We start from the raw sequence: 144,179 nt of genomic DNA, 5'->3' as shown, positions 1-144,179 counted from the left end.
TACTGTTGCTCTCAGAAACCCCTAAAGACGACAATTACACAACCTCCCATGACATCTATTCTAGTACTTGGTAATTCTCACCCCAAGAGTGGACTTCTCTATTTTAAACTTTCTCTCCTGCTGTTTTGCAGAAGGGCAGTTTGGTGTCTCAAGGGGAACACTTCCCTGTGCCTAGCAAAACCCCTCAAAGCCAGTATGTGACAACATGGTGAACTTCTGGGAACTCCCAGTGAATGCTGTGCAGATCTTCAGCTTACAAAATGTAACCAATACAACTTAGCTGCATCCAGATTGCCTGCACCCCATTTATGTCTTTGATGAGACAGTTTACTTGTGGCAAAATAACCCACTTACCACATTACATGAAAATAAAAAAAGCTGCTGGTAAAAAAAAAAAAAAAAAAAAAAAAAGGTAAAAAACTACTTTTTTTTATATATATATATAAATTAAGAGACTCAGATTGCAGTTTGAAGGACTGGAAAGGAAAAAGTGCATATGAAATAAACAGAACATCACCTAGAATCATTATAAACTTTTCCTTCAGAAAGTTGCATATGGATATTTCGTTGCATTCCTCAAGTAACTCCATCCTCTGGATTCTGTCTTTCTCTTTGTTGCCTCATATACTCAGATAGAGAATGGAGGCTCCCAATTCCCACTTTGCCTGGTGTTTTGGGTTCACTCAAAAGCCCACATCAATGTCCTAATACATTCTCTTTGAGGTATTTAATATGCCATACATTAAATATTTATTATAGATACCGCTAATAAACCCTGTTATCTCCAGTGCATTTTTTGCTGAGGAGAAATAGGCTTTATCTCGTCCAGGAATAATTTGAAGAGAAGCTCCAGTTTCCCCTGCCCTCCAGGTAGGTACATATTCATGTGAGCACCCTCTCTCACAATTTAACCTCCAGACTTGTACAATCACCAATGCACATGGGAAATAATTGTTTTCTTTCTTTACAATAGTCTTCTACTTATTTGTCCAGTTGGTGTCAATGTATGAGCTTGTAGAATACAATGATTTCTGAACTTTTTGTGATTGTGTGGGTTTTAAAAACTCTTAGACATTTTTCCCTGTAAGAGACTAAGCCATACAGTTCAATCAAGAATCATATTCACCAAAATCAATTATCCTGTATAGAGTAACTGTCAAGTCTTCAAATACAAAACCCATGTAAATATACATCTTCATATTTTCTACAATTTTACTTGCTTCACATAAAACTAATTGCAACTTTTGATTAAATATAACATTTTCTTTCATTTGAAATGTCTGTTTTCCCAATAATGTTTCTGTACTCTTTTGAAGACTGGGATTAGATAAAGTCAGACATTTTCATTTTTTAAACTTAAAACAGCAAATGATGATCCTGACCCGTCAATAGTCATGCCTTATTCTCCTTGATCCATTCTGACTCAATAGCAATCAACTGTTGACAAAGGTATTTGAGATTTCTTGGAACGAATTTAGTATATAGATTTGTTCAAGTGTGAACTGTGAAGAAAGAATTACTGTAACTCCCACACTCAAACAAGACCTTTGTGCAAATATGGTAAATGCTAAAGGGATTGAATACCAAAGGGAAGAAAAATAAAGGCTGGATATTTTGCAGTTCGAAGTATAATTCCTTGAAAATGAAGGACTCCCCTTGGAAGTTCCATAGTGAGATATGATAGTTTCACATACAGCACAGAGCTTACCAGGGTTTGATTTATCTATATGAACAAAAACATTTTTTAAAAGCTGTAAACAAGTAACCTGATAGAGTAATTAGTCATGCAGTACAGCACTGCTCTTCCATAGTTTATTTTCATCAGTCATATTAATCACTGCAGAGCAATGCATTAAGGGTCACCCAAGGTTAAAGCAAAGAATACAAAATAATGAACTGGAGCAGTTGCTGATAACCTGGAGAACTTGTTGATTTATAATTCTGAGAGACCCTGTTGTGGATTTCAGCATCAGCTTCATACAAGTTTATTTCCCTTTTAATCAGTCAGACTCTGATCATGGTGATGTTTACTTTGCATTAATTTTATTTGCCTTTGGAGGTAATGTAACTGTGATAAGAGACAATTAGTTTTGCACCATCAGGAAGGACAATGAATTGTGACTTGGCAAAACAAAGATAAAATTAACCATTTGCTTAAATGGTGCTGTTCATTGCTGTTTTCTCATAAGGCTGCTTCTGTAATGTTCAGCTCCATGAACAAAATAGCTCAGGATATGTAAGTTTACCTCAAGTAAAACATGTTCTGAAATGAACACTACACTAATGTAGCAACACTGCCCAGTAATTCAATGCTTATTTTCCACAAGCCATTAGATCTGTCTAGAGATTCTATTTCACAGACAGAAGTGATGCAGTGAGAAATAAGCTAGCAGTTTAGTTATTGTGGCTAAGGCTTTTTAAGTAAGTAGTAAATTGAGTTGGGTGTGGAATGCTTTTTTGACACAGAAATAAGAGCACTATCCTTTAAAATATTCCAAGTCTTCTACTCAGAAGGCAAATGGATGCTGGAGTGAAACAAACTCAAATCACTGGACATAAAAGTTTATAAACAAGTTGGATTTTATGATAATTGCATTTACCATAAAGGAACCTAACATGCAAGTAAGTTCACAGAAATATAACTATCACTGTGATACAGGTAACCTGTTATTCATATACCCAAGGAAGAAGTAGGCATTTTAGAGGTTATTTTAGAAGAGTGTCATAGACCTAGAGATTTGGTTGATAATTTTCTGTGTTAGAGCATGGAAAGCACAGGTAAGAAAGTACTTAAATTTTCACATTAGCTCAATTTGATGAATTTCCTCACATACATGAAGACCTAATCAACATAATTGCAAGGCCATTAACAACTGCATTTAGAAACTCATGAAGGATAGAATACTTCCTAGAAGACTTGGAAATACTTTCTAGAAGACTTGGAAAAAGGTATGTGTAACATCTAAGTGTAAAAAATAATTAAGGTCTGATAAACTCTAGAGCTCTTAACTTTGATATTCAGAATAAGTATGAAATAAACAAAAGAAAATTGCTAAGACCCAGAACTGTGTATTAAGAAACGAAATAAAAAATGCAAACAACAATTTCTTTTTTTGACATTTTTTTTACATGTTTTGGTTGAACTAGTCCGTTTTCCTTTAAAACAGGCTTTGCTGTTATAGGGAAGAAAATTAGATTTCTAAATCTTGTTGTAATTAGGTGATCACACTGTGCAGTATACTCTTTTATAGAACCAGGGGAAACATGATCCAGAGGTAAACGCTAAAAGCTGGTGCAACCTGTTTGGGTAGATATCTAAACACATCTTTGTACCTGGTTGACTGCCAAAAATGAAGGGACATAGTAGATGTAAACATGGCCTGTCTATATACATGCTCCAGTCCATGTCTTTCCCAGTCTGGATGGTGGAATAGAGAGTAAGTTGTTATATCTGAGGAAAAGACAGACCTAGAAGGAATCATAAGAATGCTGGAGGAGAAGATCAGAACTCAAAATGATATTGAGAGAATAGCAGGGAATCATGAAAAAAAGGATGAAATATAATTACAGAAGCGAAAATACTATGCTTGGGCACAAGAATGCAAAAAATAAATACAAAATATTTAGGTAAAGTTACTTTGAATTGAGCAAAGAGGTATATCCTGTTAGAAGGTGAGCCTGAGTTAGTAGTTTCATGCTGCTATGAAAAAGCCAAACATCACGCTGGAATCAATTAACAGCAACAGAGACTGCAGGAGACCTAGCATCGTATTCCTGCTCTGCTCAGACAGATTGATTAAATTGCCTCCCAAGGTTGCCTCTATTCCTCTTTATAATATTGTGAGGTACACTGTTAAAATACCTGCTTTATTTCAGCAGAATAACTCCCCTCTAAATCATAGAGATGTTGATTTAAGGCAGAAATTTTCAGAAAGGCCTATGTACCCAACTGCTACAAGATTTGAAAAGGTTTGGGTGCCAATGATTACTGAACAGTTCTGGGGATGCTTGAGACCCTAGTGGGGCACATCATTCCAGACAAAAAAAAAAGTCACTTTTTAGAATGAGTCAGAAAATTTTAATAACAAATACTTGAATTAGCTCAGATTTTTGATTTTTCTTAATTACCTCTATTTTGGTATATTCCTGTAGCTCAGTTCACAACCCAGACTTTTCACTTTTAGGAATCCACTGTTGCTTTTCTATAAGGATATCAACAACTACATTTTAATCAATTTTTTCTTTGCTTGAAGCCTGTATTTGATAACTCCCACTGCTTTAGAGAAACATTTTCTTCTTCCTTTATCTTCTGTATCTAAACAAAGAGTTTGGACATGCCCAAGTCCATCTTTATAGAAACAGCTGATGTCTCAGTTTCAGAACAAGTCAGTATTTATTGTTCAAAAAGAATATTTTAAAATTAAACCAATTTTTCAAAAGCTTTTGGAATTTTTATGTATCAAACTTTTGTATCAGCAAAATAGCCCTAAGACCAGTAAGACCTTAAACTTGTATGGAAAACTCACATTCCATAGCAATTATTAAATACAAGTTATTAATTTATATTAGTAACAGTAGGCAAAAAAAATGATGAATCAATCAATTCACAAAACTGTTCTATCAAAATAAAGCCTGTCATAGTTTCACCTAATAGGCAGATAAGGTCTATTACAGTTTCTTCTTTTCATAACAGAGAACACAGCATTACATGCAATGGATAGCCTAATGCTAAGAGCAGTGATCTGGACAAAAGATAACAGCATAGTGTTTCTGCAGTGTGTCTGTTTAAAGAAGAGACGAGAAAGCTGTCTCAGGTTCTAAACTTCATTTGCTCTTTTAGAATACAGGCTTTTTTTTTTTTTTTTTCTAAATTTCATTTAGAGCCATGGAAAATATGTCTGCTCGAAGAATGAGGCTTCTTATTAGCACATCTGGAAATGTATTTGAGGATGTGCACCTCTGGAGGAATTCTGCAGCATGGGAAAAGGTACAGTGGTAGCTATAATAAATACATTAAGCACAGGGGGAGAAAGAGGGAGACTTGTTCTGCTGATTTAACCTGAGTTTACCTTTTTGACTACTTATTTCTGGGTATAGACGACAAGTTCCTAAAGTGTGCTTATGTAGTAGTGTGAAATCAGGGAGTTTCTTTGTTAACAGAATATGTAGGGAAAAAGCAAGACAGTTTAAAATGCAAAAAAGTACAAAAATAACTACCAAGTCACTTTAAAAATAATTAGCTTTTCCATAGAAATTTGTGCCTTTCCTAGATAGCCTCTTGAAAAAAATATATCTCTTCTTCATGTAGTAATGGAAATACTGCAGTTTCAGAAGTTGAATCAGTAGAATTTGACATTGTTTCAATGAGTCAGCATGGTGATAAAACAATAAAATAATTGTAACTAATATTAATGCTTAGAGTGGCTGTGATCTATTATTAAGTGCTTTAAAATGAGAGTGCATTAAACAAAACCAACTCTGGGCCCCTTAACTTCTCTACAAAGATAACCACAGGGAAATCCAGTCCACAAGAAATCATGCTTTACCATCATGCTTTTTTGCTATGGCAATGAAGTTTCTAGCACATTCCCACATAGACACACACCTGGCAAAACTGATAAAGAAACACCTAGAGCTTGTACTCAACAGGCTAAGCTGGCCCACAGTTTTTTCAGAACATATCTTTGAGGAAAAAATTACATGACATTATGTATAACCACATATGAAGACATTCGTCTAAGGGACTTAACTGAATTTCTAAATCTGGAAAAAGAGATAGAAGAAACTCTGGTAGCAAACTTTTGAGCCAGAAGCCTGAGAAGTCAGGATTTTGATATTTTCACAACAAATATAAAACCAAAAAAGAAACAGTCGCTCAACCTCAGGAGAGCGCTATACCATATGGAAAGCTTCTAAATGAATTGGAACCAAATTGCCAACCTTTAATGACACCACTATGAGAACCAGTGGTGCTTTCAGTGCTCAGGGCACAAAAGCAGGCCTTCATGGCCACATTTAAGGCTCTCAATATCTGATGGTAATGAAAGAGAACAGGGATTTTGCAAAGAGAGATAATTAATGATTGCACATAAGGAGTTAATGATTGAAGTAGCTTGTATCTTGCCTTGACTTAAATTGTCTGAAATGAGAGGAAAAAAAAGATAGGAAAGCTTGTTTTAGGCTTGTTAGAGCTTGTTTTAGGTAGAATTGGTGGAAGATCTTTACCCTTTGGAAGACGTCTTTTTACTTAACTGTCTCATTTGAGACAAAATCCAGCAACATGCATTCTTAAGAACTAGTATGTGCTTATAAAGAATAGGGAAAGACATAAGCATTCACAGTTATCATTTAAACAATGACACATTTTTGCTTAGCAAATGGCTGTGAAAACAGACATCGCTGCTCCTTCAGGTGTCTGTTACAGCCTTGTGTCCCGCCACCCTCACCCATAGTGGAAACATTTGAGTGCAGCATATGCATGTGGGTCTCAGTTGCTTCAGTACAAAGCCCATCGAGGTGGCTTAAACCTTCAGGGTCAGCAGTGTCACATCAGGTAGCCAAGCATGTTCCCACCTGCTGTGGGGGTGAGAGAGAAAGAAGCTAATAAATGGCAATCTTGTGTAAACATCTGAACTGTATTTCTTAGTCTATGTTTGGGGAAAATAAAGCATGTTTTGCAGATCCACCAGGATTTAGTTATCAAACCTTCACTGGACTTTGGTGACTGCATGCATCTAACCAAGAGTTACAGAAACACTGGAAATTAAGTCAGATTTTAGCTACCCAATGTGTCAGTTAGGTGCCCATTTCTCTCTAGTCAATCTAGATTGTGTACAGTCTAATACGCTTTCAAATACAAGAGTACTTAAAATGAAAACACATATTCCTGTGAGAACTTTATTTAAAGCACTTGGATTGTGTGCAAGGATTTCAGTGGTCATCCACAGAAAGTTTTTGACTTGTGAAATGAAAAACAGATACGTAAATTGCTGGGACTACTTCCCATATTCTCTGGCAGCAATCTATTATGTTACTTAGTCATCATGCTCACCTCAATTAGAAAAAGGTTTGGGGTTGGATAATGATGAATATGCAACGGTGCATTGTGAAAAAATAGATATAGCTTCCCCAAAACTTAAATTATCTTCATAAAGCTATTTAAATTAGAAATTAGAAACTGTCAGTCTTATCAGCAAAACCCGCAATATGTAACAGGATTAGATCAGCTGTAATGCAGACACATACAGTTCCCTAGACTCTCCACTAACCTCTAAATGTTTAGTTGCTTTTGAAAGCAGTATTTAGCTTTTGAATATTTAGCTAATTTTAGCACTACTGAACACCGTCCAAAGTATATTAGGTCTGAATTACTGTCCCAAAAGGAGTTTATGGCAAGCAAGAAAATAACATTTCAGTCCGAGGATTTTTCCCAGTCAATGCTAAACCAAAAAGCTAGCATATGGTACACCCTGCATATGGATTAGGTACAGTATACACACATCTGTTCCCACCTCAGTTAAAGATGCTGGAGTTAGTGAGGCTGATCTGGCCACAGCTGAAGTCACTGAATGTTTTGTCACTGGCATCAATTACAGCAGGATGAGATTGTTTGCAATTGAATCAATTAAAAGCCAAATAAAAAAAACTTGATACATAGTTTCCTTCTTGGAATTTTTAGTTCCTTCTCTGGCTTCTACTTTCTAAGTACACCAAGTTAATACTCCTCAACCTAACTTCAAACATTTTCTTTTAATTCTACTTCCTATTGTTTTCCTTTTTAAGCTCACACTATGCATTTCTTACTTTTCCTCAGGTATCACTTATTTAGTTTATTTCCTTTGATGAACCATACTATACCAAGAATTTGACTATTTATGCAGTAATTTGTGAAAGTAATATTTATTCATTTATAGCCTCGCACACAGAAAACAATTGACCAGTCAAGTCTATAACTTTCCCAGTTATCAAATGCTTAATACTTGAAAATATATCACACTGCATTTACTTCTTCCCACAAAAAGCAAACAAAGGTGGTGAAGGGTCTGGAGCACAAGTCTTACAAAGAGCAGCAGAGGAACTGGTGGTGTTTAGTCTGGAAAAAAGAAGTCTCAGGGGAGACCTCATTGCTCCCTACAACTACTTGAAAGGAAGTTGTAGTGAGGTGGGGGTCAGCCTCTTCTCCCAGGTAACAAATGACAGGACAGCATCTTTTCTACAACCATCCATCCTCTGGTGCTTACATTTGTTTTCATCTTATTAGACCCACCTGAAGCCACATTGGTGGCAAACTACTGAGAATGAGCTGAGCATAACAATCTATTTGAAGGGCTGTGAAGGATAGTACGGAATATACCCATCTTTTTACAAGCCTTTATTGACTTATTTCAATTATGTAACCCAGACAGTTTGCCTCTCTAAACATGTAAACTGCATATAGTGATGTGTGCAGTAAACCTGACCTCTAGAAGCAATTGGAGTATAGCTTTCATGTACTACATCAGTGTAGTAGTATTGCTTATCCCATGATACCTAGGTGGGTGTGTATGACTTGTGAGGACAACAAATACTTACCACTGTCCTGCACAATCAAAAGGCAAAAAGCAAAATGAAAGAGCCAAAATAGTGCTGAAAGCTCATTATCTTTTGCAATTCTAGTGATAGAGAAATCGCCGATAACTTTTCATCATAATGCCTATATATTGGACTGCTCCTAACTTCTCCAATCTTTAATTATTTTCTGCATCAAAATGTCAGTGACCTGATCAGAGTCCTTCCAGAACTGCGCTGCCTTAATTGGATCAGGAACAATACAGTGTTATTATACCATCACGTTGGGATTCTTCATTCCCCCTGAATTAATAGTTTGTAACTCTCATGTCTCATTTCTGTTTTTAAAGCACATTACTAAGTCTTATCCTTAAAAAGGAAGCAGTTTTACAGAGAGCTCAGCAAGTGCAACCAGACAAAAGAGTTTGTTCTGAATCCATAGTGTTGGTGCAGATGGCTTGCAGAAAGCCAGAAGAAAAGGTTACCCTGCAACAGGAAGTACCCCAGCAAGAGGCCGTAAAAATGAATGCAGGCTGCTCAGGAGCAGAAACCAACGTCTAGTACCTGAAGCAGCAGCAACAAGGATATTAGGGACAATTTATTCAGTAGTTACAGACAGGTTTGACCCCAAAACTTGGTAAAAGAATAACTGGCAGAGGATTTTTGGAGCCAGGATCGGGCCCTTCATAGCAGTCTTAGATTTATAGAAAAGCGTAATCTTCAGGACAGTACAATTCAAGTCATGCCCTCTAAGCCCCATTTGCTCAGTGACCTGGCTACAGGAAGAAATATATTAAAAATTAAAAAAAAAAAAATCAGAATAGCTGTTATCACAGCTTGATTTGCTTTCTCTTTCAGCATTTTTAACCTTGCATTTACAGAAGCTTGCTGATCGATGTACTGTGCTAACCCTTCATTTTAGAAAAGGAATAAACTGCCACCTAGAGTTAAATCCTTGATGTTAATATTGGTTTTATTTATACTCAAGATAGCATTAGCATTACAATATTCAGGACACAGGTACTGCAAGTCAGCAGCATCTCTGGACACTGGCAAAGTAAGTACACATTTGACAGATTATAAATTGAATCTGACGATGTGCTTAATTTATTGACAGGTATCAGTCTATTTTAAAAAATCACTAAGGAACTAGAGATCATTACTAGCATATGTTATTCTCACCCTATTAATGTTGATCAATAGACAAGCAAGTATTATTGAAAACAAGGTGCATTTTTTTTTCCTTGACAGTCAGTCACCTTCAGTCCATTGGGACTGCATACGTATTAGCAAGCCTCCGCAAATTCTCAGCTGGTTCATTTCATCATAGACACATTTTAAAGCAAATAAATATCTACTGGTCTCTATAACTGCTGAAAGAATTCAGAACTTTATTTTCACATTTGTATTTAAACTAAAATATTAATTAAGTGTGGTGAATTGGCCTTGGCTGGCTGCCAGGTGCCTACCAAGCTGCTCTCTCACCTCCATCAACAGACGGGGAGAAAATAAGAACTATGGGTCAAGGTAAAGGCATTTTAATGAAAGCAGCAAAAGCTGCGCATGGAAGAAAAAAAGATTTATTCTCTACTTCCCATTGGCAGACAATGCCCAGCTGCTTCCAGGGAAGTATGACCTCTGTACGCACAGCAGTTGCTTCAGAAAACAAATACATCAACAAGTGCCCCATTTCCACTCCCCCAACACCAGCTCCACTCACTCACCCAACCCCACTTAGCTTTTATTGCTGAGCATAATGTCATATACTATGGAATATCCCTCTGGCCAGCTTGACACAGCTGTCCCAGCCTCCCAATGCCAGCCTGGTGGCCTTTTGGCAGGGTGGAGTTCAAAGAGAGCCTTCGTGATGTGCAAGCACCACTCAACAAGAGCCAAAACATTGCTCCATTATCAACACCACTTTAGCCACAAACAGAAAGCACAGCTCTATAGCGGCTTCTATGAGAAAAGTTAATTCCATCCTGGCCAGATTCAGTACAAGTAATAACCTGAAGTGCTGATAAATCCTGTGTTGTCCTGCAGAAATGTAGTCTGTGTTAAGGCAGTTATGACAGCTGAGGATAGTAGTGAATCCTGCATGTGGTCATTGCCCAGAGTCCTGTGAGTACCTAGCTTCTACAGACATTGATGGCTTCTGTAATTTGAATTCCTATAGCAGCTTACACAGATTTTGTATTTAAAAAAAAGAAAAAAATCCCCCTATTAGAGACAGAACCTGGAGAAGAGAAAGCTCAGGGGCTTATCAGCATGTACTCCTATTGAACAGAATAATGGCAAAAGTGACCATCCTAGTTAAACACATTTGACTCTTGATAAAAGTAGAAGTCTAAGGCATTAATTGACATCAAATGATTAGTGATGTGCAGAGGCAGAGCTGTCTGGATACACTTAGAAGAAATCTTAGATTTGAGGGCTTGGTCTATCTTACTGGTCAAGACAAGATACTGCACTAATTTTAATAACAATCCCATTGATAAACCTGTCTAGTATACTTGTAAAAGTCAGATACAGAGGATCCAAAATAATCATATCATTCTCTAATTTAAGAGTTTTACTTTTTTACATTTTCACAGTGTTTGCCTTTGTCTCTCAAAAATCACGTTTGAACAAATTATCTTAAATTACATACCAGCAGGCTTGCACATCTGACTCAAACAGAAGAATTCAAGGTTTTCTTAATTTCAGTAATAATACATATGTTCTTCTGGAACTGACCTCTCTGGAATGAATTTTATATTCAAATTTACTGTCTTTGAAATTTGGCCTTCTTGTCCACAATACAAACTGAAATGCAAGAAAAACTTATCTCAGTGAAAACACTTTTTCCTTATACAGAAGTCTGCAGTCTAATAATGTATCACTATAAAAGACATTTATTTTACCTGTAAATAAAAAAATCAGTAACATTATTCATTTAGAAGCTTTCATGTTTGTATTGCAGCACCTTGCAGCTTCACTCTAAATGGCCACTAGGTATAGGATACACTGGCAGGATAATATGATCCCTTTCTCAAATCATCAATGTTGCTTTTTTCCTTCAGTTTCTCCTGGAGAGTCCTAAATTCTGTTTGTTTTTACCCCTCTTTTTAACACCTATCATCCTGGCCAGGATTATATACTCTCCCTTCCAACAATGGGAATTAAAGTATAGGGAGCTCATTTCTTCAGCTGCATAGCAATAGCTATACTTTAAAATAGGTTCTTTGTGTATATTCACTGTATTGTCCCTGTCTTCTGTAACAGCTTACAGCAAGCCTCAAATCCACCAGTAAATTCTATTTCAGACAGTAGCTGACATGTTGTAATCATGTTACTTCCCATTACAGAGCTGATGTGCAGCATTAAGTCTGTCACTAGTACTTTAGAAGCATTTGTAGAAGCCATGCTGTTAGTGGTGCTGTGTCACAATCATGTTTTGTGAAGGCTTGTCACATCACAAATATTGAAGTAGCAAAAGAGTTTGCCTAAAGTTCATTACAAACCATCAGATGTTAGAAAAGTTGCATCAATTTTTGCAATTGAAGTACTGAGTTCTCACAATACAGGGAAGCCATGCAGTTCAGCTTATGTTAAATAACTGTTTATCGAGCTATAGTTATACTATAATAAAAGACTGCTTCCCTACTTTGTAAGTCTGCTCTGCTTTCAAGCTTTTCCTGCCTCCCTCGTGCACACCAATTCCTTTCCTCCCATCCTCTTAATTTTGTGTAAGTCCAGTGACTTTGAAAAGAAGGTTTGGACACATAGTAGTGTCAGATAATCCATTTCACACATTTGGAAATGTTTCTTTAATTTCATTATTACTAGCATTCTTTAAATTCAGAAGAGAAAAAGGCAATGTTATAAGGGAGGTTTCTTGCCTACAGTAATTAAAGGATCCTGTTCTTCCTCGTCAGTGTACCTGTAACATTCAGAATCACTTCGCATCACTTAACATTATTTAAAAGGGATATGTTTTCCAAAAAGTTATAAACACATACTTTGTACATAATGTACATAAAAGTACATTTATATTTGTAGATGATCCACATAATGAGGTTCAAGACAATACTGTAGTAACAAAAGTTACATTTATCATAGTAGTCAGCCTTGAAAGCCTCAGATACCTAGGACAAGCAGACTACCCATAAATGCATGATTCCTCCCTAGAAGCAAATAGTCAATTTTTTTCAACTGCAGAATTGCTTTTTCTACAACATTTACAGACAAGCTTTGTTAAGTACTTGTGCATTTCTGCACTTAAATTCAATGACAGACAACTATCTAAGTACTAAAAGAGCATCATGGAAAAGCACACTTTTTTCATCAGACAACTGAATTCCTTCAAATCCTAGGTTTCTAGCTGATCACTTTTTCCTTTTTTAAAATCTATGCAGAGGCTGGGTTCTAAATCCATCAGTAGCCCAGGCAGCCTTTGTTTAATAAGCAGCCTGAATGCTTGCAAGATAGGAGGTATAAAAAAATAAGAAAAATACCAAAATAGGAGGTATAAAAATAAACTGTAGTGACTCAATTCTAATGAGAACAAACACAACCTGTGACCTCCACAGTCTGGAATTTTGAACCTCAGTCCCATCTTGCAAGACAAGATGGGGTCAAATATCCATGTCTCTGCTTGCCAAACACAATCTGTTTTGCTGCAGTTGATTCATTAAGCCACTTTGCCAGCTTCACCTAGGACCACTGAAATCACACAAGTGACACTGGAGATACTGCTACACTGAAGAGAGATGCTGCTTCACTCTGAATATGATTTTGGCTGCAGAAACCCTCTGTATTGCAATTTGGAAGTCAAATTGCTTAGCTAAAAGCAGCAGTTAATAACCCACTCTTATTTCTGTTGTCACTGACTAGGCTGAGATAAAGATAAGTTTACAATGAAGAACACACAGTACCCAAACATATACCAAGTTTCCCTTACACTCCTTCAGATATTCTGTTAATGCACACACCAAATACTGATAGCGATGCAGGATTAATTTGGATAAAGTCCTTGCTTGAGGAAAGAAGTTCCTATGTTTGAATTTCACAAGCTAAGTCCTGTTTCTCGAAGCACTGATCAGTAAAGTGTTATCAGTTAATAGTTGGTTGGTTTATACCGTAAAAATCCTATCTTCTCATAGATAGTCTTGATAAAGCATGCCTGTTCTGGCACCAAATTGGGGTTAAAAATGGACTGATGAATCCCAGCCCCACTTCCTGCCCTGCAGCCACTCAGGCTTTTCTGGCCCCGCCAAGCATCACCACAGGGTTCTAGCAGAGGCCACAGCACCAGTGTGTGTGGCAGAGGCATAGCCTTTTGGAAAGAATCCTTAGCAATAATTTCAACTAGATGTCTTAGAAACAGCAACCGTATTTCCTGTCGTCATCTGGCATTTCTTCAGAATTGATGCCTAGAACTGCCACGGAGCAAACAAAATGAAAGCATTGGTCTGGAGTTACACTTTTCAATGGAGAAGCAATGCATAACACATTATACTTCCTGGATATGCACCTGCAGTTCTCAGCTGCTCCCCATGAGAACATTCCTTCCGCACTTGTCTTGTAACCTTTAGATTTCATGTTTAAATGATCCCTCATTGATATAAATTAGTTTTGTTAACCCAAAATACCTTTAGCACCTATAAAGCCCTTCTGCAGGAAGCAGAGCCCTACTCTCAGAATAGATAACTAGGTTCTACCTTTTGACTTGCTCTACTGAAGTGGAAAACTTATCTTATGTTCTATCAATCACATTCCAAAACAAAATATCGCACTACATTTTCCAACACTTCCTGCAGAGTTAAACGTGATAAACAGGTCAGCACAACAGTTCATCACCCCAATATAAAACCAATATCATCTGTCAGATGAGTGAAAAACCACCCAAGACCTTTTAAATTATAAGAAAGCATCCAGTACCTTTGATTCTTCTAGCAAAGGATGTTCCTGCTTATTTTACTCATACTGCTTCCCTCACCCCTTCTTTCTCTATTTTCTCACAAGCTACTGTGGAAACTTAGATCAAACAAATAATTAGTTGCAGACTTTTAGACAGGGAACTTGTTTTATTAGCTCTATTCTGAGGTGTTGAGCAAGAGGGCTTTAGAAGAAATAAATTGGGAGCATGCAGGGAAAACACACAGTTTTGGCATAGTTCTGCATCTGTCAACGGTAAGGGCCTTGAATTTTAAATAAGACACAAGGCAAGGTTACACCAAGTTTGGTTTTTTTCAGTATTATACTCTTAATAAAAGTCAGCAGGCCAAACTGAACATTTGCTGTTTCTGACATATAGAAATAGCACATTATGCAATTTTCCACAATGAAATGTTTCCCAGTTTGCTTAATATATGGTAATAGGCTTGAAAGAGCAACTCTCAGTATACTAAGCTGACACTTAAGTAAATAAATGACTAATCAATGCAGCCAGGAAACAAAAGTAATTGGCTAATTTTGCCAACATTTCTCTGTCAGCAGCTTTTCAGATTAGCAGAGATCTCTCAATACTCTTCCAAAATCAGGAGCATGTTGCTCTTCTAATTTTTAATTAGCACAATGAAATCTAAGATGAAGACTCATCATGTTCACCTTTTATAGAAGGACTTACCGTTTGAAGAAAGGAAAGTAAATCCAAGCCATGAAGTTAAGGTAGCCAGCAGACTGAATCAGAAGTTGTTAAAGAGCAGCTCAAGCAGGACTGCCCCAGGAGAGGAGGGTCACTGAAGATGAGTACAGTATGGGCAAGCAAGGCACAGTGCCACCACACCACAGCAGGGCAAGCAGAACAGGGACTGAGATGGCAAAATTGTCTCACCAACTATCCGGCCATCATAAGGCAAAAGCAAGATAACAAATCCAAGTTTAACCCACAAAATGTAAACAAACCAACACCCCAACAAACAAGGCTGACAAGAAGGACCCTTATAGCTGAGCTCAAACAGAGCTAAATGGCCTGGGCCAGAGCTTAAATGGAGATCTTGGGCCAGTGGCAGCAGCTGTGTGGGTGAAGGTCTCAGGTGAGTCCTCTCGCAGCAGTTGCAGCTTCTTTGTGCACTCAGGGCCCTGATATGAACCATTTGCCTTTGTTCAGCAGGAGAACCACAGTTATCCTGCTGGAAAAAAGTAACTCAAAAATATAAACTCGAAATGGCTCAACTGAGGTAATTAAACAACCAGACAGCCTCTGACATCCCCTCAGAACTATCCAAAAAAATAATCGAACATAGGTATACGTTTATAAACATTAGAAACATTGGCTGGGATAGAGACTGGAAAAAATACTTATTTTCCACTAGTTACAACCTGCATTGCAGCCAAGAATGCAATTTCTAGTCTTCAAGAGACTTTGTACCAAGCAATTGTCATGATGAATAAAAGACAGTAATTCTTGAAAACATTTGTCACAGACTTTGAAAGTGTGGTTTCTGGCATTGTCTGCTTGACAGAAAGCAACTCTATTAGATATACTTTCTGACTTTCAAATCATTTTGTGAATTTATACACCTATTAGTAGATTCCTCATTTGATTGTAGAGGTTTATATTTTGAATTTTTAGTCAGTTCTTCATCTAAGCATAAAGGCGGAGTCTTCACTGTGGAAGATATAATGCACTAAATTAGGCCTCCTGGGGCTTATATGGGAAAAAGAAAGAAGATAATGTGATTAAGAGGAAATTCAGACAGATTGTTATAAAGTTGGCAAAATAAAGAATCTTACGGTATTCCTGCACTAATGTTAGAAGCTTGGGCAAGCATCAGAAACTACTACAGATTTTCATGAATAAACATTAATTGTAATTGGATTGACAGAGACAATGTAGAACAAGCTTCACAACTGAATTTCTCATCAGTGACACCCTGTACTCAAAACCTAGGGATAGCAAAACTACTGTGGAAATAGCAGCCTAGCATATTATACACTTGAAGCCATACATTAAAGAGTCATCCCTGTATACATATCCCGGGAATATGATCTGACTACATCAGACATACTGATTCAGAGGCTTATTCTTCTTCCGCATGGTGTTCCACTTTTGTAGTAGCTCAGAATCATATACTCAATCCAATCTCACTTTAGGAGCCAATGCATTATGCTGAAATGCATGGGCCTCAAAAAGAACATGCTCAGAATTACTTGTATATAATAATTGCTCATATTGTTAATATTAAAACCACGATGAAAAAATGTGGAAGAGAGTTAGAAGGTAATGTGACATTTTTAAACTTGAATTTGTCTCTTTCTTGTGTGCTTTCCTCAGAAAATGAGGATTATGAAAAGGTTATGCTTCAGCAAATTCCCTTTCTGGTAACTTGGAAACAAGTGGAATCAACAACACCAAAAGCACTGAGGTTTCGCAGTTGGTATACATCCTCATGGGCAGTGAAAAAGACACCTAGGAAGAGAACTGCTACTAATGTTCATTAGAAGAAAGACAGGAAGAATGCAGACATTTTACATCCTATATAACAGAAGTGGTTTGCTGATCTACATCCACTGGCCAGGCGGCCAGCGCATGCATAACTGAGCTAGTCATACCAAGTGCTTTGTCTTGTACAGCCAGCAGGCGAAATAAGAGATTTAGGATAGGATGGGTGCTGGGGTATTCGGCTTATATTTGCAAATCATGGTGGGCATTGGAGATAGTGCTAGGAAGGAAGTCAGCAAAGGTCTTGCAGAAGACCAGAGTTCTGTAGTGGGTGTGCTATATGGACCTGGGCAACATGGGATTATTGGGAGAATATATGCAAGACTAGGTTATAAATCCACACAAACCCAAATGTTAATATTAATTACCAGTTTTTAAGGCATCTTATTTTTCTCCTTATCATTTAGAACTATTTGAAAGTATTTTTTTTAACTTAAAATTTTCAAGAATGTTGAGATTTGTAATTCTAGGTCTTGTGGAAAGACACTACAGGAGCCTCAACCATTTAATTTTGAAATCTCATACCTTAACTGAAATAGCAAGAAGTTGCATATTTAATAAGATAACTTTTCTCCAATGTGCATTTTAGCCTTTGGAATTAAGTAAATATAATTAGTTATAAAACAGCTTGTCTATAAATATGTTTTTGTGATTGAACTATGGAATTAATTCACAGGTACTTCAAGTTTTTAATTTGATCCTGCTTTATATATCATCAGTGGTCTTCCATATCGGTTTCTATAGTAAAGTATTCTAGAAATACCAACATTCCCCAAAAGCTCATAAACTCTATAAAAGCCTCAAAATTCATATTATATATGTATACCACTACACAAAAAGGTTACACAATCCACTTATTTTTGGCTGCTGTTTGCCCTTAAATCAGTAGTTTCATGCATGGATGATGATTATTTCCCCAAAATGTCCTCCATAATTAATTTAAAAGAGGTAAATATTTGTCCTCATATTTTCTTAACCTTTTAGAACTTGGAAAATCTATTGCCAAATCAAATGCCTGTCAGTTAAGAGTAACAATAAACCAGTCTCTTCTCCCAGTTTCTATACTAAATGCAGTTTCACTGAGAAGAAAACTTCAGTTCTTCATCAAACATTTTTATGTATTTTCATGTAGAATAACCAGAAAAAGACCAAATTACAACTTACAGCACATTTTTATAGCAGAGTTATATCCTCTGCCAAATGGAGAATGCTTTTTCTAGGCTACAGCAAACAAAAAAGTCTAAAAGTAGACTGTAACTGTAATACTGCTGTTGCTATGGATGTTCTACATGTCCCCTTTGACTTCTTTGTCCAGTTAAGATACACTATTAATATACAAGGACAATACAAGGACATTCAAAGTCATGAGTCGGTATCATGAGACCAGTCTACAAACAATCTGAGATTATTTTTGTAAATGCAGGGTTGTGGTGGGGTTTTTTTTTTCTTCTGATTTGCTTTTTCGCCATTACACCACTTCTTCAAGTTTCCTCTTCAACCACAAAACTAAGAAATTTATGCTTTGTCTTTTTTAAGACAATCAAGATCATGTAAGAATAAGGAAGTTTAAAAGCTTTGAGAAAAGTACCTGAGACATATGCAAGACTCACGAGAAAGCATTAACAAATGGAAAATACACCACCCCCCCCAAAAAAAAACCCAACAAACAGTTGTGAAGTATCAAGTGGAGCACATCCTGCAAAGTTTCATGCACTTTCAATTCCTTTAAGCTATGTGATCTAGTGCTCTGGAGACCTTTGAAGGTGACTGGCAGCACTAAGTCTCCGCTAGACCATGGAGACAGGCCTATGACTTCATAGGTGAAAATGGGGTGGGAAGCTATCTTAGACCTTTCAGTTAGCTATCTGATTGCAGAGTATTCCCACAAAGCACAGGGGGATCCCAGAGGGTGGAAGACAGGGTAGCAGGGCTGGATGTATATTCCTGTAGCAGGCTCAGCCTGCTTGGTGCTGCAGTCTACAGGCAACAAACATCTACACAGGCTGGATGGAGGCCACAGGAATCCTTTAAAACTCTTCCAAATAGTTTTATGAAACCACGTATTCTAGGGACTGACATCTATAACATCAAAGGCTATCATGAATGGAGGACTTGGAAATACTCTCAAGGTTGGTAAACAAAGAAGACATAAAACCAGACAGTTGTGCATATAGAATGTATCATAACCCACACCATCCAGTTTAAGCATAGGCCAAGAAAGTCCCTCTTTTCCACATCTGAGCTATTTATACAGGGTGTCCTCAAGGTAGATTCTCTAGTGTCTGATAATGTAGGCACTTACACCATGACTTTAATCAGAACACTGATAAGATTTCCTTATTTTACTTGGCTACTTTCCAGGCTTTGTAGGAACATATTTAACTTTAGAACTGTGGTCCCAAGTTAATTTGGTTGGAATTAGCCAAAGGGCTCAAAGCCTTTAATGGAAAACTGATAAACAGGCATGTGTGGATGCATGCACACTCACACATGAGCCCACACAGGCAACTTTGTTATCATATAAAAGCAAATCTGAAAATACAATATAAAACAAACCCTTCAGCAGTAATCTGCATGTTATACAACAGCAAATACATAAAGAACAGCTGACTATGTATTTGCTTTGGAAAATTTCCCTATTGTTCATGCAAAACAAAATTGAAATATAACATTAAGTTTATATAGCAAAAAAGGTCATTTTTATAGTCCTAGCAGGATACTTCAACAGACGCAAGTCACAGCGCAATGAAAGATTCCCTATTTGTAAAGTAACATCATTGTGGTCTCTCAGAAACACTAATATAACATAACATAGTATGTTAGAGATGAAAGCCTCCATCCTAAAAGACACAGAATAACTCACCAATTCATAATTACTGTTTTGATTTAATCCAGGCAGTTTTCTTAAAACATTTTTTAAAGACTTGCAACCATTTCGAAGTAAACAATTTTCTGAAAACAAAACAGGAAATAATCTGGTTCCCCGTCCTTCCTCTTTTTATTTTGTGGCACACCTATTTTTATATTATATAAAAAGCACATATCCAACCTACTAATACCCTCATCAAAGTTTTCCTTCTGTACTACTGTCAGCTGTATCATACTGAAGTGGAAACAGAATAGGTCTCTGGCTTTGTGCTTAGTATCAGATAAGCTATAACATGATTAAAATGTGCAGTCTTTTAAGATGCAAAACTCAAACTTATGGTTTTGCAGAATCAGGTCATGATTATACAGTCAGTTTAATGTGATTAAATCCTGCTGATTAAATGCTGCTGTCAAATGGGTGACAGGTGCTCCTTAACTTGCCTGACTGTGCCCACTTGAAAGCCCCAGCGCTTATACCAGCATAAGGAATATGATGAGGGTGAGGAACTAGGCACACAGGGAGACAGAGTCAGTTTGTGGCTGGTTAATGTGAGCATGCAGCCATTGCTGCATGTTTTACTTATTTCTGTGAAGCATTTCATACAGTTGGGGTACTTTAAAAGGTGTATTTTCCTTGTAACGTTTACAATTTTTAACTAAACAACTTACAACTATTTATTCTGAAGAAAGTACATCTTATTAGTTCATCTATTGGGTTTTACAAGAAAACTGTCAAATAAATTCTAATGCACACCTCAAAACTGACCTTACGACAATTTATGATCTGCATAACAAGCTGTGTTTTCCCTTGCTCTTCTTGAAGAGAAAGGCCTATAGCAAACGTTTGTGAAGTCAGTGAAGATCTAAAACCTACAGCTTCCTTAACAATCTAGAAATACGTAAAACCTGGAACAAAAAATAAATTTGGGATTGTGTCACTCAAAGTATAGTCTTACACATTAAAACTGGGACTATTGGAAAAAGATACAAGGGAGCATGTGACCTACTCTGTGCCTAAAATCCAGAAAATTAGAGTCAGTAATCACAGTAGTAGGCATATGCACCCGAGCCAACAAAATGTTATCTTAAAAACAGCTCAACTCTTAAAATTAAATGTCATTCCTAATTGGAAAACAAATCACAAAGTGCCACTCAAACTATTTCATTCTGTATGTTTAAAAAGATTTATTTTCCGCATCCCTTTTGCAATCTTTTAATCAGCAGCTGTGTACTTTACATACATGATGAGAATGTTAACTACAAAGCCGAAAAAAAAAAAGTTCAGTGGAAATGGATGTAATTTTGCTTTCCCTAGCTCCAGTGCAGCAATCCAATTTGTTCTAGATTCATTCTGATTCATTGCAATTCATTCCACAATGGAACTTTCTCTAGACAGAATGTAAAGATTTAAGGAGTTTACAAAGCTAGGACAACTTCTGTGTAACTAGCCCAGTCCTACCTATGTGCATCCAACGAATTAATGCAATTCTACTCACAGCTTTTACCTAAGTAGGAGAAGAAAGGTATTTTTCTTTATTATCCAAAAAAGAAAAGTCCTTAGGGAACAAATCTCTGTCTCTTTATAGTTATTTTTGGGTACAGAACATGACAAAGAGATATTCTAAGTTCTGGAAATCTCCAGATTTTGGAGAATACTGGTGGTGTCCTTTGAAATATTAATCTGATTGTGGAGAACTGCTTGGAATAGCTACCCAATCCCAGCCAATAGACAGGTGTCAGAAGATGTCTACATGTGTTTTGATCACAATCCCACAGATATTTAAACATGTTTGCTTTAGTTCTGTGCATTGAGTGATTACAGAGGTTATTCCAGTAGCAAAATTAACAAATTCAAAATTTTGAAGACTCAAAATATGAGGAGTAACAAAGATGAGAAGTTTAAATCAAGGGATATCCATATCACAAACCAGAAATGAATCTTCTGTACTTGCCTGGTTTTCTAAGGATTCACATACGTAAGCAATTCTGTGTCAAGAGGAAGGATGAAAACTTGCTTGCCTAGAGCAGAATCTTTCATCCTCACATGGCTCAGACACATGGCTCCTCAAATGGCAGCTTTAGGTGAAACAATAAAACCAGCCACAGGACCTGCTATAATCATGAACTGTAACTGTATTCCATATGTCTATTTAAAGCTATTTCAAATTTACTGAAAAGCTATACAGATTAAAGTCACTGAGCAGACATGTCCTTTGATATATTAGATCCAGAAGTGCTTTTGGTAGCTACCATGACCTTTATCCCAGAGACAGAAGCTCTGTGGCTTGAGGGAGAGGTAGAAGATGGACAAAGCCTAGCAGCTTGCTCACTCTCTTGGGATGGCACTCTCCCCAGGTGCAAAGCAGAAGACATCAGCCCATATTCATGCTCAGCTGGGAGAAAGAGGTATTTCTGTAAGCAATATGGAAATGTTGCCACCCTAGGGGCCTAGGAGCAGAAAGGAGGAGGGAAGCATATTCTCAGTATGGAAAAGGAGGAATAGAAATAAAGAAGTATTAAGTCCAGATATTGCAGGGTGAGGAATACAGGAAAAAAGGGCACTGGTTAAGCAGAGAGAGCACAGATGGATGAAAGTGAATACTAAAAGACTTTGCAGGGCAGATGTTTATTTTCCACAGCTGGATATAGATGAGACTGCAATTTATTTATTTATTAATTTTAAAACTGTGCAATAAGTATATTATTCTAATATCCTTTTGTTTCTTTCCCCTGATATATTTGAAAACTGTGTGTTCACTGGACTGCTCCAGAAAGGTGCGGGAAAAGATCTAGTGCAGTTGATTTATGTTTTGTAACTGGAAAATCTCTGTTCGAGCCTTGCTCTTTGTCATTTTTGTCAGATAAATGGGAGCTCAAATTACAGAACCATCTGCTGATTGGGTATTAACTCTGGAAACACTTGAAGATATTAAATAAGTCTTTAATTGCATCTTGCATTGAGGAAGAACTTGATGTAGGTAATATTGTTCTTAACTGGCAAGTTTTTAATAGATGAATAAAAATTCAAAATAATGAAGTTAAAAGTCATGTATCAGAATACATCTTTTCTCCTTTCCTTTCTCACCCCCAAAGAACTAGTGAGTTTGGAGTAAAGCAGGCTTTTTCTTGCAGTTATTTCATATTTCAAAAGTGAAATGATGATCCGTGTGGGAATCTAATAAGAACAGGTTTATAAAAGGCTGTTAATCAATCTGCATAAATCCAAAATCTCTTATCAGTATGATGACTAAGCAGATTTGAATTTCATCTCAAAACTGCATTGCAGACTACTGCATAGCTGTTTAAAAGAATTCAGCTCAGTCTGTTACTTTGCAATCTCAACTTTGACTCTGGAGTAGTCTGGGTCAAGTCATGTTTATATTCAGTGTTTCCAAATAAAATCTATGTCATTGTATTGTTGGTTTAATGTGAGGATATAATTTGACTGCAGCATTTGTACTGCTTGTAATCTGAGGCATAAATAAGCCTGTAGTACTGTATGTTCAGCCTGAAGAAAAAGTGATACCCTTTGTTAAACCCACTGACATCAAGGAGGAAGGGAAAGATGAAACAAGCACTTTGGGCTTACAAATCCTTTTTCAAGTTGCTGTTTCCAGAGGAACTATGTCAAGAGATAATGGGAATTATAAGGAAATTATGGGATTTAATATGGAGAATTTCACCGTCCTACCTTAGCATATGTCTTTGCTGCAGGGATTAGTGCTCAGATATGTGAGTCACACTGCAAAAGCCTTTCTAAGATTATGCCTTTACTGATCCTTCCTGACCTTGGAAATATTGCTGATGTCCTCATGTCAGCAGTGGTGGCATAGGTTGTTCCAATTCTTTCACAATAAACTGTGGAGAAACTTGTCTTTCTGCAAACTGGATGTAAATTATGAGAACGGACAAGTGGCAATATGTCCTCCTAGTAAAGTGAAGGAGGAACCCACACAAGAAAGCTGGGCTCCACCTCACACCTCCCTGTCTAGGTGGCTCAGGTGGATAGATGGGATGTTCTTGTGTATCAAGGGAAAGGGCAGCATCGGCAACACATGAGCAGGATTTGAAGTTAAGCATAATGATCCTTAATTTGATCCTAAACTGCTTGCAGTGGTCTTGCAGAAGGTCTACCTTGTAGAGGGAGTGTTACAATCAGAAAGAATAATTTTTTCAAAAAATAACATAAAAAAAAAATCCTGTGAAAAACTTGAGGAGAAAAACAGAATGTCAAAAATAAACCAAAACAAACATAGAAACAGTCAGAGGTATCAAACCTTTAGTCAACGACACATTTTGTATATAAAATCCACCCGGATAAAGACTCTTCATAATGGCCTCTCTGACTATGTGTCTAACTATGAGGAAGAGGAGTGCCTGAGGAACAGGTTTTTCTGGTGAAGGAGGGACCTGGTCCTTGTAATACATGAAGAACAATTTGGAATTGACGTAGCACCAGTTTTTAACCCTTCTTCGGGGGAGTGGTAACTGACTTGCATTGTAAAGTGTGTAAGGGAGAGTATTCTGGGTTTGTTTTTAACAAAACCAGGAGAAATGTATCATTCAAATAAGCAATGATTATTGTACTCGTTTGTATTGTCCTCTTCCTAATGCATTACAAGCAGCCTTTCACTTCAGGAGTTTGGATTTCCTGTGGCTCTTTTCGATGATTAAAGTAAATCTCTACATTTTGTAGATTTTTGCATCAGTCTTTGTTATGAACAAACTGCTGTAAGTGGGCAGCAAAAAAAAAATGACCAGAAGAATGAAGCCAATTTGCAAAGTGACCTCGAAGGTCTAAACAGTGAGAGCTTCAGCTTTGAAAGCATACATAGTACTAGTTCACTCCTTCAGCCGGAAAGAAGACACAAACATCACTGATGCACAAAGAAAGAAAGTATAATAAGCCCTCCAGTATCCTAACAGGTTTTGCCAAGTCCTACAAATTTATTATAACTTACAATATTTAACTTCTTTCTTAAAGTTTGTGGAGCCATATCACTCAATGCAAGAAGAAATAAGCCTTAAAAAGAGTTTAGAGTCTTTATGATTGCAAAGTAAAGCTTGAAAGCACAACTTGACTACTTAGAGGTTCAGGAAACAGGGAAGATGTAAACAACTTTCATTTCCAATGTCACGATTCTTAGAGCTTGGCTAATGACTCTGAATTTCTGGGGTTGCTGACAGTGCTGACAGAATATTTATTTTACTCTTAGCTATTCCATTCTTCTCATTTTCTCTCCCCCATCCTCCCCCCATAAGCAGATTAACTGTTTTAGAAAATTTGTTGATTATGGATTAGGCATTTAGGACTCGGTGGAAAACATCACTTAAAGAAAAATAATAAAGTACAAAGTTTTAGAATCACTTTTAATTCCCCTCTGATCAGGTTTTGGTTTTTAAATGTATTTCCTAACTAGAGAACCTCCCATTTCATGTGTTAACTGCAGCACAGTCAGATTTCTCAGACTTCTCAGGATGATATCTTCATCTGGGTTTATGTAAAGAGGACACCAATTTTGCAGAATACAAATACTGTAAATGAAGCTACATTTTTTAATGCATAGTAAGTACCTTTGCTTCGTACTTGTCTTTCTTTTGCTAGCCATTAGTCTTATTAAGTGGGTATTTTCTATCAAACTGCTTTAGATGTAACTCATTTGTGTTCTTCATGTCATTGAATATCTTCATATTGTTCATATCAGTCACTGGCAAAGTTCAGTAGCACAGTAACACTTTATCACAGTAGCAGTATCACTGTAATCACTATTAAGGCAGTATGTAACCTGAAAATTCACACCCAAACTTCATCTGCTTGTGACATACACCTAATGCCTGAAAGGATAACCAGGATATAATGATGCAAATAAATTCTTCTTACCAGAGAAGTAAATGGAGTCCACATGGTCTCCATCCCCAAACAAAACTAAAATCCATGTACACAAATTTTTTGCAATATGTTCTAAAACCAGCCATATGTATGCTCGAGAAGATACCAAAAGTACTTTTCAGGGCTGTGGGCCTGTCATTTAGGCTGATCTACCTGCCAGACACATTCGGGAGTTCAAACATCAGAAGAGAAACCATCCAAACCCTTTTACAACAGATAGATGCTGTTGTAAACAACCCACCACCAGATCAAGCGTGGGTAACAGCAAATGCTCTGAAAAGCAACAGAAATATTTTTAAACCACAGATACGTTCTTAGGCCTCTTGACCCACTTAAAAGGAGGGAATGGGATCATTTATCATTCTGTGGAATAGAAATTCCTTTTAACAGTTTCATCTTCAAATTATTGTATCATTCAGATAAAGAGTTGCAGTTGCTGCTTCCAAACGAATTTTAAGAATTAAGGTGACTTTCCTAAATTTTTTGTATCCTCTCTTTCTCCCCACTGTAGCAGCAGTGTGAAAATAGCATAGGAAGCCTTCTGTTTGTGTGCATTATTTTCATAGAAAATCCATGGCCAGAAGCTAAGCAGCTGATGACTAACATCTATCCTACAATTCTGAGATTATGCTAGTCATTATAGACTTCTGAAATAGACACCACTATAATTTTGAGAGAGTTCCTTTTGTATTATGATATAAAGTTTATCTTTATTCTAATACTTGCTTAGACAACTAGGATTAAGCTGCTAAGGCAAAACAGTGTCTGCCCTAGGTGGAGACAGCTGTTTGAAGAGCAGAATGTTCATTTACAGTGAAGACACATAAGCTGGCAAAAGCTCTAAAAGGAATTTTGGCCTCCAATAAACAATTCTGAGAACACGAACATTGGGCAGATAATGCATCCTTATTGCAAACATTAAAGCAGGAGTTACACCTGATGTTTCTTGCGTAATTATTTATCTAATGCCCAATATTCACATCATGTTGTCTTGAGTGGCCATTTCACATACATCCTTGCATTTTCTGTCTGTGCTGCATCTCAGGTGAATGCTGAGAAAGAAGAAAGTGAATGAGATTATTAATTGGAAATTATAAAGTAGTGATCCGACAAAACTTCTCATCAGGCAGCTCAGACCAAAGAGCTTAGAACAGGCAACATCCTGAAGTAACAGAATATGCAAATTTCCCACATAAAAGGCGCTCTGAGTTCCCCTTTCAATCATGTTGCTATGTAGACTTTTGGGGTCATCTGATATAATTTGGAATGTAATGGACTGCAACCATTAAGTTAGAAAATTGCTTTTAAACAGTAAGTCTTAGCACTTGAAGCATTTAATGACTACAAAGTCTTCGGACCTCTTCACCTCACCTTTTCCCCCTGCTAAAAAGTAATCCCAAACTAAACAACCCTATGCAAACTCCAACCATGCTGCCAGCCTGAGCTATGGACAACAAGAGAACAGAAGCCAAACTTTGTTTTATGTCATTTGGTTATGGACAATCAGAATTAATTTATAGCATACAGAAATAATTCTGTAAAAAGATCTTTTCTAGACTGTAGAGAAAGGTAAACAAGTTCAGGCTTGCTGTTGAAGTAAGAAACAGTCTCGTAGTCATTCTAATGAAACTGCTTAGTAAAGCAAAATTGGTCTGTTCGTTCAGTGCGTCCCTCCCCCAACCCTGCCTGTAATTTCCCCTTTCCTTAGTCTTCACTTGTCTTCTTGTTTATGCCAAGAGAACATATCCTTTTGCTCTCCAAATGCAGGTTACTGCTCTTTCAGAGGTTATCTTAATGGCAATTAGGTCACCAATATCTTTTTTCATAAGCTAGTGAGCTAACAGTTATTTAGGTTGTGGGACTGCCCTCCTTTCAAGGCTGGAAAATAATCTGTGCTCTTCTGTGCTTTGCTGCAAATTGGCACAGTTGCTCTTTTATTGCTAAATCCTGCCTGTGCCCCTTCTTCTGTGTGTGTTGTATCCACCCCCTCACAACTATATTTTTGTCTCTAAGCCTGCCTCCTAACTTAGTGCACTCACTATGCTTCGCTTCATAAAAATCTTTATAAACTTCAGGGTGGAGAGCCTGCCAGTGCTATCCCTATCTCCTCCTGCTCTATTTCAGATTTTAATGCTTCATTCATCCATAATTTTGGTAGATAACCCTGCAGCTTCCAGTGTCTGTGTTGGGATTCCAAAATGTGGATCCAGACCATCAGACAACTTTCTTTGCTTATAGTCTGTGAAAACTGTAATAAATGCAAAGAACACTAGTATATTTGGCAACAGATAATTGTTTTCTAAGTATGAAGGTATTTGCAGCCATCAGTGTTAAGGTACTACTTCTAGCTGAATTACACATTTGTCTAGGTCTATGAGAAATAAAATTGAGTATTCTAAGGAGTGGGTGCAAAAACTTTCTGCCAGGTTTGCATTTGACTACAGACATATATACTTGCCCTAACACAGTTCTTCATATGGTGTTTGCGGGTTGGTGAAAGTGACAAGAGAAATAATGTGCGTGCTGCTCTGCCTGGATAAGCACACTTCTAATGTGGCTGCACTGCTTCCGCTAAGTGCACTAGCAAGTACACCAGCTCCTTGCACTGCCAGTCCCAAGCTCTACGTGTAATGAATGTACAAGAATAAAATGTAAGGAATATGACTCTCTCATGGATGACTCATCAAGTCTAATAGCATTACTGTCACTTGAAGATGGGCTCAGGGAAATAAGTGTTCAAGTGCTTCTGGCCTACCGTTGATAATCCTTTCAACAATCACTGTTGAAGCCTAGTTGCCAGACTTGCTCATACCAATTTAGAAACACTCTCCACCCCAGGAAAAAAAAAAAAAAAAAAAAAAGGAGAGAGAAAAAAGAGGTAATTTTTACCTTTTTTTTTTTTTTTTCCCAATTTATTCCAAAAACACAAACAGGCAACATAACTGTTTAATTCCTCAGTGATGGGCAGCTTTATTTTCTCTTCCTCCTTTGTGCTACTCCCAGCAGACTTTTTCAAGAAGTCCCTCATATCATCCTCTTTCCAAGGGTCTGCATCTTCTCACCTCTCCTTACGATGCTGCCTCCTCTTCTACCTTGAGTCTACCTTTATGTGGTTCAGTCCTTCCTCACAGCCTCATTGCTGCTGTTGCAATTACATTACCTTGCCCTTTTGAAGCTCAGATGGTATTAACCAAAAATTATAACCATGGATTAGAACATCTGCAACTCTTTTGTGACAATATTAAAGCTATTCTGACGTGTAAAATCAGAGGACAGTTTCCAGTAGAAGTATTGGTAGGTTTATTCCAGCAGTAGAAGAATTAAAAGTGCTTCCCATACTAGTGTACTGTTGGGCTGCCAAATCTCAAGCAGAAGTAGGAGCAAATTCAAGTACAAAGTATTAATTTTGATTTCATCTTGCTGTGAGACTTGCATAAGATTTGCTGTTTTTTCACATCTAGCACACTTAGGATATATTCAGTTTTGCAGTAAGTTTTCAAAGGCGACTACTTCTCTTGAAAACCTTACCTGATGCGTCTAAACATAAGGTAAAGAAATACGGTGCCAAGAGAAGAGCTTCTTCTGCTAGACTATCATCTTGGTTTAATTGCTATAATTTATATATATTCATACCATATTTATATAATGAGACTTCTACCTCCTGTTTACCTTTTACATTTTATAAGCTGGGCAATTTATCTTACCAGCTCACTTACCAGCTCACTTATATTCCTGGCCCAGAGAATGGATTTATGACTAAGGGATATGGCAAACAGTAGGTGTTTTAAGTACTTTGATTCTACTTCCTACCTAGCTTGCGTTGATGACGAGACTTCCTACTTAGTACATGTTGATGTTTTTGCATACTTACACAACTGATGATTTGCTGATCACTCTGTCATACAATGGGTCCCTTCAGGGTTTCCTTCCACAGACCTGAGCACAGGGCATTATTTGGCTGAATTGAACTGTGATGAAAGCCATGAACAGAGAACCACAGCTGTGCAGATTATATATATATATGTGACTCTCTTCCAAATAAGCATCTACAGAATGTTGTAAATAAAGGTTAGGGGACCAAAGCCATACAATATAATTGGTATTTCACACTCTCATTGCTCAACGTTTTTGAACAATTTCTAATTTATCAAGATGGTGAAATACCATGTGAAAGACCACTGCATGGTTTTGCTATTTTAAAACCTATTGTTTGAAACAGAATTTTTGTGTGTGCTGTGAGATTTGGATTTTCTCTGAGGGAACAGCTTGGAGGAAAGATTAATGCTAACATGAAACATTCAAAAATACAGACTCAGAAGTACCAAGCTTACTAGATACTTAAAAAAATCAGTGTTTTGGATTATTTAGAAAGGGCAAATAAAGGATTACAAATACTGAGGGTCTGCTTTTTTTGATTCATATGACTAACACCTGGGTCTCCGGCAGGGGAATAACAGTTGTATGAGTAAAACTGAAACTCGGTAATACTCACAAATAAAAGTAAGAAGTGGGCAACCTTGAAATGCTAAGTATTTAACCAGACCTGGGAAAATGAGAAAACTTCTGCAAAACCCACTAGCCTTAAGAGCTGCCTCATGCCCTTTGCACCTCTGCAAGAAAATGGACTTTGGTTTTACCAGGGGAGAAAAACTCCTGTAATTGAAGAGCATTGGTTGTCATCACATTATAATAGTAGTGTTGCTTTTCTTCCATCTTCACTGCTAATCATTATGACTTCTTTGGTGTGCACTTTGTGTTACTGGCAACACAGAAAAAAACCCCATCTTTTTTCTGCTCTCCTCGTGCACCCAAGGTTAACTTTGTAACTTTGAAGTCTAGTGAAGAAGCAAGCAAGCAAGCAAACAGTGAACAGTGTTTTAAAGGAAAAGCAACAAGTTTCACACAGGAAGCTTTCCGTGTATTCAAATGCAGAGCCGTGGGGTATGTCACCCCATGAGCATGGGGCAGTTGCAGGCACAACTGATTCTGAGATGTGTTTTGGTTCCACAATTTACACCTCTACTGAGCAACGCTGTAGGTAACAGACCTTACAGATATCTCTTTCTTAATATCTAGAGCAGGGTGCTGCATACACTACTGGTGGGCGAGAGGCTTGGTCAAAAATTTAACAAAGTATTTCAATTAGCGTCCTCAGAACAGCTGCCTGGCACCGGAGAGCTCAGACAAGGCACGCCAGCGTCTCAAGGGAGCCAGGGCAAAAAAACCCAACCCACAGCAGGCGGCTTTGACAGCAGCGTTTCAAGTTCTGCTGCACCCAACTTCTCCCTTGCGGACTGCGAAGACTTCAGGGCCGCTGCACCGCGGGACGGGCTCCGGCGCTGACACCCCGAGCCGTACCCGTACCCCGGGTTCACCAGAACGCGGGGCCTCGGCGCCTTCCCGGCCCCCACGGCCGGACCCTGTGAGAGGGCCGCCTGTGCTGGTCATGGTTCCTCCAGCCCAGGTAGGAAGGTAACACGGGCAGTGACAACCGCGGGCAGGCAGATCGGCGGGCCGGGCCGCGGCGGGGCGGGGCGTGAGGCGGCTCCGGTAGGGGCGGCCCCGCGTCCCGCAGCCCCAATGGGCGGTCGCGCCGGGTGGGGAGCGGCGGCGGCGGTGCACGTAGCTCTCCCAAGATGGCGGCCTCTCCGGACCGAGTTGAGAGGGAGGCTGCGGGGCTGGGGGCGGTTGGCGGCCGCTGAAGGCGGCGGCCGGGGGCTGGCGGCGCTCGCCTCGCCTCCCCGCGGGGTGACGGGGAGCTTTCCGCGCGGCCGCTGGCTTCACCATGCTGCGGGGCTAGAGCCGCCGAGGCGCCGCAGCGCAGCGGGGTAATAATGTTAGCAGAGGTAAGAGCCCTGCCGCGGCCCGCGCGGTGCGGGACGGAGTGGGGGGAGGTGCTCTCCGCCCGCCCCAGCGGGCAGCTGCGCGCCGCGGCCCAGGGCGGGGAGGAGGCTCTGCTCTGCGCCGAGGCCTCTGACCTGCATAGGTAGCAGACAACCTTCCCCTTGGCCAGGGAGGGCGGCAGTGCCGAGCCCCTCGTATCACCCCTCCGTCCTCATCGGCCGGGCGCCGTTCCCCGGTCAGGGGCCGGCAGTGCCGGGAGGGACGGGGACGTTCCAGCGCTGCGTTGGAGCCCGGCCTCGCCGTGCCCGCTCCGTACGGCAGCTGGCCGGGGAGGGCCCGCGGTCTGCCGGCGGTTGGGCTTTCCCGGCCGGTGAGGGGCCGCTCCGCCGCGGTGGGCCCCGTGTCCGGAGGAGCACACCTTGGAGGAGGGATCCTGCCGAGGCATCGCCGGCGGGATGTCCTCGCCCGGGCCCCGAGCGCCGGCTCCGACTGTAGACCCTTTGGCCTCCTCCTCTGCGGTATCTTCTATATGGCTCTGCGTTTGTTTTCTTCTTAAAACGAACAGTTTTGCTGTCGCAGGAGTTTGTGGTTGTAGGTAATTGGTAGAAGTTAGCTGCCTCGGTTCGCCTCTCCCTGGCAGGGGGTTTCTGTCCCAAAGCAGCTGGGCAACTAAGCTGGGGCAAGCAGGTATTTGAGGATCGGCATGGGCTAGAAATGGCTACTGTGTCTAAAGGTGCTCCCAGCCTTATCAACTTCTAGTTGCTGGAAATAAGACTTTCCCCCATACTCAGTTTTCTCTACAAAGACTGATTGATTTCCTATTTTTTAATATGTCAGCAAGGTGTCTGGCACACAGATACTTCTCCAACATGATGATTGCGTTACCTGTGGTTTATTATTTGTCGCTTTATGCTGTGGTAAATGTTACTTGTCCAAAACTGAATTGTCTTAAACGTTGAAGGGTGAAGGCCTGCTTCCTGGCACCTGAAAAATTTAGCTTTGCTTTCCTAAAGGACAGCTAAAAGAGTATCCTGAAGCTTTCAGTTTGCATCAATTCAAAGTTTCAGAGCATTATGAGCTCTGATTTCCTTGGGAGGGTAAGATTTGCTGAGTGAGTTAAGCCTGTAAAAATACATGACCTATTTTTGCATGAAGGGTATTTGGTGGGTGGTCAGAATTAATAATCTGCATTATATGTTGTTGGTGAGTGTGGTGCATAAGCATTAACCATAGTAGCTTAGGTTATTTTAAAGGTGGCATAGAACGTTCTGGGTCAGTGCCTCATACCGGCCTGTTTGTTCTGTTTGATGGTGGCTGTGTGTGCCTATCTAAGATACTTCATTGTCTTGGAATTAAATTATTTTTGTTTCTAATAGCACTGGTGTGGCAGCATGGATGACATTTGCTCCATTGGGTTTTTGAGGTAAAACTTAGTCCTTATGCTTGTGATACTTAGCCTTGGTCTCTGGAGGACTGGGTTCTGCTGTCCGTTACTTCTACTACCTGTATATAAAATATTTGTAGGCAAGATGCTTCAGGATAAAATATTCCGGGCTTGGTCTCTGTCAAGGAGGTGACTTGACATACTTTTTTTTTTTTTTTTTTTTTTTTTTTTTGGGGTGGTTGGGTGGAGTGTCTCACAAAGTTGCAGGCTTTGCTTGCCTGCCTGAAGAGCAGTTGTGGGGAGTTCTTCAAATAGCTAGACAACCCTTGGCTGTCAGAGGACCCACCTAACATGAAACCCTTGGCTGTCAGAGGACCCACCTAACATGAAACCCTTGGCTGTCAGAGGACCCACCTAACATGAACTGGAAGGAGCCCTTTCCAGCGTGCTTTTTTGGGTGTTCCAATGGTGACTTGGTATCTAAAATACCTTGTGAAAACTGTGTAGTCACACCCATGAACCCTTTCCGCATTTAGTAGGAAGATGCAGATTGCTTCAAGCCTGCTGATACATGTATTCTATAAACACCTAAATGTGTATCCCCCCCTTTTTTTTAATTTATATGTGAAAATTGAGATGGAATGTATGGCAGACATTAGAATAGGGCAATAGTGCTAACTGTACATATCTTTAGGCTGCCTAAATTTATATTAATAACTTGGAGGAGGAGGAGGAACACTGGACAGCCAGCAAGTCGTAGTGGTTTGTTTTTTTTTTCCCCTCTTTCAAAGCAACTATTTTATTTAAGGACATACAGTGAAATGAGATGAAAATTACTGGTTATTTGCAGACTTGTGTAGTTTGCCACTGTTTAGAATGGTCAAGATCACTGTCATTTATTGAGCCATTAAAAAATGGTGAGTTTTATAATATAAATGTGGACAATATTATTCTTAAACGTATTTAAACATGAAAGAAAGGCAGAATCTGGTTTGACATATGTTGTTATCATGCAGTTAAAACATGAATTTCTCCTAATTAGTTTCCTACATCCTTTGACTATGTCCGTATATGCAGACCCCAGCAGATTCAGTCTGGTTTTGTGTGGATGCAGTTAGGATTAGGACCTTGTAATCAGTAATTTCAGGGGAAGATCGCACTTCCCCTCAGGAAAAAATACCAGGAGTGGTTTTTATTCACTGCAGATCTTTGAATTTTGGTTGCATCAGAAATCGTGTCATTGGATGCCAAACACATATACTTATTTACTGAGGTAGCAAACACCATTCCCCAATTTTTATCACCTTGGCTGTTGGAACTTATTTCTGCAGTCGCATTGAACACATTCTGTCTGCATGCATTCTGAGTCCTGCTGCAGTGATCATTTCCCTGGTCTGTTGGGTTGGCCTTTCTGTGCCTTTTCACTTGTTCCTCTTTTCTTTTTCATCAGATGTCTCTTTTGCTTTTCAAGACCCAGTGTGGCCTGTTTCCATGCGACTTACTGTTTCAGCACTTTCTCGTCTGATGAGGCGGTGATGGACACAAGTTGCAATGCGCTGTCTCTTTGTTTTCAGGCAACTGTCTTCACCGTTTTTTGCCTCTTGTGCAATAGCAACTGTACTGTCCTGGCTACAGTGAGGCAGCTGGTGTTTTACAATTCGGGCTCTAGCTGGTCAGTAACGTCTTAAATTTTGATGGAAACAACCATTAAATAGGATTTCCGGGGGACTTTGTTTACAAGAAATTTTAGAATGTCTTTCAAATTGATGGCTTGTGCTGTCTGTGTTTGCAGCCTGTGTTGCCTTTAACGAAGGCACTTTAGAAAAAGTGAGGAGTAGATCTTTTTCCAATTTCTTTTCCTCCAGTTGCTCATTAAACTTTGAGATGCTTAGTGAGGATTTCACTCTGAATTTAGTAGCAGCTAAATTTTCAACAACTTAATTCTCAGCTTAGCAAGAGTATTTTGTTGCAGTACTAGTGATGGTTGAGAAGATTTCTGAAACTTGACAAAGTAGGAAAGCTTCCCCCCCCCTCGTTGTCCACAATTAAAAATGAGCCATACAAAATGAGCTCTGACATGTTGGTGTTTCTTGTTATTGCAACAAGTCAAGATAATTCCTTAACATGTAGTATTTTCTTTCCGTTAAACTATCTACTTGTGTTTATAAAAAATTCTTAACAAACTTTTTTGTTAAACTTTGATAGCTTCTAACCATTAGAAATAGTTTTTGAGCAAATGCAAGCAAATTAGCCTGATTTTTAAGAATAAATGTTGACTCAGCAGCTAGTTTTAACTTGCTTTGGAATAATAATGAATTAGCCTTACTGGAACAGTAAGTCCAGCTCTGAAAGATACAGAATGCAGTTAACTGCTTGATATACTACATCATTGTTCATTTTTTCTGTTCCTTGATACATGGCTGTGGAAGGTTGCTCTGATGCTTCATGTGACTGAACTGTGTTTTGCTGGTAGACATAGCTGCAAATGTGTAGACAATTAGCAGGGTGTGGGAAGAAATTAGTTTTCTGTCCTTTTGTGAAACTTGTATGAGGGCACTTCGCCTGGGTGCCAGTGTTTTGCCAGATAAGATCTAGCTGGAATGTCAGTTGTGAGCCCTCAGAGGGAAAAAGCCTCTATCTCTTCTTCAGTGTATTCTGTAAATGAAGTCCACCTTTTTGCTGATCTGCTTTGCGTTCCTAATTGTTGCCATTACAGCTCTCTTAATAACTCCGTATTCTGTGGAGTGTCAGTTAAAATTACATGAGAAATGGTCAAATTAGGAAAATTAACCTTTTACAAAGAATGGATGTCATTTGTTGCTAGTATTCTTATATTTTGCTGGCTATTAGTAAAAGATAGTGTCTGGACTCTCAGGACTGTTCTTAGAGTTTACAGTTGGGCCTAAACTGCTGAGAGGTTGCAGAATTCTGCATTCAAACTTTAAAATGTCCGTCTGGACGATTCCCCAAAACAGCATCGAAGAAAAGTGTAAAGTTCCATAGTTCAATAAAAATAGTAATAGCTTGTCTGGGTAGACAGCTGAAGGAGCTCCAAATCATGATTTCCTCTGTCTGGTTGCACTCGAGGGAATTATCTCTGTTTTAAATATGTTTGTCCCTTTCTCCCCACCCTTGCAAAGATGACAAAGCATGTTTCTCTTTGAACTAGCATTAGGAGAGTTGCTATTATTAGGAACAAGAAACCATTGGTGTTGTAAGTTATTGGCAACACTTGAAGAATTAATATTTTGAAGTCCCATTAGCACTTCTCACTGTTACTTGGCTGAGAGTAGCAAGGCTGGAACAATAGAAAAATCAATTGTGATTGGCACTTGTAGTTACATGAGAGAGAAACTTCAAGAAGTGCAAGGCATTGTGCTCTTGGGCTGAACTACTTTTTTCCCCCACCCCCATATGTCTGACTTCTGATTGACAAAACCAAGGCATTATTTCATTACATGAACATATTGAGATGTTTTAACAAGAGCACCCTAACCCTGTTTACATAATTTCTATAGTGTTACACCTTAAAGTGATGACTCTGTAATTGTGATGATAGGTATGAGGTGAAACAGGCATTTACTCTTAATGTGAGTGCATATATGATAGGTATGTTCAGCTAGAGGACTCCTTTTGTAGTTACTGTTTATTTTGGAAAATAAGTAAATTTCTACTCTGTCAGAGTTTGGGAATACCTGCGAAAGATTTTATTCTTGCTCTGGAGCAAGAAGTAGCTGTAAAATCCTCAGAGAGGGGAGGTGGATTTCTGAAGAAGTCAAATGGTGTTAATTGTTTTTCTGTTTTCTACATGGAAGGGAGTGTGATCTCAGTGTTGCAGTAAAACATGAGTTAAATTTATTCTTGTAGTTTATTAACAGTGTTTTACATATAAAAAGCCCAACAAAATTTTAACTCATTTTGTTCAAGTGGAATTATCTGAAAATCCAGGGATTTCACGGACAGAATAAAGAGTTCGGCCACAGTGGTTAGGTCAGTAGTTTATTTTGAAGCTATTTCATCAGTGGCTCTTAAAGTCATTCACTCCTGCTGCTTTGCATATTTTCTTGGACAGTAAGCATAAGACCAATTTGATTTGAACCTCAGCAGTTGGTCATTCCACAAACTGGTAGTAGGAGAAGGAGATAAACTCATCTATGCTTGCTTGTAAGTCCCTTCCTGTATCAAATGGCCTGTATGATGTCCTTTCTGTGCCTTGACTTGCTTGGAAGAAATTTTTGATAATCAGAAATATTAAATACCAAGAACTGGTGTGTGTTATTTTTTATTTTTTATTTTTTTATTTCACAGGTGGAAATAGCACTGTGTTTATTCAAGTGAAAGATAATATGGTCTAATTAAAAGTTCATAGGTACCTGTTGTCTATAACGTCAATGTCCAAAATGCTTAATTTGGTATCCCATTGCAGCTGGAGTTTTGGATAGGAAGATGAGCTTCTTACATATTTTCTTTCCAAGAATGGTCCTAAATTTGAGGGCTTGCTTTGAGGAGTATTATCTGCTTAAATGCAGCAGTGCCTCTGTTACAGTGTGGTTTTTATTTTTTATGTCTGTTCCTCTGCCTTTTTTCCCTTTAATCTCATGCTTCTGGGAGAGGAACAGGGTGATCCCAGTTCTATTCTGATAAAATCTGTTTGTGTCAGAATGCTATTATTTCATAATTATCACTATTTTAAGATCATGTATTCCTGGTCTTCAATATATTTTTGCAATTCTAAGAAATAACTGTACTCAGCGCTTCTGCTGGTACCCCTGAGGCAGTGTGGGTTAGGCTATGTCTTGTGATGTAAGGGAACAAACTTTAGCAGGAAGTTTGAATTGCTACATATCCTGTAGGATGCTCTGCATTTCCAGGCTTCCAGTCAGTGCTATCAGACAAGGCCAAGTAGAAAATACTCTTAAGTTTATAGCAAAATCCTTTCCACAGTTAACCAACTGATTATGAAACACTGCCTCAGACTTGGGATCAGTTCTCTCATAGCTCTTAATTGGTACTGAAAGCAATGGGAAAGATTGTGCCTGGTGTTCCCAGTCATTCTGCATCCAGGATTTGGCATTCCAGACTGCGCGGATGAGTTGAAAATCTGGTGTTGTACATGCTCTAGCAAATAAGTATCCAGCCTGTGTAACTGTAGAAAGAGCGATTGCTTTAAAGTTTTGCTGACTGTCAAAATGATCTTGGACTGTTTAACTTGGAGGCATGCTGAAGCGTTGCTTGTTGCCATGCTGCTGTTCTAACAACTGCTGTTGCAGGCTGAGGAGGGATGTGTCTGATGAGTCTCAGGTCCTTTCTTTGAGGCCTGGCACTTCTTCGCTTAAACCTGTGCCTTCCATGTCCTTTATAATAACTGAAAACTTTGTTTATTTTCTATTTTCCCAGATGTTGTACTATTTGATAACATTGTATAATGTCACTTTTCTGAAGCATATGACATCTTGAAAATAACAGCATCAGTAATAATGTGTATTCCTTATCCACTGAAGGAACTATTTATGCTTGAAATTGCATCTGTATTTTGGTATGTGGTGTTTTGTTATGCTGAATGTTTGGTTTCTTCCCCAGTATATCATGGCATATTTGTTACTGATGGATATAATAATTTTTAATGAAATTGTTTGATTGAGGTATCTAACCTCTCTTAACATACTTGGAAGAGATATACTTTTTTCATATTTTATATACCAGGTTAGTATTTCATGATCACAATGCTAAAAACCTGAATTTTCATTCATTTAGTCAAGTAAAATCATATACTGTGGAAATATTAAATCTTGTGATTTAATGTCCCAATTACAGATATAATCTGTATATATAATGAAATGGGGAGTTACTTATTATGGTTCATTTACTGTTTATATATAATTTTAAAATTCTTGTGGAAAACAAATCCTTTTATGTGAATATAGGATCATAGAATAGTTAGGGTTGGAAAGAACCTTAAGATCATCTAGTTCCAACTGCCCTGCCACAGGCAGGGATGCCTCACGCTAGACCATGTTGCCCAAGGCTCTGTCCAGCCTGGGCTTGAACACCACCAGGGATGGAGCATTTACCACTTCTTTGGGCAACCTGTTCCCGTGCCTCACCACCCTCACAGTAAAGAACTTCTTCCTTACATCTAACCTGAACTTCCCCTGTTTAAGTATAAAGATAATTTTCCTTGTTTTGAGGAGAAGGTATTTCATTACAATGCTGGGCTAGGAGAATAAAGTTATATTTTAAATTCTCACTCTTACCACAGTTTTCCTTCTCACAGTCAAATTTTTATTTTTTTTTTTTTCGAATTGAGTCCTCTGCATTGGTTGTGCTAAACATAATTTACTGTTGCTTTCTGTTTACAAGCATTTAGTACTAGCACCTTGCTTTCTAGTCTTACAACTATATACTGCGTTCGCCTTTTTGTGCTTCATGCTTGCATTAATTTGACTCGCAAGTGTGACTAAAACTTAGAAATAAGTTTTATTTCTTTATATTTGGTTTAAACTGTGGACTTTAAGTAGTATTAGTCTTCCATCTTTCATTTGGCAGTTGCCCTGCTACAGCTTCTTAAAGAATTCTTGAGAAGCTTATGGATTAGCAGTAGTAAGACCAAAGGCAAACAATGTTTCTGTGAATGTTTTTAAGCTCTTCCGTTACTTTATTAGGTATTTTCCTTTACTGAATGCTCCAACTAATGATGATCTGCTGTTGCCTGTTACTGCTTCTTTTAATTGTGTTTTATTTTACCGATACCCTCTTTTTGTTTTCTATTTAAAATTATTTTTCTGTTTTAATAATCCTAATATAACATGCTTGCACTCTTAATTTTTCTCTCTGGATATCTAGAGGTTTGCCCATAACTGCTATTCCTCTTATTCTGTATTTTTTGATGCATTATGCAAAACATTTTTCTGTTTTCCAGTGATCAAAGTAACTATGTTGCTGCTGCGTCGAGTCGTATACCTGGGTTAGTCTATGAGTGCTTCCACCTTGCTGTCTGTATGGTTATTTGTTTATTGCTTGTTGCTCTTGTGTGTTCCCTTCGTCTTTATTTTTCTTCCTTACATATTTATCTCTTATTGCTGCTGTCACTGGGGTGGCCATATATTTTTCTTTTGATACCCTGAATGCATAAAGGAATTTAAGACAGTAAGAGTGCTGTTTCATGTTTCACTTATCTGTATCTAGCTTGGGCTGCTACTGAAGAGGTTTTCTTCCTTCCACCATACACAAGCTGGTGTGATGCTGCTGCTTGTATCAGGCCTAGCAACTGCATGAGGAATTGTTTTGTCTTTGTGAACCAGTCTTCTGGGGAGGTACGAGGGTGGGAACAATGGAGAAGCTGCCAAATCAACAGGTGCATGGTCTGGTGTGAGGGAAGTGCATTGTGCATTCCCGCATTTCCTTCTGTTTAGATCTAAAGTGAATCAATATCCAAAATAATTCCTGTCCTTTTGAAAATGGGGAATGTCATAATTCCTCCTGTGCCGCCTTGAATGCATTTCTGCCTCCAGAAAATGTTACGAGTAAGGTTAGCTAGCTCCACTTTGGTTAGGTTTCCTTTTTGTTCGTGATGTTCTTGAGCAAGTAGCAATGATTGAGGTTTTTAGGTGTCTGCTGTAAACTTACCGTGAGAGCTGGATACTCAAATAAGTTAGTTTAATCTATAATTAGTTTCAGTCTATAATCTTGAAGTATTAGTAGCAAGAGTTGATACACCATTTCTGTGGTTATCCTCTCCCCCCCACCCCAAATCAATTTAAATTTCTTGGAAATATTCCAACAAATTTAAATTGTTGGAATATTTCCAAATATAAATAATAATAAATAAATATAAAATGTCCTGATGCCCAATATAAATAAATCCAAATGCCCTGATGTTTGATAATAAAGTGTTCCACTGAGTTCATAGCACATTATTGGCAGACTTTTCCTCTTCACTGTTGCAGTGGCAGGAGATAGTCAGGGAGTAGTTGGCACAGTAACTTTGGGCCCAGATTTTTTGGGAGGAAGGAGAGGAAGACTACTGGAGGCTGAAAGGTTCATCTGGGATACTCGACAGGCTGTTGGCTTCCATAGAGAGGCCAGATGGACAGAGGTTATGGAGCAGAGTCTTGGAAGAAATTGTAGGAAGCTTCACTCCACATACCTGATTGCTTCTGAGCTAGGCACTGCAGTGCCTGTCAGCAGTGTTACGTAGCAAACCACTTGTGAAGTTTCTTAGGGGTTGTGGAGGCAGCAGGCAGAATGGTTTTCTCAGTAACAGTATTTGAAAAAAGGCAACAGTGCACAGGGGATTGTGGAAGAGATGCACAGAGCAGCCATGCTTTTCCATCATCTCTTGGAAGTGGGTGGGTAAAGCAGGCAATAGGGACTGACGGAGGGATTGGGAAAGGGGGTATTAAACACCTGAAGGGAAAGATTTGAATTGTTTTTATTACATTTATCCCATTGGAAAAAAGTGTTTGAATATTGTTCCCCTCCACCCCCTTAAGTATCTCAAAGTACCCTCAAAGTCCTGCTTTTATTGTTGGCACTGTCCATTCTGCCAAGAGTTCGGTATCAGCTGCTCATTAAAGAAGGTGCACTTGTCTTTGGATATTTTGGACTGCTGAATCATTTGGAGACACTAAACTAATCTCTTTCTCTTGCTTTATTTTATGCAACTCGATGATATTCTGTCCAGAAAAACACTTGCAAGGAGCTGGCAGTTTTGAGGCTTACTCTAGTTTTGTAAAGGTTTTCGTCATTTTGTATAACATGTGTTTCCATGGTTATTTTGCCTTCATCCAGTAAGCATGCTTCATAGGAAACTTGGCTTTGTAGGAGTTCAGATGTACTCAGAGACTACTGGGAATTTGTAGTGAAATAGTGGTTTTATCAGAGTTTCTGTATTTTTTAACTGGAGAAAACTTACAGCACTTGAACTGCGGCAAGTTTAAACTTAAGAAGGAACCAGTGGAGCAACATAACAATCTTCAGAGGAAGGTGCTAGTAGTCTGTCAGTAGGTATAAGTTTCTTAAAAATGCACTGTATTTGCAACTTGGGATCTGTTTATTGTTTGGCTACTGAAAACTGCTTCTTTGTGGGTGCATACTCTGATCTTTGAGGTTCCTCTACTTTTACATCTGTTTCATTTTGTAGTTTGTTAATTATGATGCTGATTAAAAAGCACCACATATTCTTAAAAAATGTTGGGGAAATTTGTCCTGAGCATCAGTCACCTCATCACAGAAAGCAAGTAGATTGGTCAGACAGGGTTTGTGCTTGGTAAATCCATTTTGGTTGCCCACAACCTGCTTAGCGACTGAGGTCAGGCTAACTGGCATGTATTTTCCTTCCTTCCTGGCCTGGACCTTTCTCCTTGCAGATTCTCTTCTACTGCCAGTATAATCTGGGAAATCATTTATGTTGGCTTTCTCTTGAGCTTTGGCTTTCTGGATTCTGTAATACTGGTGTCAGTACTGCTTGTAGTCAAGATGCCATGTGACATTACAGCTGAAAAGCTCTTTGTGGTTTTCCTTTCTGAGCCCTACATTATTAGGTTTTTTCCCCTCCTTTTTAATAAAGAAAAATTGTGGTGTTTCGTTTTTGTTGGTGTCCGTGTCGTGTCCCCCCCCCAGGTGTGGAGAGGGATGGGGATCTTTTAAGAATATTATTTCATTTACCAAAACAACTCCACAAAGATATGTGTCATGACTGACTGTAGTTAGAGACAAAAGCCTTGATCACTAGGGACAACGTGGAAATTAACTTTCAGTTGCATTGAGCATGTCTGTTACTGGAGGACTTCTTCCACTTGTGTTTTCTCTTAGATTTATAATCTGACCTAATAAGACAGTTAGAGTCCCTATATTTAGTCCAGTCTCAAATACAAGTATTCTAAAGTTATGTTGCTAACTTAATATTTTTAAAGTAACTATCTAGATGAGGAGTGTTGCTTATTTGGGAACTTTCGGATTGTGGTGTGTACTTCTAAAATAATAAAAAGCCCACAGTAAAATATTATACTGCATCCAAAGAAGTTTCATCTTAAAGTTGGTGGGATAGTATTGTAGTTCAGAGGACTTTGCAAATTGTGCTGCAAGTAGCAAATAGCAGATACAATACTACTAATGGATTAAAGAATTAAACAAAACTCTTGGATGACTAATTTTAGAGCCCATGGAAGCCAGAGTATTAACAGGTTATTTAGAAGGTAATGCCTGAATCTTTCTACAGTAGACTTATGTACTGGATTTTGTGTGTGTGTGTGTGTGTGTGTGTGTATATATATATATAAAGAAATATATAAATATGAAATATAAACACATATAAGTTTAATTCTCTGTTAAAAATCACAGACATTCTTTAGCTATGCCATTGAAATGTTTTATCAGTCTTTTTAGAAGAAATTGCTGGTTTTAAGTAGTGAGAGAATAATTATTTCCTTATAGATGCTTTCAAGCAAGTCGTCAAGTGGTAGAAACAAAAAATTTGTCCTTTTTCAGTATAAAATTTTGAAGATACAGTCTGCCACTTCACATGTGATGAGTTTTTTGGGAAAAAGCAAAATAAAAAAAGCATAATAACTGCTGCTGCAGTGTGCTCCAAAATGTTCATCATTTTATGGAATTTATCTTATTTGATACCTTCATGTCTTTGACAGTTCTGTATTTGCAGAAGCAGAGCACTTCTGCTTCATTTCACTTTCTTTTTTTGTATTATTGTTTGGAGTTTCTGAGACTTCCTAAAGTAGATACTGTATCATTGTGTATATTTTTCTTTTCTTCTTTTTTTAAAGCTAATTCTAGCAATTTAAGATTGCGGAAACTATTTTGCACACAGCATCTGCTGTGAAGTTGTGTGGTATCTTCATAGAAGAAATAATGGATTTATAGTAAGAAAAGTAATCATTGTTCATCCAACCTCTTGTAACCCATCTCTTTCCACTTTCTAAAGATCATGGAGAAGAATAGGTTGCCTTTGAACAGGAGACTGTGTCCCAAACCATATATGTAAATAATCTTTATATATATTTTCTTAGTAAGTATGAACTGATATAGATAATGGCATGATTTGGGTAGTATGGGTGAGATTTCGAGTTCAAGGAATAGGCAGCTGCTTATTGCTTGGCAGGAAGGATGCTTGTGTGAAGTTCACCACTACTGTGGAACATGATCTTAAAACTGAAGAAATTTTTTTTACCTTCAAAAAGCATAGCTGGTAAAGTATGAAGAAACTTGTTTAAAAATGTGTCCTGTGCTACTGTTTCTGCAGCAGCTCTGAACTCTGCCCACAAGTTTTTAATGAGGTGGAACATAACGAGATGGCCTACTAGATCTGACCCTTAGGGAGAGAGGCTGATTTAATGTATTTCTGTCTAGATAAATATTTGGAATCTTAAGAAGTAGGAATTGTTCTAGAAGGAAAGTTGATGATTCTTTAAAATCATTTAGTGGGATCAGGTTTCTTCAGCAGTGAAAGAGAGAAAACATTGGTGAAAGGAACTTTTAAATAGCTTCTTGCTGCAGTTTTAGGCAAGAAAGTAAAAAAGGTTAAAATGCTGCTTAAGCAGTAATTATAAATGAAATATGCAATAACAGTTTCTTAGCTAAAGAACGTGTGACTTCATTATTTTTAGCCATTTAGGAGAACAGAATTTTTTTTTTTTTTTTTTTTTACTTGATAAAGATTCTGGGGGCTTCCGCCTCTCTCCCCTTTGCCAATGTTTTGCCCTAGCAAAACTTGAAATAGATGTAATCTGTTTATGTAGAGGCTGAAAAGAGAGCAGTCTAGATGATCTTATTGGCTTGAATCCAAGCTAGAGTTAGAGGGATTACTTTTTCTCACTTTAGATCACCTTAGCTGATCCTGTCAAGCAATAAGCCTGGCCCTGTTTTGACTGCCTAATGTGATGCAAAGTGCTTTGATCCTTTTTGTCTGTTTTCTGTCAATGTGGCTAAACTAGCTTAAATACAAGTTAGTATGGATTCTTACAAAGGAAAAAGAACAATTTATTTGAATTGTATTAAAAATGAGTATGAGTATCTCACTTCTGCATTTAAGAAAGCAGGTGAAAATGGGCTTGCATTTCCTATTTCCCATTGTTATCTAAGATGCTCAAGTGTTTCTTTTAAACTTGACCAAGACTCCATAACCTATTAAAATAGATTATAATTCAGAGTAGGTTTTAATGCAAGCATGTTATCTGAAAGTGTGTGTGTGTGTTTGTGAAGGTGCCCTCTTGTTTTTCATAGTAAGATAAATTTTACTTTCAAAATAAGGTTATGTGAAATGAGACTTTCTGTTGCTTGTTGATAGTTCTGCTGTATAATAAAATAGCTGTTAGCACTGAAAATAAAGGTTGGTAAAATGAAAGTTGGCTTGAAATTAAAAAAAATCCGCTTCCTAATTTCATGTAGTGATCAGCAATGCTGGCAGAGCAGGTGAGAGAGAGGAGGAGAAAAAAAAAAAAGTGTTGACTCTGGAATCCAGGCTGAATTTTACTTAGTTTTTTTCACTTGAAGAGAAAGTTTGGTGTTGAAAAATACCATTTCTGGTAGAAAAATTAGTAGTGTTAATCAGAAGACTGTTGTTGTTCTTCATAAGCTTTATTACTCAAACCAATTGTATCAAAATGCGGAACATAATTTGTCCATTTTTACTTTAATAGCAATATTCTGACTATAGCAAATGGGCAGGTTTTAGCATTGGAATTTGTTGCTGTCTGGATAAATGCTGAAATTGAACTAACATGCACAATAGCTTTGAAACTTCTTAGTTGCATGCTGTACTTCAGTGTTATGTATTTTAAGAAAATGTTAGCAGATATTTTCATTTAAAGGTTTGCACTTCTAAAAATGAACTTGGTTGAAACAGTACAGTAATTGTGGTTCTAGAATTTAGATGGAAAATTGTTTCCTGTTCGTAAGAGCTTTGTTATACTACCTTGTAAAAACTGTGGGGTAGGGTAGGGGAAAATGATCCCCAAAGCTTTTCTGTCTCATGCAGTCTGAGGAGCAGCAGGAAAATGCAAACTAAATGGAGTTAGACATGATTGCACTTCAATTAATCCAACTGCTAATCAATTAAGTCATTTGACATATAAAGTGCATGTTGAGTGGAAGAGGAGGAGGTGAGGTAGAGAGGAGACAGATGGACTCTTGCATAGCATAGCAGAGGAGAGGAGAGTTGCCGGCCTCTGTAACCAGGAGGGATCAGCAGGAGTACTGAACTTAGCAAGAAGAAACTTAATTGGCCTAAGTTCTTAACTCTTAAATTGTGTAACGCTTTTCTTTATTTAAAAGATGATTACTGTATATTTATATACGTTAATAGTTTAAGCTTGCTTTGGGAAAAAAATTTAAACTTAGAACAATAAAACCAAAATAGACTATATAAAATTCCTGTTAAAAAAATGCCAAGAGTTTTCATGCGAGTACTGCAGTAAATTGTTGTGTAGATTCACTACAATTATTTTTATGTAGTGTGAAGTAGCAGTGAAGCTTAGGGTTTTGTTTTGCCTTGCCTCTTTGGGCTGAGGAAGGAAAGGGCAAAAGGGTAAGGAGGAGGAGGTTAAAAAGAGACCTTTTAGTGATGTTAGGAAATGAGGATATGTGGAACTTTTCAAAACCCCACTTGACATGTCTTTCACTTGATTGCTGTAACTTTGGCAAATAGAATGTAACTACAAAGATGTTAATGGCTTATTTCACAATTGTTAAATATTTCTCCTAGTAGTGTAATATAACAATTTCAGTGCAGATGAAATTGGCACTCCAGTTGCTACAGCTTTCCAATTTTACTTGTCAGGCTAGTGAAGAGATACTAATTTGAATCCTAAAATAATGTTTTTAATCACTTGGCAAAAATGACACTCACCTTAATTATAGAAAGGTTTATACATGAACATGTTCCATTTACACTCAAAATGGAAGTCAAATTAAAAGGCAGATGGGTTGAATTAACAAAATTAAACTTGACATCTACTGTATATGTAATCCTTGACAATTTTTTAAACCGTGAGCCCAGAGGTGGCATTATATACATTTGGCAAAACATCATATTAAAAAAAAAAAAAAAAATCCAGTTTAAACCACCCAAATGGCAAATGACAGTTTGCTTGTCAATGTCTAGTTAGGGACATGTCAGCTGCTGTAGTTTTTAAATATTAATGGACAAATGTAGTTGAATATACACAGTAAAAGAGTTGTGAGCAAAGTAGTGTGGTTTTATTTTTCAATGACACTGTTCTTTCAGTGCTCAGATTATTCTGTTGCAACCATTAAATTTGAAAACAAATTTACAAATGGCCATCTCCAGAAGTGGTATGGGCCTGTTGGATGCTACTGGTGTAAGATTTAAATAGTATTCTGCTGAAGCTTCAGGATTGACAAGCTGATAATTCCAGAGCCCAGCTGCCTTGTATGGATGTTCTTTGTTTCCCCTCTTGCCCTGTCTCCAAACTTGAAATTGTAATTACTCTGAACATGGTGGGGAATCAAGAAGAGAGACGAGTACCTGGAACAGGAGCTTCTGGCTGCAGTGGGAGGACCCTGGCGCCCAACGCCTCATGAGAGGAAACACGTGTGTCTGCTGTTTGATGGCGGAGGGGAGGATAGGAAGAAATGGACTACCTGCTGGCTGGACTTCTGGAGTAGCACTGGTTTTGCACTAAATTAGAAACATGTATCTTATTACCAGCTATAAGCTAAAATTGAACAGCACCAGTTTAAATCCAGACAACAAACCTATAGTTACATTGGTGAATCATTTTAGTGAAGGTGTATCAACGCTGAGGATTTTGCTTAAGATGGGATAGAGGCAAAACTCTGAAAGCATGTCAGATGGATTAAGCAAACAAGAAACCTATTGAAGTTACTTTGAAGTATAGTAAGACATAGTTGTGTTTGTTACTGGAGTAGATCATTGTGGTTGATATATTAAATCTTTGTCATGCTCCCACTGATTTTTCTGCAAAATACTCAATTCATAACTACTAAATTATATTATGTATAACTGCATGCATACTAAAATACAGTGGGATTTTTCTTCTCTTAAACTGTTGATTGAAGACTTTGTGGCCTTGGTTCACGGTTTCTAGGCAGTGAATCTTAACGGATTTACGTAAGCTCCTGTGTGAATGGTCATGATAAGTTACATAGTTCAGCAGTAACAGTATGCAACTGAGACCATCGAAATGCTGCATTAATTAGGAAGCGCAAGCCAAAGAAAGGAAAAGCATGTGTATATAAGGAAAAGGGGTTTTTTGTGTACTGCTTTTAGTAGTTGGCTGTATACTGTAGAAAAAACATTCAGGACAAAGCCTAGTCACAAAAAAAAAAAAAGATGGGTGTCATTGAGAGGTGACAGTCTCGTTATCTGTAACAGCTGGATTAAGCTCCTGTGAATATCTACATTGGTGTGTCTCTTGTCACCTGATGAGCTCTTCAGTGTCTATTTGGACTTACAGGCAGCCCTTTTCTTAAATTGCAGTTTATTTTGCTAAAGCAATTCCATATTATGGGAAGAAAATTACTGTGTGTAACTGATGCTATATTAGCTGTTTGTATTTTTGACCTTACAAATACACTGCAGAAGTCTTTCTTTGTATGATCTTAGATATGAAAGATAAGAAGTGGTGATGATGGGGCTGATACATGGCATCTGTCATGATGGTAACCGAAAGTGACTAAATCTGATGAGGTGGAATGGCTGTTGATCTGGAATAAAGATCCTTTATCTGTGTGCACATGTGTGTGTGCACACAGTATATACCCATATATGCCTACTACAGGATTAAGGCCTATTTTCTTCTTTAGTAGTTAGGTAACTATCCCTAGTTACTTAAAAATCAGTAAATAGTACTATGATAGTTTAGTTTGGAAGTTTGCCCTCCCAGAATAGGGCATGTCAGCTTCTTTTAAAGAGTCTGGATAGCTGTGTAGCATTGTACCATCACATCAGAAGACTGGCTTGTTCTTTCTGTAGTGATAAGCATTCACCCTGCAGTTAACTAACTGCAGCAAGGCTAAACAGAGCTTCAGTAAATCTGTGAATCTTCTAAAGAATTAACATTATAAATAAAACTTATTTGGAACTAAGTTGTAAGTAGTGGGGTTTGAATTTAAACACCTGAGCTAGTTCCATACTGACCAGCTGCATAGTCATATCTTTGTAATGTTTGGACTTTCTTTTGATAGTTGATTTTGATGTTTTAAAGGAACTTTAAACAAAGTTTTAATTTTTGACTGGGACGTATAGTGCTGAAGTCCTTTTAGGAACTGTGAAGTTAGGGGAAGTTTTGTTTACAGTCAGCCTAAAGGGAACAATGCTGATGATTTTTCTTTTTTTCTTTTTTTTTTTTTTTTCTCTATGTCCCAAAATCTGTTGGGCTATAAACCACTCATCTAAAGTATATGAGAATTGGGCCAGTGTCTGTTGTACTTACTGTGGTCTGCCAAGTTGTATAAGTTTTAAGAAATGCTATTAAAATACCAAGTGAGATTTGAATCTCTGTAGCCATATGCTAAATTGCAAAACTAGAGCATAGGACAAAAGGTCACTGTTTTATTTGTTAGACTTACAGAACTTTCTTTGTTATTTATGCATTCATCCAACTCTGAATATGCGTCCTGCTATCTAGTTTAATTAAGTTTTGTTAAGTCATTTAGAGTGCTAACCCCATATTCAGTACTTAAACTTTTTTGAATAATGCCATTAAGCATATTGATTATTTTTGACAAAAAAGAGCACGATTAAATGTTATCTTCTGTGTGCATATCTTCCTGTTGCTTGTAGTGCTCTGCAGAAGTTCTAAATGTATTTCCGAAGGCACAAATATGAGGGATCTTCTTTGTGTATTGAAATGCAGCTGTATAATGAGCGCTCATGTCTTTTTTTAGTTAGTTGATGTATTTGCCATTTTTTTATTAAATTGGTATCTTTCTCCTCCCCACCCTCCAAGCAATTTGTCTACTGCATTTGCTTATTATGAGTCAACAAAATCTTCTATTCAGCTGTGGCCAAGAATTGTTTTTAATTTACTGTAGCACAGATCTTCAGCATTTTAGCTGTGTGGATTGTATTGTAAATATCATCTAAAAAGCACTTTTTCAGCTTAAAGGGAATTGAGTAAGTTGCAGACCATTTTTATAATTGCAACACTTTAATTAAAGAGCATGTAAGTATGTAGACAAGAGTCATTTTTCCCAGTCTCAAACACCAAGAAAAAAAAGAGTATAACTTCTCTGTCTCTTGCTAAGAAACTTTATCTAGAAAGAAAGCAGAAATTCATTTTAATGTTCCATTAAACTTATAATAAACTAGGAAGAATTAAATCGTTCTGGTAATTACATTTTACATCTGTGAAAGTCTCTCCTTAGAGCTACAATTTTGCTTTTGGGCAGTCCGATGTCTTGCTTTCAGAAAAGAACTGAAGCTGCTTTATGTAGGAACCTGATTTTATTTTTCATTGTTTATAGGATTTTTAAAGCCTTTTTGTGAGGAAGTTGATTTTTCTGAATCCCATACCTAAGATGGAATGATGCAATCTAAACAGTCCCTTTAGAGGAATGGGAGAGCTGTAGGCAAGGTTCTCCTGTCCTCCATATTAAAAGCTAAAAAAGGGCTCTCTGCAAATATGGTGTTCAATCTCTGCTTGTTTTCTAAATGTCAAACTGCAAGACGAGTTTATTTAAATACTTTCCTAGTGTTACTTGTTGACATAGCAGTTGTCTGAGCTCCCATCAGGGTGTCATTTGATCACTGTTAGGAAAGGCGTAAATTAGACAACAAAAAAAGAAAAGTTGAGAACCTTAGAGCTGGAACAGTTTTGGTGGCCTATAAATACTTATCATCAGCTTCACGCTTTTGGACTTGGCTGAAACATGCTTTCCATATTGCACTACAGACTAGATTGAATTAAATTTATATAGTCTTCGTTGTCTGCATTGCAGCATTGTGAAGGTCCAAAACTGTTGTAGCTCTATTCAGGTACGTTTTCCCTACCTTGCCTTTCAGATTACCCTGCATGTATGAATATATATATCTATGTACATACAGGCATCTGCCCATCTATCTAGATAGATCGAGTGTGTATGTGTGTGTATATATATGTATATGAATGCGCTTATAACCTATATTGGCACAATAACCTGAATCTCACTGCTTTTTCATACTCATGGTGAATTCACCAGCACAGGTGAAGTTTTGCCTGCTGCATTACACAGGACATCAACCCAGAAATCCCACCAGCCCCACGGGTGCACTTGTGGCTGATTTTAGCTGCACCAGGGGCTTCCCAAACAAGCCTTGTCTCTCCCCTGCTGCCAAAGTATCAGTCCTGCCTGCTAAGCCAGGTGTCTTCTGGGAGTCTGATGGTGCCTTTGTGGAGAAAATGTTCATCTGGGAATCTGGGTTCTCTTTAATATATGAAACATCCTGATTTTAAACCAGAATTGTATTTAGATATTCCAAAGAATTGTTTGAATGTTCTTGATATCTGTGGTAAAAATTGTCGGGAGGTAGTAATCAGTTTCTTAAGTTTCCCTCTCTTTTATTTAAAGAGTAAAAGTGAACTTGCACAGTAAACAACACCTGTTGGCCCGTTTGAGACTTGACTGGAGAAAGTGATACCTTTTTGGTCTTGCAACTGCTTAGATCTAGGGAAGTGTAGTGTTCCTTGGTTGCGGAAAATTACATGTTTAGTTGTATAAAATGAGGTTGTATTCAGCTCTTCCTGTTCTGTTACAAAGCCTACATTTTTCCTGGAAGTAGTGGAGAATTTCGCAGGGGGGAAGAAAAAGGGTATTTCAAGAAACAAAGTACACAAAATGAGAATAGAGAAGAAAGAAATTACACATTAAAGGGCAGTAGTTGCATCTGAAGAGAGATGAGTAATAATATTTGAAAGAAAAATGCTCTAATGTTGGCTTAACTAGACTACTAGCCTACAGTATAATTGGATAGCAATCTGCTTTTAACAAATAAAGGTAATTTTTGTTTCATCAAGCAAAACTTACTTTGTTAGTAGCTAAAATGTACCAAGCTTTTTAGAAACAGCAAATATCAATTTGGAGACTTAAAGTTGCATGAATAGCATGAATATCATATTAATTATTTCTTTTCCATGTGTTCTTGTTTACAGACCAGTCTTTCCATATGGGGATGGGGAAGTCTTGGCCTTGTGCTTTTTCTAGTAACTTTTGGACCCTTCGCTATATTTTACTTTGCATTTTATATCCTCTGCTTTGTGGGTGGGTAAGTATACTACTCAATGTTTTGTATAATTTACTATGAACATAAAATTTCAATGTGTATATTAGCAAATAGTTTGCTCTGAAAATCTGAAGTTACTTTTATGTAATTAATATTCCCACAATTGAGCAGCTCTTTATGAGCAAAATTGTTTTTATTAAAATCTTAATTTTATGAAAAGTGATTTCCACCCCCCATTGAATAGTGCTTGTACTACTTTTGTCCAGGGAAAAAAAGGGATTTCGGATTAAACAAACAAAAAAAGAATATCTATTTCTAATGGGTGTTAGAGTTCAAATGCTCACGTAAAATCAATGTTAACTTCAGTTCATAGTTTCTCTTACCTTTTTAGTTCTTTTCCCAGCACCTACTAAATAATTATGTCCCCTTTCATTATAACAGTCTAATTTTCCTACCTAAGTTACTTTGTTCATGAGGAAAGTGAGTGGATGTTTTCCTGGCTGTGTGGGAATGATGCTACATCTTGAACAAGTAGATCAGTTCAGCAGCTGTAGACATGTCATACTTTCATCTATTTGATGGAGAGGGAGCAAGCGGGTCATGCTGTTACAGTCTCTAACACCATTATTACATTGTATATTACTATTTTAGCCTTGTAACCATTAAAAATTTTATTTTTAATGCAAAGTCTTAATGTGTTAATGGGATATTCCTCCTTCACCTCATTCATAAGACAAATCTGCAGGACAGTAACATTTTTATGCTCTCCAAGACCTTCTTGACTTTTAATGGGGGGTTCAGAATATCTGTAGTATTTTTTACCTTCCTTTGAAACACTCTTTTAACCTTCTTATTGGATACAGCGTAGTCCTTTATGTCTCAGCAAAAAATTTAACAGACTTTAGTGGCTAGAATTAGAGCTGTTATGGTTGGGTTTCAACTTTATTAAACTTGGAATTCCACCTCTGAGAAAGTTAAAATAGTCTACTAAAGTGAGTTAAAGTAAAACTACTAAGTAAATGCTTTTGTCTTGTTAAGTCTTAAAACATCTATGATTGGTGTATTTTGCTGGCTGTTTTTCCAGACCAAAAGGCAAAGAGTTCATCCAAAGGGCAAGAGTTTGTCTGTTTACTGTTTCATATTAGAACTTCCTTAGTATCTGCAGTATGAAAAATAATGTGGGGTATGATAATTTCTTAAAAGCTTATCCTTCCTTCTTGCTCAATTTCAGTTGCTTGGCTTTTCAGAGCTAACAGTCAAAGTAGTCTCACTGGGTATGTCTGAAGTCAACTATAGTTTGCCACCAGGAGGCTGCCGGTAGTGCTTGAGCTTGCACATTCTCAAGTCAGTTCTGATATCTCTTTGCTGTGATTCTTTTGCTGCTTTGGTTCATTTTTATAGCCAGTGAGTGAAGATTGATAATCTTAGGGGTGAATTCATCTTCTGGTAATGTATCTGTTAAAGCAGAATTTATATTCATCTGTCGTGGTTTAAGCCCAGCTGGAAACTCAGAACCATGCAGCCGCTCGCTCACTCCTCCCCTTCTTCCTCCCCCTGCTCCTGGAGGGATGGGGAGGAGAATTGAAAGAATGTAACTCCCATGGGTTGTGATAAGAACAGTCCAGTAACTAATGTGTAATACAAAACCACTACTGCTACCACCAATGATAATAATGATAATGGAAATAACAAGGATATTGTTATTGAGAGGATACAATTGCTCACCACCTGCTGACCGATACCCAGCCCGACCCGAGCAGCGATCTGGGCCTTCCGGGTGACTCCCCCTGGTTTATATATTGGGCATGACATGCTGTGGTATGGAATACCCCTTTGGCTAGTTTGGGTCAGGTGTCCTGTCTCTGCTTCCTCCCGGCTTCCCTTCCTCCCTGGCAGAGCATGAGACTGAGAAAGTCCTTGGTCAGAGTAAACATTACGTAGCAACAATTAAAAACATCGGTGTTATCAGCGTTGTTCCCAGGCTGAAAGTCAAAAACACAGCACTGCACCAGCTACTAAGAAGGAGAAAAATGACTGCTACTGCTGAACCAAGGACAATCTCCCTAGTATGTGTTTACTTCTGTAGAGAGATATGAAGTCTCAGCCCTTCCCTGTAGAATGTCATTACGTCATTACTTTAACATACACATCTATTTGGCTAGGGCTGTGATCTGGGCCTTCTTTACACTGTTAATCTTTTTCAGTGACATACCTACTTAAGTTTTAACATTCAGCATACAAACCCGTGAGTGCTAACTAGGTCAGATAGGTTTATATCTAAATTATTCTTGCCTGCTTTTTCTTTTTTAATTAATTCCCATGAAGTTATGCAGAATGCTTGGTCATGTTTCTCTTAAAACCCAAAATTAATGTTAAGAAGTAACTTGTTCACTTACGATTAGCAGTTATATATGATAACATAATTAATACAATTTCAGAAAATAAAAATCTAATTTTGGTTCTTGATTATGGCAGTGTCCTTAATACTTAGCACACCTTTATCTGGAGCGAAAGAACAATTGTGCACATGGATTTTATGGTAGAATTTTATGTTGAAACTTGGAGTTCTTATCCAATTTGTCATGCAGTTTTCTAACTTTTTATGCTTTCTCAGAAACAGTGGCCTGTATCAAAGGGAATCCACTTCTGTCCCATTTTGCAGTTCAAACAAAAGAAAATACTGAATTTGTAGCTGGTTGCATTCTTAGTATCGACCTAAGCGCTTAAATTATATGCCAGTGAGTTGTGCAGGAGAACAATGGTGATGCCATAGCTGTATCAACATAATCAATCTGTTTATACTGTTTCACTTGTTATGTGCTATTTAATTATTTCTTCTTGATTTACTCTGAACTGTGTGCTTGCACAGATAGCTTGTAGAAAGTGTACTATTGATTGCATGCATGGAAGGATACTGAAACCCTTTGTGTATATGGATAAAAGCTCTAAAACAGAAGTTCACAAATTCTTGTTTCATTTTGTTTTGTTTCAAGACTGATTTGAAAAATGCTAGCTCTTTTGGTTTTTAGTACACTCCAATTCAGGATCTGAGGGATCTTAGGAAACTGAGCTCTTTCCACCAAAAGCTGGAGGCAGAAGATGGATATTGTTTCTTTAATCTGTGTTGCCAAGACTATTATAAGGTGTTAATCTTCATGAAATATTTTTCACCTCTGCTTCAAGTATTGGTGCAAACCCCTTATCCTGAGTGTTGTCCCTGTCTTTTACCATCTGCCTTTTCTTTGTATTATGAATGTTTCTTACTTTACTCTATCTCCTTCCCTCTTTCAGTCCTAAGGAAGTAAAATAACAATGATGTGGATTGCAGCTCTGCCAACAACTTTAGGCTTCTGATGTGAGAATTGAAATTTCTTGGACCATCAACTGCTTTGTCATCTAAAGGAATTTGCTCTATCATCAAAAAATATATTGATACTTAATCACATCTGTATATATGTGACTGGCTGCCTACGTTGATGTTTCTAACTGCCGACCGAATAGGGAGTGGTTCTGAGGGTGCTTTTTGACTTTCACAAAGCATTCAGCTGAGGCTGTTGCTTTTCAGACTTGGGGGGAAAAGTGGTAAATCTGTAGTCTTCATTTTTCTATCTTTCATCTTTGTGATCTTAATCTGTCCCTGTGAAAAGCTGGTCTTAGCTTAGTATTGGGAAAAACTTAGTAACAAAAATATGAGTAAAATTCAAACTTCTCCTTTTTCTGCTCTATTCATTTAGAGAAAAGACTAAAATGATTTCTCACTTGCTGTGTTGAATATTCTCTTGATGAATTAGCCGTTTACGCTAGAAGCTTGTGGTTAACTAACAGATACACTGAATGGTCAAGCTATGTATCCTTCTCTAATGCGCACAAGATTTTAAACTAGAGAATAAAGTATGTTAATTTCTGCTATAGAGGCAGAAGCTCCTAGTGTTTCTAAAGATGAAAATACATAAAGGCATCTAAGAAGATGAACATATATTTAAACCATAGCATATTAGAATATTAGTATTTTTGAATGAGTCATTAACTTTAAAAGTGTCACATTCAAGACACAACAGGTGTATGATCTATAGCTAGTTATTTCCAAGGCTTAAATCCTATTGAATAAAAGAAGATAAGCACCTTTACCCTCCTTGCCTTCCCCCTTGACTCCAAGTTACTGGCATATGTTTGAAGTTAAAAGTGTAAACTAAAAGGCTTTAAAAAAAAAAAAAATTTTAGGCTAAAAAAAAGAAAAATAAAGTACATTTGATATACTCTTTTTTTCTTTAAAAGACTAAAGTTTCTAATAGAAAATAGGTAACAAAAAGAAAACCCCAACTTTTTAATAGTTAAAAAACCCCAACAAAACATCCCATCTCAAACCATTAGTTAACTTTTAAGCATACTGAAACTAATACTGAGATCTTTCTGAGCAAGTTTTTGTCCTTGAACTTAATTATGGTGCTACTAGCATCACTGGTGTTACGATTTTAAAGCTGTCTAGAAGTATCTGAAACAGAAGAGCAATTAGACCTGATTTTATTTTTTGTCCGTGTATGTAGAAAGTATATGTGGCTGGGAGATAAAGATGGCCATAAGGAAATCGGAGTATCAAGTGTAATTTAACTATGTATTATCAAGTTACTGATAATAATTCTGTGTAGGTTTTTTTTGGTCATCTTGTTTTTGTCCTGGAGTTGTTCAGGTATGAATGACCATCTCCCTGCTTCTGAATTACTGAACCTCTGGAGTACATAGGCTGATTCCCGGCTTGGGAATCAAAACCTTCAAATGGTGTATTTTAGCTTGGTTAGCAATTTTATTCTAATCATATAAATAAGAGTATCGTATATCAACAGCAATATATATCAAAAGAATGTATTACTTCAGCACATTTCAACCCTGAAATAACTTTGTGTGTCCCTGTGGTCACAAATGTTGTTTAGCTGGCCTTTATATTGAACGCTTTGAAATTTGTGTAAAAATCTATGCATATTTAGCCATCATAAGGCTAGTCAGAGCAGCAGTAACTCCATATTCTTTTTTTTTTTTTTTTTTAAATGCTTGACTTTTCAAAGGCTACATGCTTTGGTTGTGCTACAATTGGCACAGCCTTTAGGTTTTTATCTATTTCTTAGTAAAATCAGCTTTATGTTTGTGTTTTTGTATCCTAGTGTCATAACCCGTAAATAAATTACTGCTGTCGTAACAAGGTTGAACTTCTTGTAAGGGTTGTTTTTTCCCCCTTATGCCTTTCATTATATCATAAAGAAAACAATAATAAAGTTAACTGCTGTTCTGCCTAACTATAAGTCATAATTTAAATATCAGTGTAGAATTGTGAGGGAAGAAGTTAATGCATTTCTGGTCCAACATTCTTTTAAAATAAATGGTCCAGGAGCACATTTATTTAGATTTTTATATGCTGAATTAATTAAAAACAACAAAAAAGGCACCAGAAAACCCCAGTACACCAAAATATTCACAACCCCCAAAAAACCAACAGCTTGGGTTTGACTTCAGTTTTCCTCTAGACTTATACCTTGAGTCTATTCTTATGTTCTGATAATAGAAGGCTGGGAAACTTCATACTTAGTATTTTGTCAGTTGTTTTGAGCTTGATGTGACACTGTGAAAGAGCACCATACTAGGAGAGTAAACAGTGAGAATTGTGATTTTATAACTTGCTGTGAAATATTTTCTAGCGGGGATAAAAGCTGACTTGTTCTGCCTGGTATTTCTTTTTCATTTTAGGGGTTTTGTGGTTACTCTTTTATTTGGAAAAAGCAACTCAGAAAAATACCTTGAGCAGTGTGAACATTCGTTTCTTCCTTGTACATCGGTTGGGATCCCTAAGGTAAGGAGAGCTTACTGTTTTTTAAATTACAGATCAGATTTAATAACTTCGAATGTTAGAATGATGCTGCTAATCAGTGTTAATCTAAGGACTGTACCCATTTCCCAGGGTAAAAGAGCCTGCTTTTATGTTTTGAGTCAGCTGCAATCTGCAAGTGAAATGCAAGATTTTTCCTTTTTGAAATACAGGGGGTTTTAAGCATTATGGAAAGCTTGTTTGTTTCAAGTATTGTTTCTGGCTTCATTGTGAGAAATGATTTAAGATGTGATTGGCTAATATTATCTGAGAGGGAATTGCAAAACCATTACTTTATAGACTCCCTGTGCGTGTTGGGTTTTTTTGGTGGGAGTGGTAGCTCCTCCTTGCCTTTTCTTGTAAGATTGTCTTGATTATTTAGGATTCTTCCATCACTGGATCTGTAGTCTCTCCAGTTTTGATTCTTTCAGTTGTTTGTGTCAAAGTTGCTTGCCTAAGAAGTTGAAACTGTAATAAAGTCTAGATTTACCGTACTTCAGGGGTGTAGAAGTTACTAGCTTTGGCTGTCTTTAAGACCAAGCAAAAGTCCTGGAAATTCATAGATAAATGTGGAGCAGTAGTGTCATCCCCCTTCCAAATTTGTAATAGCCAATAAGTAGAATTTCTAGGAATTCCTGGTTTATGAACCGGTATATCTTGGCAACTCAGAAGTTTAGATATATCCTGGCCTAATCCATTTGCAGTCATTGGAATAGAGAAAGTACTTTAACCCAAAGGTTGCTAGTTATGTTACATTTAATCTCACAACTGTTTTTACTGAAATGTCCTGCCCTTTCTTAGCTGTCAGGTCATTACAATTCATGTTGTCTGTGAAAGGGTGTGTGTGTTTAACTTTCTTATCTGTAGCACATAGAAATTTATTTTGTGATTCAGCAGTATGTTTTCTAATCATAGACCTTTTTTTGTCAATGGTTCATAGCTCAATTGGTAAGTGGCCTTTTCACTTAGGTTTTCAGTCTGTTGAGATAAATCTGGAGCTTAAGTATAAAATAAACCATAAAGTAATGTCACTGGTCCAAATGAAAAATATGTAGTTTAAGGCTGAAAAAGGGCAAGTCAGCAACCGCATAATGATTCTATTCTGCTAATGAAACCTCATTTTGGGGGACTAAGGTTCTTGGTGCTATATAGACATTAGTGCTTAAATGGATTGTGGAGTATTGCTTATTACTCATGTTTTGAAAGCACATTTACTGGAAGGTTTTGTGTCTTTTAAATTTCCTCTACATTGCTGAAACTTTTTTTTCATGCTATTGTTACTTTTTGAGCTTAGTACATATGTATGCTCTGGTTAAATGAAAGAATAATATGTTGTGGTTTGGTTGTTGGGTTTTTTGTATAATCCTTGCAAATTCAGTAGTTTGACTTCTGATTTGAGTGTGGATTATTGACACATCACTTTTCTCAACTGACCTGTCTTGGCTGATCTCTGGATTTAAGTTGTGTAGTACAAAGGTACTTACTTTTAGCTGGCTTATCAAATTCTATTTGAAGTTGTTTTCCAAGTAAAATCTGTCTTCTGCAATAGTGTTTTGTATTTCTTTTTTGCCACTGTGTTAAAATAACATTAGGTAGTTTAGCAGAGCTTTTCAGTAGCAATGCAAGAAGAGACGAGTCCTAGCCAAAATCAAACGTATAGTTTGCTTGGAATTAAATTCTGAATTTAATACAGATATTTGCCATTTCTGTATTAAACGTCTGCTGAGTTATCTTTTTGGAAAGTAATATTTTTAACTTGAAATATTTTTCATGTTTAAAACCGTTGTGGCCCTAAGTGGTCTTGAACAACAAATGCTCTTTCAAGTGGCTAGTGTATAGGTTATGCTGCTTCCATGATCCAAGTATGAACTGAATTTGCGTTGCTATGAAATTATTTTGTGATACTGTTTTTTGAGAAGTAATCTGATGATATAGGTTCTTTATAAGAAGCTCTTTTCCCCAAAGGCAGTCAAAGTTTTATTGATTGTAGATGTTTTTGTTGTTTGGGGATTTTTTAGGCTATGGTGAATGTTCAGATGCTTGATTTTAAGGAAATCGGTTATAAGTTTCATGTTATAAGTTTGAAAGTTGTGGAGTGAAATATTGCGTAGAATTACCAGACTATAAATTACGACATAGGATTTGGTGCTGATAGGTTTCCTTGGTTGCCATTTATTATACTTACTGGTGAATATTTAACGAATGCCTCACAGTAAGGAGAAATAGTTATCTTAAGTTTGATAGAAGATTAAATACTTTTTTTGCTATTTTTTGTTTGTTTGCTTGCATACACGCATGGAGGTTTAAAAATTAGGGTTAGACTTGCTTTTCTTTTTGAAAATCTGTTTTGTGTAACTTTTGTGGCAGGGGTGTACTCAATGATGACATAATGTACTGGCTTTATAAGATACAGTCGTCTGCAGTTTTATATTAAAATTTAGAGCCTTCTGAACTGTTTACTGGAATGCTATTTTCAATTAAAGTTACAGATTCAGCCAAACTTTAACAGAAGTGTGGAATGTTCAGTTGTTATAATTCATGTCTCTTACGCTTCATCCAAAAGACGTCGAGTTTCTGTAGGCAAGGGTACCTCGTTGCCAAATTACTGTAGGGTAAGAGTGATAATTTAGGAGTACTAGTTGCATATTTGAGACTGACTAGTCTCTGAATCTCTTTATTTTGGGTCAGTTGGTCATGTACTATGTTACGGATTTGCTACAGGCATGTAAGTCCTCTGTGTCTTGTGCACTCATGAAAGTCTGTGACTGCAAGTATGCAATTTGGGAAATAGTGGCACAGTCCAAATGAGGCATTTTTCATATATTAACAGTAACCTAGCATAGTTTCAAGAAAGGACTTTAAAAATATCTGTTACTGCTTTTTTTCTTTTTGTGGCTGTTTTTCTTGTGTGTTTCCAGATGTGGCTCTATGCATGCAGTTCTCAAACTTCAAACAATTTTTGCAATTTAAAAATTGTAAAATTTTACAATTTAGTCTTCTAACAATTTTTTTGACAATTTGAGCTATGCTGTGCTTAGTAAAAGTATTTAAACATGCCATTCTGTATTGTTTTGGTAATTTTAACACTGTCAAGACAAAATATTTTACAAATTCATTAGTATACAGTTGGAGTATTGTTTGAATGAGTCAACATTATTCCTATTAAAGTAGCGTTGAACTGTCCCCTTGTCTTCAAAGTTTAAAAATATACAGATTTTTCCAACAAAATACTACTTTTGCATTGTGATACAGAATTGGTTAAGTAGAAGGAGGAGGAATGTTTTCTGGCCTCAGCTATTTCACTGCCGGTCACTGTTAACAGGTTTGAATGAAAGCTACTTAGGGAGAGTCATGTAAAATAGAAATACTGGCCATATGGTTTATAATATTTTCATTTATGGTTTTTGGCAGTTCTTCTGTGTTTCCAGTGCAGTCATAACTTTCTCTCTAGATCAAAGAATAAAATAACTTCATTTATTTTGAACAATAGTGCAGGTTGTTGGGTTGTTATTTCTGTGAAATAAAGGGATTTATTGCAGATTTCTTAAGTTTGTAGAATGACACTGCGTTAATCCACTCAGAGAAGCACTGATAAAGGGTATTCTTTTTCAGTATCTCACTTGCCAAAAGTCAGCTCCAATGAAGTTGTTATTGGAGTTAACTGCTCTGAGTTGCACATCCGTCTATAAGATAATTTTTTACCCCCTCATCAATTACATTTTAAAGACTCATCTGCCAGGTGGTGATGGTACAAAAGAGTAATTTATTTTCTGGCATATAGAATAAACTGAAATGGGTGAAGAAATTGACAGAAAAAACCCCAAACAACTGAACAATTGCATTGTTTCCTTCTGATCTAGTATTTTAGCAAGCTTGCTCCTTTACAGTAAGCAGGTAAGAAGTAGGTTTTCAGGTTAGTTCCTCACCATTATTTACTATATAGTGATATTGTTGCTCAGAGAGGTGGTAGATGTCCAGTCCCTAGAAACATTCAAGATGGGATTGGACAGGACTCTCAGCAACCTGATCTAGTTGATGATGTCCTTGCTTGTTGCATTGGGTTGTACTAGCTGACTTTTAATGGCCCCTTCCAACCCAAACCATTCTATGATGCTATGATTATATCTTTACGACTCTATACATTTTCCCTATTATCATAAAATCATTACTGGAAGTGTGTGTGTGTGTATATATATATATATATCATAAACAGTAGAGCTGATTCCTAATTATAGCTAAAACCTGCAGAGTTACATTTCCTAATCTCTTTCAAGTGCATAGAAGAAATGAAACGTGAAGCCAGACCAATTAAGATTGACAGAAGACTGACAGGTGCGAATATAATTGATGAGCCTTTGCAGCAGGTAAGTTCTAACCAGGACTATGTAACCTGACCCACTCCACACCCCCCCCCAAGTAGTAACTGTGGTATCTAAGTACTTGAGACACAAATAGAAGTGGAGAAATTCTATCATATTTAAGAGTATTGTGTAAGTTGCATTGTTTCACTCACAATTTCATAAGGGTAGGGGAGTATGGTTCACTATGTTAATCTTTTAAGATGGTTGCTGTTGTATTATCAGGCACAAGAAGCTGTATTTTGTTGTCTTGTGTTCATTAGTGCATCTTTATATTTTTCCCTTCTGGTTTCAGGTAATCCAGTTTTCTCTGAGAGACTATGTGCAGTATTGGTATTACACACTAAGTGATGATGAATCGTTCCTTCTGGAAATCAGGCAGGCTCTTCAGTATGCACTTGTTCAGTTTTCTGCCAGGTAAGATTATCTGTATTTATGTCAACACACTGTCTAAACAAGTGGACACATACCTCTGTGGGTTGCATGGTAGTAGATAAATGATTGAGTTCATCTATCAGCATAGTTCAGAGGATTTTATAGAAAGAACATGTAAAATTTTAAGTTCATAATCTAAGAACTACAGTCTTCTGCTGATCCCTTAAGGAATGAATGGAGACGATCCTTGTAGTCCTGGTCTTTTGCAAAATGGCCTTTTCAAAATTTAGATTAATGTCTAAAATTACTGAATAGCTTTTTTTCCTGCAACTTAAGCATGGAGTTGCAGGAATCATCGTCTTTTTATATGCAAGTCTGTTTCATATAAATAGCAGGGCTATTCCCAAGGGAAGTCAATCTGAAAGCCTTTAATTCAAACATCTGTATCAACTCAGATAACTTTTTTTAAAGTGGTATTGTGCCTCAATATGTAAAAACAATGAGTATTTTTAAAGGAGTAGTAGTCTGGGGGTCAAAATGATATGACATGTGTGTAAATTTTTTTTAAATCAGGGTTGATTCAGAACAAATGGATAGTTTGTTAATTGTCCCATGTTTTTTCTGCTGTTTCAGTAGTAGGAAGTCAGGAAATTTGTCTGGGAAATTATTTATCGTCTTTAGTATGGCTGGTTTCTCAGCCGAAGTACCACATGCCTTTTTATCTGTCTACTCATTTGTTAGGTTTGATTTCGGGTATTCATCCACTATGCTGAGCGTTGTCTGTTTTCTCTTCAGAAGTGTTTGTGGGTCACCTAAATAAACTTAGCAGTTTTGAGGAGTTGCTGTCCCTTCCTCTGTTGACTTGGAAACATATATCACTGTTGTTTTCTGGCAAGGTCTGAAATTGAGAGCTAGGTTTAAGCTGGGGAAAAATTAATTATAATAAAATCTTACTGAGAAATAATGGAAATCCTAGGAAATAGTGTTGGAAATAGTGAAAACTTAGGCTAAATGAAATGTACATTGCAGCAATGCTTACATGAAATGGACCTGGCTTCAGTGTTTTTGTCAGTTTGGCAGAGTTACTTCATTGAACAGTATCAAGCACTGGGTTTGTGTCAAAGCAAGTCAAGTTATAGCAAATTTGATTGTATTTTTTTTCCCCACAGTACTATAGCTCTTCAAAAATAGCTACTAGTCCTGTGCAGTTGTATTGTTCTGTACAATGGGTTTCACAGGGCTGCAGCAATTGCTGTTATTCAGAGAAAATGATATAGTATAATGACTGTAGTTGGATATAGCTGTAGCAGTCTTAGTACCATCACCTCTTAATTTCATATACCCGGTGAGCTTCTGGAGAGAATTAATACAGTGAGTTATTGTGGGGTTGGCTGGGTTTTTGTTTTTTTTTTTTCATTGTTAGTTGCAAATTTGGGAGACTGATGTAATGCTGCCACCTAGTGCTGTTGTGTGTTTTGTTGATTGTGCGGATGGTTTTGATTGACTGCCCTTTGGGACAGCTCTGCTTCTTATTTCCACGTCTAGGTTTTGCAATAGGCTTCCCTCTCTTCCAGAGTTCCTTATCCCTTTCTCTCTCGTTGAGAGAAGAAAGAGCAGGTGAGAGAATGAACACAGAAAAAGAAGTGTTGTAGAAGGATTCTGCTATAACAACGTAGAGAGAATTCAGGTGGAATATTCAGTGGAATACTTAGTGCAGAGTAAAGCCATCACTAACATTGAGCTTCATTTGCCTTTTCAGTTTGGCTAGTAAGGCATGCATATCATAGGAATCTCTCTGCATCTTCTTCATACCACTGAGGAAGTAGTTATGTAAAAATCTATTGTGACTATTTTCTTATAACTAACCTGTGTACATTGTTGGAGATGCACAAAAATTACCTCTTACACAAGTTTGCTCAACCAGTTGTTGATAATATTAGATCACTTGTAGTTTCAAGAGAAACGTATGTGTTTTCACTCATGCATATACTGCAAATTCAGAAGAAAATTATTTTGTTTCGGTGCCTTCCAAAACAACAGGAAGTATGGTTGAAAAAGACCCGGGCAGTATTGTAGTTTTAGGTTGTAGACTGTTTACATCAAGATTTTTCACATATATTTGACAATGTCATGAATCAGAACAGTATTCCAGATACTAAAGTTGACTAATTCAAGCATAAATATTAATGTGGTGCTGTTGTATTTTACAATATTTGATTTGTTTTGAGTGGATAGGCAATTGGGAAACAGATTTATTTATTTGCTTTTCCATGTTTACTGTCAGTGTGGTTTTTGGCAGAGAGAAAGGATAAGTAGATATTTATTGTTGTTCTTTGCATTCAGGATAAAGCAATTAATTTTCATGCATGTCCTTTTCCGATAGGTCAAAGGAAACAGACTGGCAGCCTTATTTCACTACACGACTTGTTGATGACTTTGGCACTCATCTTCGAGTTTTCAGAAAAGCTCAGCAAAGAATAGCAGAGAAAGGCGATCAGATGAAAGGTAACATAATGATGTAAAGATTTTTTTATTTGAGTCTAAGTAGGCAAGTATCTTACATGTGTGAAATACAGTTAGCTTTATAATTCAAGTTTACTCTCAAGTTTCTAATCTTTACAAAAAAATATGTTTCTTTTTATTTTCTTTTGTATAGATCAAGCTGAGGAACTTGTAGATACATTCTTTGAGGTTGAAGTTGAAATGGAAAAAGAAGTCTGTCGTGATCTAGTCTGCACTTCTCCCAAAGATGAAGAAGGTCTCTCAATATTATCTACTGTAGTTACTTTTAGTATAGCAGACTAAATGAAAACACTAACAATTGTGTTCACAATATGAAATATACTGAAATCTTAACATGTGACTTTCAAAGTGCGATTATCTACTTTACATGTATATTTTAAATTTCCTAATTTATATTTTCTAATTTGTGCATATTACTGCTATAAATTATAAAAAGGTATGTACATATGTAGCTATTCCTCTTTTCTTTGGAGAAACTTTAAGATAGAAATATGTTAGAGATAGATATGATAGATAGAAATATGCCTGAAAGGCAGTGGATGGCTTTGTGTATTCTCACTGCTTTTTGTTAAATCTGCCTTCCTTATGACTACTCTGTAGTCTTCATTTAAAAAAATCAGTTATCCTTTTGGGCAAAGTGTGAAGGAGGGGAAGAATCATCTCCATATGTTAAATAAGGAAAATACATTGGAGTTCTTTGTTTCTTGGGATTTGGTTTTCTTTTGTCTTGGTTTTGAGACCAAGACCTGTCTCAGATTCTAACATCAATGCAGTTTATATCCAGTCTGAAAGGTGTTACTGTGATACTTGGACTGTAAGAATATATATGACTGTATATTTGAATTTAATTTTAAGGATTTATCTGTTGGTTTTTATGATATCAGGTAAGATGTGGAATAACGTCGTATATAATTGTGCTGAGGGGGTTTTTTTCCTCCCTCCCTAGGATTCCTAAGGGATCTGTGTGAGGTTTTACTGTATATATTGCTACCTCCTGGAGACTTCCAGAACAAGATCATGCGATACTTTGTCAGGGTAAGTACATCCCAACTCTTTGGTTTAGTGTCATTAAAAAAAAAATCTGAACTGCTTATCTTATTTTGTAAAATTGATGTAATATTAGGTTATTTTAAATGCAGTACAATCCTGATACGTAATAATATCGGAGAACTGTTTGTGTGAAATGTTTTTCAAGTTTCTTTTACCTCTAGCAACATTAAAGAACCATAATAAAACGGATGTTGTTTTTCTTGAGGTGTTAACATTATCTAATGTTAATTGGAAGGGAATGTGCTAGTGCCTACTGAACGTTTTAATAATTTTTTACTTAGTCTCTACGCAGGCTACATTGTTGCAGTTATATTAGCTTTATGAATAAATGTATAAAATGAGTTGTTACATTTTGTTTTTCAGGAAATCCTCTCCCGAGGAATTCTTCTTCCATTAATAAACCAGCTCAGTGATCCTGATTATATTAATCAGTATGTCATATGGATGGTAAGATTTATAATGTTTAAAATGAGTGATATTTCTAGACTATTTTCATATAGAGCTTTGTGTTCCCTGTAATCATGGCAGATAGATATATAGTAGAAGAATTATCAATGGATGTATCAGCAGAGATGATGAACTTACAGCTGCTATGTTAACATATGTATTGATATAAAAATATATATATGTGTACACACACATTCACAATCTGTCTGTATTATCTGTATATGGTTGTGTTGGTTAGGCAGAAGTTGCTTGACTGAGAACAGATAAATGACGAAGTGTAAAGTTGAGTCTCCTGATGGATTTACTTAGCTGTTCAGGAAGTATGGCAGTAACTGTGGAAGGTTTTTTTCCTTGACTATTTTTATAATGTGTCCTTTAAAGCTTAAGAGGCCTCCAGAATGACAAGTAGTAAGATTGGGGTTTTTTTTGCTTCTGCTAAGGCATCTCAGGGTAATTGGTTTAGGGATATTTGTGGAAACAGTTAATAATTTAACTGAGTGGGAAGAAATGAACTCTTTACTTTGATATCTCTCCAATGCACCTGCAACTCCCCACTCCAACATTTAAAAGTACTACTATAAAGTAAAATTAACATAAATAGAATATTCACACTTTAATTCATGTTACTGATTTTTTGCAAAGCAAGTTAAAACTTACTCATAGTTTACTATCCTTTATAGGTCATGAATCAAGTTTATTCCCCCCCCCCCGCCTTCCCCCAAGTTCTCTCTACTTTTATTCATATATTTTAGTCTTACAGAGTGCGTTCAATTACTATGCTGAAAACACCCTTGGATTTCAGTGTCAAAGTTCTTGTGCATGGAATGAATTCAGGTGTATGTGTATAATGTTCCTCTCACTCCAGCCACTTCCATTTCGTGTAAAAGTTTGCATGCTGCTTTTCTGCAGGAACCTAGATTTAATAAAAAATACTGCTGCTCATATGGACTAAGCTTTTCAATTTTTGTTTCCCCTTTCCTCCTACGCATGTTCTTTATTTGTAACTTGGCCTCATTCTTTATTTACTGAGTACTGCCCCCGGCTGCATCCAAAGATAGAATCCTGAGTTTTTTGTAAAGCTTTCTGTTATGATGGTGATGTCCCAAATACTAATTTTCATAATTGCTTTCTGAGACAAGGAAGTAAATGTGCTGGGGGAAAGATAAGGAAGAATAAATGCTTTCAGAAATTTAATAGCAGTCTTATGAAATGAAGATTGCAGCAGAAATTAAGGTCAGAAGTAGAGATGACTGAAATAAATTCTAGCTCCTTGTGGAACCTTTGACATAAAATCAGATTTGAATGAAAATTTTCAGTTTCTGAAAATAAGAAGTTTAATTCCATGTTTCTAGGCACACTACAGTTTGATACTAATTATCTTGCAGTAAAATTGGAAGTTAATCTAAACTTGTCTCCCTTCAGTGTGAAATTCAAGTTTCTACAAAATGTTTGAATTTCAAGTATTGCTAGTACTATTTAAAATCTAGGAAGATATTCTATTAGCTTTGGTCAAAGGTATCCAGTCTTCATTCTTTCTGTTCTGTGCAACTCGTGTCAGTGCACTTCTGCAGTACAGACCAAGAATTGCATTTCCATAGCAAAGTGAATGTTTATAAACCCTCTGCACCTGCATGCACATGCTGTAAAGCTTCCAACCTTCCCCTGATCTCCCCATGGCATTTACGACACAGTTTCCAGTGATCCTGGTTGCACAGCAGGCTTCCTGGACTTGCACAAATTCCTGAGTCTCTTGAGCAGGTTCCTTCTATGCCAATACTGGGAAAGCAGTATGTATTAAAATAGCTTAACAGTATTTATGAAGGGTATCTGAATTAGGGTTTCAGAGAGGATATTGAGTAATATCCTTTTTTATTTTCCCTTTTTTCCCCAGTAGGTTATGATTACATTGTAGAATGTGTTCATTCTTTTTGTAATTCTGTATCTTAAGAAAGCATTACATTGGGAGCATGTACATTTGGCAAAGCTGGAACCTTTTCAGTGGTCTAACCAGTTTCTGCCTATTTAGCTAAGGAGGTGGGTAAGAACAGAAGAAGGTTGATGGGATTTTGGACAAGATCTTCATTAAGTAGGCTGATGGATTTCCGTGTGTCTTTGTACTTCTTGAAAACAGAAAATTATGGTGCGAAATAGGTTTTGATTGCACATGCTGCTGCTTCCTTAGTCCATGTAAAATTTTAGTACCAAAAGGAAGGTTCAGAAGTATTGAAATGTTTTCAAAATGATGCTGCACAGTGCTGTATCAAAATAATTCACTTAATGAAAAATCATGTCATGCTTTTAGCTGTTTTGCATTATTTATACTATAAAACTTACTGTTCCAGATTCGTGATTCCAACTGTAACTATGAGGCCTTTATGAATATTATTAAATTAAGTGATAATATAGGAGAGTTGGAAGCAGTGAAAGATAAAGCAAGTGAAGAACTTCAGTATCTTCGATCTCTAGATACAGCCGGAGATGGTTAGTGCTATATTATTTTACAAAATATGAAGTGCAAATACTAACAAGTTGTTATTCTTGTTGGGTTGGAGTTTTGGCTGTTGGTTTGTTTGGGTTTGGTGGTTTGTTTTTTTTTGTTTTGTTTTGTTTTTGTTTTGGTTTGTTTTTTTTCTTTTTAGTATATAGACTAATTGGTTAGCTATGTATACTTCCACTGAATTGGAACTTGCCTGACTGGTGCTTTTGAATTTCAGTAATACTTTAGTATTGGGTAGTCAGTTAACAGTTAATCTAAAAAGCGAAAGAGAAGAATATTTCTTCCTGTTCAGTTTTATCAGTAAGGTATTAAAACTGAAAAAAACCCCTCTTCTCTTTAGGGCTGATGTGTTTTGTATGTGTGTCAGTTTTTGTGCATTTTTAGAGCATTTCAGAAAAAGAGTTTATTTACTTATCTGTATTGCTTAATCCTCTTTGTTTTTGCTTTCAGATATCAACACTATAAAAAATCAAATAAACAGTTTATTATATGTTATTAAAGTATGTGATTCAAGAATTCAGAGGTTGCAGTCAGGAAAAGTAAGTGTTTACAAATTTTTTTTTTAGTTCCAAAAGAGTGAAGTTTCAAGTGACTTACTAGTTCGGTCTGGTTTTCAATTGTGTTTTGAAACACAGCTTGAAACATGCAGTTATAGCCAATATATTATAAAACTTTACATATATATATATTAACTGTAGTTAGTGTGGTATTTGCAGTTTAAGTACAGAAAAAATTTCTAGAGGTTAACATATTTAGAGTTTTTTTGGATTCTGGCTTTAGTAGTTTAAATATGTCAGTACATCTTAAACTATTCTTACCCTCTCAATACAAGAGTTATACCAAAATGTTACATAGATGCAAAGCAGCTTTGTATTTATACACCTAGATTCAGTTTGTTTTTTGCTGCCCCAGTGCATACCTTGTGGGCTTCAAGCTTAGTCTTTGGCAAAGCTCTCTCTTCTTGCTGGTAAAGGTACCACTCACTGATAATTTCGCCACAACTTGTAGACTCTGTGTATTGCCTTTTGTTAGACATACTTACCTATTTAGTTCAATGAAAAGCCTCAGGCAAACTGGATGCTAAGTTTGTGAACCTCTTATTTTGTTTGCTTATTTTATATATTGTTTTGTATTTTAAGGTTGGCAGAGTCTGTATGTTTGATTTTGCTTAGCTTCTTGACTCTCTTAATTGGACCTAGATGTGGCTCCAAGATAATGTAGTCTGGTGCATATTGACTGTTAAAATGATTAAGTATTCTTCAACTGGACCCAGAATCATTACTGTAATACCAAGATGTTATATTGACAGAAGAAAGTTGGGCAGAGATTAATTTAAGTTGTGGTGACATGCACCCCGTTAAATGCTGAAATTAGTTCATCCTGTTAATTCATTTTCATGCTACTGTCACTGTTGGTGAGGGATTTGGGGTTAATTTGATCTGTGTAGTGTTACATGAACAACAATGTTTAAAATCAGTTTCCCATGTAGTAGAAATAATCCATGTTGAAGGCAAATAGTTATGAGAACATGACCTTATGATCTAGATCTTCACTTATTAGGGATCGTGAAAATAACCAACCATGGAGAGGCTGCTTTATTATTTGTATTGTAAATTATTTTTTATTTCATCTGTCTTGTGGTTAGTATAAGTTTTACAAGCTAATTAAAAAAAAAAAGCCTATGAACCCACTGAACTGTGTCTTACAGGAAATAGATACTGTGAAACTGGCAGCAAACTTTGGAAAACTTTGCACAGTCCCTCTGGACCATATTCTGGTAGACAATGTTGCACTACAATTTTTTATGGGTAAGTAGTAATTTCGCTGATTTCTTTTATTTGTAAAGAATATGCTAACTCACAGGACTGTTCACTCAAAATCACTAAATATAGATGTCTGAGAGCTAAACGTGTATAAGCTCCTTGCCAGAGGGAACTGAAACATTTTTTGCAAATCAGTGTGTAATAACTGTTCAGAACACCATAATACTTCCAAAAACTTGTCTCAAGCTTGTTTGAATACTGATCTCTCTGTAAGACTATTCTTGCAATATTTCTTGGTCTGTCACTTCAAGTTTTGTTCTGTTTAGAACAGAATCATTGCAAGAATTGCTTAAAAGTTTATAATTGAAATGACTGAAACTTACCACAAACATTAACTTTTTGCTGGTTTCACTGAAGCTAATGGAACTAATGGTTATAGATGTTAGATTGAAGCTTAAAGGGTTATAAGGCTACTGAAGGTTATCTATTTGAGAAGCTAAAATACAGCAGTAATTTATGTACTACTTCAGGTTTATCCTATAATCAAGAAATTGATAGATGGAATAAAGTTGTATAAGTAATTTTTAATACTTTCTAATGCTTGATTATCTTCTGTGAAGTAATAGGGCTGCTGTCTTTATTACCAAGAATATTCATCAGTTTTGATGGCGGTGATAATCCTGTTAATGCAATAGATGGAAATACAGTACAGCAGAGAGCAAACAGTCCAGGAAGTTCCTGGAGTGTGTGGAAGATAGCTTCCTGATACAACTGGTGAGGGAGCCAGCTAGGGAAGGGACACCCCACTGGATCTGTTGTTTGCAAACAGAGAACGTCATGTGATGCTTGGAGGCTGTCTTGTGCATAGCGATCGCAAAATGATAAGAGTTTTCAATTTTTGGAGCAGTAAGGCAGAGGGTTGGCAGAACTACCATCTTGGCCTTCTGGAGGGCAGACTTTGGCCTATTTAAGGGACTGGTTGACAGAGTCCATTGGGAGGCAGTCCTAAAGGGCAAAGGAGTCCAGGAAGGCTTTACACTCTTCAAGAAGGAGTCTTAAAGGCACCAGAGTAGGCTGTTTCCATGTGCCAGCATACAAGGTGGTGGGTGTCGGTCTCTTCTCCCAAGTAACAAGTGATAGGACAAGAGCAAATGGTTTAGATCGGATATTAGGAAAACCTTTTCCCTGAAAGCATTGTCAATTGTTGGAACAGCCCAGGGAAGTGGTTGAGTCACCATCCCTGGAGTTACTTAAAAAACATGTAAATGTAGCACCTAGTGACAAGGTTTAGTGGTGGACTTAGTGTGGATTTAACTGTTGGACTCTGATCTTAAAGGTATTTTCCAACCTAAGTGATTCTATGATTCCATGCATATGACCTATTAGAATTTATGGTTGAACTTCCCCTCAACTTCTGTCATGCTGTAGAAGCCTGTTATATTCACACAGTAATGTTGGATTCATTTTTTACATGTGCATTTTAGAACTCATTGCTTCATTCCTTGACTTTGCTCCAATTTTGTTTACTGATTATCACCAATATGTATGTAGTACATTTTATTTTTTGATTCTAGATGAGAGTCAAGTGTTCTGGATGCATAACCAGAACCTGAAGTTCCATATGCAGTTAACATCATAGAGAATTCTTTTTTTAAGATGCACAAGAATAACTATGGTTGTATGGTGACTGTTTTCTGTAGATTACATGCAGCAGACTGGTGGCCAAGCACATCTGTTTTTCTGGATGACAGTGGAAGGATACAGGGTTACGGCACAGCAACAGCTGGAGGTACTTCAAAGCCGGCAAAAAGATGGAAAACATCAGACTAATCAAACCAAGGGTCTATTAAGAGCAGCTGCATTTGGAGTTTATGAGCAATATTTATCAGAAAAGGTAGGACTAGCTTACTTCTGCATTGTTTGCAATTTATTCTTTGTGCAGATGCTTCCTTTGTAATTAGGCTATGTTAATATGAAATGGATGTGATGTAGCACAAGTTGTTTACAAGTTGACATTTAAGCTATTATTTGTGTATCTTCTTTCTCCTTATGTTAAGCAAATGTCTTGCTCTTCCCCCCCCCCATTTAAAAAGGCTCAGGCTAGCACTGACTGTCCTGTCAGATACACTAAATGTGTTCCTCAGAAGCTGACTTTCTAGAATAGAGAAAAACTAGAGAGAATATAAAGACAGAATAAGAAATTCTGTCCCTCTGTGAATGCTTTCCCTTCCTTTTACTCTGCCCTCCATCCCTGCCCTTAAGAAGAAATTTAAAACAACCCAACCTAGTATTTGTACAAACTTGGATTAAGAATAATTTTCAAATGAAATAGCTTCCTGTGCCTCTCTACCTTTGTCTAAGTTGCTCAAATACCACCACTAGGTATCTTTCAATAAGCTAAGCTTGAATGTTTCCAGTAGTCTTGTAATAAATGTCTTCTATGAAATAAAATACTTGTCAACTTTGCTTTGCAAATAAAATACTTGTCAACTTTTGTTTACAAAGATGCTAACAAAGCATCTTTGTTCTGAATTTGTGTATGCATAAAAATCACCTCTCGCTCAAAAGTTTCCCTCAACAAATTCCTCAAATATCTTGTAATGCTTGTCTGTCTGCATCATTTCTTTCACTTTGGTTTATCACCTCAATAGTCTTATCATCATGGTGGTCTGTGTAGAGCTTGCTGTGGTGGTTTTTTTTGAGCCAACTGAATGCTCACCAGTTTGAAGTCAGAAGCCACCTAACACTAGATCTATTCCAAAGCCAATGAAGTCAGCCTCTCAGCTACGCTATCAAGTGAGCTGCGTTGGGTCTGGTTCAGTGCTGGCTCCCTGTCTCCATTACAGAAGATGGGGAAAGTGTGTGAACTTGGGCCCATCTAAAGGAGTGCTTAACAAGCAGTAGTTTGAAATATGTCACACCGAGGAACGACTGGGAGTTCGATGGCTGATACAGTTAGCATGCTAGTAGCTGTGATTGCATAAAAAGCTACCATGATTACAGCTCCTGGTAAACTCTCCAGAAAGTGTCAGTTGGCAAATTGTGAGCCTTTCCTCAGATGTTTGGGGAATTCATACATCTACTTTCTTTGTGGCTTATTCTTAATTTCCAAATCTAGATCTTTCTATTCATAAATAAGTAAATAAATTCTGGTTTTCAGTCAGAGTAAATCTGGTTTAGATATTGCTTCAAATAACATGCATAAATTGTTTTTGAAATGATTCTTAGTATTTAATCCTGAAACTTCAGAGTTTTAATACAAACTCTGAACTTAATTTTTGGTGGAGGAAGGGGTCTACAGTGCTCTTTTGGTGTTCTAGACAGTTCTAGAGATACTCATCAAGAAATTTCATTTACTTAGAGAATTGCAGCATTGTGTGGTATTTTATTTGTGAAAATAGATACTTTTTCTTACTTTTATGCTGCAAAAGTTGATTTTAGATCTCTGTGCAGGCATCTCCGAGAGTTAATATTGATGACAACTTAGTAGCAAAACTGGCAGAAACACTGAACCATGAAGATCCAACACCCGAAATCTTTGATGATATTCAGAGAAAGGTATACTTTATTTATCCTGTATTTCATAAGAACTCTTAAACCTTTTGTGAGGTAGGATTATACTGTATTGGCTGAACTGGAAATTTTCTGGAAAGTAGTATGCAGTGTCTTCCCTCTCTTCCTTTCCCTATTCTCACCTGTCCCCCTAGGTCTTTGCAGGTCTACATTTGTAGTTTATCAACAAAGAAGGACTCTGAGAGAGAGCCTGTTGTCAAATGGGTAAAGGCCAAATATGTTTGCAGTGCAATTGGAAAGGTTAAGAGGAAGGAAACATTTACAGTTCATGTGCTGTTGCCCTTCCCATATGTGTATGTCTCACTAGTTAAATATTTTTGGAGACTATTATACTTCTAGCGCAGTTAGTTTTCATAACCTTTCTGTTAAGTGTAAGCCTGAATTGAAATTCCTCAGACTCGCGTTAGGGTTTTAAAGGAAACTCAGACAAACATAATAGAATGCATAGATGCATGTTGTTCAAGCAGAATTTTGGAAAGCTTGTCTGATTGAAATAAAAAAGCCGACCCTAGAAATAATTTTAACATTTAATCAATCAGGTGTATGAATTGATGCTGCGAGATGAAAGATTCTACCCTTCGTTCAAACAGAATGTGTTGTATGTGCGTATGTTAGCTGAGCTGGATATGCTGAAGGATCCTAGTTTCAGGGGGTCGGACGACGGTGAAGGAGGTAAGCTCTATACCTTTAAGAGGGATTTCATGGGACCGTTCTTTTTTCTGCTTTAAAATGAGAATCAGGAAGTTATCCACCTGCTTTTGAGAAGAAGTTCCTGTAGTATCTCATCTGATTTTTAAATTAATGTTTAAATTCATGTTTCCTCCTTGTGCTGCTTTTGTAAATATTTCTTTTTTTTTTGGTAGTAACTTTATTAATCTCATGTTATTTTCTCTTAAGCCTCGGTAATAAGTATGTTGCTAAAATAAATATGTAACTCTTCCATTCTCATTTTTTATTCAGAAGTGTTTGAGGTTCTTTAACATTGGGTTGTTTTGATACATAACTATGTTCTCCATCTGGAAATAGAAATTGAAAGTACATAGGAGATGTGGCTTTTTAAAGCAATTAAAATAATTCTTCTCATTACCTGAAGTACAAATCTAATGGAAATTGTTTAACTATTCAATTGACTCCTTAGCGAAGCAATTTCACATGGTGATATAAAAACTTTAAAGGAATATTCTCCTGAGTATTTGTTTCGTATCTGTAGCTATATAAACTTACATGCATTTCCCTTAGGTGTCTTTACTGAAACCTTGAATTTTTGTGCAAATTCAGATACCTGCTATTTTCCATAATGTTTTTGCATTTTTATTTCTTGTGTGTGGCCCTACATTGAAGAAAATCTTTTAACCTCTTTTTCCCTTTCCCCTTCCTCACTGCTCCCAGAATCATTTAACGGGTCTCCTACTGGCAGCATAAATCTGGTAAGTGCTTGGGTTTTTGGTTTTTTAATGATTAGTATTTTTTGATCCCCAACAGTAGAGAAATTATTACTAAAATAGCTTAAATTATGTACATTAGAGGTTTTACTTCACTGCAGCTTAATTTCTGAAAAAGTTCTTGAATTAAATTGAAACACACGTAGCGTATCAATCTGCAACGTAAAACTGTTCCTTTTGTACTTTCCCTTGTTTAATGAAATCTTGCATTGTTTCTCACAGAAACAATGTATAATAATCTAATTTATGCAAAGCTTATTTTCTTATCCCTGCCTCTTTTTTTTTTTTTTTTCTTTAAACATGAATTTGAAGTTAGATGAGAATGGGTGAAAACAAATCCTTTGAAATGGAGATCTTGAAGGATAAAATTGAAATAGACTGTAAAATGAGGCATTTAATTAGATTTTTATAGATTGACTGTTGTTGGGTTTTGGGGTTATTTTTTGAGTTAAGACTTGATTTGGAAACATAAAAGTGCCTGGAGTTTATTCAGAATAGAATCTTTGTTTTCTAATCTGACCAAATTGAAGTTCAATTTTTGGTTTGGGTTGTTTTTTAGCAATTTTTGGCTGAGTCAGTTTGTCAGAATCTTTTCTTTGCTACATGAATGTGTGTAAATTTCTGAAATATGAGTCTGTATTTACCAGTGGTTGGATAAGTATGAATAGAACTGTATACTTCTACGAGCCATTTTCCAAATAACCTGTTCCACATAGATCTTACTAGATTGAATATGTTTTAAACTAGAAATCAAGAAACAGCTATTTAAAAAGGAAAAATCATAAAAATTTTGATGCATTTCCTCCCCTTAGTTTTTCAGGTTATGTGTAGCTGAACCATAATGTACACAGGGTTCAGTTGGGCATGTGAGAGTATTTTTCCAAATCTTTCAGTTTTAGGAAGGTTTGCAATCTGCATACAATTTCCTGGCTTATGTGATTCACAAGCCCTTCTAATTCGTTCTTGGAAGATGCTGTAGCTCCCGAGCAGTTCCAGTGCGTTGGTTAGATCATGGTTGCACGCAGAGGAGGAGAGTTTATTTTGTAAAGGAATACATTTAACATAAATGTAAACGTGTTTCAGTGTGGGGTTGGTTGGTTGTGGGGTTTGTTTATATTTTTTATTTTTTGAAGCTGGGATTTTTTTCCTATTGTTTTCCTTTTGTTTACATTTTGGAATACAAAGAAAAAGGGAGGTGTTCAGCTGATACAATTTACATAAACTTGTGTTAAATGCAGAAGTCAAACTTAATTTAGCCATATTTTTTATAAATTGGCATACAACTCTGGTAATATTTCACAAGAGATTCTTTTAATTGGCTCGGCTCTTCAAAAGATCTTTCAGATGTCTCAAGTACTTTTTCTAAGAATGTTCTGACATGAAAGTCATGTTTTATGGATGGGGTTTTGCCATTGCAGTGGCTCCTTTAGCTGGTTGATATGTGCTGCTTAGTTTCATGTGGCCTTTCCAAACTGAGCTGTAAAATAGTCTTAAAACCTTTATCAAGCATAGTTGCAGTACAAATAGATAATTGCATGTTACAGTTGAAGGTCTTGATTTTTTGGTTTTTGGTTTTGTTTTTTGGGGTGGATTTTGGGTTTGCTTCTTTTTTTGTTGTTGTGAAAGTATATTTGCAGAATACTACATTTATTATTTGCATTAAGAATGAAGAACATTCTAGCAGAAATGCATAATAAAGCTCTATTTCTGCTGAAGAACTTCTGCTTTCTGTAGTCCATATTGTTCAGGGTTTTCAGTGCTTTTACAGGTGTTTGAATACTGGTAGATTAGTTTTTTCTGGCTGAATTCCATGTCAAGAGTAAATTTTTATACACATAGTTTAGCTCCCTTGTGTTAGTCAGTTACATGAAGAAAAATAGACCTTGGAAAGGTGACTTCAAAGGTCAGGGAATTTCTGTACTTTTAGCTAATGACAATGTATTAAATAAGATTGGGTTGTGGTGTGATATTTTTTCTTTTTAATTAACTTGTGTTCCTGTGAGGATACCTAATGTCAAAGATATTAGGTCATATTAAATAGAAACTGTCTGTTGTGCTATCTGTTCAAGTTTCAACCATTTCGTTTACTCATATTAACTGTTGCTGTATAATGCTGTCGTGGTTTAATACTCCTTTGGCTAGTTTGGGTCAGGTGTCCTGTCTCTGCTTCCACCCGGCTTCTTGTGCCCGTCCTCACTGTAAGAGCATGAGACTAAGAGTCCTTGATCGGAGTAAACATTATTTAGCAACAGCTAAAAACATCAGTGTTATGAGCGTTGTTCTCAGGCTAAAGTCAAAAACACAGCACTGCACCAGCTACTAAGAAGGAGAAAAATGACTGCTACTGCTGAACCCAGGATAAATGCCTTGCCACAGGAGTAGTTGTGATACTGAGTTGTATCGTAAGATATTAGGAGACTTCTTACTGCAGTACATGTTAAAGCATAGTTAATGTGTTCAGACCTTTTTAGTGACTCCCTTTATTCAGTATCTAAACTTTATAAAAGAAATATATTTTCCTTGCCTTCCATAGTGAATGTTTAGGCAGAGACCGATTGAGTGGTTGAGGCAGAGAAGAGCTGTTCCCTCCAGACAGCTGGAGAAGGAAGGAGCGGAGTATTATGTTGGGATATCATGGGCACAATAAAGAGTCAGATGAAGAATGAACAAGAGCAGAGTCTTTATAATTTGTTTTCAAGTCCAACCTATCTTTTGATTGTAATCACATAAGATTGGCTTATGTTTAAGGCAACAGGAGTTTAGAAACTTGATTAATGCCTGTTAAGGTTTAAATTTGACACAAGTTTTTCACCCAGTAATGTTGCGGAGCTTTATTATGTTAAATTTTAGTAGTCAGATGTATTAATTCTAAATAATAGCAAAACTACTCTTAAAAGACCCATTGGGCTTCTTTTGGTCCCCACAATTACTGAATAGGGAGACAGGGCATTAGTCAGCTGATGATGTACCTGTTCATTTTTTACGAGGGAAAACATTTCTGAGAAAAGTATTTGCTGGTTTTTTTACATACAGCAGAGAAATTACTCCGGTTTTACTGCACTGTAACTTTTGTGTAGTGCTTTCACTTAATTGAAAGAAAACAAAAGGGTATAAAGATAAACCCAAAAGATCTATTATACAACATCTGTAACTGCAGTGGTTTGGGTGTTTGGTTTGGGTTTTTTTTTAATATTCAGTAAAAGACTGTTTGTAGCTGTGCTTCCTATTAGAATTGAGGTATCAAGTGGAAGTGGCAAATATGTTACAGTGGTCACAAAACTATGTGAAACTGGTAGGGCAAATGAAGAGCTTTACACTCTAAGTAGAGTAAAGGCTTTAGTAACCAGGCAATACAAATGCTTATTTGCATTGTTACAGTACATTAAGCTATTCTATTAGTGAACTGAAAGCTTGAGAATGAAATGGATGAATCAAAAAGCCTCTCTCAAATGAGGTGTATCTGTGATCTTATTCCGTCTTGCCTATTTCTTCCTTTTCCTCTCTCTCCTTCACCCCACAGTCCTTAGATGACCTTTCAAATGTCCCTTCTGATGAGACGGTTCAACTTCATGCATACATCTCAGATACTGGTAAGTGAATCTGTTATGATGGCTGCTTACTTGGTTTCTGCCATTTGTTTTGCATTTATTAATATTACAGGCCCTTGAAATCCTAATCCGTTAATTTTTTTAGCCTCATAAAACATTTAAATTCATATTTTCCATGAAGTCCATGTAATGGAAATCCTTATAGAATCCATGCTGCAGGTCATAGACTATATATCTGTATTTAAAATGTGATTTTTTTTTTTTTTTTTTTTTTTTTTTGTTGTTGTTGTTTATGGTAATGTTATTTTTACTATATCTGGTTAATCACTCATTCAACCTAATGTTAAGTAGCATTTATTTTAACAACGACTTAAAGGACAAATTCTGAAAGCCATCTTTATTTTTCTGGTCATACAATTCTAATTCCTGACTATTTACTTCTCTTACTATAAAATCTTCCCCCATTTTTTGTGCTTCCTTATTGACCTATCTTAATTTAAGGTAGTGACTTCATTCATTACAGTGGTGGCATTTTTGGTTATCTTCTGAAAAAAATTGCCTAGTAATAAAGTAAAATTTTTTTTATTACATTATCTATTAAATGAGAATAAGTAACAAATTTCTCAAATATTATTTGCAAATATTCTTGTTATGTGAGATTGCACTGGGTAATTAAATTGTGAATTGATCTTCAGATACTTTTTTTTTTTTTGTTAGATTTCACCATGCAATAGATCTTTAAATCTATTTATATAGCAGGCACATAAGTTGTGAGCAAGGATTCAACTACTTAACATTTTAATTAAACTCTTGTTACATCAACCTAGTGTGAGATCATGGTGCAATCTGAGTCTCGCGTAGTCAGCACTCAGAGATGGGGAAAATAATTTAAAAGTTAAAAATTAGAATTTTGCTTTTTTTATTAAAATGGTGTGTAATACTTTTTTCTGAATTAAACCTAGACGTTTCATTGTTTTGATCTAAGAAAGAAGTTAAACTTAGAACCACACAAATCACATTAAATTTATAATCTTAATGGCAGTGCGTATTGATAACGGTTAGCTTGAATCTGTGAATCCATAATATTCCAGTTGAACCAGGGGTATGTACAGGTTCATATTGTAGGATAGGATTAAACTGGACATGTTCTTTCTCTTCACCTCATGTTTGAACGAGAAATACAAGTACCTGCTTCTGGATGCTACAGGCAGTAGGTGCATCTTGCACCTGTGTGCAGGCTCCTTTCCTCTGCCTTTCCTCTTCCCTTACTACCCTTTACTGTGCTTGTGGGGTGTGTACAAGATCTTCTCCATAATCTTTGAGGATTCACCTTGTCTTGTGTTGCAAAATAAATACTGATTAAGAGGCTGTGACACAAGGGGTGGTGGGGACAATTTCTTTCTTTTTCTGCCACTCTTGTCTTGAAGTGTTACTCCTAAAGGTGCAACTTGGGAATGCCCCTGAGATGTGGTCTAGTGACCGCACAGGAGAGCGGTCAACGTGGGATAGAGTATAGGACTTGCTCAGGATATGTGGGGCTGGGGTTTCCTGGCTCCATTCCCTAGTCAGTCTTTTGGCAGCATCCTCACTGCCTGCTCTTTTCTCTTGGGATTCAGCACTCAACATTCTTCTTCTAGAGGGTAGATGGCAAAGAAAAGATGCTCCATGCCCACTGTGCACCTTGCCAGTGAGTAATTCTTGCACTGTCAGCAGCTGCTTCTAGCTGGAGCTGCTCCCTGACTGCCTAGACCTTGGCATTATACTTGAGAAAAGTCAAGGGTGGACGTTGGAGCTGATAATTTGTCAGGAAGTGTATTTTATGGAGCATGGGTGCCTTGAAAAATCCACAGAACTTGATTAAAAAGTATTTCACCTAGCTACTGGAAAATTATGGTTGCTGGGTACTGGCTCAGTACTTAGAGGTACAACATGTTACCAATTTAAACAATGTGCAGTGTAAACAACATTGGTTCTAGGTTATTCTGTAGGTTAAATGAAAGTTGTAGAAACAAACTCTATTGTCAGAGAATTCCATGATGGAGGAATGCCCACGATAATTTAAATATTCAATGGAGGACAAAACATGTTTGCTTCTCTTTAAGATAGCTATCTGTGCTCTTTTCATTTATAAACTGACTTCTCCATGAAAATGTGTGCGTGCATGTGCGTGTGCACACACAGAATGCATTATATATGTGTACACACACAGAGAATGCATACATATGTGTGTATATGTAGTTTCTGTTGACTTAAATGCGGGGGGGAGAGGATTACTTTTTTTATCTTACAGTTAATAACAAACTTCTGATGTTAATAAAGCCACATGCTTACAGCTTGCGAGCGCTGTCTTATGTTTATAGATTTTTTTTTTTGGTTTTTTTTTTTTGATGGGCAAACTTTTGCAATATGATTAGAGTACTTTGCAGAGTGGAATTTCTTTTGGTTTCACAGTTGTCTTTCACCCCTATCTTGAGTTCTTTAGGTTAAAATTATTTTTAAATGATCCGTTCACTATTCTTAAAAGTTAAAACCTTTTCTATTCTTTTGTTTTGCATGAGAGTGAAACTTGTATAAGGCTGCTTAATCTCTCTACTTAAGTTTACGTAGTAAGTTTCTGGAGGGTGTCACTTATACAGTGTTTGGCATAAAGGGATGGCTTACTCTTCTGCTTGCATGTCCATTTTTGTCTTTCAAGTCTGTCATTCCAGACATTCTTTCACTTCACGTTTGTGTCCTTTCGTCTTCCTTCTTTCTGTTTGTTCCTTTTTTGTTTTTGTTTTTAAACTACTAGTCTATGCTGACTCTGACCCATATGCTGTGGCAGGAGTGTGTAATGACCATGGCAAGACATATGCACTGTATGCTATCACAGTCCATCGGAGAAATCCAAACAGCGAAGAGACATGGAAGACATATCGACGCTACAGTGACTTCCATGACTTTCACATGAGGATCACTGAGCAGGTAATTAGTCTCATAGAAGTCTTTTAAGGTTTCTTTGAAAGGTGCTTTTTCTGTGGGATGGCATGGCGTGAGTATTGGCTTTCTCAGTGTGACTTAAGATGTAGAGTTAAAGCACTACATTATTTTCCATTAAAGTTTACGTTTTTTACTGTTTATATCGTATGTTATTTGTATTGAGCAGTTTACAGGTGCATGTTTATATAGTTTAGTACCTGATGGCTATATAATTGCTCTAAGAAAAGAAAATGGAGCTTAAAAAGCTTCCTCCCCTCAACAGTCATGTATTTCATTTGATGCATTTGTTACAGAGATTAAGAAATAAAAACTGAGCTTGGGAAATAGGTGTTTAGGTTTTAAGTGAAATATTAAGGATTGGTGGGGTCTCAAAAGGGACAGCTGTTGGCAGCTCAGTGTACAGCTAGACAAATCTGCCTTTTATTGCCGCACTTGTATTCTCAGACTCTTAACTCTCCTAAAATGAAAGAAGAAAAAAAATAGAGACTTGGAATTCACCAGCTGGTACAAAGTAGAACCTGCTGACATGAAAAAGTATCAAAAAAGCGATGCTTTTGAAAGAGGAGGGTGAAATGCTTTTAGACCCAACCTTTGGAGAAGTCAGATTTGACTACCTGATCTTTGAACTAGTCAGAATTGTTGGATTATATCCAACTGTGTTTACTGTGTTATTCATAGAGAGGCATAGAGAACAAATTCTGTGCAGCTAGGTTAGCCTTATGAAATCACAACAGAGTTAATGTTCTGCTGATACAGGGCAGTCATTTAAAACTGATTGACCAAGAAGTGACTAGAAAAAATGTCAGAAGCAAAATTTTTCAAAATACAAAAGCTCAGAAATTTCTTGTTGCTAAATCTGATTTCTTTGAATTTACAGAAAATGGAAACGTTATCCTAGAACACAGAAATTGCAAAAAGTAAAGAAATTCCTGTGCTACATTGTAGCATCTTGGAAGCTCCCAGCAACTTTGCTTTGTTGTGACAATAGACATTTCTACTGAGTTTATGGGCACAGAAATGTCAGTAATACACTGAACACCCTTCTTGTGTGCCTGTCTGAGACATTTTCATTGACATATTAAGGGTAAAGGTAGAATTTTTTTTTTAAAGTTAGCAAGAAGGGCAGGGATTATTGTTTTATATTTTTTTCAGAGAAAATAGGTACTTGACCCAAAGCAGAATTGAAGGTAGCTGTGTATAGTATCTATATGAGCTTTTTTCCTTAAAGTACTGAACAGATTCACACCAGTTTTTTTTTAGTTAGTAATGTAATAAATATCATTTGAAGTAGCTTATCTATACTTAAAATAGAGGCTTTTCTTTGCTTACATTGTTTCTATTTAGCTACAGTTATCCAAATAAAAACTAGACTGTTTTCTGTTCTGTTATTTTCCCTCATGACCTATTTGTAAAGTTAGAAATTTATTCTTTGGTGCTTCCTACAGGCCATAAATGTTACAAGAGCTTTGTGACCTTCCACAGTTTAATGCTGTCTTAGCAAAAACACACCTTGCAGGGACTGACTGAACTCACTCATTAAATCTGTAATTTTGTGTTCTTCTCCAAGGAGAAAAGGGTACAACCATTTTCCAGGTTGTTTCGTAAGGCTTAGATACTGTATCTCTCTCTTTACCACCTTAACAATATTATTTATCATTTACAGGGAGTCTAGATTCTATGTGGATAATCCTGATTCTTAGAGTTTTATTCTTGTCACTTTTTTATTTTTGTGCACTGTAGCAACTATATTCAACCTTGTGAAGTGTTAGGGTCTCTCCTTTCCTAGCTGCTTCCCTGGAACACAAATTCTAGCTGTAAAACTGGAATACATGTCAACCAGTGCCAGTCACTGTTATTACCTGGGGGAAAAGGCACAGGTGATGGTGTATCAAGCGTGGTGTGATAACCTGTGTGTAAACTGGGTGCTGTCATGCATTCTAGGGAAAAAAGCTTAATCATTTCCTTGGTAGGTGTGATCAAGAGAGAAAGGGAAATATGTTTTAGAAGGAATTGCAAGTTCTCTCAATGTAGTCTCCTAACCCTACTAACTTTACTGATAAATCTTGATTCTAAACCTTTTGCACGTTATGCTGGTCTGTATTTCAAAAATGAGTATTGCATCTGTGTCCAGAAATTAAATTTTGCCCTTGACAAATTTCCTGAGAAGTTTTGTGCATTTGTTCTTAACGGCCTGCCATTCAGTTTGGCTTTTCCAAGGAGTCTGAGTTCTGGGCTTGATTCAGAAATTATTTGTCAGGTGTCATATGGCAGATAAGAATAGGTAAATGTAATGAACCCTGTAATTTCTGAGCCTATGTGGTGATGTGAAACTTTTCAAAAACAGAACAAAACAATCTTCTTTTTCTAGTTTGAAAACCTCGCAAATATACTGAAACTTCCTGGCAAAAAGACATTTAACAATATGGACAGAGAATTCTTGGAAAAGAGGAAAAAAGATTTAAATGCATATTTGCAGGTAAGCTGTTAGAGGGTTTTGGTTATGTTTTTTTTTTTTAATGAGGTGGAAAATTTGGTAGTGTGTTTGGTTTCGTTTTGGGGTGTTTTGGTTTTTGGGTTTTTTTTTTTTTGGAATGGGGGTGTTTAATCATTCTTAGCCAGTTCTGTCACAACTCCCTGAACTGGTGAGATCCACCTGTGTTTGGTTTTGAGGTCTGTACCGTTAACTTTCTTCTGTTACACTGGTGTTTGTGGTTACTTGTGCTGTGGCATAAAGATTGGCGTGGCACCCAATCCAGTGGTGTAGCAAACCATACAGCTTCTTTGTTCAGGTAAGGCTTGTATCAGCCCAACCAAAGGAATCCAGTTGTCTGACTTCATAAGGACTTTCTGGTCATTTAGAACTGAAATATGTTGACCAACTCAATGGACATGTTAACAATAAAGATAATGAATAAAGCATTTTGAAATCTAATTGTTCTGTTTAGAGTGCCAATATTTTTTCTTTTGTGTGAGATACGTGCCCTGTTTTTAATAGCAATAATTTTTAATCTTTCTCAGTTTTAGAAGGAGTTTGGTCATAAATGTGCGTTTTTCTGTGAGATACTATAATTAACATCCTGTCTAAAATTATGGGAATTACCAAGAAGCACACTGTTTCCATCTTGAGAATAGTGTAATGTTGTAATAAAATTTAGAGAATGAAAGAGAAAATGCATAGCAAGATGTAGGGTGTTTGTGCATGGTAAACTTTTGCCAAGCTGAATGGTCTGGCCTTTTTCATTATACATTAAAAAGCGTTTTTAATGTTTTACTCAGCTCTTGTTAAATCCGGAAATGATGAAAGCTTCTCCAGCTTTAGCCCACTATGTGTATGACTTCCTGGAGAATAAAGCCTACAGCAAAGGGAAGGGGGATTTTGCACGGAAGGTAAGGCTGTCAACAGAACTTTAGAACATTCATTAGTGCAATGGTAGCATTAAACAGATGTTGAACTGGGATTAAACAGCTATATAATGTTTTTCAAAACAACTTGCAACTTGCAAGTGAGTTGCTTTAATACTTCGAGTGGCAAAGTATCTGAGAACCTGTGGAACTACACATTTACGAGTTTTATAGCATGTAAATTTTTTTGTATGACAAGGAAATAAAATTTTCAAATCAGACAGTGTATTGCACCAAAGATACTTTAAAAGTTACTTTGTCAGACATCTGTGATTTTGTTGTTTGGTTTGTTTTTTTTTTTTAATTCCATAGTCTCATTCCTTCTGATTTCTTTTTTTCAGTTCTTTACTCTGTATTTGCTGCTGTTACCATGCTCTCCACTCTTCAGCTCAAAAGATGAAATGCATTTCCCTTCAAAAGCACGTTACGTATTTAGCCATTGTAACCATTCAAAGTCATTGGTTGCATTTGGAGCTCTGAGCTGTGCATCCTTTCTGTTAAGCCACCAGAACTCTGAGCAGACAAGTGATTGCTTGTTCAGTTGACCAGTTTGTGTAGGCATCTGCTTTGCAAATGTAGCTATTTCTAAACTTTTAGTGATTTTGATATAAAAGAAGTCTGCAACTCAATTGTCACTACAAGTTGTTGTTCTACCTATATTTCTTAAATATTTAACAGTGAAACAGTTATTTATCAAGGTTTATGTAATGACTGATTAAGATTTGATTTCCAGTGTATCATGTTCTTCATAAACTTAACTTTTTAAGGGCGTCACGCTAGTATTTGTGCCTCTGTTTGGACTGAATTTAGGGTATATGCTGAAAGAAAAATTGTAACAGCTCCTATGGAACTACTTTGTTTTTGATTATACTTGCCATGATATTAAAGAATATTACTCCAGTGCTCTTTTAAAGAGGCATGTTTCAAAGATGAAGAGTTGAAAGCAGAAGTGAAACATCTGGAAGTAGGAAGCTTGGAAGGGAGAAATGGCATTGAATGGAGAAGAAAAGGAAAATAAATTCAAGCTAAGAAAAGCTGAGGGATGGGGAAAGGGACTCAGAAAAAAGAGGTGTTGAAAGATGTACATAGCTACAGTAGTGCTATAAAGAATGAAATATAAATGAAAGTGAAGCTAAAGCTTTATTCTGCCTTCTGTAATGAAGTTATGCAATTTGAGTTGTGCTTTATATTATTGTTCTCTGGAACAATGTGATACTTCTCATAGTGTATTAATACACTGGTGTCCTCATAGATTATACAATTCTGGTTAAACATCTTCCCCTTCAGATGGACACATTTGTAAACCCACTGCGTAATTCTATGAGAAATGTATCAAACGCAGTCAAGTCTCTCCCTGACAGCCTGGCAGAGGGAATGACTAAAATGTCAGACAACATGGGTAAAATGTCAGAGAGATTGGGACAAGACATAAAGCAATCATTTTTCAAGGTAAGAAAATGTTTGGTAGTTAATACATACTAGTAAATTAGTAGGAGATTAGCTACTGACTCACTGAAACTTATGTATACCATAATGAAGAGTCACGTCATTAGAAAGAAGTTTGTTTTGTACCTACACCCTTTCAATAAGGTTCAGCAGTTATACTACAAACATGGAGTTCTCATTGCTATTAAGTAACATATATTAAGATAGCATCTGCAGACTGTTAGAGCAGTCCTTTTTTACTTAATTCAGTGCAGCAGCCTCTTGAGAAGAATGAGTCAATGATTTTCTTTTTACCAACCATTCTCATAAAGCTAGCTTGCTGCATCTGCTGCTTTCATTAGAAAAAAAACCCCAAGAACTATATTTTGAAACTTAGAATAAGAAGATAGCGTCTTTTCTGCTTATTCCTTGCTGAATTCTGTTTTTAATTAAATTTTCTTTCTGTCTTTCCTGCCATCTTTTCTCTCATCTTCCTAAAATATAATACCTTACAGGTGGGGAATGGTAGCATGGCATGCTATTTAGAAGTCCTGTGAAAGTAATAATAATCCTAACATGTCCATCTTGCCTTTCTTTCCTCCACTTTCTGTGTGTAGCTGTAAGGTCTGTGGTCGGGGATTGTTCCATTTAGTGTTACCAAAACAGTTACATGTGGCAGATGTAGAACAGCAACCGAGATGAGATAACCCTTAAACCATGAAAGGGAATAATTAATCTGTGGTGGTGTTGGGAAGGGTTTCTGGATTTCTTTGGTTGTTTTTTGTTTGGTTTTGGTTGGGGGGAAGTTAGGGTTTTTCTTAATTGCTTGTACGATAAAATGAGTGGCTCAGGACTTTCTCTTTGCTGGTAACTTTTCTGGTGTGTGACTAACAATGTATCTGCAGTTACACTCACTGGGAAGTGCCTGGCTAGGCAGGACTTAAGATAAAGGGGAAATACGAGCAGAAATATCAAGCCCATATGAATTTCTAGGTGTTTTTAAGTTGAAGCATTAGGCACTTGAGAAAATGCATGTGGATAGTCTTAAAGGTGTTGGTAACTTGGATAACTGTAGGAGAATACCTACAGGCTTGATTTGTTGGAAGATGAAAGGACTACTGTATGTTTGTCTTGGGTAGTATGCAACTGACTTTTGGCCAGTTGCAAAAAATTGGTCTGATTTATTGGTATTATGAAATATTTTTCCCTATATAAACATTACATTTTTTCATTGTAGGTGCCTCCTTTGATCCAGAAAACCTATTCAGATCCTGACCATTGCCGTGTTGCAGCACCAATTGATGACAATGTGAGTCTGACATTCATCCTTTCAAAGTTGACTCCTTTAAAACCAAATTAATGTGTTACTTATTCTATATTAAGCTACGTATTTATTGTTTTCTGATCATGTACTAGGCACTCACAAACAGTTCCTAACTCTTTAAAAGAAACTTACATGCTTCTTTCTAAAATTACCATCTTTGTTAATACTAAAATGGTTTGCACAACAGTGAAATAACTTAGACTGGTCATGCTACTACTTCTGTGTTTTGTGGGTGGGGTTTTGGTTGGTTTTTGGTTGGTTTTTTTTTTCCTACTCCTCTCTCCAATATCTGTCTGTTCAAAGTTAGTATGGTATCAGACTGTTAGCATCATTTCAGTTGGCATTTTATGGGTTCTGATTTCTGATGTGACCTATTAAAAAGCATTTGTTTAACCAATCAGGAGTAGTGTTTGATATGTTGTTGTTGAAAACAACTTCAGAATGTTTTCCTAAATAATAAACTTTTAGTATGTGGATACCTAAATTGTATAAAGTAGTAATATTAGAAACTTGAAAGTGAATTTTAAGCTTTTGATGCTATCGTGAGCTATGGTATTTTCCTATTGTTTTGATTGAAACATTGATCTTATATGTGAAAACAATTGGTAAAAACCTTTTATCTCTAAGTAGGACAGAGAGGCCATGAGATTACCAGTGATTATATGCAATTTGCTATGGTCATAAATCTGCACCTGTTCTGCCCTTCACATTTGGGATTTTTGGTCACATCAAAGCATTCCAGTTTGTCCTCCTGTGCATAACTGCTATGGTGGCTTCTGTAATAGAAGCATTAATAACAACTAAGATGAAAATCTAATACTTTCATACTACGGAATTTAGTAAGCTCTCCCTCAAATTTTAATATTTGAAAAAAAAATTAAAATTGACAGTTTCTACATCTTTTAAAACTTCTACATAGCTACTGAATCCTCTGTTTTAGTATTCCCATAGTTGTTTTTTGTAAGCCGATCTGTGTCACATCATCTATTAAATAATAAAACGATGATGCTTTTCATCTAAAAGCATAAAAGCACTTACATCCGTGCAGAATAGAATGATATCTAAATAAAAGGTAGTTCGTTGCAATGAATTGTCACTGTTCTTTGGAATTATTCTGAATTTGGCACAGTGCATCCATAAGAAAAAGATGCCAAGGAAAAGCTCCTTCCAGACTTTTGTATTAGGCAATTAGAAGCACAGCTACCAAAGGGAGAGTTCGGGGGCAAGGTCTCTCTTCAGGATATGTTCACTTGTCTTTGTTCAGCTTTGGTGAAATAAGAGTTTCTTTCTGTCTTATTTTAAAAGGTCAATGGATTTAAGGGTAGTTCGTCTTTAATTTTCAATCTTTCTTTGCTATTAGTGATCTTATGGGAGATTTAGGGAAGATTTCATATTACAGTAAAATATAGAGCAAAGTGTTTCTGTCATTTTTGTGCTTACACTGAAACATTTGGCCTGTGAAGTAACTACTAATAATGTAACTGTCTTGAACTGAAATAAATGTTTACTGATTATACATTTACTTGGTGATTAGGTGGATGACAATATTCCACTGAGAGTAATGCTCCTCCTTATGGATGAAGTCTTTGATTTAAAGGAAAGAAATCAGTGGTTAAGAAGAAATATAAAAAATCTGCTTCAGCAACTTATTAGAGCAACATATGGTGACACAATTAATAGGTACTGCTTTTCTTATATAGAGTGATCATGTGAGTGAGACTGTGGACTGTGTCTGTAAATCCTTTTTGGTATTACTGAATTATTGTGGTTTAGATCTGCTTGCATTTGCCTTTGAAGAGGATCAATAAACCAAGTACAAATGTAGTGTAAAATGGAGATAAACACAAAACATTGCTGAAAGACAAATTCCAATAACTCTTAATGCCAGAGAACTTCCAAAAGAGCTTTCACATATCAGCAAGAGTGTGAATGTAACTTAATATTGATGGTGTCTGCGCTTTTTGCCCTGTGTTTTACACTGTACTTTTTTTGTTAATACTATTTATTACTTTCTGCGCTATTTCTGTTTACATCTCTTTAATGCCACAAATGAAACACTGGCACTATCGAATTATGTGAACTGTACTGAGTTGCTGTGCTAAGTTTTTCTATCACACTTTAAAAGATGGAGAGGGGGAAGGGAAAAAGACTGTTGCGGGGTCTATTCCCCTCCCTTCTTCTCTCCCTCCATGTTCTCTGTAATTCACATGTGTGCTTTTTCATGCAAATGCAAAGCAAATTAGTAGTGCTAAATAAGTAATGTTTGTTGCCCTCAGCTTAGAAATCTGTTTCCACGCTTTCCCTTCTAATAGTTTGTTTATGAAATGTAAATAAAAATACAAAAAAACCCACCCAAATTTGTAGAAACAGGATTGTCACTAAATTGTCACTTTGGATTAGTGCCATGAATCAAATGCTTAATTTCTGGCAGGTGAGAAGTAGTTTCTTACTACTTTTTCAGGACATTCAACACCGTATTATTACTTACCCTTAACAAGTATATTTGTAATGTTTTTGTCATGACTGTTAAACATACAGACAGTTCTTGTGGTACCAGTAGTGATGCAACCATGTAGTAATAGCAGCACTGGGTCTTTTTCAGATAATTATATTGAGACCTGTGCTTCCAAAAGCATGCTGCCTTGTTGAACAACTAATAGTTGTTGCTGTTTTCAGACTGTAGTATATAACAGGCTGCTGCTTTCTTACCGCAGAAATATTCTGCTTCTACCTCTGGAGCTGTTCCAGGTACTCACGACTTCCTCTGGTTCAGCACTCATAGCTTGTCCTGGCAGATTCTTGGGGTTTAAAAAAAAAAAAGTGTTTTGGGGTTTTTTTGTTTGGTTTTTTTTTTTTGTTTTTTTGTTTTTTTGTTTTTCTTACTTTTTGTATTATTTTATTATTTCTTAGAAAACTAAATTCAAATTATATTTAGGGAAATAATCCTGGGATTGTGGTGATACAAATGTGTGTATAATTTTTGTAAACATCCTAGATTTGGATATTGAGCTCTGTGTGTGTGTTGATGAATGAAGATCAAAGTTTATGATCAGTTTGTATCTCCTGTTAAAGATTCTGAAGTAAGCACATAGATAAGTGTGTAATTTGAGATTAAGTAGGTTTTTTGCTTGCAGAAGCAGAAGTGAAGAGTGCTTCATGAAGAGGAGCCCTTTACAAGCAGAACAATTATCTAATGCTGATGGGAGATGCAGGATTGAATTTGCAGCCTGCTAAGTCATCATATTTTTACTCAAAAAGAAAAAGATGTTAGCTTTAGGAGTGATCAGTGACTTCAGATTTTTATCTTGAGAATCAGCATTTGCCTTCCTAGTGTGTAGCTTCTAAAACCTACTTAGGGAGTTGGAGAAAGCTGAAATTACACTTTGTTTGCCCTAGAGTGCTCTTTGAAATGTTGTACTTGTGTTCTCTGTTCTAAAAATTAAATGAGAGACTTGTTTGCTTTGATTTTAGAAAAATAGTTGATCATGTTGATTGGATGACATCTCCTGAGCAAGTAGCAGATGCGGTGAAACGCTTCAGGTATGTCTTTTATCATAGGTGGTGCACATCAAGTACTTGCCAATTAGTGTCTAGTTTCTCTGTATCCTTCCTATTTGTTTTATGTGAGGAAATTGTTAGTGTACAGAATTCCAGCTGGAGCATACACTGCTTTTTACATGTGTTAAGTCAGAGAAAGTTATTTTCACATGAAGACGACTGTTTTTGAGCTCTCTCCTCTTTCTTCAGAAGTTCTTTGTTAACCAGTCTAGAAGAGCTAGAGTGTGGGTATACTTACAAACTTCATCATATTACTGATGAAATGTCTTGTTTGCCTTGATGAAGGCATGTGCATGCCTTACCTTAAAAAGGCAAACAATTATTACTTAAAAAAATCCCCTAGCTCTAGACTGTGTTTCATATGTGGTCACATGCTTTCAAATTCAGGTTTTGGTTTCCTTGTATCAAAGGTTCTGTCATTCCTTTTCCTAAAAGTCTTAATGGCTTCTGCAACGTTGCTGAGCAAGAGCTGTCTCCCTTGTTTCTTTTTTCTTTTTTTTTTTTTTTTTTTTTTACCCTGTTTTTGCTTTGAAGGAGTGAAGGAGGTAAAGTAGGAAAACATATTAGCCAAAGGGTCATGCTTTACAGGTATTCTGTTACTCTTTAATAAAACCGAGTAAGAATGTGTGCTGCTTATTCAGAAAGAGAATGTCATTCACTGAGGCAAATAGCTTTTTAGACAGTCATGTCTTCTGCATTGGGCTTTGTGCTATACTGAAACATCTCAGCTTTAGCTTGCTGATAGGCTAACTCTTGTCAGAGATCTAATGAAGCAATTAATAGGCCTAAGCACGGAATCTGTTGGTGGCAATAGAGACCAGTTGGTAAAAGCAAATCTGAAGTATGTTTTATGTAACAACTATGTGGCATTTGAATGGTTTTGGTGTGTAATGTTTTTTTAGAATTTTCTTCATCTGATTCTTGTAATAAAAAAAGTATATGGTAGGTACTAATACATTGAGTGTATTGCACTTCTTGCCTTTGATTTCTTTTTTGCCTTTTCCCTTTTCTAATATTTGAAGTCTGTGTTAGGTTGTGTGCAAATTACTTTCTTGTATTTATGTCATGAGATGGCTTTGAGGGATTAAAAAGAGCCTTTCACTTGATAAAATTTTAATGTATTTTGACAGATTTGCTTTTGTTACAGAGATGCTTTCTGGCCCAATGGCATTTTAGCAGAGACAGTTCCACGGAGGGACAAAGCTATTAGAATGAGAACAAGAGTGGCAGGGAAGACCAAATTACTGGAGGTAATGCCAGGTAAGTCAGTCTGGAATTGAAGCCTTATAGTCCTTACCATATATTGTTACTGGAATTAGCCAGTATTCTTGCTGATAGTTGAAATGTTGACAAGAAATGTTGACATATGTATTTAAATAAAAAGGTGTATTTAAATAAAAAGGATTTTAATTACTTAAGCACTGAACATTTTCACATGTACTGTGACTTTGCAACTGTAATTCTTTTAGAACAACCCATTATGTAGTTTCATTAAGTTTAGCAGATGAAATACCTGTATTCCAATGCACCATGATTTCATGTAAAATAATGTGGTTACACATATACAGCGTAAAAGTGAAGTAATTTTCAGAAATCCTTTCTGCTGTGAGAGAATTTTCAGTTTAGTTATGTTGTGTATAATAGAGGCACTGTTACTTCAGATTCCAAGCTATATAAGTTGAAAGAATTAGTATTCAGTTTGTCAACACAGAAGCAGAATTTAGCTTAAACATCTTGGTAACTTATGTTTTTGTAGACGAACTGAAGCACATCATCGGCGCTGAGACTACACGGAAAGGCATTCTTCGGGTCTTTGAAATGTTCCAGCACACTCAGCTGAACAAGAGAATGGTGTATGTGTTTCTGGAGAGATTCCTAGAAACCTTATTTCCACAAAATAAGTTCCCTGAGCTCTTCAGCAAACTGCATTCACGGTCAAAGCAGATGCAGAGGTATAAGCAGAGACTACATTCTACTCAAGCGCCTTCCTTACAGAAAAGGTGACACTTCAAACCTACAAAGCTGGTGTATGTTTGTCCAGGACTAATTACTTGGGCAGATTCTCTGGGGCTTCAAACTCACATGCTGTTATTTCTGCACCAGTCTTTTAGTGTCACATATTAGATTATTAATGCATCTGTAAGACCTGTGGATCTTCTCATCTTCACTTGTAATTCAACCACTACCAGAAGGGTTTGTGTGTCTTAAATGATTTGGTGCGTCTTCATGCAACATTGAGAGGAATACTGGCCCAATATATAAGAATGCTGATTCCTTCCGTTCCTGAGTCCATGTTTTGCCAGCAATGAAAAGTGCCAGACTGCTCAAGTAAAGCACAACTATGGTGACACAATGGAAGAAAAGGATGTTTTGGCACTGGGAGATAGTGCAATGTGTGAGAATCAGGTGGAATTGTTCTACATTATGACTGTTGAGGCTCTGTAGGGCTCTCTTAACATTCCTGTAAAGACTGAGCTAACAGGAAAAGCAGTCTCTGGAATAGCAGATTCATAGGAGAGGGGAGAAATAGTTATAGCCCCATTGTAAAAGTACATTTGTTAAAGAAAAATAGAAGTAATGTGGCTTTTATGCCCCGTTTCCAACACTTTTCATGTTTTGAAAAATAAACTAACATTAGATCTAATGGGAGGTTTAGTAAAGGCAGAGGTGCAGTAGAAACAAACCCTTTATTTTGATTATTCTGTAGCTTTAAGGGCCATATTCTGCTCTTGCAGCACCTGGCATAGATTTTGCATGTAACTTCAGTGGAGAAGTGGCATCATATTTGTATTCAATTGACATATTTGAACATATGTCAAGTTGATAGTTGTAGAAGGAATGGGGTACATGTTAAAAAGAGGATAGACGTGTTAGAAGATGAGGAAATTGCACTAAGACACAGTTTACACACAACTCCCCACTAAATTCTGAAACTTCTTTTGAATGTGAAAAACTATGCCCTACTTAATTGAAAGATTCCTTACCTTTTAGTGTGTAAGCGTCGAATGGAAAAATGTTAAATTAGTTGGTTCCTCACAGGTAAAAGATTTCATTAGTCATATGCAAACACTTGGAAATTCCTGAACGCATCTCAGTGTATATATGAAAATAAAAATGAGAAAAAACTACAATATTTTTTTAAATATTTTTTTTATTTTTTTGCATAGTGTAAAATTTTAATATAAATTTGACATCAAGGCCCCACATCCATCTGTTTAGTTTCAGTGAAGAATTTCTGTCCAATTAAAAATAAAGTAACAACCAAATAATCCTGTTTGGCCACAGCATATCTCAGTTTGTGTTTTCCATAGTCCCCTACTGTTTGAGCACCACTATCTGGATATAAATAGGAACTAATCCTACAGAGTCCGTTCTTTTTCTGAACACGAAGCGCAGGGTAAGATACAGCAATTGATCAAGGATCCCTATAGCAATTTGTGTCATAATGGGAACAAATGATCCTTTCACATGATGGAGGAACATAGAACTTCTATGAAAGCGTTCTAAGAGAAGACAAGAAAGCTCTCAAAGGACCTAGTTAAATTGACTGAAACCTCTATATAGATCATTTTTTCTCATGGACTCTAATGCAATGTAGCCTTTTATCATACTACTTAATGATGATCATCTTGTACTGTTAACATTCTCATACAGTATGCATGGGCTCAAGTGCACTTGGGTTTTGTTTTTTTTTTTCTTTATTGCAGAACTAAATACTATAAATGAAATCCCTTTCTTTTATAGTCCCTAGGAAGACAAGTTGGTTAAATATGTAAGAACCCTTCCCCCTTCCTCTCTGCAGGTTCTGTAGAAGTGTGTTGAATTTAACAAGATTATTGAGTTCTATGTTAAGTAATCAGCGTAGCCAGCTCCTGTTGTTTACAAGCCTGTATTTTCCTCTGATGTCAGGGTGCTCAAGCATTCCTGGTATCTGACTGATGGCGATATAGCAAATATATCCTTGAGCCTATCAAATCTAATTTATGGCTTTTAAATCACTGAATTTGTTAGCAGTATGAAAGCGGGAAGTTCAAATACTGTTTTGTCAAATCTGTGGAACCTTTTATCTATCTGTAGGTACCATGAAAAATTTCAAGAGAATCGTGATAATGTGCAAATTTGGGATTTCTTTTTTTTTTCCTTTTTTTTTTAAAGTATCTGGTACATTTCTGTACAAAAATAAAATAATATCTCTAGGAATGTGAACTGAACATAATACGCCATGTTTATTAGTTTTACTTAATGAATTTATTACATATATATACTTATACACACACTTGTATACCTATGTGTGCATATGTATATATGTATTGAAGTTTTGTCTTCTGTATTTAATTACAGAGTGTGGCTTCCTAATTCAATGGTGCCTGTTGGCTGACAAGAATAATCAGAAATGAATCCTTTTTATTAAAAAGAATTTGTGTGTATCTCTATTTAAATGGTTTTCCTGTTGACAGCTTAAAATACCTACTCTGTCAACCCAAGCAGCCTGTTATCCTAGAAAGTTTCCAAAACTGAATGTTGATATACAGCACTTAAGTGCGTGCGTGTATCTTCTGGCCTTTGAGTGCTGTGACTGGCTGCACAGAATTGTGCCATTGTCAACAAATGCACTTGTTTTAGCCTTAATTATTTTTAAGAGGAAACGAGTAATTGAATTTTTCATTTGGTTCATCCTCAAGCTTGTGCTGCTGGTGTTTGCTAGAACTAAACAGTAAATTTTAAGTGCTACCAGAATGTGTACCAAAATAAAAATATATGAATTCCACAATCTAAATTTTAATTTTGTGCAATATTTTCATTTAATGCATGTGTATTTGAATAACTGTAAAATAAATGAATTTTTAATGTTTTGAAGTCTAGGTTAAAAATATCTTCTCAGCTGAACAATTTTGCATTCTGTTGTTGCGTTAGTTTATTTAAGGACTTGTTTTAAAAGTCTTATTTGTTACTCCTTTGTTAATTTTGCCCTTGTTCTCAATGATCCTTGCTCGTCTGAGCAAAGTTCATATATTACAAGGGAGAAATCTGAAGAGCACATCTCATGAATATAGCTGTTATGAATTACTTGTGCATATCATTGTACAGTAAGTGTCAGCTGTGTGCCTAATTGTTCTATTGATGCTTTTTCCCTCCCTTCCCCTTCCTCTCGTTTCTGTAACAAAGAATGAACACGAACCAGGCTGCCATGGTCACTTCTACTGAATGGCAGAGGACTCTGAATTTTTTTTGGAGTTTGCATTTATGTTCTGTCCAATAGAAAGCTAAAAAATTACACTAATAAAGTATTAACAGGATTACGACTAGTCTGTTTGTTTTTAAAATAACTTTCTCGCTAACAGGTACGAATGATCCTCAAGTCTGGGGAAAAAAAAGTCACTGAAGATAAAAATACTGCTTTTAAAGCAATCCTTCCTTGTTTGGTTGGGGGTGGGGGGGATTTTTTTTTTTTTAACCCTTTATAAACTGGTTTTGCTTTTATCCAATTAATCTCTACATTCATCTTCAACCAGCATTTGCAGAGTCCTGTATTTTAAAAGGATTTATGGAGAAGCAGTGGGATTGTTTGGTGTAGGAGGGTTTTTTATATTGTTGCTTTTTTTTTTTTTTTTCCACTCTCTGGCTTTTTCCCCCTGGGTTTATTTTTGCAGCAGCTGGATCTACCATGGGAGCACAATTGTTACCCTTGATATATTTATTCCAGCTGTTTCACATTCATCAAAAAGATGTCCTGAGCTACCGAGATGTTAGTTCTTTGACCCTAGGGTAAAGTGTTCACCACTTTCACTAACTTACTTTTCCTACAGGATATAGACCCATCTCAGGAATTTCACTAGCTGATTGCAAGGTCTTACTTATTGAAGCTAGGATAATTTCATGCCAAGAAATTCACACCATTATGAACTTCTAAAAGTCTTTAAAGTGCCATTTGTTTAGTGAGGGTAATATGTTTTTGTGTATTATTAAAATCTCCAGTCTATCTATCACATCTGGTTTATTTTGGTTTTGCTAGTGAATGTGTGAGGATTGCTGAAGTTTTTGTAAAGCTCATTAATCAGCATCACTCTGCATTGACTTATTTAACTAAAGATTTCATGATTCATCTCTTAGAAGAAAGGAAATTATATATTGAAAGCATATAATATTTTATGTATTTTGAAATAAATTATTTTCACTGCTACTGCAGTTTCTCCCACATACACAGAGAAGTATGTTTGAATACTTTCATATTCAAATATCTCAAACAACTGTTTCCCATGCTGTGTCTCTTCGAATTACTATGGCATGTTGGAGTTGGGATAATCTGCATGCGTCAGTTAAATTACTTGGTATCTGGTTCAGCAAAGGCCAACAGGAACTCTCAATTTGACATTTTAGCATTGAATAGTACATAAATTAATTCTGAGGTTGGACTTTAATAAAGAATGAGATATTGAATTTACTGGTAATCAAGAGCTACTATTTGGATGTAAGGAATGAGCTTTCAAAACCAGACTTGCTCTTTCTTACTGTAACAGTTTTCAAAGTAGTTGTTTCAGTCTTTGCGCTCAATTTTCTCACCTTGAGGTCTAGAAACATGGTAATTCTGAATTGAGAGATACTGATGGAATTTTCGGTTACCAACTTACTGGAGTTTTAGGCAAGAGATTCTCATAAAATTTTTAGAATTGGGAACACTGTTCTTTATTTAGAATATGTGGAAGGTGGTTCTGTGAGTTACCTGGTTATTCAATGCACAGAATAGCCAGAACTTGAAGAAAACTTTTACTTTTTTTTTTCTTTTTCTTAAAATAGCCAGCCAGCACTAGGGTATGTACAAAACTGCATTTGCAGAAGTCATTTCATGTTACCAAGTAACAGGTTTCTTAATTTTCAGTGTGAAGGTTAAGTAAGAATTTGATTATCAAAGGCAACATTTGCCTTTTTCTTAACATTCCTTGTAGTCTGTTTAAAAAATTGGTTTCACATCTTACCTGCTCAATTTTGTATTATCTATGTTGATTTAAATCCCTGGCTTCCCAGTAATCCCTAACAGCATTTTTGCAAACAAATGAGGCCTGCTTATACCCAGTGTGAAAACACAAAAGGTATTTTGGGGAGAAAAGGATAGGAGCTTCAGTCAATATTCCGCTGTCTTGGATAATTGTATCCATGCCAAAATGAAATGGGAATGTCACGCAGTTGGAAATTCACCAATTTTTCTGTCTTCGTGCAGTACCATGTAAAGGAAACATGGACCCAAGGTTCTCCTGTGTGTCACACATATAAAAAGAACACCAAGGTGTTTTTCTTATGTGTAGGTTTTAAGTGGTGCTGAGGCTAGTGGTTAGCAGTCATGCTATATATCTTTATGTTACAGCGTAAGTGTTCTGCTAGTAAGATAAGTGCAGCCTGCAAAAGTGTGTTACTGACAAGGGATCTTTAGAACCAAGATACAGGCTGTCACCAGGGAAAGAAGTTGCTGAAGTACCTGACCACTTACAAGTGATTCCACATATAAACGTCCGTGCTATTTCACTTGCTGTAGAATCCATCCTATTTTTTTGTGTATGCCAACAGTAGTGATATTGCCAAGAATGTTGCAGTCTCTAGAGGGTGTGTCTTCTCGAGCCTTAAGAAGCATAAAGATATTCAGTATATGGTGGTTTGTGTAGGTGGACTCTTTTGGCTTGACAGTATTGGGGACAGGATGCATCATGGCTGATGCTGCAGAAAATATTTAGTATTCTTTCCAAATAAGGTGGTAAACTATTGAAGTAGGAAAAAACAGAATACCTTCAGCAGTCATTTGATTTCTTAATTTAAACTTTTGGTATTATGGTACTTTATATGCCAAGATTTTTACTGTGACAAAGGCTGTGCTGTGATTCAAACACTAGAATCAATCACATAGTAATCAACAGGTTATCGTAGCAGGTTATCACTAGCTTCTGTGGAATAGAGTGCAGGTGGATACTGGACAGGGAAACATCCATCAAATTTTTTCCAACAGAGATGGGAGAAACTTCTGTTTCTGTCCATTCTGGTGCTGTTCACTATGCAAAGAGAGAGGATGATAGTTAGACCCTTCACTCTCAGTAGCATATGAAAATGTGATTATATTCTGTATGCAAGATCATCTACTAAATCCATAGTTAGGAAAATTGGATTGCTGATTGTATCTAAATGGCAGTCACAGCTTCAGCTGTTCATGTTGAAAACAAATCCTTCACCTGATTTTTATCAATGCATATTATATATCTGCACACTTTTGTGACCACCATAATACTCGTATTATTGTGGACTAGAATTAAGAAGAATCCATAAGAAGCTACCTTTTAATTTGAAAAATTATTTTAACTGACAAGTAGTGTAGTGATGATTTATTCTATGCCAAGTCAAGTGATTTTTATTTTTTTTTTTTTACTGAACTGAAAGATATTCCTTTCCCATAAACTATTTGTGGGTTTTATCACAGATTGAGAGAATTACTCTCCAAATAAACTGCATAGTCTTTGCAAACTGTTTTTTTTGACCACATCAGAAGTCAGTTAATTATCCATTGGCCGGTCAGCTCAGCTAGAAAATATTTATCGTTCTGTTAGAAGACAAAAAGGATGGAGTGCCACCACTAGGGATGGCCAGAGGTAATGTATGCTTGTTCTCTGATTTTTTTTATTTTTTTTTTTTTGTAATCAATCAGCAAATCCCATTTTCCTTCTTCCAAGGAAACCTAAAACAAGGAAGTCTAAAATATGCACCCATTACCACTTTTGATAACATTAGGTTATATATACATGCATAAATGTGGATGTTTGTGCTGCAAAGCATATTCAGTACAAACATCCTTCTGTCCATCTTCAGAGGAACTCTACAATTTTGGAAGTGAATATGAGGAAACAAAGAATTATGGTTTTGATTTGTCATTTTAAAATAAAAATATAATGTCTATTCTTCAGAATTCTTTTGACTTGTTTGGGTTTTGGTTTTTTTGTGTTTTTTTTTTGTTTTTTTTTTAATCTGATCATAGTACTTTTATTTCTAATAATCCTTCACATCAGAAGTGACGGGGGGAAAGAAAAGAAGACTGGCATACATTTGCATGTGTCTTCCAGTGATATGGGGTGTTTTCAGCTACTTGGAATATTTTTCCTGACTTTCTCTTGACATATGGACAATACCTTCATGATGAGTAGTGCCAGTGCTCCATGCATTGCTCAAAGAGCACTGGACTAGCTTCAAGGTAGAGGGGTTGTGTCTATAGGGAAGATGCAGGCAAAAATTGCATTTTGTGGGAGTTACGGTTGTTCAGAGTGCGGAAATGTCTGACCTGTTCACGAATTTTTTTCCAGTATAAACGCAGGGAAGGACAAGGAGTGAAATCTTGGCTAATAGAAGCTGATTACAAAATGGTAATGCAAATGCTGCATTCATGAGTTGCTGTCTTTGAGCCTGATCTGACCATGTATGCTTTCGCCTTCTACACTACGGCAGTTCCTTAAGTTAACTGAGCAAAAACCCCCAATTAGGACTTCTATTTCTGGACCAGTCTTTATGGGCCTGGAATAACTTTATTTAAATGAATCTTCTCTTTTCTATTAACAACTCCAAATATAAGACAAATTCTATTGCTTAATAATAACAGTTTGTTATTATTAAGCCCAAAGGACCCAAAATTTTGGGTCCTTTCAGTTCACAAGGCCCAAGAAGAAAATCTTGCAAGGATAACTACCTGCGATTTTCCACATATGCTTAGTGTAACATGTCAAGTTTAAAAAAAAAAAAAAAAAAAAAAAAAAAAAAAAAACCAACAAAAAACCTGCTTTTTTTTTTTTTTTTTAAGTGTCTTTGAAGTGAACCAGACATTTCTAGGCTTGTTTGTGCTTAGTAGGTTTGGCTGCAGCAGCTATTGTTTACTCAGGGTAGGAGTATGTATGAGAGACTGGGTTTTGTTAAACTAACTCAACTTATGGAAAATAAATACTTCCAAATACATTTAAACCAGATAAAACACTGTTTAAAATGTGCTCTGTTTCAATTATATAGTCAATATTTAACCAATTTTTATCCCTCAGACCAGTTTGCACAACAGGCATTCTTCTAAAAGTAAATTAATTTTGAAGGAATAGTGCGCGTGTAGAGGGTTGAATGACACGTGATAAGGTAATCATGGATAGACAATGAAGTTACTGAGAGCACTGAGGAAGAAGTGGGGTAGAGGAGCTGAAACTCCAAATGTAGCCCCCCCTTGAATTGTAGAGGTTAAAAGGAAGTAAGGCGGTGGAGTGGAACTTGGATCTTCACCCCATCCATCCACCCTTCCTGCTCCCTGCAGAGTGTTTTGGTTATGCTTTATGGCTTCAAGGAGCTTGTCTCTTGGCTTGATTTGCTGCTGACATTTCATAAGAATAGTTGGTTGTATGAGATGAAAACAAATACTTTGGAAATATTTATGAATTTTGATCCAAAACTTCTTGACAGCAAGTTCCAGACCTCTCATTTAATCTAATCCTGAACCATGTTCCTGGTCTGCATTCCTCTCCCTTTACGAAGCGTTTTATGTGCTGTGTTTTTTATCAGTATGTGATGGGCCGATTGCACAAGATCTGCTTGGTATAAAGAAAGTGATTGTATATGTCAGTGTGAGCAGTGCATGCAGTAAGGGAGAAAACTGACACACAGCAGGTGTGCAAGGAATAAGCAAAAATATTTTATTATGATAATGATCATGAAACTGAAGGCCAGAGAATGCGAACTATTTCTAAGGCCCCTGACATTTTCATCAAGTGGTCTTACGGTACGCGCTTGCCATCATCTGTTCAGCTGTGGAGAGTTTTGAGGAAAAAATTTAATTCAACGCCGCTGTGTTTAACAGTCCCAAAACTTCGTGTCATCACATGAAAGCTTAAAAATGAGCAGAAGGTTTAGCTTGGAGTATTTTCTCCCAAAGCACTTGGGATCTGTGCATTGTAGCACGTTCGCTGCTGGTTCATGCTTCACAGTTAGGTTTGAGGGAGGCAGGAGTGAGTGTGTTTCTGTGCCCCACAGGACAGGGCTGAGTATTTGCTGCAGCCAAGCATGCTGCAGAATGGGCATATCCTTACGGAGCCGGTGGTAAGCTTCATCGAAATCCTTTGTTATGATAATTCTGATGCATTTGGGAAAGAGGGAAATGTCTGCTTGGAAAGTTGGTCTGTGGCCACAGACCCTACATAACAGACCTGACAATCCTTTTGTTTCAGAGGAGACACTTCTGAAATTACCAGGGCCGGGGGTGTACGAGGAGGTTGTACTGGATTTAGCAGGTAGACCTGGTGTACCTTCTACTTCATGTTTATCCTACCAGAAGGTTCTTTTGAGTTGGGGACCTCCTTGGCGTCTGAATCAGATTGAGAGAAATGACCAGTGTGTTTGGAGGTCGATTCATTGGCAATCTGCAGTAGCTTCCCTGGTAGGAGAGAAGCTCAGAGTAGGACCTGGCTGTGCAGAGCTGGCACAAGCAGGAGAAGCCTTGAGAAACCTTCAGTGAGCCCTCCAGCGAAGAGTGGCTGCAAGACGACAGGCTGCCCAGACAGTGGAAGAGTTTTGTTTCCCACTGTGTGGTGGTAACAGATATAGCTCCAATGGAGGAAGATTTAGGTGTAGTGGTATCAGGGTGATCTCCTGTGCTCTCCCAGCTAAACCCCCTTTTTCAGGGAGCCCTGAATGGAGCTGATACAAAATCACAGTCCTGCTTTCAGAGGCACAGAATCAGCACAAGGCTCTGCAGGGAATGACTGGGCCTAGTACGTTTCACTTTAGTCCTTCACAGAGCTTCAGGATAGTGCCCACAGGCTTCTCTCACAAGGCTATTAAAATAGCCTTGAATGATGCAGACAACAAAACCTGATGGTTTGCCACCCTGGTGCTGGTTTAAAGCTGTGTGTTTAATGCTACTTGTTGGACTAATTTAAGAAAAGAAGAATTAATCTGACTGCAGTCACCCAACATAGATGTGTCTTTTGCCTTATCAGTGTATCAGTCTGGCCAGCTCAGCTCCACAGTAGTCGGGACCTTTTACCCTCTTGGGAAAAACCTTCCAGCTACAGGTGTTTTTCTTTTTCCATAGGGGGGTTCTAGAAGGTCACAGAAGCATGAAATCTATCCTAATTCAGCTTAGCTGCTAATCACACCAAGAGAAAGGAAAGTGTGACTGAGCACTGAGTAAATGTCGGTTGGCACCTGTTTTCACAATCTCAATTTGTTTTTCTTCTCACACCATATTACACCTCTTAATTTAATTTGTGACTGGCCCTTTCTCCCCCAGCTGTCGGGGGCTGCAGCGCACACGTTCCAGCTGCTGTAAGCGGGGGCTCTGCTCGGCCCGAGGACTGAGCTCAGCAAATTACCCACATCCCATGGCCGCCCGGGGTCTCGGCGCTCTCTTGCTGCCTTATCTCACTTACAGGCTGGTAACTTGATTCCCTGGACCTGAAACGGAGTATACATATTTCAAATACCTCTAAGAAGTCTTTCCCATCCTAACCATGTTGTTTTGGGATTAAAATGGACTTGAGCTAACAGAGCGACCCATTCAGCAACTTCGCAATAATTATGGTGCTAATGTTGATTTAAGTCTGTTTTTTTGAACAGGGAAGTTCCTAATGGTATTTGCAGAGGGGCAGGCTGGCAGATGCACTGTGAGGGTGTCACATGTAAAGGCTGCATTCTCCTTCCCTCCCTTGTACATGCACACAAAAAAGCAGCAGGGCTGAAGAAATCCAACATCCCACCCCTGTGCCCCAGAAAAGTTTAAGGCAGTCCCAAAGTGACGTTCAGAGAAGTAGCAAATTTAATTTCTTGGACCTCAGGTTATGATAGCTTAATCCTTCCTCTCTAGAACAGCTATCTTCATAAATAAGATGCATAGCTGTCTGGCAAAATTAACTGAAAGATGATGACTTTGCAAGACACAGAAGCCAGTGTTATCTCCAGAGCTTCCCTTTGTGGAGGATCTCAGTGTTTCAGGTCAAGAAAGAAGAAAATTGCCCAGCCCTGTTCTCCCTGAGCAAATGTTTCTTGTCTTCTGTCAGCTGTGTGAATTTATAAAAATTACAGTGGTTTTATGTGGTGGTGCATTTGCTAAATAGGCTGTTAATCTGCTTTACTAATCTAAGTTACCAGCTCTGACAACCACTGAAGCCTCTCAGCTCAGGATACTTCCACCCTGATGAGCTCACTGTCTTACAAACCTCATTGTTCCAATTACTATTTTGCTACTATTGTTGCAAGAATATGACTGCTGTTAGCAAGTTTTGCCATTTTAATATCTATACAGGGCATTTCCCTGTATAGATAGAAAATTCCCCATGTTAAATGAAACTGTTCCTTCTCCTCTCAATAAGTTGTTCCAGAGAATGAATATGTTAGCACTTGTCTTTGAATAATAAGTTAAATTGAAAACACGTTTCTGGAAATGGCTCCTGAGCTGAGGAGCTGCATTTTGGTTTCGTGGCTTCATGGAAAAAAAATTGAACAACATTGAATTTGGAAGCAGTTTTGGTCTGCACAGTCTGTGGTTGCAGATGGTGTTGGCAGACCAGGCATCAGACACACAGCCTTCTAGGTGGAAGGGGCAAAGTCCTGGATGGAGCCTGTGACTGAGCTGCCTGCCCTGCCAGTTCACAGGGACTGTGTAATATAGCTCTAGAAACCACTTTTATTTTCCCCAACCCTCAAACAATTGCCTTGTTTGTATTAAAGATGGTCCGATATCATATTTAGATTCAGCAGGTCAATATCTTGTTGCCTTTCTTTATCAGTTTCTTGCCTCTAAGTGTCTGTAAAAGCTTCTGGTGGGCAAAGGAACAGACATCTATTAGAACGTTACCCTCATTCTGCATGTTTTTCATGAGTGTAGGATGGACATGTGAGAAGAAACCATCTTTCAGTCCCCAGGTTTTGATTTTTAGTAAGTATCTGCTTGCGCATGATGACTAAAGAGGAATTTTTAGAAAAGTCACTCTTGTCACAGCTGGTTACTGCTTGAAGTTTGAAACTTAATGCGTGTAAAAGCTATCATCATATAGGATATTGTAGCTTGCTTTTTCCCCTGGCCTTGACAAGTGCAGTCTAACCTTTCCAGAGTGCTGACACAAAGACCATCCTTTTAACGTAGGCTCTTATAATTTTCTGCTTTCTGGCTTTAGCTGTTTCAGAGTACATGGTCTTTCCAATCCCCCAGCACCTGCAGAAGCAGTAATTGTAACAGGAAAAATTAAGCTGCAGAGAGATCCTACAACATCTGAAAAGTCCTCTGCCAGTTTTTGGCACATGGTATTTAAAAAACTTCCACACGCTCATGTTGATTTGCAGTTGACCTTTTTTTCAAGAAACTCTCCCAGATGTACTTCTGTATACTTCTCTTAGACCCACTGCCTGTCCACAGCAAATGTTGCTTCAAGAAAATGTGGAGCAGAGTCTGCTCTCTCTCACTTCAGGTGAAGTCTGGTGGCTGCTGCTGCAGCTGGTAGGAGAGCTGGGTCTACTCACAGTATCATCTTCCTATTCAGCCCGGTGAGACGCATGAGATCCATCTACTGAGTGATGAAGGTTCATTTCACTGACGTTCATTCTCCATGTCATCACTGATATTTGGTAACACTATGCCACTGAAATTGAACACTTCTCTATATTTTTAATTTCCATATATTCTTTTTCTTCTCTGCTAGTCTTGCCGATTTGCTATAATAGAATTATTAGGTTGAGTATTTTCTGTTTGTTTGCCTGTATTTACGTATGTTTCATTCTGATTGCCACTATTTTGAGCCAAAAATGTGCGGTTGGTAGCACCCTGTTTTGACAGATTTCCAGCTAAGCTTAGGAAGTGAAAGGTTTGTATAAAATGCTGGAAGAGATCTGACTCACTGGCAGTCTTCCCTCTCCCTTGCCTTACTTTGCCATGTTTGTTTTAGCCCTTACATTGAACCCTGCCCTTTCAAAAAGGTGCCATGGGGCTGATATGGCAAATAATTTTACTTGTGTGTCTATTTCTGATGACAGAAATGTCAGGTAAAACTCCAGCGTGAGCAGGTTAATCTCATGGGAAGGCTTCTGAATTTCTTCTCTATTCTCTCTGACAAAGGAGGCTGCTGACTAAGATTGTCGCACCGAGATAGAGAAAACAAAAGCAAAGCTTGGAAGGGAAGTAAACACTGGGAAAATACATTTGCCTAATTAGTACTTGTGAGAGCAGGCTGGACTGAGCTTCCTAAGATCCTTCTGTGTCCTGGCAAACTTTCATTTTTCTAAGTGTAGAGAAATTCTGTAATTAAACAACCAAAGTTGAAGGAGCTTGGCTCAAAAGTAGGACCACTTAAAAGCAAGTCTTCACCCTTTCCTGCAGTAAAAGTTGCCATCCTGAGTATTTCAGCCCCAGCACATCTTGAAAAGTCATGAGAAGTAACATCCAAAGTCTGTAAGGAGAACTGGTGCATCCTTTTCCTGTGAGGGATGGGGAGGAAGAGAAAACTGGTGGAAAGCTTCTCTTGAGAGGATCTGTATGTTCAAACAAGAGAAACAAGAAGTTTTCATTGTTGGAAGTACAGCAAGATTCTGTACAGGAGGAGACACAGAGATTTCTTTTATCAGCTCTGAATAATTTACCCAAATAAATCAGAAGAGATTTCGAAAAGAATTGCCTCTCTGTTCCAGAAGGTCCCTACTGAATAGATGCTGCAACATCCATGTAATTTTTTTCTGCCTAAGATGAACAACCCCTGCCCTGCGTGTCTCAAATTGCTCATACGCAGCTTCACTGCCCACCCCAGAGTAGTTGGGGAAGAAGGTAGTAGACCTTTTACCATGCAGCAAAAGAACAAAGCTGGTGAAGGGTCTAGAGCACAATCTTATGAGGAGCAGCTGAGGGAACTGGGGTTGTTTAGTCTGGAGAAAAGGAGGCTGAGGGGAGGCCTTATCACTCTTTACAGCTGCCTGGAAGGAGGATGGAATGAGGTGGGGATTAGTCCTGTCTCCCAAGTAACAAGAGGAAATGGCCTTAAGTTGCACCAGAGGAAGTTTTGGTTGGATATTAGGAAAAATTGCTTCACAGCATTGGAACAGGCTCTCCAGGGAAGTGGAGTCACCATCCCTGGAGGTATTTAAAAGACGTGTAGATGGGACATTTAGGAACATGATTTAGTGGTGGCAGTGCTAGTTGGACTCAATCATCTTAAAGGTCTTTCTGACCTAAATGACTTGATGATTCCCTGAAAATTATCTGATGCCCCTGCTGCTTAAGAAGGTGGCCTGGTTCTTCTTGACCTGCTATTCGTCTTAAAGACAATATGGAGGAATCCAGTCACGTAGTGCCTGCACTATTTCTCTGCCTCAACTGTCTATGCCCACTTGGCTCATTCTGCATGGCTGATAATTAAAATTGGTGTTTAAGGTTTAAGGTCTTTTGATAGCTGTACCTGATAACTGATAACTGCTGTTTGTTCAAGCTAACTTTGTTAAATGTGCCCTCCCCCCTGCCCCACCTCTTACTGTACAGGTTCAGGAAACTTTGCTGCATCAAGTTTTTATTGCTGACTACCTTAACTTAAACAGAGATGCAGGTTTTGCTGGAAGAACATTTTTTCAGGAGAAATCGTGATTTTGCTTTTGGCTGCTGGCTCCTGCAACAGTATCATGGCATATTACTAAGGTAGGAAATATGTGACTGTAATTGTTGCCTACCTTTGTGCTTGTCCTTGTTACTGGCAAACTCTCAGATAAATGAACTGTGCAGATAATCGTGTTTCTCAGAATATTCGTTGCCAAACCAGAGTTCAAGTAATTGGCAATATTTGTGTGCCTTAAGACAGAAATCTGTTCTGTCCTTGCTCAGCTTAAAGTGCTATTAATAACTGTAAGTACACTTCTTAATAAAGTTAATATTTTATGTAAAGAAGCTCTTAAGAAATACTTGAACTAAGGGATAATTAGCATTTGCTGAAAGAGGTCTGGAAAGAGGTCTGAGACTTTCCAGCTGTAGCTATACCTCGTGTAAGGGCACTGAAGTATACTTTATGTGTTTGAAATGTGCAGATACTGAGTATATTGCAAACTGTAAGCTAGTAAATGCCTTAGTAATCATACATATCTCATTTTATGGATGAAATACTTCATTTTGCATAAATTTGCCTGGCTCCCTAACTTGGTGTATTCAAACTCTTTCAAATTATAACATGCCTTTCCCCTTGTGCTTCTCCACACTCCAGAGTTGAGGGAACGGGGAAGAAAGTAATGGTTACCCAAAATTTTGCAAGGAATGTACGCTATCACTGTCACTAGATGATGCTGCTGCTCTTCTATTTTGCTGTTTTTCATAAGGCTCTGCTGGGGGCTGGGTGCACTACTGGTGGTGCCCCAGCCAGTGCTCTGCCCTGGCAGGTCTCCGTTTCCCACACGTGCCCTAATCCTGAGGTAAGACGGAGCTGCCGGGCGTGACCTGGCTTTGGGGTCCCTTTGATCCCCCACATGTGGGCTGATGAGCAGCACAGCTCAGCGCAGGGAGTGCTTTGAAGTGAGAGTGGGGCAGAGGCTCACTGAACAAAAGTAAGGGAGGGAGAAACTGTTCTTGGGTCTCAAAATGTATTTTTTTTTTTTTTTTTTTTTTTTTGTGGTCTCTTTCAAGCTCCTCTATAATTTGACTTGTACTGTGCTCGCTTCTGTGGACATAAAAATCTGGCGAACTTTTTCTCCACCTCTTCCCTGTAGCCCGTGATGCTCTTCTAGCAGTGAGGAGCAGGAAAGCAAGCGTCTGTCACTGTTAGTGTCATTCTCCTCTTGATATCTCATTGGTACCTTGTTAGATGAGTGCTTATAAAAAGTGCCGTTTTATTTAAGTGCTTATAAGACACAATCTAAGTTCAAGAGGAGAATTTTTACTGTTGTCTTTGGAAAACTCAGCACGATGGTAGTGCTCCCCAACATTTCTCCTCACAGTGGCATGGCTGCAGGGCTTTCTGGCTGTGCAGAAAGCAGCACGCTGCTCCTTTTTCTTTCATTGTGTTTACCAAGAAAGAGGGGTGCTAGCAGCAACCGTAACAAACTTCAGCAGAGGGCATTTCCTGATGAGCTGATGACTGACTGGTTTAATGACCCTCAGCTTTTCTCTGGGTCATTAACTCTCCTAGGTAGTTATTAATCCCCAGGAAATGTCCTGGGTCTCAATGTTCAGCGTTTAAAGACAAGGCAGTTTCTTGCAGATATTTTTCCTATGAAGTATCCAAAACACACATTCAGCGAAGTCTTTTTTTTTTCTTTCCAGATGTTCCAGTGTTTTTCAGTCTCCTGGAGAAATCTTCTCTTATCTTGGTGATTTATTTTGGCATCATCTTGAGTTGGGTGGTTGCTGATATTAAACATGTCTCCACACTGAAGATTTCCACACTCTTTAGTCTTAGGGCCTTCACTCTCATTTGATTAAGCTAACTGCACGTCTGTGCACAACATGATGATTGTTGTGCTTTGGAACATATAATTATTGACTTAATTCTTTCTTTCCATCCTTTAGAGTTATTGTGCTTTATTGATGCCCAGAACAACAGCTGTTTGCAAAGGATGGAGAGATTGATGCTTTTATAGACACTAACACAAACATGTCCTCTGCATGTCAATAATTAATTCAGTATTTTTAGAGCCAGAGGATGAGGACTTCTGCCATTCAGCTGCCTCATGGCTTGAATGGATGATGCCTCAAAGAACCAGAAATACTTTTATTTTACTGTTGTGTGCACTTATTTCCTTGAAAATACAACTGCTTAAAGTATCGGGGGGATCTTTGAAAAAATCCGCATTATGGTGAAAAAGCATCTGCCACAAGGCACAGCCGGAGAAAACAACTCACTTCAGCTGCCTCCAGAAGTACATTAATGCATCAGAAGCCTGACTCAGAACGTGTGCAAGGTACAACGTGACATCCTGACACCAGACATGTTATGGGATGCTCCTGAGAAACTTCAATTCTGGTGCTGTGTGTGGGCAAGCTTTTCCTTTAACATTAAATGTTTTGAAATCTTTAACATCAGAAATGGTTTATTACTACCTGATTAGACCTCTGTAGTGCCTGATCTCTGGGTTTTATGCACAGCTTGCAAGAGGGAGTTTTCTCTCAAGAGGGCCTCAGTCTAGAGAACATTTCTAGGGTGCAAATACCAAATTATGTGAAGTATTGCATCTGTTACAGTAATGCCTCCAGAGAGCACATGCACTGGGAAAAGCTACAACCAGGCTGTGACACCTGTAGAAGATCCCAATAAAACTTCCCTGTGGTTTACTTTTGTTTCTTGGTTTGCCTCTGTCTGTATCCAGGACCTTGGAAAGGCTGAATGGCCAAACCATCCCAAAATGCACAGAAAAGCCATGAGAGAAGAGTAGACCTGAGGAGTGAAAAATCATCCCAGACTTCTGTTTTCTCCAGTTCAATGAGGACCGCAGGCTTTGCTGTGATAAATCTCCCATTCCCTTCACTAAGGTGTTGCAGGTGGGATTAGGCCCTGTGCAAGCAGTAACTCCTTCCCCTTGATTTGTGAGAAGCTATTCTCTTTTCTCCACAGACCAGGGCTGAATTGCTTTGGTTCATTTATTTGAAATACATATTCAAATAACTTTTGTGTGTGTTCAGACACCTATTACTTTTTCATTACTCCAGGTTCTTCCAGGAAGCAAAATTTATGGCATTTTTCCTGTACAGAGCTTCTCTGTGCTGCTTTTGTGGTGTAAGCAAATCACACCTCCAGTAACGAAACAAAAGCTTTACATTGCAAGTACTTCCACTTAAAAGTTCTGCCTATAAAAATAGGCCGATGATCAGTTTCTCAGTCCTAAATCTAGCTATAAATAATAAAATGACAGTTGCAAAATAATTCTAGCTGCCAAGAACAACTTTTTAAAATTATACTGTTTTTCAGTCAAAATGTCAACCTTATAATATCTTTATCTCTAGAGATGAGAGTTGGGTTTTTTTCCTTTTCTTTTCTTTTGATTTTGTGCCCATAATAAGCCTGTAGCTGCCAGTTTAAAATCAAGTTATTTGCTCTGTATTTATTCCACACAGGCTGCAGTCGTGCTACGGGAGTCTGGGTGGAAATGGCACAAATATGAAACAAGATTGCCACCTTCTGGAAAGGCTTTGAAACCTGACGTGAACCGGGTGCGTGGCAATTTGGGATGTTTAAACGCGTTTAAGATGATGGTAAGTATTAACCTCTGCTTTTCTGCCTATGTGCTAGCTAACTGCGTGGCTGGTCAGAGACTAAGTTTCCTCATCGTGATGAGTCTGTGATACCCGGGGAGAGGGGTATCTGCTGCAATCACAGTGAGGATGTTTATTGCCTTTAGCCAGCTCTGTGCCTCCTTTAAGCCACAGAATACAGGGGGGAATACACACCAAACAATTTAAAGATATTAAGTAATTACAGGTGTGGAAAGTTCAACCAGTTAGAGCTGTCTTTCCTGCCTTAAAAGTGGAAAAAGAATTGAGAGTTGTTGTTCTTCAGATATTCCTAGGGGGGTAAGAAAGGGCAAGTATTTTGGATCTGGTCTCTTTAAGCTATGTCTTTGAAAAACCAGTGGCTTGCAATATGCATGTTTACCAGTAACACTTTGTTTTCAGAATTTCTTTTAATTCCTCAATTTACTGCCTGGAAATGAAGCTAGTGAGTACTGTTTTAAGCACTGTGATAATATCTCAGTATTCAGTGTGTGGCTGTGTGGGTAAACACTTGCAGTCATCTTCAGTTCCAAGCCAAAGGTGACTTCCTTAAAAAGCAGAATCTTCAATATCAGAACAGAATCACTTCACCCATCAGTTAAACTGTTATTTTTCCAGTGGAGCAAGCAATGCCACATTTATTTTCCTACTGCAGCTGCTGTTTTTAAAGACATGTATTTAACAGTTTGAAGAAAGTGAGGCTACAGAACTTATGACATAGTATTTTATAAACAAACTATAGCCCCAATAATTTTAAAGGGAGTATTTTTTCAGAGCTGCCTGGGACCACTGTGGGTGGAAAGCCCTGCTGCGGGACCTCTGCCTTGGTGGGTCCCTTTGCCTTGGCCATGGGCATGGGTGAGGGTGGCCAGTCCTCTCCCCAGTTGCTGAATTACATTTGTGCTGTTTCTTGGTTACTGGTTCTAGCTGTGACTGATCTCTCCCTTGGGACACTAATAACAGAGATGAACAACATGTTTGACTCTTTGCACAGTTTGCATAAAAACATAAATTAGTCTTCTTGACCTGTTGCCTTGAAGGGCCACACTCACTGTCAGCTGTTTTCTGCCATTCAAATGCCACCTGAAATGGCATTTTTGCTATACCGTCATAATGCAAAATTTATGAAGTCTGAAGTTGCTTCTCTGACCCTTTTTTCAACTGTAAGGGAAGAGCAGACAGCCTATATAGAAGTTGTGTAGACATACATCCAAGTTACAGGGAAACCCACTTGCTTACCCACAGTATATAGGAAGTGGCTAAATGCTGTGTCATTCAAACAAATCTAGGCAATCTCCATTTACCTCAACTGACCTATGAATATGTTAGTGCCTGTGTTTTATTTTTACCTCCTGCGTGTATTTTGCACCAGTACAAATAAAGCTGCAGAAGAAAACCTGCTCATGAAAAGCTTTATCAGTTTGTTAACGGAGTGCGGAAAAGAGAGGTAGAAATAATGGTGAGGCGCTAATTACTTACTGCTTATTGATGAAACAGAGGAAAAGAAAATTCCCAAGCTTTTGGAAACTGACCCTTCCAGTGCTCAGAGGTGACTGATTTTGTCTAATGCTGTTTCTGAAAACTGAGGTAGCCTCCTGCAGTGCACATAATGTGGAAGGTGGTGGGTAATGCGCTGTCTGAAAGTACCCTCAGTGTGGAGGAGATCAAACGTGATACTCTAAAATGTGTTTAAGCTAACTTAGTAAATGTACAAAAGAAGCACTTCTTAAATCACGCTTTGTAGAAGAACCAGTGGAGCTGACTGTTCATTGCAGATACTGCTTTTAATAAAAAAAAAAAAAAAAGGATAAAAAATCCTCGTGTTACAGTTTTGGTGAAGATGCATTTGGCTGAGGCAATGCAATGAGCCACTGACACAGCACAGAACAGAACAAAAAGTTGCCCTGGTTCCATGTTTCATGAACTGGTGCCATGCTGGAGGCTCTTAATGCTCTTGGAGGGTTTGTGTGACAGGGACATCCAGTCCTGTTGTGGCTGTCAGGTTGCAGTTGTGGGGTGAACCTTCTGCTTGCTCTCTTAGGTATAGCTGCTTGTGTGCATGTAGAGCAGGATGAGGCTCACATAGAATTTCCTTCCCAAGGCTGGGTCAAATAGCTGAAGGGTAGATATATCTGCCGTCATTAATCTACTGGAAGTTGGACTGAAGGGACTGACTCAATTTAGCAGAGGTCATTTTGCAGCTGTCTCATTTACATCACTGAGAGGAAGACTTAAAACTCCCAACCATGAAGCACTTCGAAAGTAATGCACTAACTCATATTAAACTCAGCACTTGTTCTTCCTCTTACAGGATCTGCTTAATGAAACAGCAAACTGAAAGTGTATACATGGAGACAGGCCTATAGCACTAAACATTACTGCTGAAAACTTGAGGAAAGCTGCCAACTAATTAACACATCCAAGCAGCTTCGCTTTCCTGCTGAGTTACAGCTGCAGAGGGACTATTCAGGGAGCTGGTTGTGAGCACAGTGGTGCTCTGTGCGTTTTCCCAAACTTCTGGTATGTGAGCAAGTGACAAACTGGAAGAAGAAAAACATTCAAATAAATACTTTTAAAGGACCTCAGGAATTACTCAGAAGCTCCTGTTCCTGTGAATATTAATATACGATTAAAAGAAAAAGGACCCACACGGAAACACTGGAAATATGCTTAGTAGGGAAGGGGTGGCTTAACAGGGATATTCATCTTTAATATTTACGGTTCTGACACCTTCCAAGAGTCAGATTTATCCCATCTCCTATTTCATCACCTGAGATCCAGATTTTGAAAAGCAGCCAAACTGGTAAGTGCCTTTGAAAACATAACCCTGAAGGCCTCTTGGTCATTCGGAAGCCCGGTGCACGATTTACTCTCTGAGCAAGGCTGGAGTGTGTCCTGTGGGAAGTCTGGGGGACACATGTGAATGGACCTTTCTTTTCTGTGACACACCAATTAGGCATGAATTGTGGTCTTCATAAACCCTTGCAAGAGCTTGTGAACCTCCTCCCTAGGTACTGGGTACCTGTGAGACCTGCCCTGGCACTCTGGCCTCTCCTCTTCAGGTTTCACCTACATCAGCCTCCGGCATTAACTCTATTTAATAGCCAGAACACAGACCACTTAAAACCTGTTCCTCGTCATACAGGCCCTTTCTCTTGTAAAAGTGGAAAGCAGCTTTATAGTAGAACCTGTTTGTGTCTTTAACCGCAAAGAGAAGACTCCCAAGTGGAGCAGGCACTATCTTTTCATAGGTAACCATTGGGTGTTCACTTGGACTGAGCAGTGCCACAGCTATTTATTTTAGATTTCCTTTGCCTTTTCCTTCTCCATGGGCTGATGCTGAGGACTGACCCTGCCAGCTCCTGGCTGCACCCTCCATGTGCGCAGCCTGTGGACAAGCTGCAGGGTTTCCAGGAAAAGTAATCCATCAAGTATGCTGAAGAAGTAGCATAGGCATACAGCAGGGGCCCCTGCTTTCCTTTGCCATCACAGCAAAATCAGCTTTTTCTTTCTGCCTTTCACTTCCTACTCAGCCTTGCAAATTGTTAGCTTACTGACCAGGACAATGTTAGAGATCAGACAGGGTTTCAGAGCATTTTACTGAGCCATTAGTCTTGCTGCATGCTTTAGTGGAAACCCTTGGTCTGGCACATTTGCCCTCACTGTTAGTGTACAGCCCATGGTGGAAAGAATGGGACCTTGTGTCCCATGCTATTAGCTCTTCAATTAAGAAAAGTCAGGCTCTAACTTCAGGTCTCTTCAACAAAGATCAGCAAACCTCTTCTATATGATCTATTTCTTTAAGCTTTAGTAATCAATAACCAAATGGTTACAAACAAAATAAGTATAATCTATTATTACTACAGCTCAGGCTCCATACCTGAACATTTAGAAATGGATAAAATCTTCTGCTGCCTTAGAATTTTTTTTTTTTTTTTTTTCCCTTCTTCAGTAATTTCTTCACAGGAAACTTATGTAAAACATGAACACATTAAGTCAAGCTTCAGAAACACTTTAGTGTCTTCCTCCACAGTGCTGCATCTTTCATTTTATGTGGTTATATCACCATTCAGAGCACCATAAATATAAAGCGATATATGTATCTGCTGCATTTTGTGGCTTAAACTTCTATAGTCGTTTTGAAAAATTGCTCAAGATTACAAAACATGTCAAGTTAAAACCCAGACGGGCTCTTAATGAAAGCTTAAAAATGTAACATTGCTTTTCAGACAGATGTCTGCAACAATGACAGGAGAAAACACTGATGAGCTTTAAATTCATCAGCATAGGACTGATGGACTAGTAGTGCCACCTACTGAGTAAGAAAGAATTAGCAAATTTATACAACCTCCTAAATAAATTTACAGCTTCTACAATTATAACATAAAGTGTAAAAGAGTAGCTTTAAGAAAGAAATATATTATTTTCCTTGGATTTCAAGCCTGAAATGCTTGGACTTCAAATAACAGACTGTATTCATGGTACTGTGATAACACTTGTCTATTGCCACAAGGTGATGCGTATTACATCATGGAGTTTTTTTGGGCTGTTTTTTTTCAGATATGTATTTTCTAATAAAGCCAGTGCGAGTTATTTTTCATGACCTCTTTGAAAAGTTTCCCATTTTGTATTAACTTGTTTTACGCTAAAGCATGCACACAGGGCACAGGAGTAACATGCGCGTGTAACGCTGTTCCTGAGTGACATTTTCACTGGCAGGGTTTAAGTATATGACAACAGGAAATCAAGTGCAGCTGGAGCTTTTTTCCTCCTCCTTTCCACCCTGCCCTTTTTTTTTTTTTTTTTTTTTTTGTTTGTTTCTTTGATTTGCTGTGGGTTTTATTTGGTTTTTTGGTTTGCTTTTTTTTAAGAAAAAGAAACTTTGAAATCTCAGATTTTGATTTGAAATATGAATGGGTATGTAGTATCTATCTATCATCTCCATTGTGATCTGGAGGACTGCTTTCTATGATGAAATCCTGAGTGATTTCGTATACTATCCTGACTACTAACGACATGCTCAGTTTGTAGGGTAAACAGAAGCCAAGTTTCTCCATCATAGCCCAATAGTGTAACTTTGTACAGAGATGCGCACTATAAAGTATTAGGTCTTACAAACATGCAGAAGCTATATACAGGATACTCAGTGTTTTGCCTTTCTTGTATATCACAACTTGACTGAATGCAGAGAGGTTTTTGAAAGTATCTGCTTTGAAAGCAGCACACAAAAAAAGGAGTGATTCAAGTAACATGGAGGGAAAAGCAAGAAAGAAAAGATTGCACCTCTGCATTTTTTTTCTTTTTCTTTCTTCTATTTAAGCCATCTGAAACACACATTTGAGATCAAAATAGTTACAAGAACACTCACCATCAATAGCCTTGATGCGTCACACTGCTTGCTTCCTGCTTTGATGTATTTGTCTTTTGCAACAAGAAAGATTCTTAAAGAAATTTTTCTTTGTAGTTTTACTCCTTTTTTTTTCATTATTTAGGAAAAAAAGTCTGTCTTTCATTTTTTGTTGATTTTGATAGTAATTACTGTCATTCACCTTCTTATACCATTGTTCATATGTTAGGAGCTCCCTGTCTGTAGTTGAGTGCAAACAAAAGCCACCTTGTAGCCTGGCACATGCTGACTGGACCCTGTTGTGGGATGGCTCTGATTTAGTTATATATTATATTACTGTTTCTTTTTCTCCCCTCCCCTGCTCTGAATGGATCTCTCTGGTTAGTTTTACTGGGATGTGAACGTCTGTGATTGCTCTGCTTGGCAGGTCTTTCTCAACCAGAAATAATGGAGCAGACTCTGTCCCGAGTGTCTCAAAAAGCACTTCCAGGCTAGATGAACCCCTTCTTGAGTGAGGCCATGGCAAATTGTAGAGAGGAAATGCAATTAAGGAAACATCAGCTCGAGTGCTGAGATGCGAGTCTTCAGGAAAACCAACCAACAACAGATGCACAGTCTATTGCTGACCTCCAAGGTCAAAAACTTGCACATTTAAGAGAAAAATGCTTTGGTGACTAATGGAGCCCTTTAAGCCCTTCAAGTAAAGGATGTTACTTACATCCTTTCACAGCCCAGGAGAGTGGCCATTTCAGCTTCATCAGAAAACTGCCTCTGAACTGTATCATAGCCCTGATAACTAACCTGTTCAAAGTAGAAACAAATTGTGAAGTCTTCAAAAGGGTCTCTGATCTTTTATCTTTATCCATACTGGGTTGTGAGTGGAACAGTGTGTGCACTCTGAGCATGCTAAGAATAGGGATGCAGTAAGTGTGCTGGTGATTATTTTTTTTCCAAGAGGCTGTTCTGTTTTATGCACTAAATCATACTCCTATGAGGTTAAATCACACATGTAAATCCAAAAAGTGGGAATTTAGAATTCACGTGGCTTGTTGTTACCTTAATAACACTCCCTTGTGAATAACGTGCATCTTTTTTGATAGCAGGATCTTTCACGACATGATCATATAACACTGACTAGTCTGACCTACTAATATATTTTATGGGTGTGCTCATAATATAATTTTCTCTCTTCAGTGTCTGTGTGTTTGGGGTATAATGGGAAGAGAGTGGGCTAGAAAGTCTTCTGATTTATTCAGACATTTGAAATAGTAGCATTTTTCTTTAATAGTTTAATAATGCTTTACTAAAACCTGAGGTTCTTTTCCTCTGACAATGCCAGAAGAAAGCAAAGTAGAACACGGTGAGTATCCCAGGCTGGGGTAAGGTTTTAGCATCCACCGTTTGCAGGCATAGTACAGAAAAAACAGCTCCAAGGAGTGGAGATAGATACCTTTCAAATCTGTTCTTTCTGAAAGCCAGCACCAGCCTTGGTATGGGATCCCACAGTTCAGACACTCAGAAAGACAATATTTGTTTGGCTGCATGGTCAGAAAAAAGACATTTACTAGCCCATTGCTGAGTCAAACCAATGACTTTTCACATGTTATTAACAATAGCTTCCTGGGGCTGGGAAGGCAATCTTCTGTGTTGCGTCCCTGTCCTAAATGCCCCTCCTATGATCCCATCTTTGTCTTCTATACATTCTTAACCTACTAACAACCAAGAAAAGTAGTGTTTGAGCAGCTTCCCATCATGGTTGCACAGAGAAGACCTCATTTGGCAAGTAGCCTTCTCATGACTCCCCCATCCAGAGCAGAGGTGCTTCTTTCTCCCCTCCCCTCCCCCCCCGCTTGGTGGTCTGGGGCCATCCTGAAAGAGCAAGTTCTGCAACCGGGACTTGTTGCAGGTTAGCCTTTAACACTGGCTCTGCAAAAAAACACTTCACACCAAAAAAAAAACCACCCCAAAACCAAGTAAATAAAGGTAACTGTTTGAAATGCTCTGGTGTGTTTTGCTAATTATGATGCTATCGGTAGCTTTAGAGCTTGTTTTCTGTGCTCTCTGTCTTTCAGTGTCGGTTTGATTAGCTATGTGCAGGCTGTCATTCTGAAAGGCAGAGGAAAAAGAGGAACAAATTTTCAAGGCCATTTGATTTTTGTCCTTTCCAGCTCAGATAGATATCTTTGGTTCTAAACAACTGTAGTCAGATGGCAACTGGTGACTGAAGTCATTCTTTGCTACAAAAAATATACTGAGGGTCATATATGTTCATCATTGTTTTCAGGCTACTGTAAGCAGCTTGCTTCAGTACAGTTCAGAAGGTCAAAATCGGAAGCCTAAATTTCAAACACAATGCAGATGGATATAGATATCAACTATGCATAGCCACGAATAATCACTTATGCTGATGTGACTTGCAAGAAAAATTCATCTTGCTCCCTTAACTTTGCCTTGCATGCTAGCTACAGCTCAGATTTTGTGTGCCTTTCTTGCTTATATGCAGCCTGTGTTTCTTTTCTGAGTGAAGGAACAGGATTATGGTTCTTTTAATATTGCATTTACTCGTTTGCTGTGCTGAAGATGTTATTAATGGTGGAAGCATGTATAATTTAGACTGACTTCCCTAAGCTGCTCTTATCAAGCCGTGCTTATGCTTTGGTGTCCAGTAAGTGCTTTCAAACACAGCATTCACTATAGTTTTCAGTGACTCTTACTAAGAGACTTTTAAGAGATATTCCCACTGTACCAGGATTTGCAGAGAGATGCCCAGCTGACTGACTGATGCCATGTTCCTGCTAATGCCATGTCTGTACATGCCTACACCAACCTGATGTTGATGATGGCTGAAAGATAACACTTTTTCCACTGCTAGATGCTATTGTGTCTTAAGGCAGGAAATGTTGGGTAACTGTGATCAGTTTTGTCAGCACATCTTTTCATTATGTTCTAGCAGCTGTTTTTTTCTGACTGGAACTTAGGTTTTTTGTATTCTAATACAAAATACCTATTCAGTTAAAGGTGTGTTATTACTGTGTATCACGACACGGGGGAAACTGTATCTCAGATGCTTTATTTATAATCACTCCTTTTGAAAGGTAACTTGCAGACTTCGCCTTGAAGCTTGCCTAACTAAAGATGTGGGTAGAGCTGTACTTTTGGAAAGTCTTCATTTTGTTGCAGAATGATTCAAAAAAGATGCCTATTTGAGAAGTTTACTGGCTGGAAAAGATGGCTTGGGTACTAGAGCATGTACCTTCAAAGCGAAGTCACCCATTCGCACATCTCGTAAGCTCTTGCAGGCTAATATAAAAATGTGTCTAGTTCCAATCTAACCTTGCTTCACTGGGGGTTGGGTGTGGGGAGAGAAAGAAAAAAGTTACACAAGGAGAAAAGAAGAAAATTTATGCCTTCGGCTGACAGAAGCTTGGCACAGTAGGCTGACTTCAAAGTGTACTAATACTCTGCAGAGATTGGTAAACATGATTAATATATATTCTGAGGGATATTATTTTGTGTGTGTGTGAAGTTATATAGACTTCTAAAAACAAAAACAACTTTTATATTTAACATCTAATGTATTCCATCTGGTGGAGTGTATATCAGTATGTTCCTATTACGAGCCAGATTGGGGACATAGTGCACATGCTGAGTAGTAATTTAGCCTGCAAATAGTGCAATAGCGCTGTTCTAATAAGGAAATCATCAGCGTATGAGTTTAAATCTCCCGTATCAGTATGTTTAGGAAAGCAGCAACATGCAGCTCTGTGTTTTCTCTTCTGTGCCTTACTTATTTGCCTCTTTTAGCAGGGAGCCTGGGGAACCATGAAGCTCTGATACTAATTTTTATTCTGTGGTGGGTCTGCTCTGTGTCGGACTACAAGGTCTGTCCTACTCATGCCAGTGTGGCTTTACTGGAAATTCTTTCCCAGAAGACACTCTTCCTTTGTGCATCTTAATTTAGCTTAATGGGTGATACACCCCACCAGCAGATGCTATGTGCCTAGAGCAGTGTACTGATGGGTCTTGTGTCTCGTTTGGTAATCATGGTATGCTTCAGGTGTCCTGAGTCATCTGTTCATATTCATTTGCTTTCTTTAAATGTAAAAATTTCCAGGTTTTGTGCATTTGCATTTTTTAGACTTTGATGAGTCTCCTTTGGCTATTTGTATAGCAGTTGAACTCCAGCCCTGTTCCCCTCTAGCAAGTGGTATAATCTGTGCTGTTCTGTTATCGCTGATCTTTCAGCAGGTACAGCAACTTGGTATTTGTAAATAGCCATGTCATTTTCATGCAGTTCTCCTATTTCCATCTATAATAGGGGGAGAGCGATATACATTTAATGTATTTTCTTCCTTCCTGCATTTCTCCCTGAAATTATTTGTACCAAAGCTATATGCTGTTAAATTGCAGTCTCCCTGTTCCTCCTCATCTTCTCTGCAGCTGTTGAACAGTTGGCAACCAGCTGTAACTTAAAAGAGGAGTTTTGAGGGCATTTGGGATTTTCTGCTGGCATCTCTGCCAGCTCTGCCTGCAGCCCTACTGGGTTTGCCAGGCTTTGTGCAAGGCGTGTGTGCTCCCTCTGCCCTCACTGCTGTCACTGCTGTAAGCCTGGATAACACAGCCGTTTCCTACTGTTGTATAAGCTAACTTGGCCAGCCTGCATCAGCTGTGCTTCCATCCACAGACATTGCGGGGCATGGGTGTTCCTAATGCTATGGAATTACCAATATTTGTGAGGATTTAACTGATGCTAGTGAGGTATTATGTTGAGATTTTTATTTCTGATGTATGGCATGAAGTTAGAATAACAAAAGCACTAAGTGTTTGTAAGGATTTGCTACAGTTGATTTCATTTTGAGCTGATTGATGAAATTTGTAACTACATTTTTAAAATGTATTTTTATTGTTCTGTAATTTGATCAGAATAATAAAACCCTGTTATACAATGTGCTTGGCAACATGTTAGCACTGGAAATCTGTTTAAGATCCATTCATATGCTGAAATCTTATGAAAGTTGGATGCTTTGCTCAATAACAACTGACAATTACCTCAGAAACTTCTATATGCAACCTTTTCAATGCGGTTGCCTTGCTTGCACAAGCAATAGAATGCATCAGGCTTTGGCTCAATATACTGTGTGAGCAAGATGTGCAGAAAGTGAATATAGAGGGTTTCCAGGTTTCCACTGAGGACAGTGAGATCTAGGATGAAATAGTAATACTCTCCAAAGGCTGATGCAACTCATATTCCATAAAACCCAAAGAGATTAGGCATACAATATTTGTGTGATCAATAGCTTCTTGTTCAATGGAATTCTTTTCTTCAGGTTGAAACTAAAGGTCTCAGGGCACTATCAGATTGGGAGAGAGCAGGCAGTGAAGTTCTCCACAACTGCCAGGAATCTTTTAGGTTGAGATCAATTCCCCTTTGCCATTTGCTATACTAATCTTGACTTGAAATGCCTTAAATGTCCCCAGGTTGCAAAGAGTTAATTAAATATTAAGATGTTTTTATTAAGGGATTTATTTATTTCTTTCCCCTTCTGGATTTCACAGTACTCTGTTAAAGAGAAATACCACAAAGAGCTAAATGTTTTGGAAGGTATTTCTCCTCTGGGAGAGAGACATTTACAGAAATTCCGGACATGAAAATGTCAAATGTTACTCATCCTCTCTGTGGCTTTTTTTTCCCTTTTTGAAGTATGTTTGCTTCCACTTGGTAGCTGAGGGTGTCACTGCTTGTTATTTGATATGTGGAACTGGGGCACACAAAAGGATGACTAATCCCATTTACTGGAATTTTACAGTTTTCATCAAGGCCACAGTTTCCATTTCAAGCTTTATAGTAAAAGCAAAACATCAACTGGCAAATTGACTTGTGTTATTGTTGTAGTAAATGAATACGGATTACTATTACAGTAAAAGGATCCTTTTTGAAGATTGCTTCTTGAAGTAAAAAGAATCTTACATGTAAATATCTTATGAGGATTTCTTTCAGTTTATCTAATAACTCTAATGCAGTGGTGTTTTTAGAGTCTCAGCAAGGGCAGCTATTGCAAGTTTTCAAAAAATGGTCTGAGCTTATTGTGACAAATCTGATTACTATTTTTTGTTTTTTGTTTTTTCTTTTTTTTTTTTTTTTTTTTTTTTGGTAAGAAAATAAAATTCTAAGATAGCCATCTGCCTGCATTCCAGCTCTAAGCCCCTTTCATTTAAATCACCCTGGTAGCCTCTCCTCACTAGTCTCAGATCATTCCTGTTGCTGCTGCTCTCCTTTTTTACCTCCGTGAATTCCAGTGAGTACGTTATGTTTCCTTCCATCTTACACTCTCCATCATACATCTATTATAACCAACCTTGCAATCTCCTTTCAAGTGGGTTCATACATGAGGGCACAGCCTTTGGAATAACAACACAGGCATAATGAGATTAAATTTATATAGAAATGAAATCAGCATTGACTACTCTTTGCTTTATTGCAAATCCTACAGTACCTGGTATTTCTGAAACTCCCTGCTGCTGAGGGTTTGTCACCTGAGGAGCTCACCTTCTGGGTGAGGCTAGAGGACCTAACTAAGTCAATCCTAAGTGATTGAAAACACAAGTCTGGAAATTTCATGAGGCTTAGACCAAATCTGTGATCAACCCTGACTATATGAGATCTTTCTTTTTATTGCTCCACAGACTTTACTCGTCTTTTCTTCTGGAAACGGTGCCTGCACAGTAAAGTCTCCCTGACTCCTTTTTGTGATGTAAGTACAATCTGGGGACTGGTGAAGTCCTCTTTCAGATGAATCAGAAAAAGGAACTACTAAAACAAAAAGGATAATGGAAACCTTTGGAAATATATGAGTAATTGGGCTAATTTGCATTGGGAAGATCTCTGTTGTGAATTCAGCAGACTCCTGAAGACTGAAGTCCTCTCTTGCTGGCAGCACTAGGATGATTTTCAGTTTCTGGAGACTGAATGTAGGTTTTGGTCACATGCCAGTTCCACACTGGGTCCAGATGAGCCAACTGTGCATCCTGAAAAGCTCTGGAGATCAGAAACCTGGGATGTCCCCACATCAGGTACAAGTGTCAGATCAGGCCAGAGTTTGCCATGCCGTGCTGCCAGCCCACTCCATCTCTCAGGGGTGAGGGCTTGGCAGTAGCAGGACTCATCATCTTGTGCTTTGGGCTGAGCCAGTGCCAGTCAGCCTGGTGGGTTTGGGCACTAGGTTCAGTACCCTACAAGTACAGCAGAGCTCACCTGATGAATGCTTTGTTTTGATAGTTGTAATGGCTCTTTCCCATGTAATACAATTTCCTCTCCCACATGATCCTGTGTCCAAACTAAAGGTCAGACCCTCATCTGGTTTAAATCATCATGGCTTTTCTGATTTCATGCTTACGTATACTAACTAATGAGCTGGAAATTTACAGCTAGCACTGTGTTATGCAAATGGATGGAGACTCATGGTTCTGGGGTCACCAGCGACAATGTGAGTAAGGATGTTGAGACATCTTGGAGTTCTTAGTTGTGCATTTATAGCTGAGAATTTGGAAAATCACCCTGCCATCCTCTTTGTGGGGGCCTAACGGCTCTGCTTTCAGTTAGATTTCAGCTTTTTATTATAAACTGCCTCTACTCCTACACCATTCCTGCACAAGCTATTCTTCAGTGTAACACTTCTAAGGAACCGAACATGGCCATGCCCAGATACCAGACCTTACTTGTAAAACTTGTATTTGCTTAAATGGAAACCTCAAAGCCCTTCTTGTTTGTAAGTCTACAGCATAGACTTAGTAAGACACAGCATAGCCACTCTTGCTACAGTGTACTGCAAGCCACCTCAGAAACTACTGCTGATGCCAGCTTAACTCCCATCTGAGTAAAACACTGAGGGAGCAGCAGATGAAACTGGGAGCTGTGCCACGACCACGGATTGTCAGCAGCTGAACTGCTGTCTAGAAACGGTAAACTTCTTTTCACATCTTCCACTATTCTCCTTTAATGGATTTTGAGGATTTTTCCCGCATTTTGCCTGCCTAACCAAGCTAGAAGTCTGTGTACTTTGACTACTATTCTCCCTTAAAGACTTTTAGTATTAACACAAGTATCACTCTTAGCATATAGCTATATTTTTAGAGAGTAATTGAAAGAGAATAAATTTTGAGCCGGGAAAATAATTTTTTCTGGTTTTATTTTTTTTTACCTCTGTGAGATGCTAAGAAGAATGTGATACTACTTCCACCCTACATTTGAGTGCATTTTTATGGAGGAAAACAAAGATGACCAGATTAATGACTTACTGATAGATTCATTTTCTTAAGGAGACCTGAAGACATAGGATAGCTATCACAACACTGCATAGGTATTTTAACACTTGAAGTCTGCCGGGAATGAATGCTTCAAAGCTGATCAGTCCTGATTCACACCCATTCCACATGCACTCTGTTCCTCTATGGAGCAGCTTTCCCTCTCCTAGATTTTCCAGAAGGTGTCACTGTAAGGCAGTGATGGTCAAAAAGTTTGTAGATTTAAAAAAGCTTAGAAAATAAAAAATGGAAAGGACTTCATGGCTTTTATTTTCTTGCAATGATTGTTTAACTCCTAATAAATCAACATCAACAGTTTAAAACATTAGAATAGGAACAATAAATGGGAGCATCAAAGTTTCTTCATAATTTGAATTTACAGTCTGTCTGAGAACATGTCATCCCAAAGAAAAGTCAGCTGCTCAGGCCATGAGTGTAACAGCTAAGAGTGTAAAATTACCAAAATGACTGAGCAGTTTTAAAGCCTACTCTTTTAGTGCTCATATTCTGTATGCATACACAAGGGTACATCTGAGAAGCACATGTGTGCACCAGTGGATGCAACTTCATTATGAAAAGCCACAAACAAAAATGTTTATTTTTGCAGGTATTCAGTGAGATGTGGTTTGTTTCTAGGCTTCAGCTTCCACCAGGCTGCGAGTCTTAGCACAATGCACCAGAGGCCCTTAGGAAATGAGTGGGTGGCACAGATTTGAGAAATGTTGCTGATTTGGGTAAGGCCTAGAACATAATGCTGCAAGGGTGGATGAGCATGAGGGCTCCAGCCATCCAAAGGGGATTACATATTAAAATGAAATGCAAAGGCTCACACCTAGGAACAGTAAACCAGAAGTGCATCATTAGGCAGCAAGTGAGGAGAAGAAAGCTCGAGCTAATGACAGTGACTCATGGGCTACTGGTACAATCTGTCACTGAAAAAAATAAGCATGGCCTAGAATCAAAGAGAAGAGTTGTTTCCAGTGAAGCCAGAAGAGCTTTAGCACCTCTGACCTGGGGCTGACAGAGCACTCATCTGGAAGGCTGCACCCAGCTCTGGTCCTTTGCCTTGAGAGGTGAGTATGTTGCCTTGGGTGAGTGTGGGCTGGAAGTGGAAAAGCATTAGCATGCTTTGGGAAGCCAACTGTAGCATGCCAGAAACATGATTTAGGGTGCAGGAAAGTGCCAGCACAGAACTGGTAATGGGAAAGTGGCTATTTGAGCAAGAAAGTACAAAGATGGAGTTTGGGGACAGAACCTCCTCTATTTACTGTAAAAATAACTATAGTCTATAGTTAACTCCTTAATTATAACACAAGTTAACAGCTCAGGAGGGCCTGTGTCCTTCCTGTGTCTCCATGAGATAATCATATGCAAACACTGGATCGTTCATTCTTTTCTCACCTGCACTCCAGGTGGGGTGAGTGCAGCCCAAGAAGTGATACCAGGAGTATAAGCCACTGGCCACTGTGTTCCTGTGGAGGAGAGAGAGGAGAGCAGTCTTTTCACTGCACACCCTGTGCAGGGATCAGTGTGGTTTATCAGCAAGGAGACAAGGCCTCCAGGCTTCTGCCATTGTCCTTCACCTGATGCTTATTTTGAAATTGAATCCATCAGATAGGACAGTCACTTTGCTCTAGTTACGATAGTCTTCCTGGAAGAGCCCTGTCTTATGAAAAATCATGATGGCAGGACCAATTTTGGGGCAGGGGTGGATGGGTGAGCTCCTGGGACTCTTTGAGTCCAGTAGGAAGGGGATCCCCACAAGAAGAGCAGTAACCACAACAGCCCTGTTTGCACTTTGTGCAGGCTTAGTCTGTGGACCCTTAGAAGTGAAAAGTCAACCTGAAAGAGGGACACAAAGCTGTAATGCTACTGTGATTTCTGCTTCCATAGGACAGCCATCAGAGCGGAGAGAGGAAGGGAGAGCATCAGGGAACAGGAAGGGAGAGCATCAGGGAACAGGAAGGGAGGCAAGGCAAGCATCCAAGTTATGTCCCTGAAGGACCCTTCCAGGGCAGACTTTCAAGTACTCATTTTTACAGCACATTCTTTAGCAACAAATTTTCTATTTAGCCGATGTGTTGACAAATCAATCCTGATCTGAATTTGTACATTGCTTTGATTCTTCAGGCAAGCCTTGGATATGTAGCCAGATTCTTAATATAGAAGCAACTGGAAGTAGGTCATTTCCGCCCTTCAAATACCATTAAAAAGCTCCACTCTGTTATGGAAGAAAGGGAAAAGTTTCCCTGGTCTTTTCATCTTTCTAGGTTTCTGCTGCACAAAGTGCTCTATGAAAATAAATTGGCATCAAATAAAAATTGTTATTTCCTTTTTCCTTCAATTCTACTCTTCATCAGGACAGTTTTAACAAAATCTACCTATTTAGTTTGTGGGATTCTAGTAATGTACCTTCTCATTATACCATAAAAAATGGCGAAGTAAAACTATTACTTTTAAATCAAAGTTATGGGTTTTCTAATGGATTCCATAATACAGATTTCAAAGTTTACAGTAGTTTAACCATAGACAAACATTGTATCCTTCCCTCCTTTGTAATTCATCTGCTCTTTATTTTCTTCTGCAGCTTCATATGGTTTAAACATCTGGGCGTTCTGAGCTGTTCCATGCCTGCTCTCTTTATTAGAGGGTTTGGTGCTGGAGCCTCCAACCAAAAGCTGGAGTCTTTCCCTTTGTGTTCCTCAGTGACGTACACAAAAACTTTGAGGTGGTGTAAGAACAGAGGGATTCGTGGCTAATAAATACTGCATCTAAATGGGTGAGTGTTTGAGCTGGGCTGTTAGCTTAATTCCAACCATAAGGAGCAATAACCGCAGCATACTTTGGGTGGGAGAAGGCATCAATCACTGTCACTTTTCAGCAGTCGAAAACGAGGGGAGAGGGAAGAAGCTGGGGCAGATTTTAGCTTTTGGAAGCCGGGATGTAAGCTTTTCATCCAAGCTAATTCTCCTCTGGGTTGCTGGTGCTCCTAACACTTGGTTTCAGTAGTAACATTACTCCTGTTACTAGGTAAAACAAGATTATTAATATGTGTATTCTGACCAAGATTGGCTACAGATATATTACTCAATTGTGTTAGATCTTAGTAAGACTCTCACCCTTAATGGGTGTGTAGGGGAGGTTACACAGTAACTCCCTTGACATACCAGAAGCAACATAGCTCTGTTGTGCTCTGAAGTTTATTTCAAATTATTCAGCCTAGGGAGAAGCTTTGCGACTCCTGTCAAAAATTAACATACTGTTGTATCAAGCATTCCATAATTTCAGAAGCTTCTTTCTCATTTTAAGCTTCCTTTACATCACCATTAGTAGGCAATGAGAAGATTTGCTTTTAAATCATCATAGTAGGTTTACTGGGGGGAGTGATTCTTTGACAGAATTCTTTCTGATGTGGGAATGATTTGCTCCCTTTAGTAAGATTAGTAAGATTTGCTCACCAGGAGCTGAGGGTGAGCTCCTGGCCCTGCAGATGCCAGAAGTTTTGCCCTTGACTCCAGAATTTCAAGACATCACTTTCAGTCTTCAATGCAGTGTGTCTTCCCACAACCCTCATTTCCCTGACAATCTCTGAAGAGTTCCTATGATTATTAAAAACCTCATTGACACTGTCCCTTCTGATTTGGTTTTCAGACACTATGTGCACCCAGGGAAATCTCACTTTCATCAGCAGCATCACTGCTGTCACTGGCATGGGGAGAGGGGCAGCTGTGACACTGCATCGCTGTCTGTGCCCATTAGCAGCAGAGGAAAGAGATCTCCTATATGTCTTATTCATTTAGAGGGAAGGCTTTTTCAGTTGCAAAGCTTCAGTCTCTTAACTATATTCACCATAGATGTTTTTTCTCATGGACATATTCTGCCGCTTCGAAGCAGCTGAGTTTTTGTAAATAAAATGTATTTTCCTCTTTATTCTAGGAAACTGCTGCCATTTAGATGAGTTGTTACTTCTCTTAAATCTCTCCCACTGCCTGATTTGTTTGAGAGCCAGCTGAGTCATACAACCATACATAAGTGAGAATGAAATGAGAAGGGCATTTGCTTTACATTTTCTCCTAATAGTTATTACTCTATCCGTGTCAGCTTCAGATTTACCCCAGATTAAATTTTGGGTAGAAGGAAAGCTGACACAGTCAATCAGGATCTCCTAATTAAAGTTCTCCGAACTGTTGCATTTTTTTCCTCCCTTGTGTAATAACTTTTCAAGTCTTAGTAGTCCAATCAGATTAGAAGTGTTCTGCTTGTGTCTTTTGTAAAAGCATGGATGACATTTCTGTACTGAAATGGTCATAAATAAGTTTGCCATTCACTTTGGCAGAGCTAATAATTTTGTTCTGCATCAACAGAAAAACTATAATATCTTTTCATAGTGCTTTTTATTTACAAAAGAAAAAAAGAATAAAAAACACAGCTTTCAAAGGCATTAAAAATAAATAGTTTCATATTGTAATATTTTTCCCAAGAAAAGCATTTTCTGCACAGAACTTTTCAAGAGAAAAAGTGATGTTTTTTTCACTTTCAGTTTCAGCCTGACTCAAATACATGATTGATTGAAGGGTTTCTTGCACTTTGTTGTTCTTTTTTATATTTTCCATTATATTTCTTTGGATCTTGCATTTTCAGTTTGTTTTGTCTGCTTACTGGTTTCCATTTTTATTTGTTTATGTATATCTGTATGTTTTGTTTTGATATTTGTGTCTCTCCATCGTTGAAGGTCTCCATTCCCTTCCATCCTCTGTCATCTATCCTGTCCTTAATCACACTGTTGCTCTATTACTGAGGAGGTGAATGGAACCAAAAAAAAAGACACTTAAGAGTATCCTTTTACTCTTTTTTGAAAAACTGAGGGTTTTGGTACCACTGTCTAGCATGCATCTGCTAAGGAAGAAGATAGTTCACCTGGCAGCTGGGGACTGACAGTAATATCTGTCAAATGGAAATGTACAGTGTGAAGAACAGTTCTTGGGCTGGTGTAAATAATGTAGGTGTTGGAGAAAGAGAAGGCTGTAAACCATTGTACTTGGCTTCACTAGTGGAGAGACTCAGCATAAGGTTGAGCTCCAGTGGACAGCTGGTGTGTGGAAATCCAGCAGAAGCCTGGGAGAATATTGAATGGTTTTACTGGGTCTTTCTCAACACATCTGTGTGTGCAGAACCAGTAATAACTTCAATGACTTTGATAACTGCAAAGCTTTAGATAAAGCCATGGTAGGCAAGACTTGCAGTAGGAGCTAAGCTCCAATTCTGGTACATATGTAGAGGATGGAGAGCTAGAAATCTGATCCAGCCCCTGGGAGCATATCTGGTGCAACAGCTCCTAGGATGACTGGCAAAAAGCCATTCTTGGTCACTTGAGATGATGACTGAGTGTGCACCAGAAGCTCATCTGGTTTTACTAAACTCCTGTCAGTAGCCTGCCTTCTGCTTAATGATGTTCGGGGTCAAGAAATTTGACTTCCCCTTATCTTAGTTCTTTGAAAGTTTTGTTTCTAGACATGCACTTCCTAAGGTTTCTAATACGTAATAATTGTACAGGATTCATCCTGACACTCTGGTGGGTGGGTGTTTGGGAGAAGAGGGTTAAGCAATCTTTTGAATAATAGCGAGAAGTCAGAGTACTTTTTCAGAAAGTAGGAGATTTAGTTCCTAAACACTTTTTAACTCTAAAGGGGTAAATGTATACAGCATTGTGCACATAAAATGGATAATCTGCACTTGGAAGAGTGCTTTAGTGATCTTCTCCAAAGTATCCTGATACAGGCTGCTTCCTTCTATCAGCGGTGTTCTGTTTTATGCAAATTATCTCAATCTTTTTTGAAACATAGGAAAAAAAAAAGAAAAAAAGACTTTCCAGCCTAACAATTGAGTCCATTGTGTTGGAAGATGGGAAAGCAGATTTCCGATCTGTGATTATTTCCAATTATTACCTTGTGTTTTAATACAAACTGAGGAAAAGCAATGAGAATCTGAGGGTACCCTCCCCATTTCCAGTCTACAGCTTGGCTGTTCAGACATTTATTAAGGAACTCGGTGATGCAGATTTGAAACTCCTTAAAAAATGCAGCCAAAGTCCCTATAGGTGTGAGCATTATTTTACTTGTTGAGCTATTAGGGGAAAGCATTAGTCACTGTCCTTAAACCTAGTTTTTGTTTCTGAGGCTCTTACTACAGACTCTTTGAGGGAAGTACTTTCTAATGGAACCTTCCTTTCAGTCTGTGACACCATCTTTTATAAAACTTTTTTCTTTTTTCAACCAAAACAATATTTTCATTTCTAACCACTCTGTGTTGTTTTGTTTCCTTCAAATCAGTCATCAAACTGAGAAAAGTAACTATTTCAACTTTTGTGCTTACCAGTTTAAATCATTCATCTCTTGCCATGAGAAGTGAAATGAAGACTAACTCCTTTGAAAAATTTTGTGCCTTTTTTCTGGTACACAAAATTGAAGTGGATGCCCAGACTGAGTCTGCTCTTGTTCTTGAAATAGATCTCGACTGGGAGCGTTCAGCACAGTGGTTGATGTGTCAATGTGTCTCCTACTGAAGAGTAAACATCTCCATGCCTACACTGTAAAACAAACACTGTCCCTCCCCCAGCCACCCAGGTTCCCTCATGATCATTATTACTGACCAGGCACAGACAAAACTGATGAGAAACTGAACATGAGCCACCAGTGTGCACTCACAGCCCAGAAAGCCAACCGCATCCTGGGCCACATGAAAAGAAGCATGACCAGCAGGTCGAAGGAGGTGATCCTGCCCCTCTACTCTGCTCTCGTGAGACCCCACTTGGAGTACTGCGTACAGTTCTGGTGTCCTCAACATAACAAGGACATGGAGCTGTTGGAGCAAATTTGGAGGAGGGCCACGAGGATGATAAGGGGGCTGGAGCACCTCCCATATGCAGACAGGCTGAGAAAGTTGGGGCTGTTCAGTCTGCAGAAGAGAAGCTGCGTGGAGACCTCAGAGCAGCCTTCCAGTATCTGAAGGGGGCCTACAAAGATGCTGGAGAGGGACTTTTAATTGGGGACTGTAGTGATAGGACAAGGGGTAACAGGTTTAAACTTAAACAGGGGAAGTTCAGGTTAGATATAAGGAAGAAGCTCTTTACTGTGAGGGTGGTGAGGCACTGGAACAGGTTGCCTAAGGAAGTGGTAAATGCTTCATCCCTGGGAGTGTTCAAGGCCAGGTTGGACAGAGCCTTGGGTGGCATAGCCTATGGTGAGGTGTCCCTGCCCATGGCAGGGGGGGTTGGAGCTAGATGGTCTTAAGGTCATTTTCAACCCTAACCATTCTGTGATTCTATGATAAAACATGTCAACACTAACAGCTGTAGTTGATTATGCCAAAAGGGGAATCCAAACTGTAACAAATGCCTGGAAACACTTTTGATATGTGACTAAAAATGAAGGTTACTTGTTTTGGCATATCTCCCATAAGTGACCACCCCTCATCCCTTCCAACTGATTCATTAAAACTATTTAGCAGTATAATCTTGATAATCTTTCAGTTCAGTGTCATTAGTTTCAGAAGCACCAGCTCCCTCACAATAATAAAGAAATTGATCTTGGCATCCAAATTACTTCTGCTGATTCCACACAGGATCTCTTCAAGTGACTACTTCAACTAATTCTCTTGTAATTCATGTGAGTTACTATATATAGTTTAATCCTGTTAAGCAGAGAATAGTGATTATTTGGTTAAGGAGCTCATTGGAAAAATGATCTAAAGTGTGCTCTGAATCATTAAACAAAGCCCATAATTGAATTATGTAACACTCAGGAGAAATTTCTGTGCTTGTTCCAGCGGGTCAGCAGTGAATATCAGTTTCAAATGTATTTGACTACATGCACAAAGAAGGATGCTATTCTGACAGTTTTTCTTATTTTTCCCCATGTCACCATGGGATGGATTTAAAAATTTGGGATTGGATGAATTCTAAAAAAAATAAAATTGCTACCCAGTTGTCATTCTTCTGGGCAAACAGAAGCATCTGTGAACTCAGGTTGATGACTATTGACCTGTTAATAAGGTGCAGTCCAGCACGGAGTGCATTTGAAAAATCAAACTTTTAACTGTATATTTCTTTTGAATACATAAAGTTCATTGCTTCTGAATATAGAAACCAGTGTACTGTTGCTTTGTCTAACCCCATTCTCTCCAATTCCCTAAAGAGATAGGTTGTTCAACTGAAAAGCCTCTCTGCTTTTTCACCAAGCATCCAGCAAAAGTCAAGATACTTGAGGAATGTTTCAGAGGAATGGTGGAAAACTGAATTGCAGCGGTGAGTGTGTCTCTTGAAAAGATCTGACCAGTCTTACAAGAAGATTTATCTATTTATCTGATAACAAATTACGAATCAAACCCTGTCTTTAATTTTGCTCTTCTTGTAAGAATATTGCACCACCAACTGACAGGACAGACCATGATAACTGGTGTTTTAAATGCCTATTTGCAGCATTATAAAAATGGTAAGATTTTCTTTTTACCCATTTCTTCATTCTGAAAATGTCTCTTGAATGTTGAGTCCTCTACTGCACTTTACATTGACAGGTAAAAGGGAAATTCAACCCCAGTGTTAATACTATAGTTAATACTTAATTATATTTCTTCAGCAGTGTTATATTAGAAAAGAAATGAAATATGAAAGAAAAACAGTGTTCAAACTAGCAAAAAATGTAAAAAAATTTCACACACCCCCTCTCTTAGTGCTTTGAAAGAGCAGTTTCATAAAGCTGAAAACAATTAAGAGCTAAATCACTTGGGAGAAAGCTTTTAAACAGAAAAATGTGAATGATAATTGGGAGCTGCATTTTACCAAATGCTCCAAAAGCCACAATTGAGAGAGAAGGCCATGTTGGTTTTTAAAAAAATACCACCCAAACAAAACAAAACTGTGGCTCAAAGGGAAAGTGGAAACAGATATGAAACACACACACACAAAACAAACAGGAAAAATGAAAATTTATTAAAAAATGGAAGAAAAGCAAATTTGACAGTGGTAGAAGTGAGCAAGTAGGAATCATTTAACATTTGTTAAGGAAAAAATCCCAGCACACAAAGAGAGAACTGCAGATAGCTTCTAGAGGATAAGAAGGGATTTTAAAAAGATACTAAGAAATCTTACAATTGTATCTCTCCATTGCTAAAATAAAGTGGTAGAATTGTCTATAATGAGACAAAAAGGCAGAACGACTCAGAAAGTAGTCTTGTCCTGAATACAGAGAAAGACCCAAGAGATATATTTACACCAGTTGTCCAGTATTCAAGCACGACATGAAACCGGTGTCTTCAAACTGTGTATTTTAAAATCAGCTAGCTGATAAACCTCCGTCTAAATATTTGTTCTCATATAGAGCTGATAAAATTTATTCCCATACAAATATTTTAAAAGATCACAAGGGTGGCCCAATAGCTGGAGGAATTGTGGGAAGGTGCTGAAGAACTTTTACGTGAAAAATGAAGAGACGGTCCTAGTGTCAGCATCAACTGACACAGGTTTAGAGAAAACAGCGTTTGATATCTTATTTAAAAAAAATTAAATTAATTTGGTTGATAAAGACAGTGGCACCAAAGTACTTTGGCATTTGGTGTTCTGGTCAGGACATGAAAGAGACAATCAGTAAAACAGCATAGATTAAAACTTCAGCATGAAGTCTCAAATAGTAAGCTGTCATTAATAAGAGGACAGGTGATTCTTGGCCTTTACGTTGGTAACATTTTCATCATTCTTACAAAAGAAAACATGCTTTTTGGGTTTTTTTGATAGGGTATTCATAGAACACTGAGACTGGGCATGAAGGAAACCATACAAAAAGAAGGGCTCAGAGTACTGATGCAAAGAGAGACACAGAGAGAATATTTTCATACAGGAAGGTTGTTCTTCCTAGAATAAAAAGTTACAGCAATGCAACAGAAGAGCTAACGAGTGTGCAGAAGTGGCGATACTCCTGTGAGCAGGCTCTGAGGAAGGCTCTTCTGGGAAGTTTGGTCTTGGATTTTCAGTCTAACAACAAAAAATTCATTTGAATGGTTAGCAAGTATAGTCACGGGTTGTCTATTGCTGCAATTGAAGGCAAGCCTATTTGAGGAATTACTTCTGGGAAGAATTAATTACCCAGTCTGTGAGAGGGTCAGGCTAGATGGTCCATTACAGTGTACGGAGCTGTAAAGAAAGAAATGACCATCCAAACCAGGAAATCCACAGAGGGAGGGGAAGAGATCTACCCAGGTCTGAAAATATTGCTGCAGATGTCACAACTCACATAACATTTGGAGAGTTTTACGCTAATGTAATCCATCTCTGCAAAAATGACACATCTGTTTCCACTTTCTGTTCCTTATATTATCTTTGTAACATCACTATAGGCTCCATCTGGAACTGAAATTCTCTTTAATTTTTTTAAAGCAGCATTCCTGATAAAATCTGGCATTGTAATGATTTGAAGGCAAGGATAAGCTTGGAAAATGGAACATTTTCTGTTTCCTGCCCATGTAACTATGGTCCTTCCCTCTCTGCAGGCACACATGGTAAAGATATATACAAATATGAATGCATTTATACTGCATGTATGCTGTGAAGAAAAAAAACCCAATTAGACTAAGAAAATAGATCATTGCTTTGTATTAATAACATGCGTACTAATCCTAAAACCAAAATAAAATGTGCATTTGAAGAAGTATTTTAAATATTAATAGGCATGATTTCTAACTTTGTAGCATTAATAATTGTTTTGCTGTTCCTTATTTTTGTTACCTATGTTTTGAAATCTCCCTTGGCTTTGTAGTGAATCCAGGCTGCTGCGGCTTGGTCTTGTCTTACTGCAGTTTAAAGGAATTTTACCCTTGACTTGAGTAAGAGCCAGCTCCACTTTTACTTTTGCTTATCAGCCTCTTTTAATTTCCTTTACTGTATGCATTAGCCCAGAGCTAATACTCCCAATACTCTTATAGAAAGATCATTTTTAAATTTCAGCATTTAATTATTTCAGTGGAAGTGTGAATTAATGGTTTGGGGGTTTTTTTGTGTTTCAATGATTCATACTAAGGCGAATTATTGAACTGTATCCTCAAGCTGTTTATATATGCATTTAACTAGGGGAAAATATGTTTTGAAATCTAAAAAGGTTCTTGGTTAATAATGAGTGATCTTTAGTCTTATTGCACTGGGAAGAATGAATAAATGTGGTTACTGGAAAACCTGTTAAGTCTTATATTATGTTTCCCCTAGAGTTCTCAGTACAAAGCCTACTGGAGACAACAGAGGCTTGGAGCGCATGCATTCTTCCAGTGCTTTTGGTTTAGCAATAACAGTGATGTATTAATCCTCAGTTGCTAGACTAGGGTGCATATCTTTTCAAGAAAAAATGAACACTTACTTATGTTTTGCTCAAGAAAAAGGAGGAAAATACAAGCAATTCTTTAAAAATTATATTTTCAAGCAACAAATCTTTTGAATACCCTTTAAAATAAGAAGGAGTGAATCAGGAGGGTTTTCTAGTAACTTGCTAGTCCCTCTGTGTCTTTTTCCTTGCTAGCTAGTCAGGCACTTTAGCCTTTTGCTGGCTGGAAAAAGAAAGAAGAAATAATACCAATTGTACAATAAAAGTTTGAACATGGAATAAAAGAGAGCAACTCCAAGGAGGACTGAAGACCACTTGTCCAGGTTCATAGCTTAGTTTAATTTAGGTCTTTTTATGGAGAAACAGAAAGGAAATATTTTGCAGTGTCACATGTGGTTATAATGGAACTATCTCTGGACTTCTCTTTCTTCTTTTGTTCCCTTATGCTCCTGTTTCCTGCCTCAGGTTTGGGAAGGAAATACATTGCAGCTCCAAAACAATGACCACTATAGTCCTTCACAGAGTGTGGGAAAGGTCTGAGAACTTGTTAACAGTGGTGGCCTGGCAATATCCTTTCTCTCATTACGAGAGTTGGCAAGACATAACTCATCCTTATGACTTCACTCCTGCTTTTTCCCAGTGACTTATCTGCGTGACAACAACATTCAATAGGCATTTTGTCTGGTAAAAGCCAACTAGCATCTTGAAGCCATGGTCATTCTTCAAGTTTTCTGTCAGAGAAGATTTTTAAGAGTTTTTCCTGTGCCTAAACTAAACAAATACTTAGCCAATAATAATGCCATCAATTCAACCTGCCCACCTAGGACTGGTATTTTTACTTTCTCTCCCCCGCCCCCCCCCCCCCCCCAGATGTCTACTTGTCTAATCTGGATAGGTATCTATCAGTCTAACCTAGACAGATAACTAAGAAAAGGAAATGACAATGGGAGGGGCTATTTTACCAGCTTTTAAAACATCACAGAGAGCAGTTCATGGGGCTATGTAACCTTAAAAACTCTGTCTTTCAGGGACGATTAAGCATGGCAGATAAAGTTCCAAATCCTTTACAAAGACAGAAAGAAATCAAGAAGTAATCCTTCAAAGAGCGGGAAGATTTCTGTTGACCTTAGAGGACACTGGATCAGCTTTCTGGCCACATTACACAGTGTTAGCTGTCAAGTGATACTGATAAATAGTATAATAGTGTTGAAAATTGCCCAAGTGAACAAGGCAAAGTGGGTGTATACACGTACACGTAACATTGATCCTACGTGTTAACAACTTGGTAATCAGAAATGTTGTGTGATTCCCTGGTAAACTGCTGGGTGTACACATTCTTCCTTTTAAAATTTTTTTTAAATTATAATTACTATTGTTACTAAAAGGGGCAGGACAATCACAGTGAGCCTCCTGTAAACAATCCATCAGTGTGTGAAAATTGTATCTTATCAGAACTGGTGTATAAACTAAAGAGGAAAAATCTTAAGGCTAGAATTTAGTAATACTCATGGTCTTATGAAGGTTTTAAAAAGCTCAGTTGGAAAAATGTTGCATACCCAGCAGTTCGGTTTTTTGTTATCAATTCAAACCAGGCTTAGACTGAAAAAGTGTGAAAGTTGTCAACATGGAGTAAAAAACTGAATCTATAGTAGTAAGGTAATTGAAGACATGGGCACATCACAAAATCTGCCCTTATAGATAACACAGTTTTCAGCTGGGGCATCTGCTTCTGCCCTTTATTTTCTCTACTGGAAATATGAGCGAGCTCACTCAAAAGGTGTTAGCTCAAGGACTGCCACTGTTACTCCATTTTGGCCAGATGTGAAGCATTAGGTAGTCTCTCAGAGCTGGACTTGCAAGCCAGTAGGGTCTGGCTGAGCGCACTGAGCTTTAGGTGCAACAAAACTTTCACTACTATATTAGAAAGGTTGTTGCAAACATAAATAGCAATATAACTTACATTGATTCACAGTTGATATTCAGACCCCTTTGAACCTTCCTAGAAGGGAGATGGAAAATTGAAGTGAAGATAAATAGGAGTGAACTGAGTATACCTTACATTATTACTTTGTGCTGTTCAAGCAGTGAAAAGTGTACTCACTGAAAGTGGGAATCTGTTGTTTTTAATCAGGGTTCATGAGTATGAATTTTCTGTAAAGCTCCTTGTAATTTCCTTTGTTTAAATGCAATAAATCTTTAAGGAATTTATTAAATTTGCTGGAGGACATTTCTAATCTGTGAAATGAGACAATCAGAAAATATTAATTGATTTTAGAGTTTAAGAAAAATTGACCCATGGAAAGAGAGTGCAACATTACTTTCATACAGTCAGGATGGTGTTGAACTGACTTGGGTACAATATTAAATTTTTTGTTCACCTTTATTATTTTCACCATAGAAATGAAACTGACAACTTGATGTAAGTTTTTCCATTTACAGAAAGGACAAAGAAATTATCCATAAAGTTTGGGTTTACTTTTGCTTTATTCAACATTCTTTCTTTCTTTTATGTTAAAAGAAGTTAGCTTCAAAATTAAAACTCTTTCTGAACAAAATGCCAAAAATGCTTTCCTGTTTGAAATGTTTTGTCAGGCTAATCACAAATTTGCAAAAACCTTGTGTTCCCAGAAACTGGATTCTTTTGTACAACTTCTGCAACTCATCCAAGAAATTAATCCAGTATTAATCTTAATTTGCACTAATATGAGTGTGAGAGGAGAGTTTGGCTACATGTTCCCATTTGCTAATTCTAAGCCCTTTATGAAGTGTCCAATTTCAGGGCAATCATATCACATTTGAGATATCCACAGATCTGCTCTGAGATCAGACAGCTAGGAACATTCTGAAAGGAGGTGGTGCATGTGAGTGTGTGTGTGCATATGCACCTTTGGAGGTCATCTTTAAGGCTACAAATTGTGATTTCACCCAAATTTACATAATCAATTTAATTTTAATGGAAGGTTTGATCATTGATAAAAGAAAAAAGCTTTCATTAATCAAATTAGAATGCAGAGGATGACTTAACAACGAAGTATGTGCTTATGTTCGTAAACGTGTCACTCCCAGTGTGCTAATATTCCTTGTGTTTTTCCTCCCAACCCAAGAACACCATGTTCTGTTCAAAAGATTGAAGTTGATAAGGCATAAAAATGTTTCTTTCAATAGGTATTGAACCCACAGGTTCACCATTTACGTTACTTAATCCTACTTTAGAAATTTTCAGAAGTCATCAGTTACAGAAATGATCAAAAGAAAGAGCTGTAGCATTACAGAGAAAGATTTCTTGTTTGAAATGAATGAGAATGGTCATCCAAAGATTGCCTCAGTAACATTCAGCTCTGAAGGGCCAGGGAACCATAATGTAATTTCATAGAAATTTCAAAATGGATTTTCACTAAAATAATAGCAATAATAATAAGTAGCTCCTCTTAAAAGAAGAATTTTTATGATAAATAAACTCATGCTGTTTGGAACATATTAGACACTAGCAACAGAGTCAAATATCAAGATATTGGCACAGCAAGAAAGAAAAGACAAAAAGAAAGACCTGGTCTCTTCTCCTGTTCTGCTGTTGGACCATAGGAAAATCTCAGCTCCAGCAAAATCAATGGGGTTTTGCACTGTACAACAAATTCAGTTGATTCTCAGGTGTTTGGGGATTTTTTTGCTTTGGTGAGGGTTTTTTTTTGTTTTTTTTCTCCCCAATATATGATGCATGAAGAACTGAAATCTTCTTTCATCACATGCATTCAGTAAAGAAATAATGACAATAGCTACCCCCCTGATGTTGATTAGTCAGCTGATTGTGGGAAAAAAAATACACAAAAATAAAATTAAAAACACCAGTAACTTTAGGAACTTGTTAAATCAGGAAATGCAGATTTGGATGGATTTCTTATAATTAACTAGGACCACATATTCATAAATATATAAGCATCCCAAGCCTTTTAAAAGAAGTCTTTTGAGTACTACTATACGTGTTGAGGCTAGAGTTCCAGTCACAATTCAATTTCCTCTGCCTATATATATACAAGCCAGAAAGATAACACTGTTTTTGTAGCATTTCTGGGTGTTTGACTATGCTTCATACAGCATATAGTCAAACAGCCAGGTTAGGGTAAGAAGTTCAGTCTCTTCTTGCTATTTCTCGTATAGCAAGTATCAGCAGGATGGGCACAGGGTGAGTTTTGCCAGGGTGCTTTTTCATGTTTCCTCCAAAAAGCACTGCTTCTCCTGTAGTCTTCTGAAGACAAATGACTTGCATTTCTGAAGGTTTGAGCTTATTACTCTTTGGCAGTGGGTAGAAGATACTATTGTATATGGTCTTTTTCTTCATAGTAGTCTTTCTGAACTCTTGAAAGTGTTTTCTTTGGAGCCTGCTGCTAACTCAAAGGAAGCCAGGCAGCCAACTAAGAGCTGATTCAGCATCCTCAGCTTCCTTGTGCAACCAAGTGTAGTTGGTAGTGCTTGTACTACTACAATGCACCATAAGCTCTGGACAAGAAAAGGAACAGAAAGAGAGTATTTATTTTCACCAGCTCTGAACACAATATTCTTGTCTGGTGAAATTTTTTTTAGCCTTCATTCTTAAGAAACTTCAAAAAGCTTGTAAAGGTGTTGAGTTGGAGAGAATTTCATTGGAGATGTGCTACATGGTTATATACCCTCTCACACAGGTGTTTTTGGTTGTAATGGAGAGCTTGTGTCATGCTGTAGCTGCTTGGGTATTCTCAGCAGTAGATTTGCTGTGATGTCACAACTTCTAACCAGAAGTCACACCTCTGATGTGACCCCAGGGGGAGTAATACAATCCTCCTTCCAAGGATCATCACTGGTAATTCTTTTCCAAGGTCAGCATACTTCCTTTCTGCCTGTTATCAGGGTGTTGATCTCACAACCCATTCACTAGTGAAGGAGCTGCTTGCTGTAAGACCATCAGCGTTATCATTTTAGTTTGTATCAGGAGTCAACTTCTCCTGTTACGCCCCCTTTTTGCAGTTTTTTTGGTCCAAGACCTCATTATGAAGTGGAACAAACTGGAGAGCTTTCATATCAGAAGATGAGATCCAGCCAGGCTCCTCATGCACTCACACCACTTCTCACCCATCAAGCTAGACTAGAACTAATCTGCAGTAAAATCCTCCCTAATGACAATAAGTGGAGAAGTTGGGTCCTAAGGAACTTTTTCTCTCTAAAGATATATTCCTATTACAATCCACAACTTGCTAAGGCAGATAAAGACAGTATCTCAGTTTCTTGTTGTGAACAAAGATATATATTGATGTTTGCTAGAAACTGGTGACTGAGCAGCTTTTTGCACAATGGTATCTTCTGCACACAACTTTCCTCCAGAGCTTGACCCTACTGTATCCACCACCTAAGCATGAATGTTTCCCTCCTTGGCTGCTTCTTGTGATTCAAAGTGAAGGCTATGGCTTCCTTCCTGAGTGACAGCAGGCTGACCAGCTGCCACACCTCTTTGCTGATGGATTGAAGTGTTTTGAGGCCTGAGTTGCATTCCCTTTAGCTGTTACTGAGGTATACAATTTTTACTAGGCAAGAATAAAGGGATTTAAGGGAAGAAAGAATAAAAGTGAATTGTCAAAGGAAATCCTGCTATTGGTTTCCACTATTTCCTTCTATTGTTGAATGTCGCAGATGCTGAAGTAAATTTCTACTGAGACGGGAATCCCATATGAACTATTGACATCCACGTTTGGTCATGGCCAGCAGTTAAATCATTCTTCCTTCTTGTTTGAACAGCCAGAGTGTACAGTGGTATTTCAGACATTTTTCTGAGTAAGCATGCATAATACTTCCCACAGGTCACTGTCCTCTGAAATGGGCCAAAAGGATTGAAATAAAAATGATGAACCTTCCATAAACTCTCTGGCAGCTCCTATGGAATTGCATAGAGCAAGATGGTTGCCAAAACAAACAACTTATATAAGTGCTATCATTCCCTGCTCTCCCCTCCTCCCATTTTTAGATTAATTTGTATGCTACATGATTTAATTCCTCCATGATAGTGTTGTTTTTGCCCCTGATGGGTTGCCTAGGAAACTTCTGAGAATCCTTCCCAGTCCTGAAATACTTCTGAAATCAATATCCCCTGAAGGCATAAATTCAGTGTATGGGGCAATCCCTTTTTTTAAATGTGGTGCTTAAAAGAGGGTTTAAAAACCTCATTGCAAATCAGTTCTAACAGTGCTATGTCTGTAAAGCGAAACTGCAGTCCTCTTCCACTGACCAAACATGACATTATCTTTGCAGGCTTGATTGTATTTTCTCTGCTTGAACATGAATGCGCTTTACTGAGTGAATGCAGGTTCCAAATGTTCACTTTGATCTGAAGTTTTTTTCAGAAAAGGCACAAAAATGATCCCAGTGAGAAATCACCCGAAGAAAGAATCCAAGTAATAGGGTTAGCCATTAATACTTGTTAATACACAGCAGATGCAATGAGTTGAAGAGTAGAAAGACAAGCGGCAACCCAACTCGTAAAGTGATACAACAGCCAGTGTCTAATAATTTTTTTACTTAAGAGAGGGAAAGAATCTAAAAACTGTCTGAATATGGCCTGTAGAGTTTCCCTTCAGAAGATGGTCTCCTAGCTGTGACAAATCTGCCAATCCTCAGCCTCCCACCGCTTCCTCCCCTACCGCAATTGGCAGCA

The 144,179-nt window shown here is 37.7% G+C and overlaps 1 protein-coding gene and 1 long non-coding RNA gene across 12 annotated transcripts; both read left to right on the top strand.

Annotated features, from left to right (window-relative positions):
• Positions 1-31,301: 31,301 nt before the first annotated feature.
• SNX13 (sorting nexin 13) lies at positions 31,302-97,577 on the top strand. 11 transcript variants are annotated; one of them, XM_030479317.1, is made up of 26 exons: positions 31,302-31,579; positions 52,089-52,201; positions 57,896-57,998; positions 62,288-62,377; positions 62,667-62,788; positions 65,130-65,251; positions 65,403-65,504; positions 66,216-66,304; positions 66,683-66,766; positions 69,109-69,247; positions 69,714-69,802; positions 70,972-71,071; positions 72,727-72,920; positions 74,480-74,584; positions 75,139-75,271; positions 75,989-76,026; positions 79,562-79,631; positions 82,414-82,553; positions 84,937-85,044; positions 85,845-85,955; positions 87,258-87,419; positions 88,633-88,704; positions 90,254-90,399; positions 92,191-92,259; positions 93,425-93,537; positions 94,034-97,269. In XM_030479317.1, the coding sequence occupies exons 1-26, from the start codon at positions 31,568-31,570 to the stop codon at positions 94,279-94,281; spliced, it is 2,874 nt and encodes a 957-aa protein (XP_030335177.1). In that variant the 5' UTR covers positions 31,302-31,567; the 3' UTR covers positions 94,282-97,269. The 11 variants fall into 11 exon arrangements, 8 of the variants coding, with proteins under 8 accessions (XP_030335177.1, XP_030335160.1, XP_030335203.1 ...); XM_030479300.1 differs by having other exon boundaries at positions 31,320-31,579; positions 82,381-82,553; XM_030479343.1 differs by lacking the exon at positions 31,302-31,579 and adding an exon at positions 42,613-42,645 and having other exon boundaries at positions 82,381-82,553.
• On the top strand, positions 44,607-50,460 carry LOC115605237. The gene is made up of 3 exons (XR_003990549.1): positions 44,607-45,319; positions 48,766-48,769; positions 50,448-50,460. It is a non-coding gene; the product is annotated as an uncharacterized LOC115605237 (long non-coding RNA).
• Positions 97,578-144,179: the final 46,602 nt, after the last annotated feature.

The sequence above is a fragment of the Strigops habroptila genome, chromosome 1, assembly GCF_004027225.2.
Source record: "Strigops habroptila isolate Jane chromosome 1, bStrHab1.2.pri, whole genome shotgun sequence".
NCBI classification, from domain to species: Eukaryota; Metazoa; Chordata; class Aves; order Psittaciformes; family Psittacidae; genus Strigops; species Strigops habroptila.
This window is presented reverse-complemented; position numbering and strand designations above follow the sequence as displayed.

What these genes read in the sequence shown, in the direction of transcription:
- SNX13 (XM_030479290.1), top strand. Translation starts at nt 52,071, where the DNA reads ATGTGTTCTTGTTTACAGACCAGTCTTTCCATATGGGGATGGGGAAGT. An exon ending in GAAAGGCGATCAGATGAAAG is followed by an intron (nt 65,252 to 65,402) that starts GTAACATAATGA and finishes TCTTTTGTATAG; the next exon opens with ATCAAGCTGAGGAACTTGTA. An exon ending in AGGGGGATTTTGCACGGAAG is followed by an intron (nt 85,956 to 87,257) that starts GTAAGGCTGTCA and finishes CTTCCCCTTCAG; the next exon opens with ATGGACACATTTGTAAACCC.